This window comes from Oncorhynchus masou, unplaced genomic scaffold (genome assembly GCF_036934945.1).
Source record: "Oncorhynchus masou masou isolate Uvic2021 unplaced genomic scaffold, UVic_Omas_1.1 unplaced_scaffold_1793, whole genome shotgun sequence".
Taxonomy (NCBI): domain Eukaryota; kingdom Metazoa; phylum Chordata; class Actinopteri; order Salmoniformes; family Salmonidae; genus Oncorhynchus; species Oncorhynchus masou.
The window spans coordinates 1-111,759 of NW_027008128.1; the positions used below are offsets into that span (position 1 = coordinate 1).

The 111,759-nt window shown below is 46.9% G+C and overlaps 1 pseudogene; it reads left to right on the forward strand.

The window, feature by feature from the left end:
* Positions 1-11,393: 11,393 nt before the first annotated feature.
* Positions 11,394-61,661, forward strand: LOC135532268 (sodium/hydrogen exchanger 5-like; annotated as a pseudogene).
* Positions 61,662-111,759: the final 50,098 nt, after the last annotated feature.

A 111,759-nucleotide genomic window follows, 5' to 3' on the forward strand; every position in this document is an offset into this window, starting at 1 on the left:
TATGCTGATCAGTGTATTAGAGGGAGGGGCAGCAGTATAGAGCTGATCAGTGTAGAGGAGGAGGCAGCAGTATAGAGCTGATCAGTGTATTAGAGGAGGAGGCAGCAGTATAGAGCTGATCAGTGTATTAGAGGAGGAGGCAGCAGTATAGAGCTGATCAGTGTATTAGAGAAGGAGGAGGCAGCAGTATAGAGCTGATCAGTGTATTAGAGAAGGAGGAGGCAGCAGTATAGATCTGATCAGTGTATTAGAGGAGGAGGAGGCAGCAGTATAGAGCTGATCAGTGTATTAGAGGAGGAGGAGGCAGCAGTATAGAGCTGATCAGTGTATTAGAGGAGGAGGCAGCAGTATATAGCTGATCAGTGTATTAGGAGGAGGAGGAGGCAGTATAGAGCTGATCAGTGTATTAGAGGAGGAGGCAGCAGTATAGAGCTGATCAGTGTATTAGAGGAGGAGGGAGGCAGCAGTATAGAGCTGATCAGTGTATTAGAGGAGGAGGAGGCAGCAGTATAGAGCTGATCAGTGTATTGTAGAGGAGGAGGCAGCAGTATAGAGCTGATCAGTGTATTAGAGGAGGAGGAGGCAGCAGTATAGAGCTGATCAGTGTATTAGAGGAGGAGGCAGCAGTATAGAGCTGATCAGTGTATTAGAGGAGGAGGCAGCAGTATAGAGCTGATCAGTGTATTAGAGGAGGAGGAGGCAGCAGTATAGAGCTGATCAGTGTATTAGAGGAGGAGGAGGCTGATCAGTGTATAGAGCAGCAGTATAGAGCTGATCAGTGTATTAGAGGAGGAGGAGGAGCAGTATAGAGCTGATCAGTGTATTAGAGGAGGAGGCAGTATAGAGCTGATCAGTGTATTAGAGGAGGAGGCAGTATAGAGCTGATCAGTGTATTAGAGGAGGAGGCAGCAGTATAGAGCTGATCAGTGTATTAGAGGAGGAGGAGGCAGTATAGAGCTGATCAGTGTATTAGAGGAGGAGGAGGCAGCAGTATAGAGCTGATCAGTGTATTAGAGGAGGAGGAGGCAGCAGTATAGAGCTGATCAGTGTATTAGAGGAGGAGGCAGCAGTATAGAGCTGATCAGTGTATTAGAGGAGGAGGAGGCAGCAGTATAGAGCTGATCAGTGTATTAGAGGAGGAGGAGGCAGCAGTATAGAGCTGATCAGTGTATTAGAGGAGGAGGCAGCAGTATAGAGCTGATCAGTGTATTAGAGGAGGAGGAGGCAGTATAGAGCTGATCAGTGTATTAGAGGAGGAGGAGGCAGCAGTATAGAGCTGATCAGTGTATTAGAGGAGGAGGCAGTATAGAGCTGATCAGTGTATTAGAGGAGGAGGAGCAGCAGTATAGAGCTGATCAGTGTATTAGAGGAGGAGGAGGCAGTATAGAGCTGATCAGTGTATTAGAGGAGGAGGAGGCAGCAGTATAGAGCTGATCAGTGTATTAGAGGAGGAGGAGGCAGCAGTATAGAGCTGATCAGTGTATTAGAGGAGGAGGAGGCAGTGTATTAGAGGGAGGAGGCAGTATAGAGCTGATCAGTGTATTAGAGGAGGAGGCAGCAGTATAGAGCTGATCAGTGTATTAGAGAGGAGGAGGCAGCAGTATAGAGCTGATCAGTGTATTAGAGGAGGAGGCAGCAGTATAGAGCTGATCAGTGTATTAGAGGAGGAGGAGGCAGCAGTATAGAGCTGATCAGTGTATTAGAGGAGGAGGAGGCAGCAGTATAGAGCTGATCAGTGTATTAGAGGAGGAGGAGGCAGTATAGAGCTGATCAGTGTATTAGAGGAGGAGGAGGCAGCAGTATAGAGCTGATCAGTGTATTAGAGGAGGAGGAGGCAGTATAGAGCTGATCAGTGTATTAGAGGAGGAGGAGGCAGCAGTATAGAGCTGATCAGTGTATTAGAGGAGGAGGGGGCAGCAGTATAGAGCTGATCAGTGTATTAGAGGAGGAGGCAGCAGTATAGAGCTGATCAGTGTATTAGAGGAGGAGGAGGCAGCAGTATAGAGCTGATCAGTGTATTAGATGAGGAGGAGGCAGCAGTATAGAGCTGATCAGTGTATTAGAGGAGGAGGAGGCAGCAGTATAGAGCTGATCAGTGTATTAGAGGAGGAGGAGGCAGCAGTATAGAGCTGATCAGTGTATTAGAGGAGGAGGAGGCAGCAGTATAGAGCTGATCAGTGTATTAGAGGAGGAGGCAGCAGTATAGAGCAGTGTATCAGTGTATTATCAGTGTATTAGAGGAGGAGGCAGCAGTATAGAGCTGATCAGTGTATTAGAGAAGGAGGAGGCAGTGTAGAGCTGATCAGTGTATTAGAGAAGGAGGAGCAGTATAGAGCTGATCAGTGTATTAGAGGAGGAGGAGGCAGCAGTATAGAGCTGATCAGTGTATTAGAGGAGGGGGCAGCAGTATAGAGCTGATCAGTGTATTAGAGGAGGAGGCAGCAGTATAGAGCTGATCAGTGTATTAGAGGAGGAGGAGGCAGCAGTATAGAGCTGATCAGTGTATTAGAGGAGGAGGGCTGAGCTGATCAGTGTATTAGAGGAGGAGGAGGCAGCAGTATAGAGCTGATCAGTGTATTAGAGAAGGAGGAGGCAGTGTAGAGCTGATCAGTGTATTAGAGAAGGAGGAGGCAGTATAGAGCTGATCAGTGTATTAGAGAAGGAGGAGGCAGTATAGAGCTGATCAGTGTATTAGAGAAGGAGGAGGCAGTATAGAGCTGATCAGTGTATTAGAGAAGGAGGAGGCAGTATAGAGCTGATCAGTGTATTAGAGGCAACAGCAGTTTAAGCCGTACTAACTATCCTGCCTCTACCCTGGTGTGGAGCAGCCTGGCCACCCTGCTGTCGTCTATGTTGAACAACCACACACACACACACACACACACAGCAGTGCTTGTCTTAATAGCGATGTGTGTATCCTTATAAATGTGGTTTTATGTGTCCTTGGAAAAGTTTTTTTTTTTACAGCCTGGAATCAGTGATACAGCCTGGAATCGAACCAGGGTCTGTAGTGACGCCTCTAGCACTGAGATGCAGTGCCTTAGACCTCTGTGATACAGCCTGGAATTGAACCAGGGTCTGTAGTACCTCAGACTGGTGCACCACTCAGGGGCCCCTAAATGTGGTTATAAACGTGTAGCTAATCAGGTTTGCAGAGGGGCAGCTGGTACTGTGTATGACGACATGGAAATGTATGTGTTTGGGTCCTTTTGTGTGTGTGTGTGTGTGTGTGTGTGTGTGTGTGTGTGTGTGTGTGTGTGTGTGTGTGTGTGTGTGTGTGTGTGTGTGTGTGTGTGTGTGTGTGTGTGAGTCATCAAAGAGAGCAGAGATAGAGCAGGCCCACACGCACACCAGGCTTACACTCACCAAGCTAATACACACCAGGCTCACACACCAGGTACACACACATCCACACTGATAGGCACACACAAAAACAGACAAACACCAGGCACAAACATCACTAACACACACACACACACCAGGCACACACTAACACACACACACACCAGGCACACACTAACACACACACACACCAGGCACACACTAACAGACACACACACCAGGCCCACACTAACAGACACACACACACCAGGCCCACACTAACAAACACACACACCAGGCCCACACTAACACACACACATCACTAACACACACACACACAGTGGCCATGAGCTGAGCTCTACATGAGTGATGTCATACTAACTAGGCAGCACAGCTCTTATACCTCATCACGGTCTGATTACCGATTACCATAGTAACCCCTTACTGTTAGGGAACACCAGGAGGTGTCCATAGTAACCCCTTACTGTTAGGGAACACCAGGAGGTGTCCATAGTAACCCCTTACTGTTAGGGAACACCAGGAGGTGTCCATAGTAACCCCTTACTGTTAGGGAACACCAGGAGGTGTCCATAGTAACCCCTTACTGTTAGGGAACACCAGGAGGTGTCCATAGTAACCCCTTACTGTTAGGGAACACCAGGAGGTTTCCATAGTAACCCCTTACTGTTAGGGAACACCAGGAGGTGTCCATAGTAACCCCTTACTGTTAGGGAACACCATGAGGTTTCCATAGTAACCTCTTACTGTTAGGGAACACCAGGAGGTGTCCATAGTAACCCCTTACTGTTAGGGAACACCAGGAGGTTTCCATAGTAACCCCTTACTGTTAGGGAACACCAGGAGGTTTCCATAGTAACCCCTTACTGTTTGGGAACACCATGAGGTCTCCATAGTAACCTCTTACTGTTAGAGAACACCAGGAGGTTTCCATAGTAACCTCTTACTGTTAGGGAACACCAGGAGGTGTCCATAGTAACCTCTTACTGTTAGGGAACACCAGGAGGTGTCCATAGTAACCCCTTACTGTTAGGGAACACCAGGAGGTTTCCATAGTAACCCCTTACTGTTAGGGAACACCAGGATGTGTCCATAGTAACCCCTTACTGTTAGGGAACACCAGGACCCCTTACTGGTGTCCATAGTGACCCCTTACTGTTAGGGAACACCAGGAGGTGTCCATAGTGACCCCTTACTGTTAGGGAACACCAGGATGTTTCCATAGTAACCCCTTACTGTTAGGGAACACCAGGAGGTGTCCATAGTAACCCCTTACTGGTAGGGAACACCAGGAGGTGTCCACTTACTGTTAGGGAACACCAGGAGGTGTCCATAGTAACCCCTTACTGTTAGGGAACACCATGAGGTTTCCATAGTAACCCCTTACTGTTAGGGAACACCATGAGGTTTCCATAGTAACCCCTTACTGTTAGGGAACACCAGGATGTTTCCATAGTAACCCCTTACTGTTAGGGAACACCAGGATGTTTCCATAGTAACCCCTTACTGTTAGGGAACACCAGGAGGTGTCCATAGTAACCCCTTACTGTTAGGGAACACCAGGAGGTGTCCATAGTAACCCCTTACTGTTGAAGTGTTGGGTTCCATCTAACCCCTTACTGTTAGTATGTCCAGACACTGTCCACTACATTGAAGTGTTGGGTTCTCTACCTCAGTATCTCAGACACTGTCCAATACATTGAAGTGTTGGGTTCTCTACCTCAGTATCTGTCATAGTAACCAATACATTGAAGTGTTGGGTTCTCTACCTCAGTATCTCAGACACTGTCCACTACATTGAAGTGTTGGGTTCTCTACCTCAGTATCTCAGACACTGTCCACTACATTGAAGTGTTGGGTTCTCTACCTCAGTATCTCAGGCACTGTCCAATACATTGAAGTGTTGGGTTCTCTACCTCAGTATCTCAGACACTGTCCACTACATTGAAGTGTTGGGTTCTCTACCTCAGTATCTCAGACACTGTCCACTACATTGAAGTGTTGGGTTCTCTACCTCAGTATCTCAGACACTGTCCACTACATTGAAGTGTTGGGTTCTCTACCTCAGTATCTCAGACACTGTCCACTACATTGAAGTGTTGGGTTCTCTACCTCAGTATCTCAGACACTGTCCACTACATTGAAGTGTTGGGTTCTCTACCTCAGTATCTCAGACACTGTCCACTACATTGAAGTGTTGGGTTCTCTACCTCAGTATCTCAGACACTGTCCACTACATTGAAGTGTTGGGTTCTCTACCTCAGTATCTCAGACACTGTCCACTACATTGAAGTGTTGGGTTCTCTACCTCAGTATGTCAGACACTGTCCAATACATTGAAGTGTTGGGTTCTCTACCTCAGTATCTCAGACACTGTCCACTACATTGAAGTGTTGGGTTCTCTACCTCAGTATCTCAGACACTGTCCACTACATTGAAGTGTTGGGTTCTCTACCTCAGTATCTCAGACACTGTCCACTACATTGAAGTGTTGGGTTCTCTACCTCAGTATCTCAGACACTGTCCACTACATTGAAGTGTTGGGTTCTCTACCTCAGTATCTCAGACACTGTCCGCTACATTGAAGTGTTGGGTTCTCTACCTCAGTATCTCAGACACTGTCCACTACATTGAAGTGTTGGGTTCTCTACCTCAGTATCTCAGGCTTGTTTTCTTCCATTGATTATCTTTTCCATTCTATATTCTTTGTTTCTGTCCCTGCCGTGGTGTGGCACCACAATGTCTGGGACAGATTAGATAGGACGCCATTGGGACCTCTGAAGAGATGGGACAGATTAGGTAGGGCCCCATTGGGACCTCTGAATGTCTGGGACAGATTAGGTAGGATGCCACTGGGAACTCTGAATAGATGGGACAGATTAGGTAGGGCCCCATTGGGACCTCTGAATAGATGGGACAGATTAGGTAGGGCCCCTTTGGGACCTCTGAATAGCTGGGACAGATTAGGTAGGGCCCCATTGGGACCTCTGAATAGATGGGACAGATTAGGTAGGGCCCCATTGGGACCTCTGAATAGATGGGACAGATTAGGTAGGGCCCCATTGGGACCTCTGAATAGCTGGGACAGATTAGGTAGGGCCCCTTTGGGACCTCTGAATAGATGGGACAGATTAGGTAGGGCCCCATTGGGACCTCTGAATAGATGGGACAGATTAGGTAGGGCCCCTTTGGGACCTCTGAATGTCTGGGACAGATTAGGTAGGATGCCACTGGGACTGAATAGATGGGACAGATTGTGTGTGGGCCCCTTGGGTCCTCTGTGTCATGTGGGACAGATTAGGTAGGGCCCCATTGGGACCTCTGCCATGTAGCTTGTTGTGTGTGTGTGTGTGTGTGTCATACAGTTCATCAGCGTCTCAGTCTCAGCACGTGTTCTCGTACAATACAGGCTTAAGCACAAACATATACATTATCATCAAGCTCCTTTGAGCCACTACAAACTAAGAAACTTAAAAAGTGCAAATTCTTCAATAATTATTTAAAATGCCATTTTTGGGGGGCTGCTGTTTAATATAGTCTGAATACTGGTCCGTGATTAGAGTTATAGTTTTAATACTATATAAACCTACGTTATGGGGGCGTTGTATTGAACGTTCACAGTGGAGCAGAGCTCTCAGCGTACCGTCTCTCCACATTGGTAGGTTTCAAATCCCATCTCCATGGGAACCCACTTCATCCATCGCTCTGTTCAGCTTCCTTCTCTCCTGTGTTCGTTCTGGAATCCCATCTCCATGGGAACCCACTTCATCCATCGCTCTGTTCAGCTTCCTTCTCTCCTGTGTTCGTTCTGGAATCCCATCTCCATGGGAACCCACTTCATCCATCGCTCTGTTCAGCTTCCTTCTCTCCTGTGTTCGTTCTGGAATCCCATCTCCATGGGAACCCACTTCATCCATCGCTCTGTTCAGCTTCCTTCTCTCCTGTGTTAGTTCTGGAATCCCATCTCCATGGGAACCCACTTCATCTATCGCTCTGTTCAGCTTCCTTCTCTCCTGTGTTCGTTCTGGAATCCCATCTCCATGGGAACCCACTTCATCTATCGCTCTGTTCAGCTTCCTTCTCTCCTGTGTTCGTTCTGGAATCCCATCTCCATGGGAACCCACTTCATCTATCGCTCTGTTCAGCTTCCTTCTCTCCTGTGTTCGTTCTGGAATCCCATCTCCATGGGAACCCACTTCATCCATCGCTCTGTTCAGCTTCCTTCTCTCCTGTGTTTGTTCTGGAATCCCATCTCCATGGGAACCCACTTCATCTGGGACTCGCTCTGTTCAGCTTCCTTCTCTCATGTGTTCGTTCTGGATTGTTTCGTAATGAGGAAGATGATGCTGTCTGATGTAATAGTGTTGACAGTAGTGATGGAACAAGAGACAGACTGATAACTGATGTACTGTAGCTGATGTGATAGTGTTGACAGTAGTGATGGAACAAGAGAACAGACTGATGTACTGTAGCTGATGTGATAGTGTTGACAGTAGTGATGGAACAAGAGAACAGACTGATGTACTGTAGCTGATGTGATAGTGTTGACAGTAGTGATGGAACAAGAGAACAGACTGATGTACTGTAGCTGATGTGATAGTGTTGACAGTAGTGATGGAACAAGAGAACAGACTGATGTACTGTAGCTGATGTGATAGTGTTGACAGTAGTGATGGAACAAGAGAACAGACTGATGTACTGTAGCTGATGTGATAGTGTTGACAGTAGTGATGGAACAAGAGAACAGACTGATGTACTGTAGCTGATGTGATAGTGTTGACAGTAGTGATGGAACAAGAGAACAGACTGATGTACTGTAGCTGATGTGATAGTGTTGACAGTAGTGATGGAACAAGAGAACAGACGTACTGTAGCTGATGTGATAGTGTTGACAGTAGTGATGGAACAAGAGAACAGACTGATGTACTGTAGCTGATGTGATAGTGTTGACAGTAGTGATGGAACAAGAGAACAGACTGATGTACTGATGTGATAGTGTTGACAGTAGTGATGGAACAAGAGAACAGACTGATGTACTGTAGCTGATGTGATAGTGTTGACAGTAGTGATGGAACAAGAGAACAGACTGATATACTGATGTACTGTAGCTGATGTGATAGTGTTGACAGTAGTGATGGAACAAGAGAACAGACTGATGTACTGTAGCTGATGTGATAGTGTTGACAGTAGTGATGGAACAAGAGAACAGACTGATGTACTGTAGCTGATGTGATAGTGTTGACAGTAGTGATGGAACAAGAGAACAGACTGATGTGTATGATGTGTTGACAGTAGTGATGGAACAAGAGAACAGACTGATGATGTACTGTAGCTGATGTGATAGTGTTGACAGTAGTGATGGAACAAGAGAACAGACTGATGTACTGTAGCTGATGTGATAGTGTTGACAGTAGTGATGGAACAAGAGAACAGACTGATGTACTGTAGCTGATGTGATAGTGTTGACAGTAGTGATGGAACAAGAGAACAGACTGATGTACTGTAGCTGATGTGATAGTGTTGACAGTAGTGATGGAACAAGAGAACAGACTGATGTACTGTAGCTGATGTGATAGTGTTGACAGTAGTGATGGAACAAGAGAACAGACTGATGTACTGTAGCTGATGTGATAGTGTTGACTGTAGTGATGGAACAAGAGAACAGACTGATGTACTGTAGCTGATGTGATAGTGTTGACAGTAGTGATGGAACAAGAGAACAGACTGATGTACTGTAGCTGATGTGATAGTGTTGACAGTAGTGATGGAACAAGAGAACAGACTGATGTACTGTAGCTGATGTGATAGTGTTGGAACAGTAGTACTGATGATGATGTGTTGACAGTAGTGATGGAACAAGAGAACAGACTGATGTACTGTAGCTGATGTGATAGTGTTGACAGTAGTGATGGAACAAGAGAACAGACTGATGTACTGTAGCTGATGTGATAGTGTTGACAGTAGTGATGGAACAAGAGAACAGACTGATATACTGATGTACTGTAGCTGATGTGATAGTGTTGACAGTAGTGATGGAACAAGAGAACAGACTGATGTACTGTAGCTGATGTGATAGTGTTGACAGTAGTGATGGAACAAGAGAACAGACTGATATGATGTACTGTAGCTGATGTGATAGTGTTGACAGTAGTGATGGAACAAGAGAACAGACTGATGTACTGTAGCTGATGTGATAGTGTTGACAGTAGTGATGGAACAAGAGAACAGACTGATATACTGTACTGTAGCTGATGGAACAAGAGAACAGACGTGATAGTGTTGACAGTAGTGATGGAACAAGAGAACAGACTGATGTACTGTAGCCGATGTGATAGTGTTGACAGTAGCGTGTTGACAGTAGCGTGTTGACAGTAGTGTGTTGACAGTAGTGTGTTGACAGTAGTGTGTGTTGACAGTAGTGTGTTGACTGTAGTGTGTTGACAGTGGCGTGTTGACAGTAGCGTGTAGACAGTAGCGTGTAGACAGTAGCGTGTAGACAGTAGCGTGTAGACAGTAGCGTGTAGACAGTAGCGTGTTGACAGTAGCGTGTTGACAGTAGTGATGGTGGAAAACACACACTGTGTTTGGAAAGTATTCAGACCCCTTGACTTTTTTAAACATTTTGTTATATTGCAGCCTTATAATAAAATGTATCAATTTTTTTAATCAGCAGTCTACACACAATACCCCATAATGACAAAGCGAAAACCGTTTTTTAGGATTATTTGCAAATGTATTAAAAATAAATATCACGAATACCTTATTTCCATTAGTATGGTGCATCCTATTTCCATTGATCATCCTTGAGAGCCTGGTGTTATCTGATGTGCCAATGTATGTGATGTGATTCTGCTGGACCTGGTACCATCTGATGTGATTCTGCTGGGCCTGGTACTATCTGATGTGATTCTGCTGGGCCTGGTACCATCTGATGTGATTCTGCTGGGCCTGGTACCATCTGATGTGATTCTGCTGGGCCTGGTACTATCTGATGTGATTCTGCTGGGCCTGGTACCATCTGATGTGATTCTGCTGGGCCTGGTACCATCTGATGTGATTCTGCTGGGCCTGGTACCATCTGATGTGATTCTGCTGGGCCTGGTACCATCTGATGTGATTCTGCTGGGCCTGGTACCATCTGATGTGATTCTGCTAGGCCTGGTACCATCTGATGTGATTCTGCTGGGCCTGGTACCATCTGATGTGATTCTGCTGGGCCTGGTACCATCTGATGTGATTCTGCTGGGCCTGGTGTTATCTGATGTGATTCTGCTGGGCCTGGTACCATCTGATGTGATTCTGCTGGGCCTGGTACCATCTGATGTGATTCTGCTGGGCCTGGTACCATCTGGTGTGATTCTGCTGGGCCTGGTACCATCTGATGTGATTCTGCTGGGCCTGGTACTATCTGATGTGATTCTGCTGGGCCTGGTACCATCTGATGTGATTCTGCTGGGCCTGGTACTATCTGGTGTGATTCTGCTGGGCCTGGTACCATCTGATGTGATTATGCTGGGCCTGGTACCATCTGATGTGATTCTGCTGGGCCTGGTACCATCTGATGTGATTCTGCTGGGCCTGGTACTATCTGATGTGATTCTGCTGGGCCTGGTACTATCTGATGTGTGTTACCTATATGATAGCTATGTTTAAATGTGTCTGTGTTCCTCTCCTCTCTCCTCTCTCCTTTCTTCTACTGTCATATGTCCTCTCTCCTTTCCTTTCCTCTCCTCTCTCCTTTCCTCTCCGGTCCTCTCTCCTCTCCTTACCTCTCTTTTCCTCTCCTGTCCTCTCTCCTCTCCTTACCTCTCCTTTCCTCTCCGGTCCTCTCTCCTCTCCTCTCCTCTCCCCTTCTCTCCTCTCCTCTCCTCTCCTCTCCTCTCCTCTCCTCTCCTCTCCTATCCCCTCTCCTCTCCTCTCTCCTGTCCTCTCCTCTCCTGTCCACTCTCCTCTCCTCTCCTCCTCTCCTCTCCTCCTATCCTCTCTCCTCTCCTATCCTATCCTATCCTCTCTCCTGTCCTCTCCTCTCTCCTCTCCTCTCCTCTCCTATCCAGTGTTCCACTTCTCCCAGCGTTTCACCACGGTGGTCCCAGAGAGCTGTATGTTGATCTTACTGGGCCTGGTACTGGGTGGCATCGTACTGCTGACCAGTAAGAAACAGCTGTACCAGCTAGAGCCTGGCCTCTTCTTCCTCTTCCTCCTGCCCACCATCGTAGGTAGGTGCCTTCTTTCTGGGGGGGAATCTCATCTGCATTTCCCTCCATTCCTCACAAGTTAACAGGTCATTGTACTCTGTGTCCTGTGCACATTGATTTAGGTGACGCTGGGTATTTCATGCCCGCGAGGCTCTTCTTTGACAATCTGGGAGCCATCTTACTGTATGCTGTGGTGGGAACTCTCTGGAATGCCTTCTGTACAGGTTTCTGCCTCTACGGGGTCAAACTGCTGGGGGTCATAGGTGAGTCAAGCTGCTGAGGGTCAGGGGTGAGTCAAGCTGCTGGGGGTCAGGGGTGAGTCAAACTGCTGGGGGGTCAGGGGTGAGTCGAACTGCTAGGGGTCAGAGGTGAGTCGAACTTCTGGGGGTCAGAGGTGAGTCGAACTGCTGGGGGTCAGAGGTGAGTCGAACTGCTAGGGATCAGAGGTGAGTCGAACTGCTGGGGGTCAGAGGTGAGTCGAACTGCTGGGGGTCAGAGGTGAGTCGAACTGCTGGGAGTCAGAGGTGAGTCGAACTGCTAGGGGTCAGAGGTGAGTCGAACCGCTGGGGGTCAGAGGTGAGTCGAACCGCTGGGGGTCAGAGGTGAGTCAAGCCGCTGGGGTCAGAGATGAGTCAAGCCGCTGGGGGTCAGAGGTGAATCAAGCCGCTGGGGTCAGAGGTGAATCAAGCCGCCGGGGTCAGAGGTGAGTCAAGCCGTCGGGGTCAGAGGTGAGTCAAGCTGCCGGGGGTCAGAGGTGAGTCGAACTGCTGGGGGTCAGAGGTGAGTCGAACTGCTGGGGGTCAGAGGTGAGTCGAACTGCTGGGGTCAGAGGTGAGTCGAACTGCTGGGGGTCCGAGGTGAGTCGAACTGCTGGGGGTCAGAGGTGAGTCGAACTGCTGGGGGTCAGAGGTGAGTCGAACTGCTGGGGGTCAGAGGTGAGTCGAACTGCTGGGGGTCAGAGGTGAGTCAAGCCGAAGCCGCTGGGGGTCAGAGGTGAGTCAAGCCGCAGGGGGGTCAGAGGTGAGTCAGGCCGCAGGGGGTCAGAGGTGAGTCAGGCCGCAGGGGGTCAGAGGTGAGTCAGGCCGCAGGGGGTCAGAGGTGAGTCAAGCCGCTGGGGGTCCGAGGTGAGTCAAGCCGCTGGGGTCAGAGGTGAGTCCAGCTGTTTTTACCCCCATCCCTCCCACTAATTGCGTAACTTTTACACATTTGTTGTTGTCTGAGTCGGGAAATGCTGTAAACCGAGAGACGTGTTGTGAAAGATGACGAGGATCAGAATCGATACTCTGATGTCGCACAAAGCCAACGACCTGTCAGTCCAAACGTCACCTCACATTACAGCCTGCTGCGCTTTGAAAACGTCTCCTCACATTACAGCCTGCTGCGCTTTGAAAACGTCACCTCACATTACAGCCTGCTGCGCTTTGAAAACGTCTCCTCACATTACAGCCTGCTGCGCTTTGAAAACGTCTCCTCACATTACAGCCTGCTGCGCTTTGAAAACGTCACCTCACATTACAGCCTGCTGCGCTTTGAAAACGTCCACCTCACATTACAGCCTGCTGCGCTTTGAAAACGTCACCTCACATTACAGCCTGCTGCGCTTTGAAAACGTCCACCTCACATTACAGCCTGCTGCGCTTTGAAAACGTCCACCTCACATTACAGCCTGCTGCGCTTTGAAAACGTCACCTCACATTACAGCCTGCTGCGCTTTGAAAACGTCACCTCACATTACAGCCTGCTGCGCTTTGAAAACGTCACCTCACATTACAGCCTGCTGCGCTTTGAAAACGTCACCTCACATTACAGCCTGCTGCGCTTTGAAAACGTCACCTCACATTACAGCCTGCTGCGCTTTGAAAACGTCTCCTCACATTACAGCCTGCTGCGCTTTGAAAACGTCACCTCACATTACAGCCTGCTGCGCTTTGAAAACGTCACCTCACATTACAGCCTGCTGCGCTTTGAAAACGTCACCTCACATTACAGCCTGCTGCGCTTTGAAAACGTCCACCTCACATTACAGCCTGCTGCGCTTTGAAAACGTCACCTCACATTACAGCCTGCTGCGCTTTGAAAACGTCACCTCACATTACAGCCTGCTGCGCTTTGAAAACGTCTCCTCACATTACAGCCTGCTGAGCTTTGAAAACGTCACCTCACATTACAGCCTGCTGAGCTTTGAAAACGTCACCTCACATTACAGCCTGCTGGGCTTTGAAAACGTCCACCTCACATTACAGCCTGCTGGGCTTTGAAAACGTCACCTCACATTACAGCCTGCTGGGAAAACGCTTGAAACATTACAGCCTGCTGGGCTTTGAAAACGTCACCTCACATTACAGCCTGCTGCGCTTTGAAAACGTCACCTCACATTACAGCCTGCTGCGCTTTGAAAACGTCCACCTCACATTACAGCCTGCTGCGCTTTGAAAACGTCACACCTCACATTACAGCCTGCTGGTTACTTTTGAAACGTCCACCTCACATTACAGCCTGCTGCGCTTTGAAAACGCCACCTCACATTACAGCCTGCTGGGCTTTGAAAACGTCACCTCACATTACAGCCTGCTGCACTTTAAAATGTCCCCTCACATGTTTTGCCTGCTGCGCTTTGAAAACGTTCACATTACAGCCTGCTGGGCTTTGAAAACGTCACCTCACATTACAGCCTGCTGCGCTTTCCTCATTACAGCCTGCTGGGCTTTGAAAACGTCACCTCACATTACAGCCTGCTGGGCTTTGAAAACGTCACCTCACATTACAGCCTGCTGGGCTTTGAAAACGTCACCTCACATTACAGCCTGCTGCGCTTTGAAAACGTCACCTCACATTACAGCCTGCTGCGCTTTTCAGAAAACGTCACCTCACATTACAGCCTGCTGTCGTTCTCACATCTGATTCAGCCAGAAGCTTCACATTTCAGAGCAGAAGGTTACAGCCTGCTCTTTCAGACGTCGGTTCACATTTCAGCGTGCCTCTGTTCATTTCAGAAGGTACAGGCAGGTCTGCGTGTCCTGATGGCAGCCTCACATTTCAGCTTCAGACCAGATGGTTCAGGCATTTGATCGTCTCTGTTCAGAAGGAGGTTCGTGTGCAGGTCTGGGTCGTCCTGAACAGGAAATGACCCGCCGAACACGCACTTGAATGCACTAATAACCAATGTTCCCTCTAATGTTTTGGGGCACTGAAAAATGTTTAGGTCTTGTGAGCGGAAACTTGAATGTTGAGAGAATTCTTTCTTCTACTGTCATCTTTCCTCTGTTCAGACCAGAAGGTACAGGCAGGTCTGGTGTCTCTCTGTTCAGACCAGAAGGTTCAGGCAGGTCTGATGTGTCTCTGTTCAGACCAGAAGGTTCAGGCAGGTCTGATGTGTCTCTGTTCAGACCAGAAGGTTCAGGCAGGTCTGATGTGTCTCTGTTCAGACCAGAAGGTTCAGGCAGGTCTGATGTGTCTCTGTTCAGACCAGAAGGTTCAGGCAGGTCTGATGTGTCTCTGTTCAGACCAGAAGGTTCAGGCAGGTCTGATGTGTCTCTGTTCAGACCAGAAGGTTCAGGCAGGTCTGATGTGTCTCTCTGTTCAGACCAGAAGGTTCAGGCAGGTCTGATGTGTCTCTGTTCAGACCAGAAGGTTCAGGCAGGTCTGATGTGTCTCTGTTCAGACCAGAAGGTTCAGGCAGGTCTGATGTGTTCAGACCAGAAGGTCTCTGTTCAGACCAGAAGGTTCAGGCAGGTCTGATGTGTCTCTGTTCAGACCAGAAGGTTCAGGCAGGTCTGATGTCTCTCTGTTCAGACCAGAAGGTTCAGGCAGGTCTGATGTCTCTGTTCAGACCAGAAGGTTCAGGCAGGTCTGATGTGTCTCTGTTCAGACCAGAAGGTTCAGGCAGGTCTGATGTGTCTCTGTTCAGACCAGAAGGTTCAGGCAGGTCTGATGTGTCTCTCTGTTCAGACCAGAAGGTTCAGGCAGGTCTGATGTGTCTCTGTGTGTTCTGATGTCAGACCAGAAGGTTCAGGCAGGTCTGATGTGTCTCTGTTCAGACCAGAAGGTTCAGGCAGGTCTGATGTGTCTCTGTGTTCAGACCAGAAGGTTCAGGCAGGTCTGATGTGTCTCTGTTCAGACCAGAAGGTTCAGGCAGGTCTGATGTGTCTCTGTTCAGACCAGAAGGTTCAGGCAGGTCTGATGTGTCTCTGTTCAGACCAGAAGGTTCAGGCAGGTCTGATGTCTGACCAGAAGGTGGCAGGTCTGTGTCTCTGTTCAGACCAGAAGGTTCAGGCAGGTCTGATGTGTCTCTCTGTTCAGACCAGAAGGTTCAGGCAGGTCTGATGTGTCTCTGTTCAGACCAGAAGGTTCAGGCAGGTCTGATGTGTCTCTGTTCAGACCAGAAGGTTCAGGCAGGTCTGATGTGTCTCTGTTCAGACCAGAAGGTTCAGGCAGGTCTGATGTGTCTCTGTTCAGACCAGAAGGTTCAGGCAGGTCTGATGTGTCTCTGTTCAGACCAGAAGGTTCAGGCAGGTCTGATGTGTCTCTCTGTTCAGACCAGAAGGTTCAGGCAGGTCTGATGTGTCTCTGTTCAGACCAGAAGGTTCAGGCAGGTCTGATGTGTCTCTCTGTGTTCAGACCAGAAGGTTCAGGCAGGTCTGATGTGTCTCTGTTCAGACCAGAAGGTTCAGGCAGGTCTGATGTGTCTCTGTTCAGACCAGAAGGTTCAGGCAGGTCTGATGTGTCTCTGTTCAGACCAGAAGGTTCAGGCAGGTCTGATGTGTCTCTGTTCAGACCAGAAGGTTCAGGCAGGTCTGATGTGTCTCTGTTCAGACCAGAAGGTTCAGGCAGGTCTGATGTGTCTCTGTTCAGACCAGAAGGTTCAGGCAGGTCTGATGTGTCTCTCTGTTCAGACCAGAAGGTTCAGGCAGGTCTGATGTGTGTCTCTGTGTTCAGACCAGAAGGTTCAGGCAGGTCTGATGTGTCTCTGTGTTCAGACCAGAAGGTTCAGGCAGGTCTGATGTGTCTCTCTGTGTTCAGACCAGAAGGTTCAGGCAGGTCTGATGTGTCTCTGTTCAGACCAGAAGGTTCAGGCAGGTCTGATGTCTCTCTGTTCAGACCAGAAGGTTCAGGCAGGTCTGATGTGTCTCTGTTCAGACCAGAAGGTTCAGGCAGGTCTGATGTGTCTGATGTCTGTTCAGACCAGAAGGTTCAGGCAGGTCTGATGTGTCTCTCTGTTCAGACCAGAAGGTTCAGGCAGGTCTGATGTGTCTCTGTTCAGACCAGAAGGTTCAGGCAGGTCTGATGTGTCTCTGTTCAGACCAGAAGGTTCAGGCAGGTCTGATGTGTCTCTCTGTGTTCAGACCAGAAGGTTCAGGCAGGTCTGATGTGTCTCTGTTCAGACCAGAAGGTTCAGGCAGGTCTGATGTGTGTCTCTGTTCAGACCAGAAGGTTCAGGCAGGTCTGATGTGTCTCTGTTCAGACCAGAAGGTTCAGGCAGGTCTGATGTGTCTCTGTTCAGACCAGAAGGTTCAGGCAGGTCTGATGTGTCTCTGTTCAGACCAGAAGGTTCAGGCAGGTCTGATGTGTCTCTCTGTTCAGACCAGAAGGTTCAGGCAGGTCTGATGTGTCTCTGTTCAGACCAGAAGGTTCAGGCAGGTCTGGTGTGTCTCTGTTCAGACCAGAAGGTTCAGGCAGGTCTGATGTGTCTCTGTGTTCAGACCAGAAGGTTCAGGCAGGTCTGATGTGTCTCTGTTCAGACCAGAAGGTTCAGGCAGGTCTGATGTGTCTCTGTTCAGACCAGAAGGTTCAGGCAGGTCTGATGTGTCTCTGTTCAGACCAGAAGGTTCAGGCAGGTCTGATGTGTCTCTCTGTGTTCAGACCAGAAGGTTCAGGCAGGTCTGATGTGTCTCTGTGTTCAGACCAGAAGGTTCAGGCAGCTCTGATGTGTCTCTGTGTTCAGACCAGAAGGTTCAGGCAGGTCTGATGTGTCTCTGTGTTCAGACCAGAAGGTTCAGGCAGGTCTGATGTGTCTCTGTGTTCAGACCAGAAGGTTCAGGCAGGTCTGATGTCTCTGTTCAGACCAGAAGGTTCAGGCAGGTCTGATGTGTCTCTGTTCAGACCAGAAGGTTCAGGCAGGTCTGATGTGTCTCTGTTCAGACCAGAAGGTTCAGGCAGGTCTGATGTGTCTCTCTGTTCAGACCAGAAGGTTCAGGCAGGTCTGATGTGTCTCTCTGTGTTCAGACCAGAAGGTTCAGGCAGGTCTGATGTGTCTCTGTTCAGACCAGAAGGTTCAGGCAGGTCTGATGTGTCTCTCTGTTCAGACCAGAAGGTTCAGGCAGGTCTGATGTGTGTCTCTGTTCAGACCAGAAGGTTCAGGCAGGTCTGGTGTGTCTCTGTTCAGACCAGAAGGTTCAGGCAGGTCTGATGTGTCTCTCTGTTCAGACCAGAAGGTTCAGGCAGGTCTGATGTGTGTCTCTGTTCAGACCAGAAGGTTCAGGCAGGTCTGGTGTGTCTCTGTGTTCAGACCAGAAGGTTCAGGCAGGTCTGATGTGTCTCTGTTCAGACCAGAAGGTTCAGGCAGGTCTGATGTGTCTCTGTTCAGACCAGAAGGTTCAGGCAGGTCTGATGTGTCTCTGTTCAGACCAGAAGGTTCAGGCAGGTCTGATGTGTCTCTCTGTTCAGACCAGAAGGTTCAGGCAGGTCTGATGTGTCTCTCTGTTCAGACCAGAAGGTTCAGGCAGGTCTGATGTGTCTCTGTTCAGACCAGAAGGTTCAGGCAGGTCTGGTGTGTCTCTGTTCAGACCAGAAGGTTCAGGCAGGTCTGATGTGTCTCTGTTCAGACCAGAAGGTTCAGGCAGGTCTGATGTGTCTCTGTTCAGACCAGAAGGTTCAGGCAGGTCTGATGTGTCTCTGTTTCAGACCAGAAGGTTCAGGCAGGTCTGATGTGTCTCTCTGTGTTCAGACCAGAAGGTTCAGGCAGGTCTGATGTGTCTCTGTTCAGACCAGAAGGTTCAGGCAGGTCTGATGTGTCTCTGTGTTCAGACCAGAAGGTTCAGGCAGGTCTGATGTGTCTCTGTTCAGACCAGAAGGTTCAGGCAGGTCTGGTGTGTCTCTGTTCAGACCAGAAGGTTCAGGCAGGTCTGATGTGTCTCTGTTCAGACCAGAAGGTTCAGGCAGGTCTGATGTGTCTCTGTTCAGACCAGAAGGTTCAGGCAGGTCTGGTGTGTCTCTGTTCAGACCAGAAGGTTCAGGCAGGTCTGATGTGTCTCTGTTCAGACCAGAAGGTTCAGGCAGGTCTGGTGTGTCTCTGTTCAGACCAGAAGGTTCAGGCAGGTCAGATGTTCAGATGTGTGTCTCTGTTCAGACCAGAAGGTTCAGGCAGGTCTGATGTCTTCAGGCAGGTCTGATGTCTCTGTTCAGACCAGAAGGTTCAGGCAGGTCTGATGTGTTCTTCTGAAGTCTGTTCAGACCAGAAGGTTCAGGCCAGGGTCTGATGTCTCTGTTCAGACCAGAAGGTTCAGGCAGGTCTGATGTGTCTCTGTTCAGACCAGAAGGTTCAGGCAGGTCTGATGTGTCTCTCTTTTCTCTGTTCAGACCAGAAGGTTCAGGCAGGTCTGATGTGTCTCTGTTCAGACCAGAAGGTTCAGGCAGGTTCTGATGTGTGTGTCTCTGTTCAGACCAGAAGGTTCAGGCAGGTCTGATGTGTCTCTGTTCAGACCAGAAGGTTCAGGCAGGTCTGATGTGTCTCTGTTCAGACCAGAAGGTTCAGGCAGGTCTGATGTGTGTCTCTGTTTCAGAACAGAAGGTTCAGGCAGGTCTGATGTGTCTCTGTTCAGACCAGAAGGTTCAGGCAGGTCTGGTGTGTCTCTGTTCAGACCAGAAGGTTCAGGCAGGTCTGGTGTGTCTCTGTTCAGACCAGAAGGTTCAGGCAGGTCTGATGTGTCTCTGTTCAGACCAGAAGGTTCAGGCAGGTCTGATGTGTCTCTCTGTTCAGACCAGAAGGTTCAGGCAGGTCTGATGTGTCTCTGTTCAGACCAGAAGGTTCAGGCAGGTCTGATGTGTCTCTGTTCAGACCAGAAGGTTCAGGCAGGTCTGATGTGTCTCTGTTCAGACCAGAAGGTTCAGGCAGGTCTGATGTGTCTCTGTTCAGACCAGAAGGTTCAGGCAGGTCTGATGTGTCTCTGTTCAGACCAGAAGGTTCAGGCAGGTCTGATGTCTCTGTTCAGACCAGAAGGTTCAGGCAGGTCTGATGTGTGTCTCTGTTCAGACCAGAAGGTTCAGGCAGGTCTGATGTCTCTGTTCAGACCAGAAGGTTCAGGCAGCTCTGATGTGTCTCTGTGTCTGATGTGTCAGACCAGAAGGTTCAGGCAGGTCTGATGTGTCTCTGTTTCAGACCAGAAGGTTCAGGCAGGTCTGATGTGTCTCTGTGTTCAGACCAGAGGCAGGTCTGATGGTTCAGGCAGGTCTCTGATGTGTCTCTGTGTTCAGACCAGAAGGTTCAGGCAGGTCTGATGTCTCTCTGTTCAGACCAGAAGGTTCAGGCAGGGCTGATGTGTCTCTGTTCAGACCAGAAGGTTCAGGCAGGTCTGATGTGTCTCTGTTCAGACCAGAAGGTTCAGGCAGTTCAGGCAGGTCTGATGTGTCTCTCTGTTCAGACCAGAAGGTTCAGGCAGGTCTGATGTGTCTCTGTTCAGACCAGAAGGTTCAGTCTGTTCAGACCAGAAGGTTCAGGCAGGTCTGATGTGTCTCTGTTCAGACCAGAAGGTTCAGGCAGGTCTGATGTGTCTCTCTGTTCAGACCAGAAGGTTCAGGCAGGTCTGATGTGTGTCTCTGTTCAGACCAGAAGGTTCAGGCAGGTCTGATGTGTCTCTGTTCAGACCAGAAGGTTCAGGCAGGTCTGATGTGTCTCTCTGTTCAGACCAGAAGGTTCAGGCAGGTCTGATGTGTGTCTCTGTTCAGACCAGAAGGTTCAGGCAGGTCTGGTGTGTCTCTGTGACCAGAAGGTTCAGACCAGAACCAGAAGTTCAGGCAGGTCTGATGTGTCTCTCTGTTCAGACCAGAAGGTTCAGGCAGGTCTGATGTGTCTCTGTTCAGACCAGAAGGTTCAGGCAGGTCTGATGTGTCTCAGGCAGGTCTGATTCAGACCAGAAGGTTCAGGCAGGTCTGGTGTGTCTCTGTTCAGACCAGAAGGTTCAGGCAGGTCTGATGTGTCTCTGTGTTCAGACCAGAAGGTTCAGGCAGGTCTGATGTGTCTCTCTGTTCAGACCAGAAGGTTCAGGCAGGTCTGATGTGTCTCTCTGTTCAGACCAGAAGGTTCAGGCAGGTCTGATGTGTCTCTGTTCAGACCAGAAGGTTCAGGCAGGTCTGATGTGTCTCTCTGTTCAGACCAGAAGGTTCAGGCAGGTCTGATGTGTCTCTGTTCAGACCAGAAGGTTCAGGCAGGTCTGATGTCTGATTCAGGCAGGTCTGAGTGTCTCTGTGACCAGAAGGTTCAGACCAGAAGGTTCAGGCAGGTCTGATGTGTCTCTGTTCAGACCAGAAGGTTCAGGCAGGTCTGATGTGTGTCTCTGTTCAGACCAGAAGGTTGAGGCAGGTCTGATGTCTGTGTTCAGACCAGAAGGTTCAGGCAGGTCTGATGTGTCTCTGTTCAGACCAGAAGGTTCAGGCAGGTCTGGTGTGTCTCTGTTCAGACCAGAAGGTTCAGGCAGGTCTGATGTGTCTCTGTTCAGACCAGAAGGTTCAGGCAGGTCTGGTGTGTCTCTGTTCAGACCAGAAGGTTCAGGCAGGTCTGATGTGTGTTCAGACCAGAAGGTTCTGATGTGTCTCTGTTCAGACCAGAAGGTTCAGGCAGGTCTGATGTGTCTCTGTTCAGACCAGAAGGTTGAGGCAGGTCTGATGTGTCTCTGTTCAGACCAGAAGGTTCAGGCAGGTCTGATGTGTCTCTCTGTTCAGACCAGAAGGTTCAGGCAGGTCTGATGTGTCTCTGTTCAGACCAGAAGGTTCAGGCAGGTCTGATGTCTCTGTGTTCAGACCAGAAGGTTCAGGCAGGTCTGATGTGTCTCTGTTCAGACCAGAAGGTTCAGGCAGGTCTGATGTGTCTCTGTTCAGACCAGAAGGTTCAGGCAGGTCTGATGTGTCTCTGTTCAGACCAGAAGGTTCAGGCAGGTCTGATGTGTCTCTGTTCAGACCAGAAGGTTCAGGCAGGTCTGGTGTGTCTCTGTTCAGACCAGAAGGTTGAGGCAGGTCTGATGTGTGTCTGTTCAGACCAGAAGGTTCAGGCAGGTCTGATGTGTCTCTCTGTTCAGACCAGAAGGTTCAGGCAGGTCTGATGTGTCTCTCTGTGTCTCTGTTCAGACCAGAAGGTTCAGGCAGGTCTGATGTGTCTCTCTGTTTCAGGCAGGTCTGATGTGTCTCCTGTTCAGAAGAAGGTTCAGGCAGGTCTGATGTCTCTGTGTTCTTCTGGTGTCAGACCAGAAGGTTCAGGCAGGTCTGATGTGTCTCTGTTCAGACCAGAAGGTTCAGGCAGGTCTGATGTCTCTGTGTTCAGACCAGAAGGTTCAGGCAGGTCTGAGTGTCTGATTCAGGCAGGTCTGATGTGTCTCTGTTCAGACCAGAAGGTTCAGGCAGGTCTGATGTGTCTCTGTGTTCAGACCAGAAGGTTCAGGCAGGTCTGATGTGTCTCTGTTCAGACCAGAAGGTTCAGGCAGGTCTGATGTGTCTCTGTTCAGACCAGAAGGTTCAGGCAGGTCTGATGTGTCTCTGTTCAGACCAGAAGGTTCAGGCAGGTCTGATGTCTCTGTGTTCAGACCAGAAGGTTCAGGCAGGTCTGATGTGTCTCTGTTCAGACCAGAAGGTTCAGGCAGGTCTGATGTGTCTCTGTTCAGACCAGAAGGTTCAGGCAGGTCTGATGTGTCTCTGTTCAGACCAGAAGGTTCAGGCAGGTCTGATGTGTCTCTGTTCAGACCAGAAGGTTCAGGCAGGTCTGATGAAGTTCAGGCAGGTCTGTTCAGACCAGAAGGTTCAGGCAGGTCTGATGTGTCTCTGTGTTCAGACCAGAAGGTTCAGGCAGGTCTGATGTGTCTCTGTTCAGACCAGAAGGTTCAGGCAGGTCTGATGTGTGACCAGAAGGTTCTCTGTTCAGACCAGAAGGTTCAGGCAGGTCTGATGTCTCTCTGTTCAGACCAGAAGGTTCAGGCAGGTCTGATGTGTGTCTCTCTGTTCAGACCAGAAGGTTCAGGCAGGTCTGATGTGTCTCTGTTCAGACCAGAAGGTTCAGGCAGGTCTGATGTGTCTCTGTTCAGACCAGAAGGTTCAGGCAGGTCTGATGTGTCTCTGTTCAGACCAGAAGGTTCAGGCAGGTCTGATGTGTCTCTGTTGTTCAGACCAGAAGGTTCAGGCAGGTCTGATGTGTCTCTGTTCAGACCAGAAGGTTCAGGCAGGTCTGATGTGTCTCTGTTCAGACCAGAAGGTTCAGGCAGGTCTGATGTGTCTCTGTTCAGACCAGAAGGTTCAGGCAGGTCTGATGTGTCTCTCTGTTCAGACCAGAAGGTTCAGGCAGGTCTGATGTGTCTCTCTGTTCAGACCAGAAGGTTCAGGCAGGTCTGATGTCTCTGTTCAGACCAGAAGGTTCAGGCAGGTTCAGACCAGAAGGTTCAGGCAGGTCTGGTGTCTCTCTGTTCAGACCAGAAGGTTCAGGCAGGTCTGATGTGTCTCTGTTCAGACCAGAAGGTTCAGGCAGGTCTGATGTGTCTCTCTGTTCAGACCAGAAGGTTCAGGCAGGTCTGATGTGTCTCTGTTCAGACCAGAAGGTTCAGGCAGGTCTGATGGAGTTCCTGTTGTTTGGAGCGTTGATCTCTGCGGTGGACCCAGTAGCGGTGCTGGCCGTGTTCGAGGAGGTCCAAGTCAACGAGACTCTCTTCATCATCGTCTTCGGAGAGTCCCTGCTCAACGACGCCGTCACCGTGGTGAGTCAGCTGTAACTCGGATGTAACTCACACACACCTTACTAACTGTATAGAACACCAACACTATATAGAACAACACCGTGGTGACTCACACACACTGTATAGAACACCAACACTATATAGAACAGCACCGTGGTGACTCACACACACTGTATAGAACACCAACACTAACACTATATAGAACAACACTAACACACACACACACACACACACACACACACACACACACACACACACACACACACACACACACACACACACACACACACACACACACACACACACACACACACACACACACACATACACACCTTTACTAACTGACACGCACACACACACATACACACACACTCACTAACTGACACACACACACCTCACTAACTGACACACACACCTACCTCACTGACACACACACACACACACACACACACACACACACACACACACACACACACACACACACACACACACACATACCCGTACACACCTCACTGACATACATACCTCACTAACTAACACACACACACACACACACACACACACACACACACACACACACCCGCTGGCTCACGTTCAAACAATGAAGCCCCAAAGCAACAGACAAACTGACATACTGGTTGATTCCTCCCCTGCTGGGAAAGGAGGGTTTTACAGACAGGTAACCATAGAGACAGGACGCTTTGAAGGTCAGTACGGGGGGGGGGCTGGAGAGACCAGCTTCACTAGTCTCAATCTGCATCACAAAATGACACCCTATTCCTCTGGTATATCTATGTAGGGTAGGCTCTGGTCTATAGTAGTATCACTATATAGGGAATAGGGCTCTGGTCTATAGTAGTACCACTATATAGGGAATAGGGCTCTGGTCTATAGTAGTATCACTATATAGGGAATAGGGCTCTGGTCTATAGTAGTAACGCTATATAGGGAATAGGGCTCTGGTCTATAGTAGTACCACTATATAGGGAATAGGGCTCTGGTCTATAGTAGTACCACTATATAGGGAATAGGGCTCTGGTCTATAGTAGTACCACTATATAGGGAATAGGGCGCTGGTCTATAGTAGTACCACTATATAGGGAATAGGGCTCTGGCCTATAGTAGTATCACTATATAGGGAATAGGGCTCTGGTCTATAGTAGTACCACTATATAGGGAATAGGGTTCTGGTCTATAGTAGTACCACTATATAGGGAATAGGGCTCTGGTCTATAGTAGTACCACTATATAGGGAATAGGGCTCTGGTCTATAGTAGTACCACTATATAGGGAATAGGGCCCTGGTCTGTAGTAGTGTACTATATAGGGAATAGGGCTCTGGTCTATAGTAGTACCACTATATAGGGAATAGGGTTCTGGTCTATAGTAGTACCACTATATAGGGAATAGGGCTCTGGTCTATAATAGTACCACTATATAGGGAATAGGGCTCTGGTCTATAGTAGTACCACTATATAGGGAATAGGGCTCTGGTCTATAGTAGTACCACTATATAGGGAATAGGGCCCCTGGTCTGTAGTAGTGTACTATATAGGGAATAGGGCTCTGGTCTATAGTAGTACCACTATATAGGGAATAGGGCTCTGGTCTATAGTAGTACCACTATATAGGAATAGGGCTCTGGTCTATAGTAGTACCACTATATAGGGAATAGGGCTCTGGTCTATAGTAGTGTACTATATAGGGAATAGGGCTCTGGTCTATAGTAGTACCACTATATAGGGAATATGGCCCTGGTCTGTAGTAGTGTACTATATAGGGAATAGGGCTCTGGTCTATAGTAGTACCACTATATAGGGAATAGGGCTCTGGCCTATAGTAGTACCACTATATAGGGAATAGGGCCCTGGTCTGTAGTAGTGTACTATATAGGGAATAGGGCTCTGGTCTATAGTAGTACCACTATATAGGGAATTGGGCTTCTGGCCTATAGTAGTACCACTATATAGGGAATAGGGCCCTGGTCTATAGTAGTACCACTATATAGGGAATATGGCTCTGGTCTATAGTAGTACCACTATATAGGGAATAGGGCTCTGGTCTGTAGTAGTACCACTATATAGGGAATAGGGCTCTGGTCTATAGTAGTACCACTATATAGGGAATAGGGCTCTGGTCTATAGTAGTACCACTATATAGGGAATAGGGCCTGGTCTATAGTAGTACCACTATATAGGGAATATGGCTCTGGTCTATAGTAGTACCACTATATAGGGAATAGGGCTCTGGTCTGTAGTAGTACCACTATATAGGGAATAGGGCTCTGGTCTATAGTAGTACCACTATATAGGGAATAGGGCTCTGGTCTATAGTAGTACCACTATATAGGGAATAGGGCTCTGGTCTATAGTAGTACCACTATATAGGGAATAGGGCCCTGGTCTATAGTAGTACCACTATATAGGGAATAGGGCTCTGGTCTATAGTAGTACCACTATATAGGAATAGGGCCCTGGTCTATAGTAGTACCACTATATAGGGAATAGGGCTCTGGTCTATAGTAGTACCACTATATAGGGAATAGGGCCCTGGTCTGTAGTAGTGTACTATATAGGGAATAGGTGCCATTTGGGGCACAACCAATTGCACACCTGGAGCTCTGAAGGGGAGGTGGCTGATCTGGCCCATTGTAGCCTCGCCATCACATCTCTACACCACACACACACACAGACACACAGACACACACACACACACACACACACACACACACACACACACACACACACACACACACACACACACACACACACACACACACACACACACACACACACACACACACAAAAGCTGTGTTCAGGCTCTGTTGAGATGTTCAGACTGGGTGATACATCTTATAAATGAACAAGACAAAGAGTCTCTCTCCCTCTTTCTCTCTCCCTCTTCTCTCTCTCTCTCTCTCTCCCTCTTTCTCTCTCTCTCTTTCTCTTTCTCACTCTCTCTCTCTTTCTCTCTCTCTCTCTCGGTCTCTCTCTCTCTCTCTGTCGGTCTCAGGTCTCTCTCTCTCACTCTCTCTGTATTTCTCTCTCTCTCACTCTCTCTGTCTTTCTCTCTCTCTCTTTCTCTCTCTCTCTTTCTGGCTCTCTCTCTCTTTCTCTCTGGCTCTCTCTCTTTTCTCTCTCTCTCTCTCTCTCTCTTTATCTCTCTCTGTCTCTCTCTGTCTCTCTCTCTGTCTGTCTCTGTGTCTTCTCTCTCTGTCCCCCTCTCTTCTCTCTCTCGCTCTCTCTCTCTCTCTCTCTTTCTGTCTCTGTCTCTCTCTGTCTCTCTCTGTCTCTCTCTCTGTCTCTGTCTCTGTGTCTCTCTCTCTCTGTCCCCCTCTCTCTCTCTCTCTCTCTCTCTCTCTCTCTCTGTCCCCCCTCTATTCTCTCTCTCTCTCTCTCTCTCTCTCTGTCCCCCCTCTCTTCTCTCTCTCTCTCTCTCTGTCCCCCTCTCATTTCTCTGTTTGTCCCTAGCCAACCCACTAAACCCGCCACAACAAGCTCCTTTTGTTTATATGACCTGTGACCTTAAATTTGGTAAAGTACCCAGGATTTAGAGAGCAATCACGATTACCCTCTCACGATCACGCCCAGCAGCCCTTATTAAAACACACCTCACAACGCTATATAGAACACCAACACTATATAGGACACCAACATTATATAGGACACCAACACTATATAGAACACCAACACTATATAGAACACCAACACTATATAGAACACCAACACTATATAGAACACCAACACTATATAGAACACCAACACTATATAGAACACCAACACTATATAGGACACCAACACTATATAGAACACCTACACTATATAGAACACCAACACTATATAGAACACCAGCACTATATAGAACACCAACACTATATAGGACACCAACACTATATAGAACACCTACACTATATAGAACACCAACACTATATAGAACACCAACACTATATAGGACACCAACACTATATAGGACACCAACACTATATAGAACACCTACACTATATAGGACACCAACACTATATAGAACACCAACGCTATATAGGACACCAACGCTATATAGAACACCAACACTATATAGGACACCAACACTATATAGAACACCAACACTATATAGAACACCTACACTATATAGGACACCAACACTATATAGGACACCAACACTATATAGGACACCAACACTATATAGAACACCAACACTATATAGAACACCTACACTATATAGAACACCTACACTATATAGGACACCAACACTATATAGAACACCAACACTATATAGTACACCAACACTATATAGAACACCAACACTATATAGAACACCAACACTATATAGGACACCAACACTATATAGAACACCTACACTATATAGAACACCAACACTATATAGGACACCAACACTATATAGGACACCAACACTATATAGGACACCAACACTATATAGAACACCAACACTATATAGGACACCAACACTATATAGGACACCAACACTATATAGGACACCAACACTATATAGGACACCAACACTATATAGGACACCAACACTATATAGGACACCAACACTATATAGGACACCAACACTATATAGGACACCAACACTATATAGAACACCAACACTATATAGAACACCAACACTATATAGGACACCAACACTATATAGGACACCAACACTATATAGAACACCAAACCATATAGGACACCAACACTATATAGGGCACCAACACCATATAGAACACCAACACTATATAGGACACCAACACTATATAGAACACCAACACTATATAGAACACCAACACTATATAGGACACCAACACTATAAAGGACACCAACACTATATAGAACACCAACACTATATAGAACACCAACACTATATAGAACACCAACACTATATAGGACACCAACACTATATAGAACACCAACACTATATAGAACACCAACACTATATAGAACACCAACACCAACACTATATAGGACACCGACACTATATAGAACACCAACACCAACGCTATATAGAACACCAACACCAACACTATATAGAACACCAACACTATATAGAACACCAACACCAACACTATATAGAACACCAACACTATATAGAACACCAACACCAACACTATATAGGACACCGACACTATATAGAACACCAACACTATATAGGACACCTACACTATATAGACTATATAGAACACCTACACTATATAAACTATATACACCCCCCCCCAGGTCTAGTAACCGTACTCCGTTTCCCTCCTCCCCAGGTCTGGTAAACCATACTCTGTTTCCTTCCTCCCCCCAGGTCTGGTAAACCATACTCTGTTTCCCTCCACCCAGGTCTGGTAAACCATACTCCGTTTCCCTCCTCCCACCAGGTCTGGTAAACCGTACTCTGTTTCCCTCCTCCCCCCAGGTCTGGTAAACCGTACTCCGTTTCCCTCCTCCTAGGTCTGGTAGCGTGTACTCCGTTTCCCTCCTCCCCCCAGGTCTGGTAAACCGTACTCCGTTTCCCTCCTCCCCACCAGGTCTGGTAAACCGTACTCTGTTTCCCTCCTCCCCACCAGGTCTGGTAAACCGTACTCCGTTTCCCTCCTCCCCCAGGTCTGGTAAACCGTACTCCGTTTCCCTCCTCCCCCCAGGTCTGGTTAACCATACTCCGCCCCCCCAGGTCTAGTAACCGTACTCCGTTTCCCAACACCAGGTCTAGTAACCGTACTCCGTTTCCCAACACCAGGTCTAGTAACCGTACTCCGTTTCCCCCAGGTCTAGTAACCGTACTCCGTTCCCCCCCAGGTCTAGTAACCGTACTCCGTTTCCCTCCTCCCCCAGGTCTGGTTAACCATTCTCCGTTCCCCCCAGGTCTGGTAAACCGTACTCCGCCCCCCAGGTCTAGTAACCGTACTCCGCCCCCCCAGGTCTAGTAACCGTACTCCGCCCCCCAGGTCTAGTAACCGTACTCCGCCCCCCAGGTCTAGTAACCGTACTCCGCCCCAGGTCTAGTAACCGTACTCCGCCCCCCAGGTCTAGTAACCGTACTCCGCCCCCCCAGGTCTAGTAACCGTATTCCGTTTCCCCCCCAGGTCTGGTAGCCGTACTCCGTTTCCCCCAGGTCTGGTAAACCGTACCCCCCCTGGTCTGGTAAACCGTACCCCCTGGTCTGGTAAACCGTACTCTCCCCCCCAGGTCTGGTAAACCGTGCCCCCCCAGGTCTGGTAAACCGTACCCCCCCCCCAGGTCTGGTAGACCGCACCCCCAGGTCTGGTAAACAAACTCCCCCCAGGTCTGGTAACCGTACCCCTGGTCTGGTAAACCGTACTCTCTCCCCCTGGTCTGGTAAACCGTACCCCCTGGTCTGGTAAACCGTACTCTCTCCCCCAGGTCTAGTAACCGTACTCGTTTCCCCCAGGTATGGTAGCCGTACTCCGTTCCCCCCCCCCAGGTCTGGTAAACCGTACCCCCCCAGGTCTGGTAAACCGTACCCCCCCCCCCAGGTCTGGTAAACCGTACCCCCCCCCAGGTCTGGTAAACCGTACCCCCCCCCAGGTCTGGTAAACCGTACCCCCCCGGTCTGGTAAACCGTACTCTCTCCCCCCAGGTCTGGTAAACCGTACCCCCTGGTCTGGTAAACCGTACTCTCTCCCCCCAGGTCTGGTAAACCGTACCCCCCAGGTCTGGTAAACCGTACCCCCCCCCAGGTCTGGTAAACCGTACCCCCCCCCCTGGTCTGGTAAACCGTACCCCCAGGTCTGGTAAACCGTACTCTCTCCCCCAGGTCTGGTAAACCGTTCTCCGTTCCCCCCAGGTCTGGTAAACCGACCCCCCCAGGTCTGGTAAACCGTACCCCCCCAGGTCTGGTAAACCGTGGATCCCAGGTCTGGTAAACCGTACCCCCCAGGTCTGGTAAACCGTTACCCCCCCCCCAGGTCTGGTAAACCGTTTCCCCCCCAGGTCTGGTAAACCGTACCCCCAGGTCTGGTAAACCGCACCCCCAGGTCTGGTAAACCGTACCCCCCCCCCCCCCGGTCTGGTAAACCGTACCCCCCCCCCCAGGTCTGGTAAACCGTTTCCCCCCAGGTCTGGTTAACCATTCTCCGTCCCCCCAGGTCTCAAGCTCAGGCTTATCTGATGAGAAATGTAAGCTGCTTTGCTCTTTGGGTTTTTGTCGTCGTCGGCAGTTAGACACATTAGAAAGTCTATTCACGTTGTTGTTGTTGTTGTTAAACACAGAAACATTATAGTGCTTTAAACACTTTATTTTAAAACAACCTCTCTCATATCTGTTTGTTCTCTGATGTATCAGACCAACACAACCGACTTGTTGCCGTTCGGTCTCTTTTTAGGTTTTTACTAACAGAACTGTTTCTATGGTCTTTAACTCTTTTGGTCCCAGTGAGTTGTGACGTGAACACCGTCACCCGGAGAGGAGGACCTACGTCTCAAATGGAACCCTATTCCCTATATAGTGCACTACTTTTGACCCGAAGTAGTGCACTGACTTTGAAAATAGGGTGCTATTTGGGATCTAACCTAGGATTTCAGGCCCTCTGCTTGTACAGTGTTGCTACTATGCTCTGTGAGAGGAGAGAGCCAGCCGTATGTTGGTTTACGGGAAGATTAAACTGCAGAAGAGCCGAGCGCTGACGCCAACCACTGTCGTCTGCGTGGATCAACCGTTTCAGAGTAGGAGTGCTGGTCCTAGATCCTAGGCTAAACTGATCCTAGATCGGCACTTGTACTCTGCAGTCCGTGGTGAGGATTTGCAGGGGCAGGCTGGGAGTCTTTCTCTGGTCTAGTCTGAGGACAGGAGTCAGTGGAGACGAGTGGGATGGATTTAACGTTTTCAGACTTACAAGGTTCCCTCATCGTTCTGTTCTGCAGCTACCTTCTGTCCAGCTACCTTCTGTCCAGCTACCTTCTGTCCAGCTACCTTCTGTCCAGCTACCTTCTGTCTGTTCCTGGTCTGCTTCTCCACAGAGACTGTGTATTAATAGTGGATCAGGGTTATAACCAGCCTTTAATAGTGGATCAGGGTTATAACCAACCCCAGGCCTTTAATAGTGTATCAGGGTTATAACCAGCCTTTAATAGTGGATCAGGGTTATAACCAGCCTTTAATAGTGGATCAGGTTATAACCAACCCCATGCCTTTAATAGTGGATCAGGGTTATAACCAACCTTTAATAGTGGATCAGGGTTATAACCAGCCTTTAATAGTGGATCAGGGTTATAACCAACCTTTAATAGTAGATCAGGGTTATAACCAACCCCAGGCCTTTAATAGTGGATCAGGGTTATAACCAGCCTTTAATAGTTGATCAGGGTTATAACCAGCCTTTAATAGTGGATCAGGGTTATAACCAGCCTTTAATAGTGGATCAGGGTTATAACCAGCCTTTAATAGTGGATCAGGGTTATAACCAGCCTTTAATAGTGGATCAGGGTTATAACCAGCCTTTAATAGTAGATCAGGGTTATAACCAACCCCAGGCCTTTAATAGTGGATCAGGGTTATAACCAGCCTTTAATAGTTGATCAGGGTTATAACCAGCCTTTAATAGTGGATCAGGGTTATAACCAGCCTTTAATAGTGGATCAGGGTTATAACCAGCCTTTATTAGTGGATCAGGGTTATAACCAGCCTTTAATAGTGGATCAGGGTTATAACCAACCCCAGGCCTTTAATAGTGGATCAGGGTTATAACCAGCCTTTAATAGTGGATCAGGGTTATAACCAGCCTTTAATAGTGGATCAGGGTTATAACCAACCCCAGGCCTTTAATAGTAGATCAGGGTTATAACCAGCCTTTAATAGTGGATCAGGGTTATAACCAGCCTTTAATAGTGGATCAGGGTTATAACCAGCCTTTAATAGTGGATCAGGGTTATAACCAGTCTTTAATAGTGGATCAGGGTTATAACCAGCCTTTAATAGTGGATCAGGGTTATAACCAGCCTTTAATAGTGGATCAGGGTTATAACCAGCCTTTAATAGTGGATCAGGGTTATAACCAGCCTTTAATAGTGGATCAGGGTTATAACCAACCCCAGGCCTTTAATAGTGGATCAGGGTTATAACCAACCCCAGGTCTTTAATAGTGGATCTACCAATAAGTAGCACCCACTTGTATAGAGAGTGCATTGTGTTATGGAGAGAGTTACAAATCTCCTGATGATGTCATGTCTCCTCCTCTGCAGGTGTTGTATAAGGTGTACATGTCCTTCGTGGAGGTGGGCCCTGAGAATGTTCAGACAGCTGACTATTTCAAAGGAGTGGGTGAGGATGAGTTCTGGTGTTTAGCTGTAGTCTGTGTTAGCTGTAGTCTATTTACACATACACTATGCTCTGCATAGCCACTATGAGACTCTCTCCTGATTTCCTGTCTCTGAACCTAAAGACTCTCCCACGTCCCCTGTGCCTCCTCTCTTCCTCCTCCCCCTCTCCCTCCACCCTTCCTCCCCTCTCCCTCCACCCTTCCTCTCTCTCCCTCCACCCTTACTTTTCCTCCCTGTCTCCCCACACCCTTTCTCCTCCTCCCCCTCTTCCTCCCTGTCTCCCTCCACCCTTCCTGCTCCTCCCCATCTTCCTCCCTGTCTCCCTCCACCCTTCCACCTCCTCCCCATCTTCCTCCTCCTCACTCCTCTTCCTCCCTGTCTCCCCCTCCCTTCCTCCTCCTCCCCATCTTCCTCATCCCTTCTCCTCTTCCTCCCTGTCTTCCCATCTTCCTCCACCCCTCTCCTCTTCCTCCCTGTCTCCCTCCTCCCTTCCTCCTCCCCCTCCTCCTCCTCCTCCCCATCTTCATCCTTCTCTCCCTCCTCAGCCTCATTCCTCATCGTCAGTATTGGGGGGACCATGGTGGGTCTGATCTTTGCTGCTCTCCTAGCCTTCATCACACGTTTCACCAAGAAGGTCCGCATCATTGAGCCTCTATTGGTCTTCCTCATGGTCTACCTGGCCTACCTCACCGCTGAGCTCTTCTCTCTGTCCGCCATCTTGTCGTGAGTACATCTTTAGTATGTGTTCTAGAAATCACCACAGAAAATGTGATGGTCTGTACTCAAAAATATGTTGCATTAAACTCACTTAATTTTTCTATGATATTTCTTATTCCGCTGTCATTAGGGTGTGTGTGTGTGTGTGTGCGTGTGTCTGTGTGTGTGTGTATGCCTGGGTCTGTGTGTGTGTATGCCTGTGTTTGTGTGTGTGTATGTCTGTGTGTGTGTGTATGCCTGTGTCTGTGTGTGTGTGTGTATGCCTGTGTGTGTGTATGCCTGTGTCTCTGTCTGTCTGTCTGTCTGTCTGTCTGTCTGTCTGTCTGTCTGTCTGTCTGTCTTGAAAGTATTCAGACCCCTTGACATGTTCCACATTTTATCACGTTACATCCTTATTCTAAAATGGATTAAATAAAACATTTTCCTCAGTAATCTACACACAAAAACCCATTATTACATCACAATACCCCATAATGACATCACAATAACCCATTATGACAAAGCAAGAAGGAAAAAAATGCTTCTTTTTTTTAATCAAAAACTGAAATACCTTATTTACATGAGTATGCATACCCTTTGTTATGAGACTCGAAATTGAGCTCAGGTACATCCTGTTTCTATTGATCATCCTTGAGATGTTTCTACAACTTCTGATTGGGAGTCCACCTATGGTAAAATCAATTGATTGGATATGATTTGGAAAGGCACACACCTGTGTCAGCGTGTACGTGTATATGGGTGTGTGTATAGACCAACATTAAAATACAACCACTGTATGTTACAATATGAACACCTCAACAGGATCTAGCCTCCCTGTAGACCTACATTACAATACAACCACTGTATGTTACAATATGAACATCTCAACAGGACCTATCCTCCCTGTAGACCTACATTACAATACAACCACTGTATGTTACAATATGAACATCTCAACAGGACCTATCCTCCATAAAGACCTACATTACAATACAACCACTGTATGTTACAATATGAACATCTCAACAGGACCTATCCTCCCTGTAGACCTACATTACAATACAACCACTGTATGTTACAATATGAACATCTCAACAGGACCTATCCTCCCTGTAGACCTACATTATAATACAACCACTTTATGTTATAATATGAACACCTCAACAGGACCTATCCTCCCTGTAGACCTACATTACAATACAACCACTGTATGTTACAATATGAACACCTCTACAGGACCTATCCTCCCTATAGACCCACATTACAATATGAACATCTCAACAGGACCTATCCTCCCTATAGACCTACATTACAATACAATCACTGTATGTTACAATATGAACATCTCAACAGGACCTATCCTCCCTATAGACCTACATTACAATACAACTACTGTATGTTACAATATGAACATCTCAACAGGACCTATCCTCCCTATAGACCTACATTACAATACAACTACTGTATGTTACAATATGAACATCTCAACAGGACCTATCCTCCCTACAGACCTACATTAAAATACAACCACTGTATGTTTCAATATGAACATCTCAACAGGACCTATCCTCCCTACAGACCTACATTACAATATGAACATATCAACAGGACCTATCCTCCCTACAGACCTACAATACAATATGAACATCTAAACAGGACCTATCCTCCCTACAGACCTACATTACAATACAACCATTGTATGTTACAACATGAACATCTCAACAGGACCTATCCTCCCTACAGACCTACATTACAATACAACCACTGTATGTTACAATATGAACATCTCAACAGGACCTATCCTCCCTATAGACCTACATTACAATATGAACATCTCAACAGGACCTATCCTCCCTACAGACCAACATTAAAATACAACCAACATCCAAACAATACAGTTGTAAACATGTAATAGGTTTTTGTTTCATCACTGATTCTACGTGTCAGTGTGAATCATGTCTCATATCTCCACCCTTCATAACATTACAGTTGTATATCCAACAGGCTGTGTGTTTGTAGATGGACTGAGGTAGGTAGATTGTATAGCTAACAGGCTGTGTACTTGTAGATGGACTGAGGTAGGTAGATTGTATAGCTAACAGGCTGTGTGTTTGTAGATGGACTGAGGTATGTTAGATTGTATAGCTAACAGGCTGTGTGTTTGTAGATGGACTGAGGTAGGTAGATTGTATAGCTAACAGGCTGTGTGCTTATAGATGGACTGAGGTAGGTAGATTGTATATCCAACAGGCTGTGTGTTTGTAGATGGACTGAGGTAGGTAGATTGTATATCCAACAGGCTGTGTGTTTGTAGATGGACTGAGGTAGGTAGATTGTATATCCAACAGGCTGTGTTTGTAGATGGACTGAGGTAGGTAGATTGTGTATCTGACAGGCTCTGTGTTTGTAGATGGACTGAGGTAGGTAGATTGTATAGCTAACAGGCTGTGTTTGTAGATGGACTGAAGTAGGTAGATTGTATGGCTAACAGGCTGTGTGTTTGTAGATGGACTGAGGAAGGTAGATTGTATAGCTAACAGGCTGTGTGTTTGTAGATGGACTGAGGTAGGTAGATTGTATAGCTAACAGGCTGTGTGTTTGTAGATGGACTGAGGAAGGTAGATTGTATAGCTAACAGGCTGTGTTTGTAGATGGACTGAAGTAGGTAGATTGTATAGCTAACAGGCTGTGTGTTTGTAGATGGACTGAGGAAGGTAGATTGTATAGCTAACAGGCTGTGTTTGTAGATGGACTGAGGTAGGGAGATTGTATATCCAACAGGCTGTGTGTTTGTAGATGGACTGAGGTAGGTAGATTGAACAGCTAACAGGCTGTGTGTTTGTAGATGGACTGAGGTAGGTAGATTGTATATCCAACAGGCTGTGTTTGTAGATGGACTGAGGTAGGTAGATTGTATATCCAACAGGCTGTGTTTGTAGATGGACTGAGGTAGGTAGATTGTATAGCTAACAGGCTGTGTGCTTGTAGATGGTCTGAGGTAGGTAGATTGTATAGCTAACAGGCTGTGTTTGTAGATGGACTGAGGTAGGTAGATTGTATAGCTAACAGGCTGTGTTTGTAGATGGACTGAGGTAGGTAGATTGTATAGCTAACAGGCTGTGTGCTTGTAGATGGACTGAGGTAGGTAGATTGTATAGCTAACAGGCTGTGTGCTTGTAGATGGTCTGAGGTAGGTAGATTGTATAGCTAACAGGCTGTGTTTGTAGATGGACTGAGGTAGGTAGATTGTATAGCTAACAGGCTGTGTTTGTAGATGGACTGAGGTAGGGAGATTGTATAGCTAACAGGCTGTGTGTTTGTAGATGGACTGAGGTAGGGAGATTGTATAGCTAACAGGCTGTGTGTTTGTAGATGGACTGAGGTAGGTAGATTGTATAGCTAACAGGCTGTGTGCTTGTAGATGGACTGAGGTAGGTAGATTGTATAGCTAACAGGCTGTGTGCTTGTAGATGGACTGAGGTAGGTAGATTGTATAGCTAACAGGCTGTGTGCTTGTAGATGGACTGAGGTAGGTAGATTGTATAGCTAACAGGCTGTGTGCTTGTAGATGGACTGAGGTAGGTAGATTGTATAGCTAACAGGCTGTGTGCTTGTAGATGGTCTGAGGTAGGTAGATTGTATAGCTAACAGGCTGTGTTTGTAGATGGACTGAGGTAGGGAGATTGTATAGCTAACAGGCTGTGTGTTTGTAGATGGACTGAGGTAGGTAGATTGTACAGCTAACAGGCTGTGTGCTTGTAGATGGACTGAGGTAGGTAGATTGTATAGCTAACAGGCTGTGTGTTTGTAGATGGACTGAGGTAGGTAGATTGTATAGCTAACAGGCTGTGTGTTTGTAGATGGACTGAGGTAGGTAGATTGTACAGCTAACAGGCTGTGTGTTTGTAGATGGACTGAGGTGAATGAACCTACAGCAGCCAAGGTGATAATGGCAGGGGTCATTTTGCCTTGTTTTGCTGTTCTCCAAATAGCATTTGAAAAAGGTTTTAAATTGTATAGAAATGCAGTAAATCAAATCAAATTTATTTATATATCCCTTCGTACATCAGCTGATATCTCAAAGTGCTCTACAGTAACCCAGCCTAAAACCCCAAACAGCAAGCAATGCAGGTGTAGAAGCACGGTGGCTAGGAAAAACTCCCTAGAAAGGCCAAAACCTAGGAAGAAACCTAGAGAGGAACCAGGCTATGTGGGGTGGCCAGTCCTCTTCTGGCTGTGCCGGGTGGAGATTATAACAGAACATGGCCAAAATGTTCAAATGTTCATAAATGACCAGCATGGTCAAATAATAATAAGGCAGAACAGTTGAAACTGGACCAGCAGCACGGCCAGGTGGACTGGGGACAGCAAGGAGTCATCATGTCAGGTTTCCTGGGCCATGGTCCTAGGGCTCAGGTCAGTTGAAACTGGAGCAGCAGCATGGCCAGGTGGACTGGGGACAGCAAGGAGTCATCATGTCAGGTAGTCCTGGGGCATGGTCCTAGGGCTCAGGTCAGTTGAAACTGGAGCAGCAGCACGGCCAGGTGGACTGGGGACAGCAAGGAGTCATTATGTCAGGTAGTCCTGGGGCATGGTCCTAGGGCTCAGGTCCTCCGAAAGAAAGAGAGAAGGAGAGAATTAGAGAACACACACTTAGATTCACACAGGACACCGGATAGGACAGGAGAAGTACTCCAGATATAACAAACTGACCCTAGCCCCCCGACACATAAACTACTGCAGCATAAATACTGTAGGCTGAGACAGGAGGGGTCAGGAGACACTGTGGACCCATCCAAGGACACCCCCGGACAGGGCCAAACAGGAAGGATATAACCCCACCCACTTTGCCAAAGCACAGCCCCCACACCACTAGAGGGATATCTTCAACCACCAACTTACCATCCTGAGACAAGGCTGAGTATAGACCGCAAAGATCTCCACCATGGCACAACCCAAGGGGGGGCGCCAACCCAGACAGGATGACCACATCAGTGAATCAACCCACTCAGGTGACGCACCCCTTCCAGGGACGGCATGAGAGAGCCCCAGTAAGACAGTGACTCAGCCCCTGTAATAGGGTTAGAGGCAGAGAATCCCAGTGGAAAGAGGGGAACTGGCCAGGCAGAGACAGCAAGGGCGGTTCGTTGCTCCAGAGCCTTTCCGTTCACCTTCCCACTCCTGGGCCAGACTACACTCAATCATATGACCCACTGAAGAGATGAGTCTTCAGTAAAGACTTAAAGGTTGAGACCGAGTTTGCGTCTCTGACATGGGTAGGCAGACCGTTCCATAAAAATGGAGCTCTATAGGAGAAAGCCCTGCCTCCAGCTGTTTGCTTAGAAATTCTAGGGACAATTAGGAGGCCTGCGTCTTGTGACCGTAGCTTACATGTAGGTATGTACGGCAGGACCAAATCAGAGAGTTAGGTAGTAGCAAGCCCATGTAATGCTTTGTAGGTTAGCAGTAACACCTTGAAATCAGCCCTTGCTTTGACAGGAAGCCAGTGTAGGGAGGCTAGCACTGGAGTAATATGATCAAATTTTTTGGTTCTAGTCAGGATTCTAGCAGCCATGTTTAGCGCTAACTGAAGTTTATTTAGTGCTTCATCCGGGTAGCCGGAAAGTAGAGCATTGCAGTAGTCTAACCTAGAAGTGACAAAAGCATGGATTAATTTTTCTGCATCATTTTTGGACAGAAAGTTTCTGATTTTTGCAATGTTACGTAGATGGAAAAAAAGCTGTCCTTGAAATGGTCTTGATATGTTCTTCAAAAGAGAGATCAGGGTCCAGAGTAACGCCGAGGTCCTTCACAGTTTTATTTGAGACGACTGTACAACCATTAAGATTAATTGTCAGATTCAACAGAAGATCTCTTTGTTTCTTAGGACCTAGAACAAGCATGAGCTTCAATTTTCAAAAATGTCCTCTTCCGGACTTCACTCAAACTCAAACCCTGGTTAAGGCCCTGGGCTCAGATTCTCTAAACCCTCTTTGGAAGAAATGTCTTCTAAACTGCCATGTTTTTCTCTTAACTATAGACTTTAGACTTAAGAAGAAAGTTCAGCAAAGTTGCTATTCCTCAAAAAGGTTCTTGGAAATTATATTCTTGAAAATAAAGTTTGTTGGGAAATATTTTTAAATTCCAAGATAGTTCAACCATTGTCTTAAACTCTGGGCAGTGAGAGAAAACAGCTCATGAAAATCAATTGTACATAATTCACTCTCAAACTATATCTGAAAGTTTCAGTATTGTTCATTTTAAGTATATTTTTTTTGTCATTGCTAGCTAGCTAGATAGCTAAATTGGTTGCCTAGCGACAAACATCTTAAGAAGATACGTAAGAAGATATTTGAGGAGTTTGTAAGAAAATCATAAAATCTAAAGATATTGTTGAGGAATTGCACTTACGAACTATCTTATGAACTTCTTAATTTTTTTTGCATTTAAGAAGTGTTTTGTGAATCTGGACCCTGGTCCTCACCTGTCCTTTGTCTCTCTCTCTCTCTCTCTCTCTCTCCGCCTTCAGAATGACGTTCTGTGGTATCGGCTGCAACAAGTACGTGGAGGCCAACATATCCCAGAAATCTCGTACCACGGTGAAGTACACGATGAAAACCCTGGCCAGCATCGCCGAAACCATAATCTTCATTTTCCTGGGCATCTCAGCCGTGGACAAGTCTAAGTGGGCCTGGGACACAGGACTCATCTCCTGTACGCTCATCTTCATCTTCGTCTTCAGGGCCCTGGGTAGGTGTGCCGCCTTACTAAACATTGGTTCAGTACCCAGCGTTGCTACTCTACACATAGCGGAAGGTGCATTACAATACTATACTACTATGTATCAGGGATTGCAGCCCCCTGGGTAAGAGTGGACCTACGCAGCACAAAGAGAGGAGTCTTCTCTGTCCTTAATGAGGATTTATTTGACCAACATTCTTGTCTGGGAGAGCCTTTCGTCAGGGTGCTTGTCTGAGAGAGCCTTTCGTCAGGGTGCTTGTCTGAGATAGCCTTTCGTCAGGGTGCTTGTCTGGGAGAGCCTTTCGTCAGGGTGCTTGTCTGAGAGAGCCTTTCGTCAGGGTGCTTGTCTGAGAGAGCCTTTCGTCAGGGTGCTTGTCTGAGAGAGCCTTTCGTCAGGGTGCTTGTCTGAGAGAGCCTTTCGTCAGGGTGCTTGTCTGAGAGAGCCTTTCGTCAGGGTGCTTGTCTGAAGAGCCTTTCGTCAGGGTGCTTGTCTGAAGAGCCTTTCGTCAGGGTGCTCGTCTGAGAGAGCCTTTTGTCAGGGTGCTTGTCTGAAGAGCCTTTCGTCAGGGTGCTTGTCTGAGAGAGCCTTTCGTCAGGGTGCTTGTCTGAGAGAGCCTTTCGTCAGGGTGCTTGTCTGAGAGAGCCTTTCGTCAGGGTGCTTGTCTGAGAGAGCCTTTCGTCAGGGTGCTCGTCTGAGAGAGCCTTTCGTCAGGGTGCTTGTCTGAAGAGCCTTTCGTCAGGGTGCTTGTCTGAGATAGCCTTTCGTCAGGGTGCTTGTTTGAAGAGCCTTTCGTCAGGGTGCTTGTCTGAGAGAGCCTTTCGTCAGGGTGCTTGTCTGAGAGAGCCTTTCGTCAGGGTGCTTGTCTGAGAGAGCCTTTCGTCAGGGTGCTTGTCTGAAGAGCCTTTCGTCAGGGTGCTTGTCTGAGAGAGCCTTTCGTCAGGGTGCTTGTCTGAGAGAGCCTTTCGTCAGGGTGCTTGTCTGAGAGAGCCTTTCGTCAGGGTGCTTGTCTGAAGAGCCTTTCGTCAGGGTGCTTGTCTGAGAGAGCCTTTCGTCAGGGTGCTTGTTTGAAGAGCCTTTCGTCAGGGTGCTTGTCTGAGAGAGCCTTTCGTCAGGGTGCTTGTCTGAGAGAGCCTTTCGTCAGGGTGCTTGTCTGGGAGAGCCTTTCGTCAGGGTGCTTGTCTGGGAGAGCCTTTCGTCAGGGTGCTTGTCTGAGAGAGCCTTTCGTCAGGGTGCTTGTCTGAGAGAGCCTTTCGTCAGGGTGCTTGTCTGAGAGAGCCTTTCATCAGGGTGCTTGCTTCACACACAGATACTGAACAGAGTCTTGAGGATCCAGCGTGTTTTATCAGCTATCGGGCCACTCTATAAAACCTTTAATGCCAAACAGATGATAAAGTAATCACTCCTTCAATTAACTCCAAAAAGCGTCTGAATATCTGTCGCCCTTTATCAATAATCAAGATGGTACTCTGTACTCAATGATGAGAATGTCCTGGCACGACTTCATTTATACTGTGGTGGTGGGGGGGGATAAGTATTATACTGTAGCTGTTGGAGTCTCTGTCTCTGATCTCTTCCAGGTGTGGTCATGCAGACCTGGGTGTTGAACTGGTTCCGCCTCGTCCCATTGGACAAGATCGACCAGGTGGTGATGTCGTACGGTGGCCTGCGAGGGGCGGTGGCGTTTGCCTTGGTGGTGCTGCTGGATGCAGAACGGGTTCCGGCTAAAGACTACTTTGTGGCCACAACCATCATAGTGGTTTTCTTCACTGTGATGTTCCAGGTAAAGTATTTACTAGAGATATTTAACACTAGAGATATTTAACACTAGAGATATTTTATTACTAGATATATTTTAATACATATTTTATACTAGAGATATTTTATACTAGATATATTTTAATACATATTTTATACTAGAGATATTTTAATACTAGAGATATTTAACACTAGAGATATTTTATTACTAGATATATTTTAATACATATTTTATACTAGAGATATTTTATACTAGATATATTTTAATACATATTTTATACTAGAGATATTTTATACTAGATATATTTTAATACATATTTTATACTAGAGATATTTTATACTAGAGATATTTTAATACATATTTTATACTAGAGATATTTTATACTAGAGATATTTTAATACATATTTTATACTAGAGATATTTTAATACTAGAGATTTTAATACTGGGTATATTTTACTACTAGATATATTTTAATACTAGAGATATTTTAATAATAGATATATTTAATACCAGAGATATTTTAATACTAGTGATATTTTAATACTAGATATATTTTAATACATATTTTATACTAGAGATATTTTAATAGATATTATAATACTAGAGATATTTTAATATATATTTTAATACTAGAGATATTTTTATACTACAGATATTTTAATAGATAGTTTAATACTCAATGTTTTAATAGTAGAGATATTTTAATACATATTTTATATTAGAGATTTTTTATACTAGAGATTTTTTTTATAATAGATATTTTAATACATATTTTATTCTAGAGATATTTTAATACTAGTGATATTTTAATACTAGATATATTTTAATACATATTTTATACTAGAGATATTTTAATAGATATTTTAATACTCGGGATATTTTAATACTAGAGATATTTTAATACTAGAGATATTTTAATACATATTTTATACTATATATATTTTATACTAGATATATTTTAATACATATTTTATACTAGAGATATTTTAATACCAGAGATATTTTAATACATATTTTATACTAGAGATATTTTAATACTAGAGATATTTTAATACCAGAGATATTTTAGTCCAGAAAATAGAATGTTTATCGTTCAAATTTTTCTGTAGAAACAGGGAGATAGACTAGTGTCCTGTCCAGGTGAACTGCCTCACGCTGTAGAAACAGGAGATAGACTAGTGTCCTGTCCAGGTGAAGTACTCACTCTACAGAAACAGGAGATAGACTAGTGTCCTGTCCAGGTGGAGTACTCACTCTGTGATAGTGGATGATGTGTGTGTAGTGGATGATGTGTGATAGTGGATGATGTGTGGTAGTGGATGATGTGTGGTAGTGGATAATGTGTGATAGTGGATGATGTGTGGTAGTGGATGATGTGTGGTAGTGGATAATGTGTGATAGTGGATGATGTGTGGTAGTGGATGATGTGTGTGTAGTGGATGATGTGTGTGTAGTGGATGATGTGTGGTAGTGGATGATGTGTGTTAGTGGATGATGTGTGGTAGTGGATAATGTGTGTAGTGGATGATGTGTGATAGTGGATGATGTGTGTGTAGTGGATGATGTGTGGTAGTGGATGATGTGTGGTAGTGGATGATGTGTGGTAGTGGATGATGTGTGATAGTGGATGATGTGTGATAGTGGATGATGTGATAATGGGTGATAGTAGATCATGTGATAGTGGATAATGTGTGATAGTGGATGATGTGATAATGGATGATGTGTGGTAGTGGATAATGTGAGCGAACAGAGAGCAGTTGTAACGTAATATTAACTGAAGTCTGGACACTGACTGTAGTCTATTATAATATTACCTGAAGTCTGGACACTGACTGTAGTCTATTATAATATGAGCTGAAGTCTGGACACTGACTGTAGTCTATTATAATATTAACTGAAGTCTGGACACTGACTGTAGTCTATTATAATATTACCTGAAGTCTGGACACTGACTGTAGTCTATTATAATATTAACTGAAGTCTGGACACTGACTGTAGTCTATTATAATATAAACTGAAGTCTGGACACTGACTGTAGTCTATTATAATATTAACTGAAGTCTGGACACTGACTGTAGTCTATTATAATATTAACTGAAGTCTGGACACTGACTGTAGTCTATTATAATATTAACTGAAGTCTGGACACTGACTGTAGTCTATTATAATATGAGTTGAAGTCTGGACACTGACTGTAGTCTATTATAATATTAGATGAAGTCTGGACACTGACTGTATGTCTCATGTCATCTATTATAATATGAGCTGAAGTCTGGACACTGACTGTAGTCTATTATAATATTAACTGAAGTCTGGACACTGACTGTAGTCTATTATAATATTAACTGAAGTCTGGACACTGACTGTATGTCTCATGTAGTCTAGTATAATATTAGCTGAAGTCTGGACACTGACTGTAGTCTATTATAATATTAACTGAAGTCTGGACACTGACTGTAGTCTATTATAATATTAACTGAAGTCTGGACACTGACTATAGTCTAGTATAATATTAACTGAAGTCTGGACACTGACTGTAGTCTATTATAATATTAACTGAAGTCTGGACACTGACTGTAGTCTATTATAATATTAACTGAAGTCTGGACACTGACTATAGTCTAGTATAATATTAACTCCTGCAGAACTAGGTGTTCCTTGCATTAAAATTATAGACCAAAAGTTAATTTTATCTCGGGAACCAGAATGGAGAAATATAATGTATCATTTTCACAGCTTTTAATTTTCTTTGAAACCGGTCAAACTGAAATCTCCCTGGTCCACAAATGTTCTCGCTCCGTGTGTGAGAGAGAAGCAGAAATGGAAGAGAGAACTTTACCCGATGTCAGCCAGCGAGATTGTCCATGATGCGTTGATCGTTCTATCGATTTATGACGTCATTCTGCCGATCGTGGTTTTATTGAGGAACGTCAGCTTGACGGCAGAAGAGAAGCTGCACGTATCTCATTATAGACACGTTGACTAACAAACAGCCTTCCACCAAAATGACAGAAATTATAAGCAGAAACATGAGGCGTCGCAGCTATTCCCTCACCCTCCCTGTCGCTCAGCCGCCCCTGAACAACGCGCCCAGGTCGCTTACATCAGCCTTTCAGCCTATCAGATGAAAACATCATGACCGGTTGTGTTTATTAAGCCACATTAAAAATGTAGGGTGATACATTTTAAAAGTGACGCGACTTATCTTCACTATCATGCCCATATAGATCCTTATGAACTTAAAAGGGATTCTAATACTGTATGTAATTCTATGATTAGACCTATGATCATATATAGAGAGGTCCCCATACCGTGAAGACATGACCTCTACTCTCACCCCTTTGTGGAATGTGTGCAGGCTTTTGTTCCAGCCAAGCTGTGTGGCTCAGTCGGTAGAGCATGGCGCTTGCAACGCCAAGCGTCGTGGGTTCGATTCCCGCTGGGGCCACCCATATGTAAAGTAGTGGTCCCAGCCGACTTGTAAGTCGCTTTGGACAAAAGCGTCTGCTAAATGGGATATATTATTATTATTATTATTAATACATCAAACCCAGTCAGTACTCGTTTTTCTGTTGACTCAACAGTCTTGGAGAGATCCTAGCCCCCAGGCTGACCTTGCTCTGCCTGATCCAACACAATGTCTATCTAGTGCTTGTTGTCCTACATTGATAATCATATTGACATGCAGAATCAAGATGTGATTTATCTGTGTATTGATCCAGTGATATCAGAACATGGGGAGGGGCCTGGTGTGTTCCTGTTCACACCCAGTGTTTATGGGGAGGGGCCTGGTGTGTTTCTGTACACACTCAGTGTTTATGGGAGGGGCCTGGTGTGTTCCTGTACACACTCAGTGTTTATGGGGAGGGGCCTGGTGTGTTTCTGTACACACTCAGTGTTTATGGGGAGGGGCCTGGTGTGTTCCTGTACACACTCAGTGTTTATGGGGAGGGGCCTGGTGTGTTCCTGTACACACTCAGTGTTTATGGGGGAGGGGCCTGGTGTGTTCCTGTACACACTCAGTGTTTATGGGAGGGGCCTGGTGTGTTCCTGTACACACTCAGTGTTTATGGTGAGGGGCCTGGTGTGTTCCTGTACACACTCAGTGTTTATGGGAGGGGCCTGGTGTGTTCCTGTACACACCCAGTGTTTATGGGAGGGGCCTGGTGTGTTCCTGTACACACTCAGTGTTTATGGGAGGGGCCTGGTGTGTTCCTGTACACACTCAGTGTTTATGGGAGGGGCCTGGTGTGTTCCTGTACACACCCAGTGTTTATGGGAGGGGCCTGGTGTGTTCCTGTACACACTCAGTGTTTATGGGGAGGGGCCTGGTTTGTTCCTGTACACACTCAGTGTTTATGGGGAGGGGCCTGGTGTGTTCCTGTACACACCCAGTGTTTATGGGGAGGGGCCTGGTGTGTTCCTGTACACACTCAGTGTTTATGGGGAGGGGCCTGGTTTGTTCCTGTACACACTCAGTGTTTATGGGGAGGGGCCTGGTGTGTTCCTGTACACACTCAGTGTTTATGGGGAGGGGCCTGGTGTGTTCCTGTACACACCCAGTGTTTATGGGGAGGGGCCTGGTGTGTTCCTGTACACACTCAGTGTTTGTGGGAGGGATTTACATTTCTCCTCTAATCTCCTGTAACTCCTTCTTTTCTTCACCCCCTTCCCCTTCCCCTTCCCCTCTCTCCCTCTTTCACCCCCCTTCCCCCTTCCCCCTCTCTCCCTCTTTCACCCCCTTACCCTTCCCCTCTCTCCCTCTTTCACCCCCCTTCCCCTCTCTCCCTCTTTCACCCCCTTCCCCTTCCCCTCTCTCCCTCTTTCACCCCCTTCCCCTTCCCCTCTTTCTCTCTCTCTGTCTCTCCCTCTTTCACCCCCTTCCCCTTCCCCTCTCTCCCTCTTTCACCCCCTTCCCCTTCCCTCTTTCTCTCTCTGTCTCTCCCTCTTTCACCCCCTTCCCCTTCCCCTCTTTCTCTCTCTGTCTCTCCCTCTTTCACCCCCTTCCCCTTCCCTCTCTCCCTCTTTCACCCCTTCCCCTTCCCCCTCTCTCCCTCTTTCACCCCCTTCCCCTCTCTCCCTCTTTCACCCCCTTCCCCTCTCCCTCTTTCACCCCCCTTCCCCTTCCCCTCTCTCCCTCTTTCACCCCCTTCCCCTTCCCCTCTCTCCCTCTTTAACCCCCCTTCCCTCTCTCCCTCTTTCACCCCCCTTCCCCTTCCCTCTTTCTCTCTCTCTGTCTCTCCCTCTTTCACCCCCTTCCCCTTCCCCCTCTTTCTCTCTCTCTGTCTCTCCCTCTTTCACCCCCTTCCCCTTCCCCTCTCTCTCTCTGTCTCTCTTTCCCTCTTTCACCCCCTACCCCCTCCTCTCTCTCTCTCTGTCTCTCTGTTTCTCACTCTCTCTCACACTCTCTCTCTCTCTCTGTCTCTCTCCCTCCTACCCCCCCTCCTCTCTGTCTCTCTCTCTCTCCCTCTTACCCCCCCTCCTCTCTCTCTCTGTGTCTCTCTCTTTCCTCCAGGGCCTGACCATCAAGCCTCTAGTGAACTGGCTCAAAGTACCTCGTGCGACCAACCGCAAGCCCACCATCAACGAGGAGATACACGAACGTGTGAGCGATTCAGTTTCATTTCATCATATGAATGTCGTTCGATTGAAATCAACTTCAATATCGTTAATTTCAGTTCCATCTATGTTTCTGTCTTCGTCGCTGACGGCTCAACCACTGTGACCAGTCAGTCACTGTCACATCACAGGAGCAGCTGTCACGGTCTCGAAGCTGAACGGAGACAGACTGACACACACACACACACACACACACACATCTCACCCCTCTGAACGGAGACTGACAGGAGGGACTCACAGATAGAGCTGCAGCACCTCAACTAACACGCACGCACGCACACACACACACACACCTCACCCCTCTGAACGGAGACAGACTGACACACACACCTCACCCCTCTGAACGGAGACAGACTGACACACACCTCACCCCTCTGAACGGAGACAGACTGACACACACACCTCACCCCTCTGAACGGAGACAGACTGACACACACACCTCACCCCTCTGAACGGAGACAGACTGACACACACACCTCACCCCTCTGAACGGAGACAGACTGACACACACACCTCACCCCTCTGAACGGAGACTGACAGGAGGGACTCACAGTTAGAGCTGCAGCACCTCAACTAACACACACACACACACACACCTCACCCCTCTGAACGGAGACAGACTGACACACACACCTCACCCCTCTGAACGGAGACAGACTGACACACACACCTCACCCCTCTGAACGGAGACAGACTGACAGGAGGGACTCACAGATAGAGCTGCAGCACCTCAACTAACACACACACACACACACACACACCTCACCCCTCTGAACGGAGACAGACAGGAGGGACTCACAGATAGAGCTGCAGCACCTCAACTAACACACACACACACACACACACACACACACACACACACACACACACACACACACACACACACACACCTCACCCCTCTGAACGGAGACAGACAGGAGGGACTCACAGATAGAGCTGCAGCACCTCAACTAACACACACACACACACACACACACACACACACATCTCACCCTCTGAACGGAGACTGACAGGAGGGACTCACAGATAGAGCTGCAGCACCTCAACTAACACACACACACACACACACACACACACACACACACACACACACACACACACACACACACACACACACACACACACCTCACCCCTCTGAACGGAGACAGACAGGAGGGACTCACAGATTGAGCTGCAGCACCTCAACTAACAAACACACACACACACGCACGCGCACACACGCACACGCACACACCTCACCCTCCTCATCTGTAGTGAAATTTTAGCTACTCTGTAACAATGTGACAGATATGGGCCAACTCTCTTCTATAACACTGTGACAGATATGGGCCGACTCTCTTCTATAACACTGTGACAGATATGGGCCAACTCTCTTCTATAACACTGTGACAGATATGGGCCGACTCTCTTCTATAACACTGTGACAGATATGGGCCAACTCTCTTCTATAACACTGTGACAGATATGAGCTGACTCTCTTCTATAACACTGTGACAGATATGGGCTGACTCTCTCCTGTAACACTGTGACAGATATGGGCCAACTCTCTCCTGTAACACTGTGACAGATATGGGCCAACTCTCTACTGTAACACTGTGACAGATATGGGCCGACTCTCTACTGTAACACTGTGACAGATATGGGCCGACTCTCTTCTGTGACACTGTGTCCCATCCGTTTAGGCTGGCTATCAGGAATAAACTCTGTTAACCCAGACTGTGTACGGTCTCTGACCAGACTGTGTACGGTCTCTCCCCAGGCGTTTGACCTTTGACCTGACTGTGTACGGTCTCTCCCCAGGCCTTTGACCTTTGACCTGACTGTGTACGGTCTCTCCCCAGGCCTTTGACCTTTGACCTGACTGTGTACGGTCTCTCCCCAGGCCTTTGACCTTTGACCTGACTGTGTACGGTCTCTCCCCAGGCCTTTGACCTTTGACCTGACTGTGTACGGTCTCTCCCCAGGCCTTTGACCTTTGACCTGACTGTGTACGGTCTCTCCCCAGGCCTTTGACCTTTGACCTGACTGTGTACGGTCTCTCCCAGGCCTTTGACCTTTGACCTGACTGTGTACGGTCTCTCCCCAGGCCTTTGACCTTTGACCTGACTGTGTACGGTCTCTCCCCAGGCCTTTGACCAGACTGTGTACGGTCTCTCCCCAGGCCTTTGACCTGACTGTGTACGGTCTCTCCCCAGGCCTTTGACCAGACTGTGTACGGTCTCTCCCCAGGCCTTTGACCTTTGACCTGACTGTGTACGGTCTCTCCCCAGGCCTTTGACCAGACTGTGTACGGTCTCTCACCAGGCCTTTGACCAGACTGTGTACGGTCTCTCCCCAGGCCTTTGACCTTTGACCTGACTGTGTACGGTCTCTCCCCAGGCCTTTGACCTGACTGTGTACGGTCTCTCCCCAGGCCTTTGACCTTTGACCTGACTGTGTACGGTTTCTCCCCAGGCCTTTGACCTGACAGTGTACGGTCTCTCCCCAGGCCTTTGACCTTTGACCTGACTGTGTACGGTCTCTCCCCAGGCCTTTGACCTGACTGTGTACGGTCTCTCCCCAGGCCTTTGACCTTTGACCTGACTGTGTACGGTCTCTCCCCAGGCCTTTGACCTGACTGTGTACGGTCTCTCCCCAGGCCTTTGACCTTTGACCTGACTGTGTACGTTCTCTCCCCAGGCCTTTGACCTGACTGTGTACGGTCTCTCCCCAGGCCTTTGACCTTTGACCTGACTGTGTACGGTCTCTCCCCAGGCCTTTGACCATTGTCTGACAGCAGTGGAGGACATCGCTGGACTCAACGGTTACCACCACTGGAGAGACAAGTCAGTAGCCCTCAGCTCTGCAGGCAATGTTTCAACTGAAATATAATTTATTATTATTGGACATTATCCACGGGGAGTCTAAAGGGTCAATCCTAACTTTCACTTCAGTTATATATTCACTAATGATGACTAAGTGCAAGGTTAGGAGTTTTCCCTTCTAAAACATACCGTGTAACATATGCTGTCATTATATAACCTTTCCCTCTGTGGGCGTCTACATTCAGGTGGGAGCAGTTTGACAAGAACTACCTGAGCAAGCTGCTGCTGCGGAAGTCTGTGTACCGGAAGAGCGAGCTGTGGGAGGTCTATCAGAAAATCAATATTAGAGACGCCATCAGTGTTATAGACCAGGTATGAGGGAGGGAGGGAGGGAGGGAGGGGAGCTGTGAGAGGTCTATCAGAAAATCAATATTAGAGACGCCATCAGTGTTATAGACCAGGTATGAGGGAGGGAGGGGAGCTGTGGGAGGTCTATCAGAAAATCAATATTAGAGACGCCATCAGTGTTATAGACCAGGTATGAGGGAGGGAGGGAGGGAGGGAGGGAGGGAGGGAGGGAGGGAGGGAGGGAGGGAGGGAGGGAGGGAGGGAGGGAGGGAGGGAGAGGGAGGGAGGGAGGGGAGGGAGGGAGGGAGGGAGGGAGGGAGGCTCAGAGACACAACTGTTGCCATGATTTTGTCCGGTGCACAGTTGTGTTATAAATGTCAACCAGGACCACTAGATGGCACTGCTCCTCAACTCACGGCAGCATGGCAGTGATGCACAGACAATGAACACCTGAATGTGTAAAGTTTCCCCAAGTAGAGAGAGAGAGAGAATAGAGAGAGAGAATAGAGAGAGAGAGAGAGAGAGAGAGAGAGAGAGAGAGAGAGACAGAGAGAGAATACAGAGAGACAGAGAGAGAATACAGAGAGACAGAGAGAGAATACAGAGAGAGAGAATAGAGAGAGAGAGAATAGAGAGAGAGAGAGAGAGACAGAGAGACAGAGAGACACAGAGAGAGAATACAGAGAGAGAATAGAGAGAGAATAGAGAATAGAGAGAGAGAGAATAGAGAGAGAGAGAATAGAGAGAGAGAATAGAGAGAGAGAATAGAGAGAGAGAGAGAGACAGAGAGACAGAGAGACACAGAGAGAGAATACAGAGAGAGAATAGAGAGAGAGAGAGAGAATAGAGAGAGAGAGATATAGAGAGAGAGAATAGAGAGAGACAGAGAGAATAGAGAGAGAGAATAGAGAGATAGAGAGAGAGAATAGCTTGTTAGTTTGCCTGTTTTTGTTTGTTTGTTTGTTTGTTTGTTTGTTTGTTTGTTTATAGGTAGGTAGTATTGTCATATGAGAGAGAATAGAGAGAGAGAGCGTAATTCATCTCTCTGTCTCCTCGGCTGACACCACCGCATAATCTGAGACCTGAGAGTCGCCACATCAAACATCCCATCTCTACTCGTGACATCACAGTCAGTGATGTGCCCTGCATCCTAAATACTGTAGTGCACCACTGTTGACTTGGGCCCATCGGGCTCTGTTTAGAAAGTGTCACGCTTCCCGTTAGGGACACACCCTTAGTGGCGAAGGTGCGTGACATCAGACCGCGTGACTGTGTGGGAAATAGATATGAGAGGTTTGGGAAAGTATTTTGGGGGGGGGATTCTTTTTTAATATCGCCACCATGGCAACAGGTTGGTAAGACAGGCCTATTGGGTCGGCCGATCAGCTGACATGGCTGGAACGCGTGTGGAAGGTCGGTAGTCTTATCCTGTAGGAGAGATGTCTCCAGTAGTTAGTTTGTTTGTCAGTTTGTTAGTTTGTTTGTTTGTTTGTTTGTTAGTTTGCCTGTTTTTGTTTGTTTGTTTGTTTGTTTGTTTGTTTGTTTGTTTGGTCGGTAGGTAGGTAGTATTGTCATATAGTCTGTAGGAGAGATGTCTATAGTATGAGGTGTTTAACTCCACCCAGACTGTCTCCTAGGAGGTGTTTAACTCCACCCAGACTGTCTCCTAGGAGGTGTTTAACTCCACCCAGACTGTCTCCTAGGAGGTGTTTAACTCCACCCAGACTGTTTCCTAGGAGGTGTTTAACTCCACCCAGACTGTTTCCTAGGAGGTGTTTAACTCCACCCAGACTGTTTCCTAGGAGGTGTTTAACTCCACCCAGACTGTCTCCTAGGAGGTGTTTAACTCCACCCAGACTGTTTCCTAGGAGGTGTTTAACTAACTCCACCCAGACTGTTTCCTAGGAGGTGTTTAACTCCACCCAGACTGTCTCCTAGGAGGTGTTTAACTCCACCCAGACTGTTTCCTAGGAGGTGTTTAACTCCACCCAGACTGTCTCCTAGGAGGTGTTTAACTCCACCCAGACTGTTTCCTAGGAGGTGTTTAACTAACTCCACCCAGACTGTTTCCTAGGAGGTGTTTAACTCCACCCAGACTGTCTCCTAGGAGGTGTTTAACTCCACCCAGACTGTTTCCTAGGAGGTGTTTAACTCCACCCAGACTGTTTCCTAGGAGGTGTTTAACTCCACCCAGACTGTCTCCTAGGAGGTGTTTAACTCCACCCAGACTGTTTCCTAGGAGGTGTTTAACTCCACCCAGACTGTTTCCTAGGTGGTGTTTAACTCCACCCAGACTGTTTCCTAGGAGGTGTTTAACTCCACCCAGACTGTTTCCTAGGAGGTGTTTAACTCCACCCAGACTGTCTCCTAGGAGGTGTTTAACTCCACCCAGACTGTTTCCTAGGAGGTGTTTAACTCCACCCAGACTGTTTCCTAGGAGGTGTTTAACTCCACCCAGACTGTTTCCTAGGAGGTGTTTAACTCCACCCAGACTGTTTCCTAGGAGGTGTTTAACTCCACCCAGACTGTTTCCTAGGAGGTGTTTAACTCCACCCAGACTGTTTCCTAGGAGGTGTTTAACTCCACCCAGACTGTCTCCTAGGAGGTGTTTAACTCCACCCAGACTGTCTCCTAGGAGGTGTTTAACTCCACCCAGACTGTCTCCTAGGAGGTGTTTAACTCCACCCAGACTGTTTCCTAGGAGATGTTTAACTCCACCCAGACTGTTTCCTAGGAGGTGTTTAACTCCACCCAGACTGTCTCCTAGGAGGTGTTTAACTCCACCCAGACTGTTTCCTAGAGAGGTGTTTAACTCCACCCAGACTGTCTCCTAGGAGGTGTTTAACTCCACCCAGACTGTCTCCTAGGAGGTGTTTAACTCCACCCAGACTGTCTCCTAGGAGGTGTTTAACTCCACCCAGACTGTTTCCTAGAGGTGTTTAACTCCACCCAGACTGTCTCCTAGGAGGTGTTTAACTCCACCCAGACTGTTTCCTAGGAGGTGTTTAACTCCACCCAGACTGTCTCCTAGGAGGTGTTTAACTCCACCCAGACTGTCTCCTAGGAGGTGTTTAACTCCACCCAGACTGTTTCCTAGGAGGTGTTTAACTCCACCCAGACTGTTTCCTAGGAGGTGTTTAACTCCACCCAGACTGTTTCCTAGGAGGTGTTTAACTCCACCCAGACTGTCTCCTAGGAGGTGTTTAACTCCACCCAGACTGTTTCCTAGGAGGTGTTTAACTCCACCCAGACTGTTTCCTAGGAGGTGTTTAACTCCACCCAGACTGTTTCCTAGGAGGTGTTGAACTCCACCCAGACTGTCTCCTAGGAGGTGTTTAACTCCACCCAGACTGTCTCCTAGGAGGTGTTTAACTCCACCCAGACTGTTTCCTAGGAGGTGTTTAATGAACTCCACCCAGACTGTTTCCTAGGAGGTGTTTAACTCCACCCAGACTGTTTCCTAGGAGGTGTTTAACACCACCCAGACTGTTTCCTAGGCGGTGTTGAACTTCACCCAGACCTGTTTTGTGACCCATTACATTTTGACTGTCCACTTTAGTCCAGACTCAGACCATTTTATAAAACCTTTTCAGACAATGTGAGGTGTTTTGAGGATGAGTTGACCCCTGATCTTTAACCTCTGTGTGTGTCTCCTGAACAGGGTGGCAACGTTCTGACCTCTGCCAGGCTCTCTCTGCCCTCCATGGCCTCCAGGGCATCTTTCCCAGAGGTCACCAACGTCACCAACTACCTGTGAGTTAAGTCTCTGTGTGTGTGTCTGGGTGTGTGTTTGGTGGGTGTGTGTGTTTGGTGGGTGTGTGTGTTTGGTGGGTGTGTGTGTTTGGTGGGTGTGTGTGTGTGTGTGTGTGGGTTGTTGTGTGTGTGTGTGTGTTTGGTGTGTGTGTGTGTGTGTGTGTGTGTGTCTATTTATTAATAGCACTGGGTGTGTGTGTTTGGTGGGTGGGTGTGTTTGGTGGGTGTGTGTGTTTGGTGGGTGTGTGTGTTTGGTGGGTGGGTGTGTGGGTGTGTGTGTGTTTGGTGGGTGTGTGTTTGGTGGGTGTGTGTGTGTGTCTTTGGTGGGTGTGTGTGTTTGGTGTGTGTTTGGTGTGTGTGTGTGTGTGTCTATTTATTAATAGCACTGGGTGTGTGTGTGTTTGGTGTGTGTGTGTGTGTTTGGTGGGTGTGTGTTTTTGGTGTGTGTGTGTGTGTGTGTGTCTATTTATTAATAGCACTGGGTGTGTGTGTGTGTGTCTATTTATTAATAGCACTGGGTGTGTGTGTGTGTGTCTATTTATTAATAGCACTGTGTGTGTGTGTGTGTGTGTGTGTGTGTGTGTGTGTGTGTGTGTGTGTGTGTGTGTGTGTGTGTGTGTGTGTGTGTGTGTGTGTGTGTGTGTGTGTCTATTTATTAATAGCACTGGGTGTGACCGTGTTCAATGTCACATCTGCAGCTGTCTATTAATGTCACTGGGTCACTGGGTGTGACCGTGCTTTCCCAAACAATACCCAGTCTTCATGAAATCCCATGTGGGGTCTCACCCCAACCACTGCTACCGGTCTTTACTCTAACCCTACAGGAGAGAGAACGGCAGTGGGGTCTGTCTGGACCTCCAGGTGATTGACAACGTGCCGGGGGCCAAGGTGGAGGAGGAGTCAGAAACGCATCACTTCCTGGCTGGGAACCTGTACAAGCCCAGGAGACGGGTATGGCCCTGTCAGCACTGTCACACACACAGACAGACATACAGGCAGGCAGGCTGGCTGGGCCTCTCACAGCACTGTCACACACACAGACAGACATACAGGCAGGCTGGCTGGCTGGGCCACTCACAGCACTGTCACACACACACAGACAGACATACAGGCAGGCTGGCTGGCTGGGCCTCTCACAGCACTGTCACACACACACAGACAGACATACAGGCAGGCTGGCTGGGCCTCTCGCAGCACTGTCACACACACACAGACAGACATACAGGCAGGCTGGCTGGCTAGGCCTGGGTGTGTGTGTTTGGTGGGTGTGTGTTTGTGTGTGTGTGTGTGTGTGTGTGTGTGTGTGTGTGTGTGTGTGTGTGTGTGTGTGTGTGTGTGTGTGTGTGTGTGTGTGTATCTCACAGCACTGTCACACACACAGACAGACATACAGGCAGGCTGGCTGGCTAGGCCTCTCACAGCACTGTCACACACACAGACAGACATACAGGCAGGCTGGCTGGCTAGGCCTCTCACAGCACTGTCACACACAGACAGACAGACATACAGGCAGGCTGGCTGGCTAGGCCTCTCACAGCACTGTCACACACACAGACAGACATACAGGCAGGCTGGCTGGCTGGGCCTCTCACAGCACTGTCACACACACAGACAGACATACAGGCAGGCTGGCTGGCTGGGCCTCTCACAGCACTGTCACACACACAGACAGACATACAGGCAGGCAGGCTGGCTAGGCCTCTCACAGCACTGTCACACACACAGACAGTGTCTCATCTCCTCCCTGTCCTCTCCTCCCTGTCCTCTTATCTCCTCTTCTCCCCTGTCCTCTTATCTCCTCTTCTCCCTGTCCTCTCCTCCCCCTGTCCTCTTATCTCCTGTCCTCTTAACTCCTCTCCTCCCTGTCCTCTTATCTCCTCTCCTCACTGTCCTCTTATCTCCTCTCCCTCACAGTCCTCTTATCTCCTCTCCTCCCTGTCCTCTTATCTCCTCTCCTCCCTGTCCTCTCCACCCTGTCCTCTTATCTCCTCTCCTCCCTGTCCTCTTATCTCCTCTCCTCCCTGTCCTCTTATCTCCTCTCTTCCCTCTCCTCTCTGGGACCAATCATATAACTCCCCCCCTCCCATGGTACCAGTGGGGGACCACTAGCATCAGGACAGTGAGATCTGCATTGTATAACTACAATCTGACTTGCTCTCCCCTCCTCTCTCTCTCTCCCCTCCTCTCTCCCCCTCCATAGTACCAGTCCCACTACAGCAGACACTTCATGACAGTGGGGGACCACGAGCGTCAGGACAGAGAGATCTTCCAGAGAAATATGAAGAGTCGCATGGAGACGTTCAAGACCACCCGACACAAACGCCACAGCCACAAGAAGGACCGCAGCCAGAAAAAGGCAGGGACCCCTAAAAGAAATGATTGGATGTTATTATCTCTGTGTAACTTCAGCAGGGAGCCAGGATAGGGGGAGACTTACGCATCTCTAAAAGAAATGATTGGATGTTATTATCTCTGTGTAACTTCAGCAGGGAGCCAGGATAGGGGGAGACTTTAGCATCTCTAAAATAAATGATTGGATGTTATTATCTCTGTGTAACTTCAGCAGGGAGCCAGGATAGGGGGAGATTTTAGCATCTCTAAAAGAAATGATTGGATGTTATTATCTCTGTGTAACTTCAGCAGGAATCCAGGATAGGGGAGACTTTAGCATCTCTAAAAGAAATGATTGGATGTTATTATCTCTGTGTAACTTCAGCAGGAATCCAGGATAGGGGGAGACTTTAGCATCTCTAAAAGAAATGATTGGATGTTATTATCTCTGTGTAACTTCACCAGAAAGCCAGGGCCTTCAACGGTATAGCCAGGCCCTTCAACGGTATAGCCAGGGCCTTCAACGGTATAGCCAGGGCCTTCAATAGTATAGCCAGGGTCTTCAACGGTATAGCCAGGGTCTTCAACGGTATAGCCAGGGCCTTCAACGGTATAGCCAGGGCCTTCAACGGTATAGCCAGGGCCTTCAACGGTATAGCCAGGGCCTTCAACGGTATAGCCAGGGCCTTCAACGGTATAGCCAGGGCCTTCAACGGTATAGCCAGGGCCTTCAACGGTATAGCCAGGGTCTTCAACGGTATAGCCAGGGCCTTCAACAGTATAGCCAGGGTCTTCAACGGTATAGCCAGGCCCTTCAACGGTATAGCCAGGGCCTTCAACGGTATAGCCAGGGCCTTCAACGGTATAGCCAGGGCCTTCAACGGTATAGCCAGGGTCTTCAACAGGTATAGCCAGGGCCTTCAACAGTATAGCCAGGGCCTTCAACAGTATAGCCAGGGCCTTCAACAGTATAGCCAGGGTCTTCAACGGTATAGCCAGGGTCTTCAACAGTATAGCCAGGGCCTTCAACAGTATAGCCAGGGCCTTCAACAGTATAGCCAGGGCCTTCAACGGTATAGCCAGGGCCTTCAACAGTATAGCCAGGGTCTTCAACGGTATAGCCAGGGCCTTCAACGGTATAGCCAGGGCTTTGGACCATTCTCTGTTGCGGATGGGAGAAACAGGAAGTAATCAGAAGAGGCAGGTGGGAGGAGCTGTAGGAGGATTGCCTCATGGTATTGGCTGGAATGGAATCAAACACATGGACACAATATGTTTGACTTCGTTTCCATTGATTCCGTTCCAGCCATTACAATGAGCCTGTCCTATAGCTCCTCCCATGAATATTATGGTGTTGGTTTCCTGTGGGTCCTGCCTGGTTTCCTGTGGGTCCTGTCTGGTTTCCTGTGGGTCCTGCCTGGTTTCCTGTGGGTCCTGCCTGGTTTCCTGTGGGTCCTGTCTGGTTTCCTGTGGGTCCTGCCTGGTTTCCTGTGGGTCCTGCCTGGTTTCCTGTGGGTCCTGCCTGGTTTCCTGTGGGTCCTGCCTGGTTTCCTGTGGGTCCTGCCTGGTTTCCTGTGGGTCCTGTCTGGTTTCCTGTGGGTCCTGTCTGGTTTCCTGTGGGTCCTGCCTGGTTTCCTGTGGGTCCTGCCTGGTTTCCTGTGGGTCCTGCCTGGTTTCCTGTGGGTCCTGCCTGGTTTCCTGTGGGTCCTGCCTGGTTTCCTGTGGGTCCTGCCTGGTTTCCTGTGGGTCCTGTCTGGTTTCCTGTGGGTCCTGCCTGGTTTCCTGTGGGTCCTGCCTGGTTTCCTGTGGGTCCTGCCTGGTTTCCTGTGGGTCCTGCCTGGTTTCCTGTGGGTCCTGCCTGGTTTCCTGTGGGTCCTGCCTGGTTTCCTGTGGGTCCTGCCTGGTTTCCTGTGGGTCCTGTCTGGTTTCCTGTGGGTCCTGTCTGGTTTCCTGTGGGTCCTGTCTGGTTTCCTGTGGGTCCTGCCTGGTTTCCTGTGGGTCCTGCCTGGTTTCCTGTGGGTCCTGCCTGGTTTCCTGTGGGTCCTGCCTGTAATGGACATTATAACGGGTGTTTTCTCTCCCTCCTACAGAGGAGAGGATCAGACGTTAAAGAACAGGACCTCAACGACAAACCTCGACGGAACGTCAGCTGGCAAGACAAAGGTGAGTCACTCACTTAAACACACTGGAAATGGAGTCGGGCCTCAGCGATTTCAATATCATTCCTTCATGACCTGTGTTCCCAGTTCTCACTCGCTCAAACTATTTCTGTGGGTTCTGGAATGTATTGCCACGTTCCAATGTCCACGCTAGTACATTATCGAGGATGCTCAGGCATGACATTGGTTCACGCTAGGTAGTATGCAAGTGTGGACACTGGGACAGAGCATAGGAGTTGGTTGTAAAAATAAAAGATAGTTGCTATCATTGATCATGATTGATATTGTTCATGTGTCTACGATGCCCCCTCAAATCCTATGGTGGTGCATTGTGGGTAGGGTATTGTTCATGTGTCTATGATGCCCCCGCAGAGCCTCTGAAGGTGCATTGTGGGTAGGGTAGTGTTCATGTGTCTATGATGCCCCCGCAGAGCATCTGAAAGTGCATTATGGGTACTGTAGTGTTCATGTGTCTGTGATTCCCTCTCAGATCCTATGGTGGTGCATTGTGGGTAAGGGTAGTGTTCATGAGTCTGTGATGCCCCCTCAGATCCTGTGGTGGTGCATTGTGGGTACTGTAGTGTTCACGTGTCTGTGATGCCCCCTCAGATCCTGTGGTGGTGCATTGTGGGTACTGTAGTGTTCATGTGTCTGTGATGCCCCTCAGAGCCTGTGGTGGTGCATTGTGGGTACTGTAGTGTTCACGTGTCTGTGATGCCCCCTCAGATCCTGTGGTGGTGCATTGTGGGTACTGTAGTGTTCACGTGTCTGTGATGCCCCCTCAGACCCTGTGGTGGTGCATTGTGGGTACTGTAGTGTTCATTCACGTGTCTGTGATGCCCCCTCAGATCCTGTGGTGGTGCATTGTGGGTCCTGTAGTGTTCACGTGTCTGTGATGCCCCCTCAGATCCTGTGGTGGTGCATTGTGGGTACTGTAGTGTTCACGTGTCTGTGATGCCCCCTCAGATCCTGTGGTGGTGCCGGTGGAGTCTGAGGATGAGAAGGAGAACACATGGAGCCAGAGAAGGAGGAGGACGTTGGCATCACCTTTGTGGCTCGAAAGGTTCCAGACACGCCCAAAGAACGACCCAAATCTGGTAAAGGACACATTGACACAGGAGAGACTAGAAACCTCAGAAAAAGGCCTGGTGTCCCTGTTTAAATACTAATACAGAATCCTGACTGTATTCTCCTCTGTCTGACCTGTGTCCTGTCTCAGTCCCGGCTGGTCTGGAGGTGTGTCAGAGCCCCTCCGTGGCCCCGCCCTCCCCCACCTGCAGTGAGAGGAACCTGCCCTGGAAGGGTGGCATCGGAACCCTGCCGGTGTGCGTTTCCATGGAGGCTACTAAAATCATCCCCATAGACCTGCAGCAGGCGTGGAACCAGAGCATCTCCTCCTTAGAGAGCCTGTCCTCTCCACCGGGCCCCGTAGAGCCCTTACACCCCGCGTCAGCGCCCTCTCCAGGCTGGGAGGGCAGCGTCCTGTCTCATACTCTGGTAGTGGAGTTAGTGGCTCTGGTTTTGGATCCAGAGGGGCTGGGTCAATAGTGGCTCAGGGCATCGCTCGGTTTGAGTTCCTCCAGGAGGAGAGGAGAAGGAGGAGGAAGAGGGACCCTCATCTGAGCAGGAGCTTCAGCCCCTCATGTCATCCTCTGTGAGGCCCCCTGGCCCCCCCCCCCTCCCCCTGGCCCAGGGTCTAGGGCGGAGGAGGAACCCCTGTGTGTACCTGAGGAGCCTGGTCACAGTGCCCCCTCCTGGCAGTGAGCCGCTGGCGCGCAGCAGAGGGCCCACTCAGCTTTAATGGCTCCAACCACATCTCTGGTGTTGCCCCGTCGACGCAGATCTAGGATCAGCTTACTCAACCAAGTCCCTAACCAATACCTACTAGGGAGAACAACACAAGACTGATTTCAAATCAGCTTCTATGGGCAATTACGTCCCTCACTGCCTCACACACTCAACAGCAGAACAGTCACCCAACCACACACACACACCAGCTCAGGCCGTCCAACCCCCTCAGCTCTGCTACTTCTCCTTCCAGACGACGAGTCTTCATCTCCTTCACACACACACACACAGACACACACAGACACACACACACATACACACACACACACACACACACACACACACACACACACACACACACACACACACACACACACACACACACACACACACACACACACACACACACACACACACACACACACACACACACACACACACACACACACACAGGATGTTGGACTAATACAGCGATGATGATATTGAGGAAGTATAATGAGCATCCCAAAATAGCACCCTATTCCCTATATAGTGCACTACTTTTGACCAGGGCCCCCAATAGGGAATAGGGTGCCATTTGGGACGAAGGCTGAGAGTTTTGATTTGATGTGGCAGCTGGTACAGTCACAGATAGACACACAGTGCATTGTGGTCCAGGGTTGGGGCCGTCCGTCCATGTGGTAAAACAATACCAGTTTCCAGAGAGAGTGTTGTTGATTGATGACCAGATCCTGGTCCCTGATTGGTTCTACCCCCCCCCCCCCCCCAGCTCCCTGCAGGGGTCGAGGTTCTGCCCTGTCTGTTTCATACACTTGAATATAAGTCAATGTCAAGATGTAAGCCGATTTGAGAAATATCTGTCTATAGCCGGACTGCCACATTACCCAGGCCTTATGGGGTGTGTCCATCTAACATCAAACGCTCCATTCAACCCCCAGTACTCTCCTCCTCTCCTCTCCCTCCTCTCCTCTCCTCTCCTCCTCTCTCCTCTCCTCTCCTCTCCTCTCCTCCTCCCTCTCCCTCTCCTCTCCTCTCCTCCCTCCCTCTCCTCTCTCCTCTCCCTCTCCTCTCCTCTCCTCTCCTCTCCTCCTCCTCCTCTCCTCTCCTCTCCCTCCCCTCCCCTCTCCTCTCCCCTCTCCTCTCCTCTCCTCCCGATCCACAAGGAAAGAGAGAGAGAAAACATTTGTCCTGCCTAACGGCTTCACTAATATAATATAATATATAATATATATTTTTTAGCCCCCTATTTCTCCCTAGTTATGATCTTGTCTCATCGCTGCAACTTCCCAACGTTCTCGGGAGAGGCGAAGGCGGAGTCATGCGTCCTCCGAAACATGACCGGCCAAACCGCGTTCTTTTTCCCGAGCGCGGCAGTGGTACTACAGACCCTGGTTCCATTCCAGGCTGTGGTCGCCAGCGGTCTGAGGTACTACAGACCCTTGTTCCATTCCAGGCTGTATCGCAGCGGTCTGAGGTACTACAGAACCTGGTTCCATTCCAGGCTGTATCACAGCGGTCTGAGGTACTACAGACCCTTGTTCCATTCCAGGCTGTATCGCAGCGGTCTGCGGACCTGAGGTACTACAGACCCTTGTTCCATTCCAGGCTGTATCACAGCGGTCTGAGGTACTACAGAACCTGGTTCCATTCCAGGCTGTATCGCAGCGGTCTAAGGTACTACAGACCCTTGTTCCATTCCAGGCTGTATCGCCCTGGTTCCAGCAGTCTCAAGGTACTACAGACCCTTGTTCCATTCCAGGCTGTATCGCAGCGGTCTAAGGCCCTGCATTTCAGTGCTAGAGGCGTCTTTGTATATAAGAATTTGTACTTAACTGATTTGCCTAGTTAAATCAAGGTTACACACATAATTCCAGCTTAACCTGAAGCCAGCTGCACCAATGTGTCAGAGGAAACACAGTTTAACTGACGACCGGGGTCAGCCTGCAGGCACCCGGCCCACCACAAGGAGTTGCTAGAGTGCGATGAGCCAAGTAAAGCCCCACCGGCCAAACCCTCCCGTAACCCGGACGATGCTGGGCCAATTGTGCGCCGTCCTATGGGACTCCTGGCCACGGCTGGTTGTAGCACTGCAGTGCCCTAGACTGCTGCTGCCACTCGGGGGGGAGAGAGATAGGGGGGAGGGGAGAGGAGAGGAGAGGGAGGTAGAGAGAGAGGGGGAGGGGAGAGAGAGGAGAGAGGGAGGGAGAGAGAGAGGGGGAGGGGAGAGGGAGAGAGAGGGGAGGGAGAGAGAGAGAGGCAGGTAGAGAGGGAGGGAGGGGAGAGGAGAGGAGAGAGGGGAGGGAGAGAGAGAGGGGGGGAGGGAGAGAGAGAGAGGGAGAGAGAGAGAGGGAGGGAGAGAGGCAGGTAGAGAGAGAGAGAGGGAGGGGTAGAGAGAGGGAGGTAGAGAGAGAGGGGGGGAGAGAGAGAGGGGAGAGAGAGGTAGAGGCAGGTAGAGAGGGAGAGAGAGAGAGAGAGAGAGAGAGAGGGAGGGGAGGTGGAGAGAGGGAGAGAGGTAGAGGCAGGTAGAGGGGTAGAAAGAGGAGGTAGAGGAGGGAGGGAGGGAGGGAGGGAGGGAGGCAGGTAGAGGCAGGTAGAGAGAGGTAGAAAGAGAGAGGGGGAGGTAGAGAGAGAGATCAAAGAGGGGAGAAGACAGGGCTGAAAGCACCAACTTTATAAACTTCCTAAACACCAGCCCAGAGAGAGTGTTGTTGATTGATGACCAGATCCGGGTTCCTGATTGGTTTGTGCTCTGTTCCCCAACTCCTATGGTCATGGTCAGGTCATGGTCAGGCCAAACAGCAATAACAACAACCATAGGAGTTGCCATGACAGCACAAGCAGATATGAGACCAGGCCATGAGATTACCAGGAAAGTCTTTAATTTCATACATTTCCCAAACCCCAGCCCAGAGCCAGCATCGTTGCCTGATGACCATCGCCTGGTCCCAGATCTGTTTGTCTTCATGCCTGGCTATGAATATTCCTCTCATCCTCTCAGTAGTGATGAACCTGGAAGTCAGGAAGCCCAGGGGGACACACAGTATTGAATATTCCTCTCATCTCCTCAGTAGTGATGAACCTGGAAGTCAGGAAGCCCAGGGGGACACACAGTATTGAATATTCCTCTCATCTCCTCAGTAGTGATGAACCTGGAAGTCAGGAAGCCCAGGGGGACACACAGTATTGAATATTCCTCTCATCTCCTCAGTAGTAAGTCAGGAAGCCCAGGGGGACACACAGTATTGAATATTCCTCTCATTCCTCTCATCTCCTCAGTAGTGATCTGGGAGGACTTTCTCTGTGTCTCTCATCATGTACAGTCAGAGCACGTCAATCATAGCCTGCCTCCCTATTTGGCACCCCTAACCCCTACATAGTGCACTACTATAGGGCGTATGGGGCTCTGGTCAAAAGTAGTGCACTACTATAGGGCCCATGGGGCTCTGGTCAAAAGTAGTGCACTACTATAGGACCTATGGGGCTCTGGTCAAAAGTAGTGCACTACTATAGGGCCCATGGGGCTCTGGTCAAAAGTAGTGCACTACTATAGGACTTATGGGGCTCTGGTCAAAAGTAGTGCACTACTATAGGACCTATGGGGCTCTGGTCAAAAGTAGTGCACTACTATAGGGCTCTGGTCAAAAGTAGTGCACTACTATAGGGCGTATGGGGCTCTGGTCAAAAGTAGTGCACTACTATAGGGGCTCTGGTCAAAAGTAGTGCACTACTATAGGGCTCTGGTCAAAAGTAGTGCACTACTATAGGGCTCTGGTCAAAAGTAGTGCACTACTATAGGGCTCTGGTCAAAAGTAGTGCACTATATTGGCAATAGGGAATGTGATTTGGGAAATAACCCCTAAGAATCGCCCCCTTCGTGACTTTAAACAGCACCTCTCTCTGCCTGTCCTTTATGTCCTGTGTCAACCCAATGCAGCCCTATGTTAAGACTAAACACGCATAGCCTTGGTTTTTAAACATGTATTTATCAATGCTTCTCTTATATAAAAACTACAGAAGACATTTTCTTTGTAAAAAAAATTAAAATAAAGAAAATGAAAAAAAAAACTTTGCCGAGCTACAGATGAATTGTTTTTATTTAAAAATGACCAAAGTTTGTAGAAGAGTTAAAGTCACCATTTCCTTGTTGATGTGATGACGTCATCCATTGCCTCAGTCTGTGTTCCACTGTAACTGTTACGTCAGACGGGGACGTGATGATGTAGGGTTTAACCTGCTTTCTTTTGTTGTGTGAAGCGGGTGGACAGTTGTCAAAGGTGACACACATACGGACACACACACACACACGCACACACACCAACGCACACACCAACGCATGCACACACACACACAGACACACAGACACACACACACACACACACACACACACACACACACACACACAACGCACACACCAACGCATGCACACACACACACAGACACACAGACACACACAGACACACACACACACACACACACACACACACACACACACACACACACACACACACACACACACACACACACACACACACACATACACACACACACACACACACACACACACACACACACACACACACATAAAGTGTAGTATCTAGTCTGATATAGAAACCAGTATGATGTTCTGTGAGAGTACCACCTCGTCTCCTATCTGATCCACTTGTTATCCCGGTAGAGACACAACATTACCCCTCCCCTGTGTTTTACCTTGTCCAATACCTTAACACACACCGATCTTCATAATACATTCAGATGAGATTATTGTTATATTCTGTATTTATGTAAAGGAGTTGTTTTAATGATAAATTAGTTCAATGTATAATGGATTGGTACATGATGGTTTTTTTTTTTTTTTTTTTTTTTTTCTGCCAAAGATTCACCTGAAATCTTAATTTAAAGCCCGAGCTCATTGATACTGGGTCTATAATGTGGCGACGTAAACAACCAGTTTTTCCTAACAAATAAATACGTATAGTTCTTCCCTCCATACTGTCCTCAGAGAGAACAACCCAGAGGCCCATAGCGATATAACCTCCTGTAAATATCTCTCTCCGGCACCATCTTTCAGTTGTTTATTGTAATGTTAACAGCCACAAACTCTCCAATCAGCAAAGGTGATGTGTTTAACATGAGGGATGTTGTGCCTTGTAAGAAGAAATGATCGGGGTTTTTGTCCCAAATGGCACTCTATTCCCTTTATAGTGCATTGTTCTGGACCAGGGCCCTCCCTATTCCCTGTTCTGGACCAGGGCACTCCCTATCCCCTGTTCTGGACCAGGGCACTCCCTATTCTCTGTTCTGGACCAGGGCACTCCCTATTCCCTGTTCTGGACCAGGGCACTCCCTATTCTCTGTTCTGGACCAGGGCCCTCCCTATTCCCTGTTCTGGACCAGGGCACTCCCTATTCTCTGTTCTGGACCAGGGCACTCCCTATTCTCTGTTCTGGACCAGGGCACTCCCTATTCTCTGTTCTGGACCAGGGCACTCCCTATTCTCTGTTCTGGACCAGGGCCCTCCCTATTCTCTGTTCTGGACCAGGGCCCTCCCTATTCCCTGTTCTGGACCAGGGCCCTCCCTATTCTCTGTTCTGGACCAGGGCACTCCCTATTCCCTGTTCTGGACCAGGGCACTCCCTATTCTCTGTTCTGGACCAGGGCACTCCCTATTCTCTGTTCTGGACCAGGGCCCACCCTATTCCCTGTTCTGGACCAGGGCCCTCCCTATTCCCTGTTCTGGACCAGGGCCCTCCCTATTCCCTGTTCTGGACCAGGGCCCTCCCTATTCCCTGTTCTGGACCAGGGCCCTCCCTATTCTCTGTTCTGGACCAGGGCACTCCCTATTCTCTGTTCTGGACCAGGGCCCTCCCTATTCTCTGTTCTGGACCAGGGCCCTCCCTATTCTCTGTTCTGGACCAGGGCCCTCCCTATTCCCTGTTCTGGACCAGGGCACTCCCTATTCTCTGTTCTGGACCAGGGCCCTCCCTATTCCCTGTTCTGGACCAGGGCCCTCCCTATTCCCTGTTCTGGACCAGGGCCCTCCCTATTCCCTGTTCTGGACCAGGGCCCTCCCTATTCTCTGTTCTGGACCAGGGCCCTCCCTATTCCCTGTTCTGGACCAGGGCCCTCCCTATTCTCTGTTCTGGACCAGGGCCCTCCCTATTCCCTGTTCTGGACCAGGGCCCTCCCTATTCCCTGTTCTGGACCAGGGCCCTCCCTAGTCTCTGTTCTGGACCAGGGCCCTCCCTATTCCCTGTTCTAGACCAGGGCCCACCATAGGCCTGTATATGACTTTAAGGGAAAAGGGTGCAATTAGGGATTAAACCCTTGACTAGTGTGGCACCAGCTGCTTGCCTCATAACCCTAGTGTGGTACCAGCTGCTTGCCTCATAACCCTTGACTAGTGTGGCACCAGCTGCTTGCCTCATAACCCTTGACTAGTGTGGCACCAGCTGCTTGCCTCATAACCCTTGACGAGTGTGGTACCAGCTGCTTGCCTCATAACCCTAATGTGGTACCAGCTGCTTGCCTCATAACCCTAGTGTGGTACCAGCTGCTTGCCTCATAACCCTAGTGTGGTACCAACTGCTTGCCTCATAACCCTTGACTAGTGTGGCACCAGCTGCTTGCCTCATAACCCTAGTGTGGTACCAACTGCTTGCCTCATAACCCTAGTGTGGTACCAGCTGCTTGCCTCATAACCCTTGACTAGTGTGGCACCAGCTGCTTGCCTCATAACCCTTGACTAGTGTGGCACCAGCTGCTTTGATTCATAACCCTAGTGTGGTACCAGCTGCTTGCCTCATAACCCTTGACTAGTGTGGTACCAGCTGCTTGCCTCATAACCCTAATGTGGTACCAGCTGCTTGCCTCATGACCCTAGTGTGGCACCAGCTGCTTGCCTCATAACCCTAGTGTGGTACCAGCTGCTTGCCTCATAACCCTAGTGTGGTACCAGCTGCTTGCCTCATAACCCTAGTGTGGCACCAGCTGCTTGCCTCATAACCCTAGTGTGGTACCAGCTGCTTGCCTCATAACCCTAGTGTGGCACCAGCTGCTTGCCTCATAACCCTAGTGTGGCACCAGCTGCTTGCCTCATAACCCTAGTGTGGTACCAGCTGCTTGCCTCATAACCCTAGTGTGGTACCAGCTGCTTGCCTCATAACCCTAGTGTGGTACCAACTGCTTGCCTCATAGCCCTTGACTAGTGTGGCACCAGCTGCTTGCCTCATAACCCTAGTGTGGTACCAACTGCTTGCCTCATAGCCCTTGACTAGTGTGGTACCAGCTGCTTGCCTCATAACCCTTAACTAGTGTGGTACCATGAACATTGTTTTATTTGAGCTGCTTGTCAACGTTGTTGTGTCAGTTATTATGCTCTCTGTCACGTAAACCGGTCCAATCTCCAACTATCACGACATGGGACATGGGACATGTTCTGAAGTCCTTTCCTTTTTTAGGACTATTTTTTGCTTTGAAACGATTATTTTGTTTTTACCTGAGATTTGACGGGTTGTTGTATTAAATTAAACCTATCTGTGCCAAAATGTTAACTTTGGCTCTTGCCCAGAAACAAAGTGAATAAATTATAAAGTGTGTTTTTTCTGAATGAATACCTGTTGGTCACGTGCTTTATTTCTATATCTCTAACAAGGCAGTCCTACACTGTCATTGAAAACAATAATGTGTTCTTTAACTGACTTGCCTAGTTAAATAACGGATAAATAAATAAATATCAGCTCTGTCAATACACAAACAGAAGTCGTTAACAATAAGAATCATGTCAGCGTACCAGGCTTCCCCATCACCTCTGAAGTGGGGCGCTGTCCTGCCCTTCAAAGAAGGGTATCTGGCACATCCAGAGGCTCCTCTGCCCAAATGGCACCCTATTCTATGTAGTGCACCACTTTTGGCCAGGACCCATAGGGCTCTGGTTTAAAGTTGTGCACTATATAGTGAATAGGGTGCCATAGGGCTCTGGTTTAAAGTAGTGCACTATATAGGGAATAGGGTGCCATAGGGCTCTGGTTTAAAGTAGTGCACTATATAGGGAATAGGGTGCCTTAGGGCTCTGGTTTAAAGTAGTGCACTATATAGGGAATAGGGTGCCTTAGGGACATGGTTTAAAGTTGTGCACTATTTAGGGAATAGGGTGCCTTAGGGCTCTGGTTTAAAGTAGTGCACTATATAGGGAATAGGGTGCCTTAGGGCTCTGGTTTAAAGTAGTGCACTATATAGGGAATAGGGTGCCTTAGGGCTCTGGTTTAAAGTTGTGCACTATATAGGGATAGGGTGCAATAGGGCTCTGGATTAAAGTTGTGCACTATATGGGAATAGGGTGCCATAGGGCTCTGGTTTAAAGTTGTGCACTATATAGGGAATAGGCAGTGCCTTAGGGCTCTGGTCTAAAGTAGTGCACTATATAGGGAATAGGGTGCCATAGGGCTCTGGTTTAAAGTTGTGCACTATAAAGGGAATAGGGTGCCATAGGGCTCTGGTTTAAAGTAGTGCACTGTATAGGGAATAGGTCAGCCTTAGGGCTCTGGCTTGAAGTAGTGCACTATATAAAGGAATAGGGTGCCATAGGGCTCTGGTCTAAAGTAGTGCACTACATAGGGAATAGGGTGCCATTGGGCTCTGGTCTAAAGTTGTGCACTATGTTTTCTTTACATTTATTTTATTTCACCTTTATTTAACCAGGTAGACCAGATCACCTTTATTTAACCAGGTAGACCAGATCACCTTTATTTAACCAGGTAGACCAGATGCCTTATTTAACCAGGTAGACCAGATCACCTTTATTTAACCAGGTAGACCAGATCACCTTTATTTAACCAGGTAGACCAGATCACCTTTATTTAACCAGGTAGACCAGATCACCTTTATTTAACCAGGTAGACCAGATCACCTTTATTTAACCAGGTTGTTACGTTCCCCAGTTTATGTGTTGTAGTTTGTATGTTTGCATGTGTTTATTTCAGGAAATGGCTTCATGAAATCCCTCAAGCAGCTGATTGGTCGACTCCAGGGCTAATTGGAGAGCTGACCCCGCCCCCTCGTCAAGATAGCTGTCTCCAATTACCCATTCAATCTGAAGCTATATAAATGCCAGTGTTCTGTTCAGGAGGGAGAGATTTTTCTCTGAGGTCATTGCAGAGATTTTGCTCGGGAGATTTTGCTCGGGAGATTTTGCTCGGGAGATTTTGCTCGGGAGATTTTGCTCGGGAGATTTTGCTCGGGAGGTCTTGCTCGGGAGATTTTGCTCGGGAGATTTTGCTCGGGAGATTTTGCTCGGGAGATTTTGCTCGGGAGGTCATTGCAGAGATTTTGCTAGAGATTTTGCTGGGCTGAGAGTTGGTATGTTTTGTGAGTTTGTTGCTCAGATAGAGCTTATTTGATGTCCTTTGTTTCTTAGTTTGTTTGTGAAAATTGTTTAATATTCTGTTTCATTTGTTCCCAGGGGGAAAGGGGAAGGCACCTAGTGAGTGCTTAGTCAAGAGGCCCGCGGGCATACATATACCCGTAGCATATTCACTGTCTAGGCACACTAGGTAAGACCTTGGCGGACCACCCCTTGTATTTTGGTTAGGGCACCAGGTGGTGCTAAATTAGGTAAGTAGTGGGTAGGCAGGTAAGATAGGAGAGGGGGGGCTTTGAGATTTACTTTCTTTGCTTTGGTTCCGTCCAGCCCCTTTTCCCCATATTACCGTGTGAAGGAATAAAGTCCTGGTAAACGGTACCACATTCTGTCTGTTGTCATTCTTTCTTGCACCTACAGTCCATACCTTTTTCACTTCACGGAGAGTTTAGTTGTAGCAGGGTGTTGCGTTCTCTCTTCATAGAGGCGTGCGTAACACAGGTAGACCAGATCACCTTTATTTAACCAGGTAGACCAGATCACCTTTATTTAACCAGGTAGGCCAGATCACCTTTATTTAACCAGGTAGGCCAGATCACCTTTATTTAACCAGGTAGACCAGATCACCTTTATTTAACCAGGTAGACCAGTTGAGAACAAGTTCTCATTTACAACTGCGACCCTGACCAAGGTAAAGCAAAGCAGTGCGACAAAAATCAACGACACAGAGTTACACATGGAGTAAAACAAACATACAGTCAATACTACAGTATAAACAAGTCTATATACGATGTGAGCAAATGAGGTGAGATAAGGGAGGTAAAGGCAAAAAAAGGCCATGGTGGCAAAGTAAATACAATATAGCAAGTAAGGGAAGAGGGTGCCATTTGGGGTACAGGTCACTGGAGAGAACACAATAAGTGTTTTCATAATGAATTTCACTCTGTCATATTCAGTCCAATAGAACGGTCGGGGGGGACATGTATGTCACCTAGCAACAGTATGTCCAATAGAATGGTCGGGGGGACATGTATGTCACCAAGCAACAGTATGTCCAATAGAACGGTCGGGGGACATGTATGTCACCTAGCAACAGTATGTCCAACAGAACGATGTATGTCACCTAGCAACAGTATGTCCAACAGAAGGGTCGGGGGGGACATGTATGTCACCTAGCAACAGTATGTCCAACAAACGGTCGTGGGGACATGTATGTCACCTAGCAACAGTATGTCCAACAGAACGGTCGGGGGACATGTATTTGACCTAGCTACAGTATGTCCAACAGAAGGGTCGGGGACATGTATGTCACCTAGCAACAGTATGTCCAACAGAACGGTCGGGGGACATGTATGTCACCTAGCAACAGTATGTCCAACAGAACGGTCGGGGGACATGTATGTCACCTAGCAACAGTATGTCCAACAGAACAGTTGGGGGGACATGTATGTCCAACAGAAGGGTCGGGGGACATGTATGTCACCTAGCAACAGTATGTCCAACAGAAGGGTCGGGGGGACATGTATGTCACCTAGCAACAGGTCCACATGTACATGTATGTCACCTAGCAACAGTATGTCCAACAGAACGGTCGGGGGACATGTATGTCACCTAGCAACAGTATGTCCAACAGAACGTACATGTATGTCCAACAGAAGGGTCGGGGGACATGTATGTCACCTAGCAACAGTATGTCCAACAGAAGGGTCGGGGGACATGTATGTCACCTAGCAACAGTATGTCCAACAGAACGGTCGGGGGGACATGTATGTCACCTAGCAACAGTATGTCCAACAGAACGGTCGGGGGGACATGTATGTCACCTAGCAACAGTATGTCCAACAGAACAGGGTATGTCCAACAGAAGGGGACATGTATGTCACCTAGCAACAGTATGTCCAACAGAAGGGTCGGGGGGACATGTATGTCACCTAGCAACAGTATGTCCAACAGAACGGTTGGGGGGACATGTATGTCACCTAGCAACAGTATGTCCAACAGAAGGGTCGGGGGGACATGTATGTCACCTAGCAACAGTATGTCCAACAGAAGGGTCGGGGGGACATGTATGTCACCTAGCAACAGTATGTCCAACAGAACGGTTGGGGGGACATGTATGTCCAACAGAAGGGTCGGGGGGACATGTATGTCACCTAGCAACAGTATGTCCAACAGAAGGGTCGGGGGGACATGTATGTCACCTAGCAACAGTATGTCCAACAGAAGGGTCGGGGGGACATGTATGTCACCTAGCAACAGTATGTCCAACAGAACGGTTGGGGGGACATGTATGTCCAACAGAACGGTCGGGGGGACATGTATGTCAGCTAGCAACAGTATGTCCAACAGAAGGGTCGGGGGGACATGTATGTCACCTAGCAACAGTATGTCCAACAGAAGGGTCGGGGGACATGTATGTCACCTAGCAACAGTATGTCCAACAGAACGGTTGGGGGACATGTATGTCACCTAGCAACAGTATGTCCAACAGAAGGGTATGTATATCACCTAAACAGTATGTCCAACATAAGGGTCGGGGGGACATGTATGTCACCTAGCAACAGTATGTCCAACAGAACGGTTGGGGGGACATGTATGTCCAACAGAAGGGTCGGGGGGACATGTATGTCACCTAGCAACAGTATGTCCAACAGAAGGGTCGGGGGGGACATGTATGTCACCTAGCAACAGTATGTCCAACAGAAGGGTCGGGGGGACATGTATGTCACCTAGCAACAGTATGTCCAACAGAAGGGTCGGGGGGGACATGTATGTCACCTAGCAACAGTATGTCCAACAGAAGGGTCGGGGGGACATGTATGTCACCTAGCAACAGTATGTCCAACAGAACGGTCGGGGGGACATGTATGTCACCTAGCAACAGTATGTCCAACAGAAGGGTCTGGGGGACATGTATGTCACCTAGCAACAGTATGTCCAACAGAACGGTTGGGGGGACATGTATGTCAACAGAACGGTCAGCATGTATTTGACCTAGCAACAGTATGTCCAACAGAACGGTCGGGGGGACATGTATGTCACCTAGCATCAGTATGTCCAACAGAACGGTTGGGGGGACATGTATGTCCAACAGAAGGGTCGGGGGGACATGTATGTCACCTAGCAACAGTATGTCCAACAGAAGGGTAGGGGGGACATGTATGTCACCTAGCAACAGTATGTCCAACAGAAGGGTCGGGGGACATGTATGTCACCTAGCAACAGTATGTCCAACAGAACGGTCGGGGGGGACATGTATGTCACCTAGCAACAGTATGTCCAACAGAACGGTCGGGGGGACATGTATGTCACCTAGCAACAGTATGTCCAACAGAACGGTTGGGGGGACATGTATGTCCAACAGAAGGGTCGGGGGGACATGTATGTCACCTAGCAACAGTATGTCCAACAGAAGGGTCGGGGGGACATGTATGTCACCTAGCAACAGTATGTCCAACAGAACGGTTGGGGGGACATGTATGTCACCTAGCAACAGTATGTCCAACAGAAGGGTCGGGGGACATGTATGTCACCTAGCAACAGTATGTCCAACAGAAGGGTCAGGGGGACATGTATGTCACCTAGCAACAGTATGTCCAACAGAACGGTGTGTATGTCCAACAGAAGGGTCGGGGGACATGTATGTCACCTAGCAACAGTAGCCAACAGAAGGGTATGTCACCTAAACAGTAGTCCAACAGAAGGGTCGGGGGGACATGTATGTCACCTAGCAACAGTATGTCCAACAGAAGGGTTGGGGGGACATATATGTCACCTAGCAACAGTATGTCCAACAGAACGGTCGGGGGGGGGCATGTATGTCACCTAGCAACAGTATGTCCAACAGAAGGGTCGGGGGGGGACATGTATGTCACCTAGCAACAGTATGTCCAACAGAACGGTCGGGGGACATGTATGTCCAACAGAAGGGTCTGGGGGACATGTATGTACCTAGCAACAGTATGTCCAACAGAACGGTATGGGGTCAGGGGGACATGTATGACCTAGCAACAGTATGTCCAACAGAACGGTCGGGGGACATGTATGTCACCTAGCAACAGTATGTCCAACAGAACGGTCGGGGGGACATGTATGTCCAACAGGGGTCGGGGGACATGTATGTCACCTAGCAACAGTATGTCCAACAGAAGGGTCGGGGGGACATGTATGTCACCTAGCAACAGTATGTCCAACAGAACGGTCGGGGCAACAGTATGTCCAACAGAACGGTCGGGGGGACATGTATGTCACCTAGCAACAGTATGTCCAACAGAAGGGTCGGGGGGACATGTATGTCACCTAGCAACAGTATGTCCAACAGAACAGTACATGTCCAACAGAAGGGTCGGGGGGACATGTATGTCACCTAGCAACAGTATGTCCAACAGACATGGTATGTCCAACAGAACGGTTGGGGGACATGTATGTCACCTAGCAACAGTATGTCCAACAGAAGGGTCGGGGGGACATGTATGTCACCTAGCAACAGTATGTCCAACAGAAGGGTCAGGGGGACATGTATGTCACCTAGCAACAGTATGTCCAACAGAACGGTTGGGGGGAGAAACAGGGTCGGGGGACATGTATGTCACCTAGCAACAGTATGTCCAACAGAAGGGTCGGGGGGGGACATGTATGTCACCTAGCAACAGTATGTCCAACAGAAGGGGGGGACATGTATGTCACCTAGCAACAGTATGTCCAACAGAACGGTTGGGGGACATGTATGTCCAACAGAAGGGTCGGGGGGGGACATGTATGTCAGCTAGCAACAGTATGTCCAACAGAAGGGTCGGGGGGACATGTATGTCACCTAGCAACAGTATGTCCAACAGAAGGGTCGGGGGGGACATGTATGTCACCTGTATGTCCAACAGAACGGTTGTCACCTAGCAACAGTATGTCCAACAGAAGGGTCGGGGGGACATGTATGTCACCTAGCAACAGTATGTCCAACATAAGGGTCGGGGGGACATGTATGTCACCTAGCAACAGTATGTCCAACAGAACGGTTGGGGGGACATGTATGTCCAACAGAAGGGTCGGGGGGACATGTATGTCACCTAGCAACAGTATGTCCAACAGAACGGTCGGGGGACATGTATGTCACCTAGCAACAGTATGTCCAACAGAAGGGTCGGGGGGACATGTATGTCACCTAGCAACAGTATGTCCAACAGAAGGGTCGGGGGGACATGTATGTCACCTAGCAACAGTATGTCCAACAGAAGGGTCGGGGGGGACATGTATGTCACCTAGCAACAGTATGTCCAACAGAACGGTCGGGGGGACATGTATGTTACCTAGCAACAGTATGTCCAACAGAAGGGTCTGGGGGACATGTATGTCACCTAGCAACAGTATGTCCAACAGAACGTTTGGGGGGACATGTATGTCCAACAGAACGGTCAGGGGGACATGTATTTGACCTAGCAACAGTGTGTCCAACAGAACGGTTGGGGGGACACGTATGTCCAACAGAAGGGTCAGGGGACATGTATTTGACCTAGCTACAGTATGTCCAACAGAACGGTTGGGAGGACATGTACTTGACCTAGCAACAGTATGTCCAACCTGATCTAGAGACCACGCTTGCACTGAATCATTCACATGTGTCTAGTCCAATTAAAACCGTGTAGACTCAATCGCATGTCTAATCAGTAACCAATCACACGCTTGCATCACTCCACAAGCTACGGGTCGTCACTAGTTAACACAGTCACAAAGTCATAAACCCCGCCCATTTCTGCATATTATCTTCTTAAAATCGGATTTTTAACCTAACTTTACCACTAATTTTAACCACAATGCTAACTTTATGGCTAACCCTAAATTAAGATCAAAAATATATTTTTTGTTTGTTTTCATCCCATTTTTTTTGTGATTTATCGACTTTGTGGCTGTGTTATCTAGTGGAAACCAGCCACTAGCTACACATAGCAACTCTGTGGACAGATGTTGGAGATTCACTGGTAAGTTTGTAAAGTTAGATTTGTAGCCAGTTAAAAGGTCAAATCATGTTAGTAATTGTGCAGTGTAACTTTTAGGGTTTTGTTAAAGGTTCTTTTGAGAGTTTTTATTCCCAATATTTGACACTATAACCAACTTTGCCCTGACAACGATCCTAATTTAGCTTTCAGAATATCTAGCTAGTTAAAGTTAGCTGTTTAGTTAGCTTGCTAGCCAGCCTCATGCTAGGAAGGCATTGGGGACAGTTTGCTTTGGGACACAACATTGGGGTCTTGTAATGGTTGGACTCCAAACCAATAAGTTACACAGACTCAAGCTGGAGTCAGGCAATGTTAGTTAGCTAATGGTCAGCTAAACATGACCCCATACAGTGTTTATGTTTCTACCTAGCTAATGTTAGCCCCCAACTCATTTTGGATTCTATCGTCATTAAAACATTTTTTGAGGTGAAAGCTAAGTTACAGTTTATTGCTGAAACATGTACATCTCTGTTAGTGGGGCCTCGCAGAGAGAATGGAGAAAGGAACTAGCAAGGTATTTGACAAGAGCCTTTGGGGCATTATTTAAGCGATCGTGTGCCCAGAGAAGCTGGTGTTTAGGAGGATATATTGGCACAGGTGTTGTTTGTATCGGGCTGGCAAACCATGCCAATGCATCCCCCAAACACCGGCTTCGATTTTCATTAAACACGTTTATTAATTAATTAATTTATTCATGCTATTTAATCCTTCCACAAGATGTAGTCCTGAAACAAATCTAGGGTTACTACCCAAGCCGGTTGGTCGTTTGTTCTGTCGGCTTGTTGCCAGAGATGCGACCAAGTCGTCCAGTCTTTTTGTTCTGTATCTATGGACGCGACCCAGTCGTTCAGACAGCAAGGTTTATACAAATCTCCTCTGTTGAAAACTAAATGTTATTCTAAAAGAAATGTGAGATAATGTCTAGGTGCTTTTTAAAGTGGAGATCAAGTTTATAAATCGCTGGGCTGTGGATTGCGCAGTCAGATGGAACAGGGTAAATAGGCATTTTAATGTCAGATTTAGCCAGCGGTATCTTGTGAAATAGACACCTGTTTTTAAACTAATTTGCATTTATGATTAGACCCTCCCATTTGTTTAATATAACATTAATGTGACCTAAGAGAGGGGTGTGTTCAGTTTTGTTTGAACGTTTGCTACGTTGCGGGAACGCTTTGTACAGAACCACACATTTTCCCGAAACGTTCATGTACTTTCTTGAACGGAGGAGATATGTTTGGTAGGTGTGCCTGGGTGTGGCTTTAACCAATGAATGATGTATTTAAAGTGAAGTGGTGCATCTTGAACACACAACACAACCCTTCCCCGTTTTTAAACAGGTCTTTCACTAGTCCACAAGTTAATAGAATATTTACTGTCGTGCAAAAGGGACATTGAATTATGTTTTGGTTGTCAAAGCAACTAAATATCAACATTCTGAAGGAGAAGTATCTTTTATACCACAGGCTTTAATTCCAGTTTGTCTATAAATTAATAATAATTGATATGTTGGATTAATGTCTCCATTTCAACCAAGAATCAAAGTTAAAGAATAGGACGAAATCAAATCCAACTTTATTTCAAATCAAATCCAACTTCATTTAAAATGCATTTAAAGTTTGATTAAATTTAGTCCTATTTTTTAAATGTTTAAACTTAGATTGTTGGTTGAGATAGAGACGTGAATCCAATAGCCTAGCGGTTAAGAGCGTTGGGTTAGTAACTGAAAGGTTGCTGGTTTGAATCCCCGAGCCGACTTGGTGAAAATCTGTTGTGCCCTTGAGCAAGGCACTTATCCCTAATTGCTCCTGTAAGTTTCTTTGGATCTCCTTCAGAATGTTGATTATTTGGTTGCGTCGACAACCAAAACACAATTCAATATCCCTTTTTGCACTACAGTAAATCGCTCCTGTAAGTCTCGCTGGATAAGAGTGTCTGCTAAATGACATGTTGATGATAATAGGTGAGTGTGAGATTACACATTCCGTTGGTTGGATGACAGACGAGCGGTTATGATTTTAGTTAATGCCATTCCAAGATGTTCCCCCCTGCAGCTATAGATAGGTGTGTTGTGTAAGGCCCCGACAGCTCTGTGACAGCTTGGTGTCAGGTGGGAGGACTGTTTGCGCTAAACCCCTCTACCTGGACGGGAGAACATAGTTCGGAAAAACAACTCTGCCTGGGATATCAACCATTCAAAAGTTGGCCTTAGTGGGCGTGGCCATATAACTGAATGGGAGTGACTTTACTGAGTAAATTATTTCTCATACTTTAATTTTTAGCGAATCATATGACTGTGAGGCGTGGCTCCCAATGGAGGCGGGACCCGGGTAGGAACTTGAGGTGCACAAGACATGCAGTGGGAAGGTATTGTGGGAGATGATTGGTTGGTAGATTAAGCTAATTCAGCCAATGCCAATGCGCCGGGAGTTTCTCCATATCTTTCTTTTCGCTGACGAAGACATTTATTATTTACATTTAAGTCATTTAGCAGACGCTTTATCCAGAGCGACTTACAAATTGGTGAATTCATCCAATTGACATCAGTGGAACAGCCACTTTACAATAGTCATCTAAATCATTTAAGGGGGGGTGAAAGGATTGCTTTATCCTATCCTAGGTATTCCTTGAAGGGTGGGGTTTCTGTCACAATGATTGACTGCAGTCCTGAACAAGGGAGTTTGTTCCACCATTGGGGGGCCAAGCTCCGAACAGTTTTGACTGGGCTGAGCGGGAACTGTACTTCCTCAGTGGTAGGGAGGCGAGCAGGCCAGAGGTTGAACGCAGTGCCCTTGTTTGGGTGTAGGGCCTGCAGAGCCTGACATAGTTCTAAGCTAGGCAAGCACCATGGTCTTGTAGCGGATGCGAGCTTCAACTGGAAGCCAGTGGAGAGAGCGGAGGAGCGGGACTAGTGGGAAGGTTGAACACCAGGGGCTCTGTCTGTTTGAGACAGTATTTAATGGCACAGGCAGGGAGCCCAGCCAACAGGGGCTGTTTCCAGACAGATGACAAGTGCCTGGATTAGGACCTGTGTGTGAGGCAGGGGCGTCTGTCTGTTGTAGAGCATGAACCTAATGGGCCACCGCCTAGACTAGGATCACGCCAAGGTTCTTAGCGCTCTGGGAGGAGGAAACTGGAGTTTAACCGATGGCGGTATTTAATGGGGGCAGTCTAGGGAGGAAGAGGCTCCGTCTTGCCGATGTTCAGCAGGTATTTACACTGATATGTCTGCCAGACATGCAGGATGCGATTAGACCTGGTCATTTAATGGGGTAGACTAGATTAATTGTTGTATTAGGGGTCTCTTTATTTTTGTCTGTTTAGACAGTATTTAATTGGGTAGACTAGTGGTACAGGGGCTGTTTGTCTGATTCAGTATTTAATGGGGTCAGATCTAGTGGTACAGGGGCTGTTTAATCAGTATTTAAAGGGGAATTCAGAGCCTGAAATATTTGGTTTTTATTCAGGGGCTTTTAGACAGTATTTAATGGGCAATGACTAGTTCTAATAGTTGATTCGGCTGTTTAGAATGGGTTTAATGGGGTAGACTAGTGGTACAGGGGCTCTGTTTTTAGACAGTATTTAATGGGGTAGACTAGTGGTACAGGGGCTGTTTAGACAGTATTTAATGGGGTAGACTAGTGGCACAGGGGCTCTGTCTGTTTAGACAGTATTTAATGGGGTAGACTAGTGGTACAGGGGCTCTGTCTGTTTAGACAGTATTTAATGGGGTAGACCAGGGGCACAGGGGCTGTTTAGACAGTATTTAATGGGGTAGACTAGTGGTACAGGGGCTGTTTAGACAGTATTTAATGGGGTAGACTAGTGGTACAGGGGCTGTTTAGACAGTATTTAATGGGGTAGACTAGTGGTACAGGGGCTCTGTCTGTTTAGACAGTATTTAATGAGGTAGACTAGTGGTACAGGGGCTGTTTAGACAGTATTTAATGGGGGTAGACTAGTGGTACAGGGGCTGTTTTTAGACAGTATTTAATGGGGTAGACTAGTGGTACAGGGTCTGTTTAGACAGTATTTAATGGGGTAGACTAGTGGTACAGGGTCTGTTTAGACAGTATTTAATGGGGTAGACTAGTGGTACAGGGGCTCTGTCTGTTTAGACAGTATTTAATGGGGTAGACTAGTGGTACAGGGGTCTGTTTAGACAGTATTTAATGGGGGTAGACTAGTGGTACAGGGGCTGTTTAGACAGTATTTAATGGGGTAGACTAGTGGTACAGGGGCTGTTTAGACAGTATTTAATGGGGTAGACTAGTGGTACAGGGGCTCAGTATTTAATGCGGTAGACTAGGGTACAGGGGCTGTTTAGACAGTATTTAATGGGGTAGACTAGTGGTACAGGGGCTGTTTAGACAGTATTTAATGGGGTAGACTAGTGGTACAGGGGCTCTGTCTGTTTAGACAGTATTTAATGGGGTAGACTAGTGGTACAGGGGCTCTGTCTGTTTAGACAGTATTTAATGGGGTAGACTAGTGGTACAGGGGCTGTTTAGACAGTATTTAATGGGGTAGACTAGTGGTACAGGGGCTCTGTCTGTTTAGACAGTATTTAATGGGGTAGACTAGGGGCACAGGGGCTGTTTAGACAGTATTTAATGGGGTAGACTAGTGGTACAGGGGCTGTTTAGACAGTATTTAATGGGGTAGACTAGTGGTACAGGGGCTGTTTAGACAGTATTTAATGGGGTAGACTAGTGGTACAGGGGCTCTGTCTGTTTAGACAGTATTTAATGGGGTAGACTAGTGGTACAGGGGCTGTTTAGACAGTATTTAATGGGGTAGACTAGTGGTACAGGGGCTCTGTTTTAGACAGTATTTAATGGGGTAGACTAGTGGTACAGGGGCTGTTTTTAGACAGTATTTAATGGGGTAGACTAGTGGTACAGGGGCTGTTTAGACAGTATTTAATGGGGGTAGACTAGGGGCACAGGGGCTTTTAGACAGTATTTAATGGGGTAGACTAGGGGCACAGGGGCTGTTTAGACAGTATTTAATGGGGGTAGACTAGGGGCACAGGGTCTGTTTAGACAGTATTTAATGGGGTAGACTAGTGGCACAGGGGCTGTTTTTAGAAAGTATTTAATGGGGTAGACTAGTGGTACAGGGGCTCTGTCTGTTTAGACAGTATTTAATGAGGTAGACTAGTGGTACAGGGGCTGTTTAGACAGTATTTAATGGGGTAGACTAGGGGTACAGGGGCTGTTTAGACAGTATTTAATGGGGTAGACTAGTGGCACAGGGGCTGTTTAGACAGTATTTAATGGGGGTAGACTAGGGGCACAGGGGCTGTCTTTTAGACAGTATTTAATGGGGTAGACTAGGGGCACAGGGGCTGTTTAGACAGTATTTAATGGGGTAGACTAGTGGTACAGGGGCTCTGTCTGTTTAGACAGTATTTAATGAGGTAGACTAGTGGTACAGGGGCTGTTTAGACAGTATTTAATGGGGGTAGACTAGTGGTACAGGGGCTGTTTAGACAGTATTTAATGGGGGTAGACTAGGGGCACAGGGGCTGTTTAGACAGTATTTAATGGGGTAGACTAGGGGCACAGGGGCTGTTTAGACAGTATTTAATGGGGTAGACTAGGGGCACAGGGGCTGTTTAGACAGTATTTAATGGGGTAGACTAGTGGTACAGGGGCTGTTTAGACAGTATTTAATGGGGTAGACTAGGGGTACAGGGGCTGTTTAGACAGTATTTAATGGGGTAGACTAGTGGTGATGTATTTCCTGGACCTTTCAACCCATCTCCTATAGAGCTGAACTCTATTGCACTTCCTGAAGCAGAGTGGTCACGAGGGGGTAACTAGTGCTCTTCAGTCTGCCAAAGCATCAACACAAAGCCCTTAGTCAGCCTTTGAGAAGCTGATATATCATTTTAGCATCCCTGGGGGGGGGTTAGTTATCTCGGTGAAGACTGTCGGTGCCACACGCAGCCAGCTGAGCCACAACCCCATGTCCCTCTCCCAAAATTGACCCGGGCCTCTCGCTGTCCCAGACATGATTTAAACCTTCAGCTTCAATGGTTTGTGCAGCGGGAGGAGACTGGCTCCTTGACCAGAGTGCTTTCATAATGTCACATGACTGTTGACTATGGATGAGCATGATGGGAGAGGGACATGGGGTTGTGGCTCAGCTGGCCTCGTGTGGCACCGACAGTCTTCACCTAGATAACTAACTCCTTCATATATCTTCTACTCTGAAGAAGACAGCATATGCAGGCAGGCAGGCAGGCAAGGCAGGCAGGCAGGCAGGCAGGCAGGCAAGGCAGGCAGGCAGGCAGGCAGGCAAGGCAGGCAGGCAGGCAAGGCAGGCAGGGCAGTCAGGCAGGCAGGCAGGCAGGCAGGCAAGGCAGGCAGGCATGGCATGCAGGCAAGGCAGTCAGGCAAGGCAGTCAGGGCAAGGCAGGCAGTCAAGGCAGGCAGTCAGGCAAGGCAGGCAGTCAAGGCAGGCAGTCAGGCAAGGCAGGCAAGGCAGGCAGTCAGGCAAGGCAGGCAGTCAGGCAAGGCAGGCAGGCAGGCAAGGCAGTCAGGCAAGGCAGTCAGGCAAGGCAGTCAGGCAAGGCAGTCAGGCAAGGCAGTCAGGCAAGGCAAGTCAGGCAAGGCAGTCATGCAAGGCAGTCAGGCAACACTGCTGCTATATCTGCACATAAAGTATGAAAAAGGACCAGGCAGGCAAAAATTTGGCAGGCAGGCAAGGTGGCCCAGACGTGCTAGGGGGTCGACCCGGGCTCTATTCTCTTCTCCCCCATTCACTTCAATACCAAAAGTCTAGGGAGCTAGGTGTTGTACTAAGTTTGTTTTAGTATTATTAGAAGGGGTGCAAATTTATAAAACATTTTATTATAATTTTATTTTTATTTTGCTTGCTCGACCTCACTTAAAAATAACATTTAAAAAGTACTCCGTTATGCAGTTAATTACATTTGTTTGGCCTAACGTAAGATACCATTCTGAGATGGCAGTGTGCACCGTGTTGGAATCTTCATTTGAAATTGTTCAACTGAAATGGTGACTAAGTAACACGCTGGCCGCAAATGGGAAAGCCTTGTTGAACTCCGGTAACTCAGATTCAGAAAGCCTTGTTGAACTCCGGTAAGCACAGGTCAGATTCAGAAAGCCTTGTTGAACTCCGGTAAGTCAGATTCAGAAAGCCTTGTTGAACTCCGGTAACTCAGATTCAGAAAGCCTTGTTGAACTCCGGTAACACGGATTCAGAAAGCCTTGTTGAACTCCGGTAACCACAGGTCAGATTCAGAAAGCCTTGTTGAACTCCGGTAACTCAGATTCAGAAAGCCTTGTTGAACTCCGGTAACTCAGGTCGATTCAGAAAGCCTTGTTGAACTCCGGTAACTCCGATTCAGAAAGCCTTGTTGAACTCCGGTAACTCCGATTCAGAACAGCCTTGTAACTCACGTAAGCACAGTCAGATTCAGGGCCTTGTGTGGATGTCCGGTATTCCGAGGTGTTCAGATGCCTTTCAGAACTGGGTCAACCAGTTCTACTGAAGGACTTGTTGAAACTCCGATCAGGGAGGGGCTGAACTCCCGTGGGCGATTCAGAACAATGGGCTGTACCAATGGGGCAGTAGTCTGTTGTCTCTGCTGAATTATTTAGAACATTTTAGAGACTCCTATCTTGGCGGTGTTCGAGAATTCTTAGAGTTTTAAAGACAATTTTAAAGACAATTTCTTTCTATCCCTCTCTCTCTCTCTCTCTCTGGATCAGGGAGGGGCTGACCCCTGGTGGGCGTCTCTCTCCCTGGCAATGTCTCTCCCTACCCCTCTGTCTCTCCCTAATTATTGTCTTCCCTACCCCTCTGTCTCTCTCTACCCCTCTCTCTCCCGAGTTTTCCCGACAATTTTAAAGACAATTTCTCTCCCGACCCCTCCCTCTCCCGACCCCTCTCTCTCTCCCTACCCCTCTCTCTCTCCCTCTCCCTCTCCCTACCCCTCTCTCTCTCCCTACCCCTCTCTCTCTCCCTCCCCTCTCTCCCCCTACCCCTCTCTCTCTCCCGACCCCTCTCTCTCTCTCTCCCCCTCTCTCTCTCTCTCTCCGACCCCTCTCTCTCCCTTCTCTCTCAGGTTCCATTCCTTCCTGCTGTACCTAGGTCAGCCATCCTACTCTGTTCGGGACACTAAGGTGACCCACTTCTGTAAGATTATCAGTGAGTTTTCTCTGGAGTACCGGACCACCACGTTGCAGTTTTAAAGCTAATGTCCTGTAATTCCATGCATTTTGACATGGCTAATGCTGTGTTCTTCTGCTCAAACATAGTAACAAAGTCAATAATGCTAAATTCATTGTTTTTTTAGGGAATTTTCTATTCATCCTGGCTGTCTATCTGTTATTTTGGTGATTTATTTGTTCTCAAAGATTATATTATTAAAAAACATATAGGTCCATTATATTTTCTATATAATTTATATCTGGTTTTAATTGTTGAAGTTTACACAGAAAGCATTTTTCCAATCCCCAATATTTATAAAAATAAGTGTGTGTGTGTATATATATGTGTGTGTGTGTGTGTGTGTGTGTGTGTGTATATATATATGTGTGTATGTGTGTGTGTGTGTGTGTGTGTATATATGTGTGTGTGTGTGTGTGTGTGTGTGTGTGTGTGTGTGTGTGTGTGTGTGTGTGTGTGTGTACATTACGCTGTTTGGACTTGCGCATCCTGAATAAACTTTGGCGTCCCGCCCAAGGATTTCAGTGGCAGGAAAATCCCTGGCGAGTTGACAGTAATAAAAAAATGTTTGGTCATCAAATTGTCAGAGCTGTTAGGTGTGTTGTTACTGTGTTGTGTGTTTGTGAGATTTTGTACATTTCCATGTTATTAATTTAATTAACAGACTCTCTGATCCAGAGATACTTACAGTAGAGAGTCATTTAACAGACTCTCTGATCCAGAGAGACTTACAGTAGAGAGTCATTTAACAGACTCTCTGATCCAGAGATACTTACATTAGAGAATCATTTAACAGACTCTCTGATCCAGAGAGACTTACAGTAGAGAGTCATTTAACAGACTGTGATCCAGTGAGACTTACAGTAGAGTCATTTAACAGACTCTCTGATCCAGAGAGACTTACAGTAGAGTCATTTAACAGACTCTCTGATCCAGAGAGACTTACAGTAGATAGTCATTTAACAGACTCTGATCCAGAGACACTTACAGTAGAGAGTCATTTAACAGACTCTCTGATCCAGAGAGACTTACAGTAGAGTCATTTAACATACTCTGATCCAGAGAGACTTACAGTAGAGTCATTTAACATACTCTGATCCAGAGAGACTTACAGTAGAGTCATTTAACATACTCTGATCCAGAGAAGACTTACAGTAGAGAGTCATTTAACAGACTCTCTGATCCAGAGAGACTTACAGTAGAGTCATTTAACATACTCTGATCCAGAGAGACTTACAGTAGAGAGTCATTTAACAGACTCTCTTATCCAGAGAGATTTACAGTAGAGAGTCATTTAACAGACTCTCTGATCCAGAGAGACTTACAGTAGAGTCATTTAACAGACTCTCTGATCCAGAATCAGACTTACAGTAGAGAGTCATTTAACAGACTCTCTGATCCAGATACACTTACAGTAGAGTCATTTAACAGACTCTGATCCAGAGAGACTTACAGTAGAGTCATTTAACAGACTCTCTGATCCAGAGAAACTTACAGTAGAGAGTCATTTAACATACTCTGATCCAGAGAGACTTACAGTAGTCATTTAACAGACTCTCTTATCCAGAGATTTACAGTAGAGAGTCATTTAACAGACTCTCTTATCCAGAGTCTAGATTTACAGTAGAGAGTCATTTAACAGACTCTGATCCAGAGAAAAATTTACAGTAGAGAGTCATTTAATGTTCAGACTCTCTTATCCGCGGTCATATAGTCAGTGCTCCTAATAAGAAAACACACATGTTAGATAAGTACAGTTAGTACAAGAGTAGGGTGCCAGAAACATTTCCTACGGGTTGTGTTTTCTTGTCATTTGGATAGGCCAAACCGTTCTGCAAGGCTTGTTAAACATAGGAACATATGTGTTTGCCTGTTTTTACTAGCCTAGCTTAATAATTTTAGCCTGTTTTACTAGCCTAGCTTAATAATTTTAGCCTGTTTTACTAGCCTAGCTTAATAATTTTAGCCTGTTTTACTAGCCTAGCTTAATAATTTTAGCGTGTTTTACTAGCCTAGCTTAATAATTTTAGCCTGTTTTACTAGCTTAATAATTTTAGCCTGTTTTAATAGCCTAGCTTAATAATTTTAGCCTGTTTTACTAGCCTGGAGCCACTTAATCATTTTAGCCTGTTTTACTAGCATAGCTTAATCATTTTAGCCTGTTTTACTAGCCTAGCTTAATATTTTTAGCCTGTTTTACTAGCCTAGCTTAATAATTTGTATGGCCTTTTTCTAGTGTATGGCCTATGGTCTTTGTATGGCCTCGGTCCGTGTATGGCCTAGGTCTATGTATGGTCTAGGTCTAGTATATGGCCTCGGTCAGTGCCTGGCCTCGGTCTTTGGCTGTATGGCCTAGGTCTAGATTTGATGGCCTCGGTTTTAATTCCTCTGTGTATGGCCCATGGTCCATAGTGTATTTGTCTAGTGTATGGCCTAGGTCTCAGTGTATGGCCTCAGATCTAGTGTATGGCCTCGGTCTAGTGTATGGCCTAGGTCTCCGAAGACACACAGGCTAGTGTATGGCCTAGGTCTCCCAGTGTATGGCCTCGGTCCAGTGTATGGCCTCGGTCTAGTGTATGGCCTCGGTCTGTGTATGGCCTCGGTCTAGTGTATGGCCTAGGTCTAGTGTATGGCCTAGGTCTAGTGTATGGCCTAGGTCTAGTGTATGGCCTCGGTCTAGTGTATGGCCTCGGTCTAGTGCATGGCCTCGGTCTAGTGCATGGCCTCGGTCTAGTGCATGGTCTCGGTCTAGTGCATGGTCTCGGTCTAGTATATGGCCTAGGTCTAGTGTATGGCTTCGGTCTAGTGTATGGCCTAGGTCTAGTGTATGGCCTCGGTCTAGTGTATGGTCTAGTATATGGCCTAGGTCTAGTATATTTCCTAGGTCTAGTGTATGGCCTCGGTCTAGTATATGGCCTAGGTCTAGTGTATGGCCTCGGTCTAGTGTATGGCCTAGGTCTAGTGTATGGCCTCGGTCTAGTGTATGGCCTCGGTCTAGTGTATGGCCTCGGTTTAGTGTATGGCCTCGGTTTAGTGTATGGCCGCGGTCTAGTGTATGGTCTAGGTCTCGTGTATGGCCTAGCGGTCTAGGTCTAGTATGGCCTCTCGTGTATGGCCTAGCGGTCTAGTATATGGCCTAGCGGTCTAGTGTATGGCCTAGTATATGGTCTAGTGTATGGGTCCGCGGTCTAGTGTATATGGCCGCGGTCTAGTGTATGGCCTCGGTCTAGTATATGGCCTAGGTCTAGTGTATGGCCTAGGTCTAGTGTATGGCCTAGGTCTAGTGTATGGTCTAGTATATGGCCTAGGTCTAGTGTATGGCCTAGGTCTAGTATATGGCCTAGGTCTAGTGTATGGCCTCGGTCTAGTATATGGCCTAGGTCTAGTATATGGTCTAGTATATGGTCTAGTATATGATCTAGGTCTAGTGTATGGCCTCGGTCTAGTGTATGGCCTCGGTCTAGTGTATGGCCTCGGTCTAGTGTATGGCCTAGGTCTAGTGTATGGCCTCGGTCTAGTGTATGGCCTAGGTCTAGTCGGTCTAGTGTATGGCCTAGGTCTAGTGTATGGCCTAGGTCTAGTGTATGGCCTAGGTCTAGTGTATGGCCTCGGTCTAGAATATGGCTAGCTATATGGTCTAGTATATTGCACCCTATTCCCTATTGGCCCTGGTCAAAAGTAGTGGAGTGTATAGGGAATAGGGTATCAGGGGCCGTTGATGGCTTGGATCTCCTGTGTTCAGTCAATCACATGTATTTATAAAGCCCTTTGTACATCAGCTGATACTAAGTGCTGTACAGAAGCCCAGCCTAAAACCCCCAAACAGCAATCAATGCAGGTGTAGATGAGCTGCACAAGGCCAATATGGCTGGCATGATGGAGTGACTGGAGAAACAGAGGGCTTCATTCATCTCTCTCTCCAGGGTGTGATTTATCATAGTGTCTATCTATGGTCTCTCTCTCTCTCTCTCTCTCTCTCTAGGTCTAGTCTCTCTCTCTCTCTGGTCTCTCTAGTCTATCTCTCTCTCTCTCTCTCTAACTCTAAAGTGTGATTTATCATAGTGTCTATCTCTCTCTCTGGTCTCTCTCCAGGGTGTGATTTATCATAGTGTCTATCTCTCTATCTCTCCTCTATGGTCTACTCTAAAGTGTGATTTTTCATAGTGTCTAGTTTATGGTCTCTCTCTCTACTCTAAAGTGTGATTTTTCATAGTGTATCTCTCTCTAGTATATCTCTCTTATCTCTAGAGTGTGATTTATCATAGTGTCTCTCTTAGGTCTAGAGTGTGATTTATCATAGTGTCTATCTCTCTCTCTCTCCTCTCTCTCTATCACTCTAAAGTGTGATTTTTCATAGTGTCTAGGTCTAGTATATCTCCTCTCACTCTAAAGTGTGATTTTTCATAGTGTCTCTCTCTCTCTATCTCTCTATTGGCCCTGGTCTCTCTAGAGTGTGATTTATCATAGTGTCTCTCTCTCTCTCTAGAGTGTGATTTATCATAGTGTCTCTCTCAGCTCTAGAGTGTGATTTATCATAGTGTCTCTCTCTCTCTAGAGTGTGATTTATCATAGTGTCTCTCTCTCTCTCTAGAGTGTGATTTATCATAGTGTCTCTCTCTCTCTCTAGAGTGTGAATTATCATAGTGTCTCTCTCTCTCTAGAGTGTGATTTATCATAGTGTCTCTCTCTCTCTCTAGAGTGTGATTTATCATAGTGTCTCTCTCTCTCTAGAGTGTGATTTATCATAGTGTCTCTCTCTCTCTCTCTCTCAGAGTGTGATTTATCATAGTGTCTCTCTCTCTATCTAGAGTGTGATTTATCATAGTGTCTCTCTCTCTCTCTCTAGAGTGTGATTTATCATAGTGTCTCTCTCTCTCTCTCTCAGTGTGATTTATCATAGTGTCTATCTCTCTCTATCTCTCTCTCTCTCTAGAGTGTGATTTATCATAGTGTCTCTCTCTCTCTAGAGTGTGATTTATCATAGTGTCTCTCTCTCTCTCTAGAGTGTGATTTATCATAGTGTCTCTCTCTCTCTCTAGAGTGTGATTTATCATAGTGTCTCTCTCTCTCTCTCTCTAGAGTGTGATTTATCATAGTGTCTCTCTCTCTCTCTCTAGAGTGTGATTTATCATAGTGTCTCTCTCTCTCTCTAGAGTGTGATTTATCATAGTGCATCGCTCTCTCTAGAGTGTGATTTATCATAGTGTATCTCTCTCTAGAGTGTGATTTATCATAGTGTCTCTCTCTCTCTCTAGAGTGTGATTTATCATAGTGTATCTCTCTCTCTAGAGTGTGATTTATCATAGTGTATATCTCTCTCTCTAGAGTGTGATTTATCATAGTGTCTCTCTCTCTAGAGTGTGATTTATCATAGTGTATCTCTCTCTCTCCAGGGTGTGATTTATCAGAGAGTGTATCTCTCTCTGTGATTTATCAGAGAGTGTATCTCTCTCTCAGGGTGTGATTTATCAGAGAGTGTATCTCTCTCTCAGGGTGTGATTTATCAGAGAGTGTATCTGTCTCTCCAGGGTGTGATTTATCAGAGTGTATATCTCTCTCTCCAGGGTGTGATTTATCAGAGAGTGTATCTCTCTCTCTCCAGGGTGTGATTTATCAGAGAGTATCTCTCTCCAGGGTGTGATTTATCAGAGTGTATCTCTCTCTCTCCAGGGTGTGATTTATCAGAGTGTATCTCTCTCTCTAGAGTGTGATTTATCATAGTGTATCTCTCTCTCCAGGGTGTGATTTATCAGAGAGTGTATCTCTCTCTCCAGGGTGTGATTTATCAGAGTGTATCTCTCTCTCTCCAGGGTGTGATTTATCAGAGTGTATATATCTCTCTCTCCAGGGTGTGATTTATCAGAGAGTGTATCAGGGTGTGATTTATCATAGAGTGTATCTCTCTCCAGGGTGTGATTTATCAGAGTGTATATCTCTCTCTCCAGGGTGTGATTTGTCATAGAGTGTATCTCTCTCTCCAGGGTGTGATTTATCAGAGAGTGTATCTCTCTCTCTCTCCAGGGTGTGATTTATCAGAGAGTGTATATCTCTCTCTCCAGGGTGTGATTTGTCAGATCAGATCTTGAAGTCCTTTACTATACGGACACTGGGAAGAAAACCACTTTAGGATTTGAGTCTTTCTTTCCCATATGTCTGTCTGGAAATCACGCCAAGCAGCCAGTCTGTTTTTGTATCCCAAATGGCACCCTATTCCCTACAGGACCGATGGCGCTCTAGTCTAAAGTAGTGCACTATATAGGGAATGGAGAGCCATTTGGGATGCAGAGAGAATGTTCTTCTCTGAGTGCCTCTTCTAAAGACCACTAACCACTAGCCTTAACTATTCCCTTGACTGCTATCTGATCTGACCCCTGGGTTTTTCTCCTACTGTGGAGAGATTGTGTGTGTGTGTGTGTGTGTGGCTCGCTGTATCTGGCTGTTCTCCCCAGCTGTCTGCTACACTCACAGGGGATCAGATAGAGATAGGGGGTGGACTGGAGGGGCTGGGGGGTGGACTGGAGGGAGTAGAGGGGGTGGACTGGAGGGAGTGGGGGGTGGACTGGACTGGAGGGAGTAGAGGGGGTGGACTGGAGAGGCTGGGGGGTGGACTGGAGGGAGGTGGACTGGAGGGGGGGGTGGACTGGAGGGAGTAGAGGGGGTGGGGGTGGACTGGATGGAGTAGAGGGGGTGGACTGGAGGGAGTAGAGGAGGGCTGGGGGGTGGACTGGAGGAGTAGAGGGGGTGGGGGTGGACTGGAGGGAGTAGAGGGGGTGGGGGTGGACTGGAGGGAGTAGAGGGGGTGGGGGTGGACTGGGGAGTAGAGGGGGGGGGGTGGACTGGAGGGAGTAGAGGGGGTGGGGGTGGACTGGAGGGAGTAGAGGGGCTGGGGGTGGACTGGAGGGAGTAGAGGGGCTGGGGGGTGGACTGGAGGGAGTAGAGGGGCTGGGGCTGGACTGGAGGGAGTGGAGGGGCTGGACTGGAGGGAGTGGAGGGGCTGGACTGGAGGGAGTGGAGGGGCTGGACTGGAGGGAGTGGAGGGAGTAGAGGGGCTGGGGGTGGACTGGAGGGAGTAGAGGGGCTGGACTGGAGGGAGTAGAGGGGCTGGACTGGAGGGAGTAGAGGGGCTGGGGGTGGACTGGAGGGGCTGGGGGTGGACTGGAGGGGCTGGGGGGTGGACTGGAGGGAGTAGAGGGGCTGGACTGGAGGGAGTAGAGGGGGTGGACTGGAGGGTGTAGAGGGGGTGGACTGGAGGGAGTAGAGGGGCTGGGGGGTGGACTGGAAGGGGGTAGAGGGGCTGGGGGGTGGACTGGAGGGAGTCGAGGGCCTGAGGGGTGGACTGGAGGGAGTAGAGGGGGTTGGGGGTGGACTGGAAGGAGAGAATGTCATGTTTTGTGTGTAATGTCTACTGTACATTTTTTTTCTTCATATTTCACTTGTGTTGACAATGTAAACATCTGTTTCCAATGCCAATAAAGCCCTTAAATTGAAATTGAATTGAAAGAGGAAGAGGGATATACTATAAAGATAGAGAGAGGGGGGGAAGAGAGAGAGGAGGAGGAGCACATTTCTGATCAATCCCCAGACAGACATTGTAGAGAGAGGGGGAGAGAGGGAGGGAGATAGAGGGAGGAGTGGTATGTGAGCTCATACAAGCGTGTGTGTGTTGTTACAGAGTGTGCCAGATTGTTTCTCAGACACATCACACTACGCTGTTGCTCTCTCTCTCTGTGGAGTCAGAAACATCTCTGTAACTCAACAGAGAAGCACGTTTTCTGACATACACCTCTATCTTGTTGCTTTATCATAGAGTTATACAGGCAGCAGCTGAAGTAGGATTAGCCCAGTCTGGAGTGGAATCAACAGCCTGCCAGCCAGCCAGCCAGCCAGCCCTGCCAGCCAGCCAGCCAGCTCCAACGTGGTCATATTGGGGTAAGTCAGCCCAGCCATGCCACCTGTCCAGCCCTGCCTGGACAGTGGGATTGGACAGACACTGTGAACCTGCAGACAGACACTGGAACCTGCCCCCTCATTGGACAGACACTGTGAACCTGCTCCCTCATTGCAGACACTCCAACCTGCCCTCATATTGGGAACCTGCCCCCTAACAGTCACTGTCTCTGGGAACCTGCCCACCTTGGACAGACACTGTCCTTCACCTGTCTCTGTGATCCTGCCCCCTGCATTGGACAGACACTGTGAACCTGCCCCCTCATTGGACAGACACTGTGAACCTGCCCCCTCATTGGACAGACACTGTGAACCTGCCCCCTCATTGGACAGACACTGTGAACCTGCCCCCTCAACCTGCCCCCTCATTGGACAGACACTGTCCTTTGGACAGACACCGCCTTTGCTCATAAGGTTTTTGTTGGGCGCTGGTTGCTGTTTGTTTGAAGTCAACCACTCTTCTTCTTGTGTTAGTCTGAAACGGATGAATGAGGAGTCAGTTTGTTGACCCTCCCACCCCTCTGTTACAGCAGACAGACACTAAACAGAGAGCAAAGCTAACTGACTATAAGGTTTTGGCTGAGGGGGGAGTTTCTGCTTGTATCTGTTTGTTTTGAATAATTTAGTCTTGTTGTAATCTGACTAGCTAATTAGCTTGTTGTAGTCTGACTAGCTAATTAGCTTGTTGTAGTCTGACTAGCTAATTTGCTTGTTGTAGTCTGACTAGCTAATTAGCTTGTTGTAGTCTGACTAGCTAATTAGCTTGTTGTAGTCTGACTAGCTAATTTGCTTGTTGTAGTCTGACTAGCTAATTAGCTTGTTGTAGTCCGACTAGCTAATTAGCTTGTTGTAGTCTGACTTTAATTAATTAGTGTGTTGTAGTCTGTCTTTAGCTAATTAGCCAATTGTAGTCTGACTATCTAATTAGCTTGTTGTAGTCTGTCTTTAGCTAATTAGCTTGTTCCAGACAAAGTCGCGGGGATTACCCTACACCAATTTCAGATTGTTCCAGACAAAGATGGACTTGTGGTCATTGTTTTTAAATGTTGTAAATTATTTTTGTCCATCCACACCGAACGTGATCAGGACACGCAGGTTGAAATATCAAAACAAACTCTGGGGGACAGGTTGCTGGACATGTTGTCCTTTGTCCTGGAGACACACGCTGGGTTGTCCTGGGAGACACACGCTGGGTTGTCCTGGGAGACACACGCTGGGTTGTCCTGGGAGACACACGCTGGGTTGTCCTGGGAGACACACGCTGGGTTGTCCTGGGAGACACACGCTGGGTTGTCCTGGGAGACACACGCTGGGTTGTCCTGGGAGACACACGCTGGGTTGTCCTGGGAGAGACACGCTGGGTTGTCCTGGGAGACAAGCTGGGTTGTCCTGGGAGACACGCTGGGTTGTTTCACCTGAAATGCACAAGCTCCTTTTTTTCTGGATCTTTCAAGAATTATGACCCATTTTGAGTCACACAAAATCATGTGTTCTTGACAATTAAATCCACAGATTAAAAAGGGGGAAACCTAGTTAGTTTCTAGTTTTCTCCTCCTCCCTCAGGCTTCTTCTTCTTCTGTGGACTTTATATGGCGGTTGGCAACCAGCTTTAAGGTGCATTACCACCACCAACTGGACTGGGGTGTTGAACGGCAGTTCATCTTTCAATCACCCGCGTGGGTATATGCTCCTTACAACCAATGAGGAGATGGGATGTGGGTATATGCTCCTTTCAACCTCTGCCATATCGTGGATTCAGAGCTAATAGAACTCAGAGGGTTTTCTTTAATGGAAGCTTCTCTTGACATGTAAAGTGTGGTGTACCGCAGGGCAGCTCTCTAGGCCCTCTACTCTTTTCTATTTTTAATGCCACTGGCATTAAACAAAGCATGTGTGTGCATGTATGCGCGTAATTCAACCATATACACATCAACAACCACAGCTAACGAAGTCCCTGAAACTCTTAACAAAGTGTTGCAGTCTGTTTTGGAATGGGTGGCCAGTAATAAACTGGTCCTTGAACATCGTTGTATTTGGTACAAATCATTCCTTAAGTTCTAGACCTCAGCTGAATCTGGTAATGAATGGTGCGACTGTAGAACAAGTTGAGGAGACTAAATTACTTGTTTTTGCCTTAGATTGTAAACTGTCATGGTCAAAACATATAGATTCAGTGGTTGTAAAGATGGGGAGCGGGCTGATATAAATACTATGTTTTCCAGTCTCTCTTGGCTCAGAGTTTGAGGAGAGACCGAGTGCATCACAGAAACAATGATGTGTTAAACATGTCAAATTGTTTTCCAAAGTCAATTTACACACAGCTCTGACACACACACACTATATCATATCACAACCGGGTAAATGTCCGATTTAAATTTTAATCTTCCCGGTCCCTTTTCGGGCACTACATTCTCCTAATAGAAACCTTGACACACACAAGCACACTCACACATTCCTACAAACACACTGTGGCTTTTGGGAAATTGGGCACTGCATCGTTTCTGCAGGTGTGTGTGTGTACGTGTGTGTGTGTGTGTGCGTGTGCATGCGTATGTGTGCGTGTGTGTGTGTGTGTGTGTGTGTGTGTGTGTGCGTATGTGTGTGTATACGTGCATATGTATGTATGTGTGTGTGTGCGTGCGTATGTGTGTGTGTACGTGTGTGTGTGCGTGTGTGTACGTGTGTGTGTGTGTGTGTGTGTGTGTGTACGTGTGTGTGTGTACGTATGTGTGTGTGTGTGTGTGTGTACGTGTGTGTACGTGCCCAATAGAGGTAAGATGTCTGGCTGAGTGGCTCGGAGGCCAGGCGGATGGTCGGGGGGAGCAGAGACACTAAAATAGAGATCAGCAACTAGATTGTTGACTGGGATGGTCTAATGAGGAGACACAAAACTAGACTGATGGCTAATGAGGAACAACTAGGTTACTGTGTTGACTGGACTGGCTAATGAGGAACAACTAGGTTACTGTGTTGACTGGACTGGCTAATGAGGAACAACTAGGTTACTGTGTTGACTGGACTGGCTAATGAGGAACAACTAGGTTACTGTGTTGACTGGACTGGCTAATGAGGAACAACTAGGTTACTGTGTTGACTGGACTGGCTAATGAGGAACAACTAGGTTACTGTGTTGACTGGACTGGCTAATTAGGAACAACTAGGTTACTGTGTGGACTGGCTAATGAGGAACAACTAGGTTACTGTGTTGACTGGACTGGCTAATGAGGAACAACTAGGTTACTGTGACTGGCTAATGAGGAACAACTAGGTTACTGTGTTGACTGTGACTGGATAATGAGGAACAACTAGGTTACTGTGTTGACTGGACTGGCTAATGAGGAACAACTAGGTTACTGTGTTGACTGGACTGGCTAATGAGGAACAACTAGGTTACTGTGTTGACTGGACTGGCTAATGAGGGACAACTAGGTTACTGTGTTGACTGGACTGGCTAATGAGGAACAACTAGGTTACTGTGTTGACTGGCTAATGAGGAACAACTAGGTTACTGTGTTGACTGGCTAATGAGGAACAACTAGGTTACTGTGTTGACTGGACTGGCTAATGAGGAACAACTAGGTTACTGTGTTGACTGGCTAATGAGGAACAACTAGGTTACTGTGTTGACTGGACTGGCTAATGAGGAACAACTAGGTTACTGTGTTGACTGGACTGGCTAATGAGGAACAACTAGGTTACTGTGTTGACTGGCTAATGAGGAACAACTAGGTTACTGTGTTGACTGGACTGGCTAATGAGGAACAACTAGGTTACTGTGTTGACTGGAATGAGGCTAATGAGGAACAACTAGGTTACTGTGTTGACTGGCTAATGAGGAACAACTAGGTTACTGTGTTGACTGGACTGGCTAATGAGGAACAACTAGGTTACTGTGTTGACTGGACTAATGAGGAACAACTAGGTTACTGTGTTGACTGGCTAATGAGGAACAACTAGGTTACTGTGTTGACTGGACTAATGAGGAACAACTAGGTTACTGTGTTGACTGGACTGGCTATGAGGAACAACTAGGTTACTGTGTTGACTGGACTGGCTAATGAGGAACAACTAGGTTACTGTGTTGACTGGCTAATGAGGAACAACTAGGTTACTGTGTTGACTGGACTGGCTAATGAGGAACAACTAGGTTACTGTGTTGACTGGACTGGCTAATGAGGAACAACTAGGTTACTGTGTTGACTGGCTAATGAGGAACAACTAGGTTACTGTGTTGACTGGACTGGCTAATGAGTGACAACTAGGTTACTGTGTTGACTGGACTGGCTAATGAGGAACAACTAGGTTACTGTGTTGACTGGACTGGCTAATGAGGAACAACTAGGTTACTGTGTTGACTGACTAATGAGGAACAACTAGGTTACTGTGTTGACTGGACTGGCTAATGAGGAACAACTAGGTTACTGTGTTGACTGGCTAATGAGGAACAACTAGGTTACTGTGTTGACTGGCTAATGAGGAACAACTAGGTTACTGTGTTGACTGGACTGGCTAATGAGGAACAACTAGGTTACTGTGTTGACTGGACTGGCTAATGAGGAACAACTAGGTTACTGTGTTGACTGGCTAATGAGGAACAACTAGGTTACTGTGTTGACTGGACTGGCTAATGAGGAACAACTAGGTTACTGTGTTGACTGGCTAATGAGGAACAACTAGGTTACTGTGTTGACTGGACTGGCTAATGAGGAACAACTAGGTTACTGTGTTGACTGGACTGGCTAATGAGGAACAACTAGGTTACTGTGTTGACTGGACTGGCTAATGAGGAACAACTAGGTTACTGTGTTGACTGGACTGGCTAATGAGGAACAACTAGGTTACTGTGTTGACTGGCTAATGAGGAACAACTAGGTTACTGTGTTGACTGGCTAATGAGGAACAACTAGGTTACTGTGTTGACTGGACTGGCTAATGAGGAACAACTAGGTTACTGTGTTGACTGACTGGCTAATGAGGAACAACTAGGTTACTGTGTTGACTGGACTGGCTAATTAGGAACAACTAGGTTACTGTGTTGACTGGACTGGCTAATGAGGAACAACTAGGTTACTGTGTTGACTGGACTGGCTAATGAGGAACAACTAGGTTACTGTGTTGACTGGCTAATGAGGAACAACTAGGTTACTGTGTTGACTGGACTGGCTAATTAGGAACAACTAGGTTACTGTGGACTGGCTAATGAGGAACAACTAGGTTGGTTGTGTTGACTGGACTGGCTAATTCCCAGCCTTACTGTGAGCTACCAAAATAACTGGTTACTGTGTTGACTGGCTAAATGAGGGCCCTGGTCAAAAGTATTGACTCTACTGGCTAATGAGGAATAGGTTACTGTGTTAGACTGGCAATGAGGAACAGGGACTAGAGTTACTGTGGGCGCTGGACCAGCTCAGGAACAACTAGGTTAGTGGACTGGACTGGCTAATGAGGAACAACTAGAGGGGACTGGCTAATGAGGAACAACTGGGTTACTGTGTTGACTGGAATGATGTCATATCCTGTTAGAGATTATATCCTGTGTTGACTGCCTGGCTATTCAGTACAGAGTTAGGTTACATAGTTAAAAAACTGGCTAATGACTCAACTAGGTTGTTGTGATCTATACCAATGAGGACAACTAGTTACTGTGTTGACTGGCTAATGAGAAAACCCTATTGACTTACTAGTGTTGACTGGATCTATGAGGAACAACTAGGTTAGTTAGTTAACTGGCTAATGAGGAAAACAACTAGGTTACTGTTTGACTGGCTAATGAGGAACAACTAGGTTACTGTGTTGAACTTGACTTACTAGTAATGAGGAACAACTAGGTTACTGTGTTGACTGGCTAACTGTGTTGAACAACTAGGTTACTGAGTTACTGGCTAGTGAGGAACAACTAGGTTACTAGTGTTGACTGGACTATACTTCAGTACAGAGTGAGGAACAACTAGGTTACTGTGTTGACTGGACTGGCTAATGAGGAACAACTTAGTTAGTTACTGTGTTGACTGGCTAATGAGGAACAACTAGGTTACTGTGTTGACTGGACTGGCTAATGAGGAACAACTAGGTTACTGTGTTACTGGCTAGACAAATGAGGAACAACTAGGTTACTGTACCACTGGACTGGCTAACTAGTGACCAACTTGTATTAGAGTTACTGACTGGCTAATGAGGAACAACTAGGTTATGTGTTACTGGTAACTAATGAGGAACAACTAGTATTAGAGTTACTGGTAACTAGTAGGAACAACTAGTATTACTGTGTTGACTGGTAATGAGTGGCAACTTGTTTACTGTGTTACTGGTAGCTAGTAGGAACAACTAGGTTACTGTGTTACTGGACTGGCTAATGAGGAACAACTAGGTTACTGTGTTGACTTACTGGTAATGAGGAACAACCTGTATTATAGCTACTGGTAACAACTAGGTTACTGTGTTAGACTGGACTGGCTAATGAGGAACAACCTAGGTTACTGAGTTGACTGGCTAATGAGTAACAACCTGTGGGAGAGACCCTGGTAATTCCCAGCCTTATGAGCTACTAAAATTATTTCTGTCTTGAAGAAATTACCCCTGAGCCCAAATTGGCTGGCCCTGGTCAAAAAGTAGTGCTCTACTCAGGGAATAGGGTGCATCCTAAACCATCTCATGAGGCAGGGAGGAGGAGTGGAGTGTGACCAGGTCCCATCTGAGGCAGCACTCCTTCAAGACTGTTGAGAAATGAAACTTCCAGGTGAAGCTGGTTGGGAGAATGCCAAGAGTTCTGTGAAAAGCTGTCATTAAGGTTAGAGTTTGCCTGCTTTTCCCAATCAGTCAAATATAAAACATATTTTGAAAACCCTTTGACTTAAAACTTGGTTTTGGTTACTACCATTTCAGTATATGTTATTTTGTGGTTAACAGTGTTGATGTCTTACTATTATTCTACAATTCAGAAATTAGTTAAACATAAAGAAAAACCTTGGAATTTAGACAAAGATGTTAGAATATAAAATTTCTTTCAGAACATATCTTTGTATAAACTGTATGTGTCTACACCACCACTGGTACCAACCTGTATTAGAGTTACTGGTAACTAGTGGCAACCTGTATTTGAGTTACTGGTAACTAGTGGCAACCTGTATTAGAGTTACTGGTAACTAGTAGCAACCTGTATTAGAGCTACTGGTAACTAGTGGCAACCTGTATTAGAGTTACTGGTAACTAGTGGCAACCTGTATTAGAGTTACTGGTAGCTAGTAGCAACCTGTATTAGAGCTACTGGTAACTAGTGGCAACCTGTATTAGAGTTACTGATAGCTAGTGGCAACCTGTATTATAGTTACTGGTAGCTAGAGGCAACCTGTATTAGAGTTACTGGTAGCTAGTAGCAACCTGTATTAGAGCTACTGGTAACTAGTGGCAACCTGTATTAGAGTTACTGGTAGCTAGTATGTAACCTGTATTATAGTTACTGGTAGCTAGTGGCAACCTGTATTAGAGTTATGGTAGTACCAACCTGTATTAGAGCTACTGGTATTTAGTATGTACTAGTAGCAACCTGTATGTAGAGTTACTGGTAGCAGTAACAACCTGTATTAGAGTTACTGGTAGCTAGTACCAACCTGTATTAGAGCTACTGTATGTAGCTAGTACCAACTTCCCTACAGTCTTGAAGGAGTTATATGCTGAGCACTTGTTGGCTGCTTTTCCTTCACTCTGTCCAACTCATCTTAAAACCATCTCATTTGGGTTGAGTTCAGGTGATTTTGGAGGCCAGGTCATCTGATGCAGCACTCCTTCGAGACTGTTGGAAAATTCCAGGTGAAGCTGGTTGAGAGAATGCCAAGAGTGTGAAAAGCTGTCATTAAGGCAAAGTGTGCCTACTTTGAAGAATCTCAAATATAAAACATATTTTGATTTGCTTAAAACTTGGTTTTGGTTACTACATGATTTCATATGTGTTATTTTGTGGTTTTGATGTCTTCACTATTATTCTACAATGTAGAAATAGTAAAAATAAAGAAAAACCCTGGAATGAGGATTTGTGTAAAATCCTTTGACTGGTACTATATATATATATATATATATATATTTATTTATTTATTTACCTTTATTTGACCTTTATTTAACATGTCAAGTCAGTTAAGAACAAATTCTTATTTTCAATGACGGCCTAGTAACAGTGGGTCAACTGCCTTGTTCAGGGGCAGAACGACAGATGTGTACCTTGTCAGCTCGGGGATTCGATCTTGCAACCTTTCGGTACACACACAGACATACACATCTTCTATTTTACTCCTGTAAACATACTATATGTTGTGTTTTCATACCATTACCAAGCTCTTTAATCACTACTCTCAGCCCATCACACCTCTGTAGTCCACCCTCGTTTGGTTCCCAGGTGCCATATTTTTATCCGCTGTGATGTTTTACAGACATGGAAGTTTACACCCTTCCCCCTTTCCCACTCGGCAAAGTCACATTCTAAGGAATATGTTTCATTTGTTTTGCTGCGACTCGTTTTATGACTGAACTGTGCTCTGGCGGTGTGAAGTCATTGGTATGGACTTCAGTTGGCTGTCTTCCTCATTCCACAACACTTGATACATAACCTCAGTGTCTTCCTCATTCCACAACACATAATACATACATCCATATAGACCAGCCTGTAGTAAACACTGACCCATACATCCATATAGACCAGACTGTAGTAAACACTGACCCATACATCCATGTAGACCAGACTGTAATAAACACTGACCCATACATCCATATAGACCAGACTGTAATAAACACTGACCCATACATCCATATAGACCAGCCTGTAGTAAACACTGACCCATACATCCATATAGACCAGCCTGTAATAAACACTGACCCATACATCCATATAGACCAGACTGTAATAAACACTGACCCATACATCCATGTAGACCAGACTGTAGTAAACACTCACCCATACCCATACATCCATATAGACCAGACTGTAGTAAACACTGACCCATACATCCATATAGACCAGACTGTAGTAAACACTGACCCATACATCCATATAGACCAGACTGTAATAAACACTGACCCATATAGACCAGACTGTAATAAACACTGACCCATATAGACCAGACTGTAGTAAACACTGACCCATACATCCATATAGACCAGACTGTAGTAAACACTGACCCATACATCCATATAGACCAGACTGTAATAAACAGTGACCCATACATCCAGACCAGACTGAAATAAACACTGACCCATACATCCATATAGACCAGACTGTAATAAACACTGACCCATACATCCATATAGACCAGACTGTAATAAACACTGACCCATACATCCATACAGACCAGACTGTAATAAACACTGACCCATACATCCATATAGACCAGACTGTAATAAACACTGACCCATACATCCATGTAGACCAGACTGTAATAAACACTGACCCATACATCCATATAGACCAGACTGTAATAAACACTGACCCATATAGACATCCATGTAGACCAGACTGTAATAAACACTGACCCATACATCCATATAAACCAGACTGTAATAAACACTGACCCATACATCCATGTAGACCAGACTGTAATAAACACTGACCCATACATCCATATAGACCAGACTGTAATAAACACTGACCCATACATCCATGTAGACCAGACTGTAATAAACACTGACCCATACATCCATGTAGACCAGACTGTAATAAACACTGACCCATACATCCATAGACCAGACTGTAGTAAACACTGACCCATACATCCATATAGACCAGACTGTAATAAACACTGACCCATACATCCATATAGACCAGACTGTAGTAAACACTGACCCATATAGACCAGACTGTAGTAAACACTGACCCATACATCCATATAGACCAGACTGTAATAAACACTGACCCATACATCCATATAGACCAGACTGTAATAAACACTGACCCATACATCCATACAGACCAGACTGTAATAAACACTGACCCATACATCCATATAGACCAGACTGTAATAAACACTGACCCATATCCATATAAAGACCAGACTGTAATAAACACTGACCCATACATCCATATAGACCAGACTGTAATAAACACTGACCCATACATCCATGTAGACCAGACTGTAATAAACACTGACCCATATAGACCAGACTGTAATAAACACTGACCCATACATCCATGTAGACCAGACTGTAATAAACACTGAACCATATAGACCAGACTGTAGTAAACACTGACCCATACATCCATATAGACCAGACTGTAATAAACACTGACCCATACATCCATATAGACCAGACTGTAATAAACACTGACCCATACATCCATATAGACCAGACTGTAATAAACACTGACCCATACATCCATATAGACCAGACTGTAGTAAACACTCACCCATACATCCATACATCCATATAGACCAGACTGTAATAAACACTGACCCATACATCCATGTAGACCAGACTGTAATAAACACTGACCCATATAGACCAGACTGTAGTAAACACTGACCCATACATCCATATAGACCCAGACTGTAGTAAACACTGACCCATACATCCATACATCCATATAGACCAGACTGTAATAAACACTGACCCATACATCCATGTAGACCAGACTGTAATAAACACTGACCCATATAGACCAGACTGGATAAACAGTGACCCATACATCCATGTAGACCAGACTGTAATAAACACTGACCCATACATCCATATAGACCAGACTGTAATAAACAGTGACCCATACATCCATGTAGACCAGACTGTAATAAACACTGACCCATACATCCATATAAACCAGACTGTAATAAACACTGACCCATACATCCATGTAGACCAGACTGTAATAAACATGACCCATACATCCATATAGACCAGACTGTAATAAACACTGACCCATACATCCATGTAGACCAGACTGTAATAAACACTGACCCATATAGAACAGACTGTAATAAACACTGACCCATACATCCATGTAGACCAGACTGTAATAAACACTGACCCATACATCCATATAGACCATACTGTAATAAACAGTGATCTATACATCCATGTAGACCAGACTGTAATAAACACTGACCCATACATCCATATAGACCAGACTGTAATAAACACTGACCCATACATCCATAGACCAGACTGTAGTAAACACTGACCCATACATCCATAGACCAGACTGTAGTAAACACTGACCCATACATCCATATAGACCAGACTGTAATAAACACTGACCCATACATCCATATAGACCAGACTGTAATAACACTGACCCATACATCCATATAGACCAGACTGTAGTAAACACTGACCCATACATCCATTCATCCATAGACCAGACTGTAATAAACACTGACCCATACATCCATGTAGACCAGACTGTAATAAACACTGACCCATATAGACCAGACTGTAGTAAACACTGACCCATACATCCATATAGACCAGACTGTAGAGGGTAAACACTGACCCATACATCCATGTAGACCAGACTGTAATACACACTGACCCATATAGACCAGACTTAATAAACACTGACCCATACATCCATATAGACCAGACTGTAATAAACACTGACCCATACATCCATATAGACCAGACTGTAGTAAACACTGACCCATACATCCATGAGAGATCCATAGACCAGACTGTAATAAACACTGACCCATACATCCATATAGACCAGACTGTAGTAAACACTGACCCATACATCCATACATCCATATAGATCAGACTGTAATAAACACTGACCCATACATCCATGTAGACCAGACTGTAATAAACATTGACCCATATAGACCAGACTGTAGTGAACACTGACCCATACATCCATATAGACCAGACTGTAGTAAACACTGACCCATACATCCATACACCCATATAGACCAGACTGTAATAAACACTGACCCATACATCCATACAGACCAGACTGTAATAAACACTGACCCACACATCCATGTAGACCAGACTGTAATAAACACTGACCCATATAGACCAGACTGTAATAAACACTGACCCATACATCCATGTAGACCAGACTGTAATAAACACTGACCCATACATCCATATAGACCAGACTGTAATAAACACTGACCCATACATCCATGTAGACCAGACTGTAATAAACACTGACCCATACATCCATGTAGACCAGACTGTAATAAACACTGACCCATACATCCATATAGACCAGACTGTAATAAACACTGACCCATACATCCATATAGACCAGACTGTAGTAAACACTGACCCATACATCCATACATCCATATAGACCAGACTGTAATAAACACTGACCCATACATCCATGTAGACCAGACTGTAATAAACACTGACCCATATAGACCTGACTGTAGTGAACACTGACCCATACATCCATATAGACCAGACTGTAGTAAACACTGACCCATACATCCATACATCCAATAGACCAGACTGTAATAAACACTGACCCATACATCCATGTAGACCAGACTGTAATAAACACTGACCCATATAGACCTGACTGTAGTGAACACTGACCCATACATCCATACAGACCAGATCTAATAAACACTGACCCACACATCCATGTAGACCAGGACTGTAATAAACACTGACCCATATAGACCAGACTGTAATAAACACTGACCCATACATCCATGTAGACCAGACTGTAATAAACACTGACCCATACATCCATAGACCAGACTGTAATAAACAGTGATCTATACATCCATGTAGACCATACTGTAATAAACACTGACCCATACATCCATAAATGACCAGACTGTAATAAACACTGACCCATACATCCATGTAGAATTCAGACTGTAATAAACACTGACCCATATAGACCAGACCACTTAGGAAACACTGACCCATACATCCATATAGACCAGACTGTAGTAAACACTGACCCATACATCCATGGGCACCCATATAGACCAGACTGTAGTAAACACTGACCCATACATCCATATAGACCAGACTGTAGTAAACACTGACCCATACATCCATACACCCATATTGACCAGACTGTAATAAACACTGACCCATACATCCATGTAGACCAGACTGCAACCTTCGGTACACACACAGACATACACATCTTCTATTTTACTCCGTAAACATACTATATGTTGTGTTTTCATACCATTACCAAGCTCTTTAATCAGACTACATCTCAGCCCATCACACCTCTGTAGTCCACCCGCTTGGTTCCCAGGTGCCATATATTTATCCGTGATGTTTTACAGACATGGAAGTTTACACCTTCCCCTTTCCCACTGATTGAAAAGTCACATTCTAAGGAATATGTTTCATTTGTTTTGCTGTGACTCGCTTTATGACTGAACTGTGCTCTGCGCTGTGAAGTCATTGGTATGGACTTCAGTTGGCTGTCTTCGTTATTCCAAACACTTGATACATAACCTCAGTGTCTTCCTCATTCCACAACACATAAGCATATCATCCACATAGACCAGACTGTAGTAAACACTGACCCATACATACATCCATAGACCAGACTGTAGTAAACACTGACCCATACATCCATGTAGACCAGACTGTAATAAACACTGACCCATAGACCAGACTGTAGTAAACACTGACCCATACATCCATATAGACCAGACTGTAGTAAACACTGACCCATACATCCATACACCCATATAGACCAGACTGGCTAGTAAACACTGACCCATACATCCATACAGACCAGACTGTAATAAACACTGACCCATACATCCATATAGACCAGGCTGTAATAAACACTGACCCATATAGACCAGACTGTAATAAACACTGACCCATACATCCATATAGACCAGACTGTAATAAACACTGACCCATACATCCATGTAGACCAGACTGTAATAAACACTGACCCATACATCCATGTAGACCAGACTGTAATAAACACTGACCCATACATCCATGTAGACCAGACTGTAATAAACACTGACCCATACATCCATATAGACCAGACTGTAATAAACACTGACCCATACATCCATGGCAGTATAATCCATAGCAGTATAATCCATAGCAGTATAATCCATACCACTATAATCCATAGCAGTATAATCCAGACCAGTATAATCCATACCAGTATAATCCAGACCAGTATAATCCATACCACTATAATCCATACCAGTATAATCCATACCAGTATAATCCATAGCAGTATAATCCATAGCAGTATAATCCATAGCAGTATAATCCATAGCAGTATAATCCATAGCAGTATAATCCATAGCAGTATAATCCATAGCTACCCTCTATTAGTATACAAACAATGCCAACAACAGACGTTACATATGTGACCGACACACATATTGACACAACACGTGCAGTAATGACACAACACGGTTCCACGTGCCTTTCGTACTTTGTGTGTGTGTGTGTTGTGTGTGTGTTTGGTTATTCTGTACAGTCAGCTACACCTTATTGACTGTGTTAAAGCGTCATCCTGTCTCCTCCCAGAGGGTTATTCAGGTGAACTAAGCCAGCTGACCCACCCTGTCGCCACACTGAGTTTCACCAGAGATTTCTCTGTCTGGGTTGCTCAAATGCCACCCTATTCCCTATATAGTCGTTCTACTATAGACCAGAGCCCTATTCCCTATATAGTGGTACTACATAGACTGAGCCCTATTCCCTATATAATGGTACTACTATAGACCAGAGCACTATTCCCTATAGTGGTACTACTATAGACCAGAGCCCTTTCCCTATATAGTGGTACTACTATAGACCAGAGCCCTATTCCCTATATAGTGGTACTACTATAGACCAGGGCCCTATATAGTGGTACTACTATAGACCAGGGCCCTATATAGTGGTACTACTATAGACCAGAGCCCTATTCCCTATATAGTGGTACTACTATAGACCAGAGCCCTATACCCTATATAGTGGTACTACTATAGACCAGGGCCCTATATAGTGGTACTACTATAGACCAGAGCCCTATACCCTATATAGTTGTACTACTATAGACCAGAGCCCTATTCCCTATATAGTGGTACTACTATTGACCAGAGCCCTATTCCCTATATAGTGGTACTACTATAGACCAGGGCCCTATATAGTGGTACTACTATAGACCAGAGCCCTATTCCTAGAGCCCTATTCCCTATATAGTGGTACTACTATAGACCAGAGCCCTATTCCTATATAGACCAGAGCCCTAGTGGTACTACATAGACCAGAGCCCTATTCCCCCATATAGTGGTACTACTATAGACCAGAGCCCTATTCCCTATATAGTGGTACTACTATAGACCAGAGCCCTATTCCCTATATAGTGGTACTACTATAGACCAGAGCCCTATTCCCTATATAGTGGTACTACTATAGACCAGAGCCCTATTCCCTATATAGTGGTACTACTATAGACCAGAGCCCTATTCCCTATATAGTACACTACTATAGACCAGAGCCCTATTCCCTATATAGTGGTACTACTATAGACCAGAGCCCTATTCCCTATATAGTGGTACTACTATAGACCAGAGCCCTATTCCCTATATAGTGGTACTACTATAGACCAGAGCCCTATTCCCTATATAGTGGTACTACTATAGACCAGAGCCCTATTCCCTATATAGTGGTACTACTATAGACCAGAGCCTATTCCCTATATAGTGGTACTACTATAGACCAGAGCCATTCCCTATATAGTGGTACTACCTATTCCCTATTCCCTATAGTGGTACTACTATAGACCAGAGCCCTATTCCCTATATAGTGGTACTACTATAGACCAGAGCCCTATTCCCTATATAGTGGTACTACTATAGACCAGAGCCCTATTCCCTATATAGTGGTACTACGATAGACCAGAGCCCTATTCCCTATATAGTGGTACTACTATAGACCAGAGCCCTATTCCCTATATAGTGGTACTGCTATAGACCAGAGCCCTATTCCCTATATATAGTGGTACTACTATAGACCAGAGCCCTATTCCCTATATAGTGGTACTACTATAGACCAGAACCCTATTCCCTATATAGTGGCACTACTATAGACCAGAACCCTATTCCCTATATAGTGGTACTACTATAGACCAGAGCCCTATTCCCTATATAGTGGTACTACTATAGACCAGAGCCTTATTCCCTATATAGTGGTACTACTATAGACCAGAGCCCACTATATAGTGGTACTACTATAGACCAGAGCCCTTTCCACGGTAAGCACGGGGACTTGGCACAGGTCTTCTACCTGACTTAGCCTCACTCCCTGTGTGCCACCCCCCAATAATTTTTTGGGGCTGCCTCTCCTCCCAGCCGTGCTGCCTCCTCATGCCACCGCCGCTCAGCTTTCTCTGCCTCCAGCTCTGCTTTGGGGCGGCGATATTCCCCTGCCCAGGGTCCCTTGCCATCCAGAATCTCCTCCCATGTCCAGGAGTCCCGAGATTTCTGCTACTGCCCGATACCACACTGCTTGGTCCTTTGGTGGTGGGTGATTCTGTAACGGTTCTCCTCCTCGTCATCTGAAGAGGATGCTAGCGGAACCCTCGACAACATTCAGCTGAAAAGGCAGTGCGCGAAATTCAAAAGTATTTTTTAGAAATATGTTACTTTCACACATTAACAAGTCCAATACCACAAATGAAAGATAAACATCTTGTTAACCTGCCCATCGTGTCCGATTTCAAAAGGCCTTACAGCGAAAGCACAACATATGATTATGTTAGGTCAGAGCCAAGTCACAAAAATACAGCCATTTTCCAGCCAAAGATAGGAATCACAAAAAGCAGAAATATAGATCAAATTAATCACTAACCTTCGATCTTCATCAGATGACACTCATAGGACTTCATGTTATCAAATCAAATCACATTTTATTTACACAATACATGTTTTGTTCGATAATATGCATATTTATATCCAAAAATCTCAGTTTACATTGGCACGTTACGTGCCAATACTTTGATTCCAAAACATCCGGTGATTTTGCAGAAATACTCATAATAAACATTGATAAATGATACAAGTGTTATTCACAGAATTAAAGATAGACTGTGTCAGATTTTTAAAAAACTTTACGGAAGAAGTATAATCTGAGTACGGCGCTCAGAGCCCAATCCAGCCAAACAAATATCCGCCATGTTGGAGTCAACATAAGTTAGAAATAACATTATAAATATTCACTTAACTTTGATTATCTTCATCAGAATGCACTCCCAGGAATCCCAGTTTGACAATAAATGACTGATTTGTTCCATAAAGTCCATCCTTTATGTAAATTAGACTAACCAGATGGTAAATTAGACTAACCAGATGGTAAATTAGACTAACCAGATGGTAAATTAGACTAACCAGATGGTAAATTAGACTAACCAGATGGTAAATTAGACTAACCAGATGGTAAATTAGACTAACCAGATGGTAAATTAGACTAACCAGATGGTAAATTAGACTAATCAGATGGTAAATTAGACTAACCAGATGGTAAATTAGACTAACCAGATGGTAAATTAGATTAACCAGATGGAGCTGGTAAATTAGACTAACCAGATGGAGATGGTAAATAAGACTAACCCGATGGTAAATTAGACTAACCAGATGGTAAATTAGACTAACCAGATGGTAAATTAGACTAACCAGATGGTAAATTAGACTAACCAGATGGAGATGGTAAATAAGACTAACCAGATGGTAAATAAGACTAACCAGATGGTAAATAAGACTAACCAGATGGAGATGGTAAATTAGACTAACCAGATGGTAAATTAGACTAACCAGATGGTAAATTAGACTAACCAGATGGTAAATTAGACTAACCAGATGGTAAATTAGATAACCAGATGGTAAATTAGACTAACCAGATGGTAAATTAGACTAACCAGATGGTAAATTAGACTAACCAGATGGGTAAATTAGACTAACCAGATGGTAAATTAAACTAACCAGATGGAGATGGGTGAACAGTTGAATGCTGTATACCAAAAAGCCACGCTGCTAAACTCTGTTTATATAATGGCACAGATTGAGCAGCAGCTAAACTCCTCTAATTACCAAGATTATCATCCAGGGTGGGATATAATCTGTGCTGTTTAAGGTCTCAGTCTGACCGTATGCTGTCTGCTCTTATTCTACTGATGGGACTGAACAGATGGGACTGAACAGTTGAGGTAGTCACAGAGCTAATTATTGACCTGTCTTTGTTCTGATCCTACTGATGGTTTGAACAGTTGAGGTAGTCACAGAGCTAATTATTGACCTGTCTTTGTTCTGATCCTACTGATGGGTTTGAACAGTTGAGGTAGTCACAGAGCTAATTATTGACCTGTCTTTGTTCTGGTCCTACTGATGGGTTTGAACAGTTGAGGTAGTCACAGAGCTAATTATTGACCTGTCTTTGTTCTGATCCTACTGATCAGTTGAGGTAGTCACAGAGCTAATTATTGACCTGTCTTTGTTCTGATCCTACTGATGGGTTTGAACATTTGAGGTAGTCACAGAGCTAATTATTGACCTGTCTTTGTTCTGATCCTACTGATGGGTTTGAACATTTGAGGTCGTCACAGAGCTAATTATTGACCTGTCTTTGTTCTGGTCCTACTGATGGGTTTGAACAGTTGAGGTAGTCACAGAGCTAATTATTGACCTGTCTTTGTTCTGATCCTACTGATGGGTTTGAACAGTTGAGATAGTCACAGAGCCTTATTTTGTATGCCTTCTCCGGTTTCCCTCCTTGGCTGGTTTCCCGGTGCCGATTTAGCCTGGTCTTGGATTTAAAAACAATTCCTCTAAAATGTGTTTAGTCCAGGTTTTGGCATAATCTTCCGTTGAAACCCAACCTTTGTGTCAGGTCTACTGCCTCGTCGGTGCTGTATCGGGCCTACTGCCTAGTCGGTCGGCCTACTGCTCGTATCAGCCTACTGCCTCGTCGGTGCTGTATCGGCCTACGCCTCGGTGCTGTATCGGCGCACTGCCCGGGTGCTGTATCGCCTGCCTCGTCGGTGCTGTATCGGCCTACTGCCTCGTCGGTGCTGTATCGGCCTACTGCCTCCGGTGCTGGGCATCGGCCTACTGCCTCGCCGCTGCATCGGCCTACTGGCCGGTGCCGATCGGCCTACTGCTGTGGGCGCTGCACGGCCTACCGCTCCGTGGGCCTGGGACGTGGGTGCATCGGCGCACCGGCCTCGTGGGCGCGGCATCGGCGCACTATCGGCGTACCGCCTGGGTGCTGTGGGTGCTGTATCGGCCTACTGCCTCGTGGGTGCTGTATCGGCCTACTGCCTACTGTCGTGTGCTGTCGGCCTACTGCCCCTGCTGTATCGGCCTACCGGCTCCCCTTGTCGGTGCTGCTGTATCGGCCTACTGCCTCGTCGGTGCTGTATCGGCCCTGCCTCGCCGGGTGCTGTGGACCTCGCCTCGCGGGTGCTGTATCGGCCTACTGCCTCGTCCATTATACAGCCGCTTTGTTACTACAGTGTATGTATAGTGCATTACTTGTTGTTGCATTCACTTCTCCATATGCAGTGTGTTGTCCTGTTGGCAGCACAGAGCACCACAGAACAGATTAATGACATCTGTGGCATTCCAGGACTTACA